Source organism: Macrobrachium nipponense, chromosome 1, assembly GCF_015104395.2.
Source record: "Macrobrachium nipponense isolate FS-2020 chromosome 1, ASM1510439v2, whole genome shotgun sequence".
Lineage (NCBI taxonomy): Eukaryota > Metazoa > Arthropoda > Malacostraca > Decapoda > Palaemonidae > Macrobrachium > Macrobrachium nipponense.
In genome coordinates, this window is record NC_087200.1 from 181851522 (window position 1) to 181975757 (window position 124236).

The 124236-nt window shown below is 40.7% G+C and overlaps 1 pseudogene; it reads right to left on the bottom strand.

The window, feature by feature from the left end:
• Positions 1–12005: 12005 nt before the first annotated feature.
• LOC135219891 (uncharacterized) lies at positions 12006–99049 on the bottom strand (annotated as a pseudogene).
• Between the last annotated feature and the right edge of the window lie 25187 nt (positions 99050–124236).

The window sequence follows — 124236 nt, forward strand, 5'->3', positions numbered from 1 at the left end:
GTGTGTATATCTATATCTATCTATCTATACTATACAATAATATATATAGATATATATATATATATATACATATATATATATATATATATATATACTATACATGTATATATTTCATACATAGTTTAAGGTTACCATCCGTAAAGTTCAATATTATAGTAGTTCTTATCCAGAGTTTCCGAGAGTTTTTTAAAGTCATAATGGTGGCTTTTTGTATTATTTATGCATTGTAGTAGCTATATATACATTATGATATTGAATAAGTGCATTATTTACTATAGATTTTGTAACTGATAGACAGAATTATGATATGGTTGTCATAACGAGGTAAGATTAATTTTCCAACATTCTTTATGTAGCTGCGACTATAGTATTCACATCACCTGCATCTGAGGACTAGGCCAGTCCCTAATTACGACGCTTCTGATTGGCTGCTGATAAGCTAATCACAGGGCTGGAAACTCTTCAGTCTCCTTCGAGAGTTCACATATGCAGGATGTATGCTTCACCTCTCCTGAGGGAAGACATATCCTGCAGGAGAGGGAGAGGTGGAAACATTCTGCCAATGTGAACTTTCTCGAGAGACTTGAGAGTTTCCAGCCCTGTGATTGGCTTAAAAAACAGCCAATCAGGAGCGTCGTAAGGGACTGGCTTAGGCATCAGATGTACGGTTGATGTGAATCTAGTCTACCATATCTTTTTGGGATTAGCCAGATGGGTAGTTAAGATGGGAAATGGGAAGAACACTTGCAGAGTTTGTCACTCACTACTGGTTGCTCTGTATTTACTTGTGTGAATGAACAGTATACTACATATAGAACGTAGTTTGCATTGCTGTTTACTGCTGAAAAAGTAAATAAAAGAAATTGATTATGGCATTTGATCCTTTCCCGCAACATCGGATAATTAACGTATAATCGTCTAGATTTGGTCTTTACAGATGATTACCTGATAATTATATCCCTAACACTAGATAGAAGTAGGCTACATATAATTTCTTTAATGAGTGTTGCAGTTTTTTTTTTTCTACCCCCAAGAAATCCACATTCTGCCTTCCCATGCCAGTTACCAGCTATGTTTGATTTTCGTTTTTGATAACATCCAAGATGTAATGTAAAGCCTAGAGATTAACCTTCAGACACTGCTATGGTGTGTTTTGATATTTCACGTGATAAAAAAAATAACTCTCGTAATGTCGATTATAATCAGCCCTTCCAATGGGTAAAACAACTTAAATCTCCACCAGCCCTTAAAAAATCCGTTTCTATCACTATTGATTCATTTTTTTTTTTTCGGGATAACATCGATCTCGTGAGATAGGAAGAGTTTTTAAAAGGAGGGAGGAAAAACAATGAAAAGCAAACTATCGTACAGCCGAAAGCAAAATTGACGTGCACAAGCTAAGACTAACGAACAGCCAAATAGACTTCTCAGCTACATACTACAGCCATATATATATATAGTCCTCGATAGATTTTGAGATGACGTAATTTCTCTATTGACTTATAAAATTAGACTGTATTCATTACACTGAGCAAGTTTGTATTCTTTATTTTCAATGGAAGTATCAAACACCAACAACGATATCATTTAAGAACACTAGCGCGACGGTTATAAAGACTGCTAGCTAACCAGTTTATTGTTATTATCATTACAGTATTTGAGTGCATAAACATACTATACACACACATACTGTATATATGTGTGTAAGATATTATATACTATATAATATATATATATATATATATATATATATATATATATATATATATAGTATGTATGTATGTAATGTACGTATGTATAATGAAATTCTAATGCAAAATTGCTCAAGTATATTCCTTCTGATCATTTAATGTTGACTGCAGTTTTGTTACAACGCAAGGATTTCTTCAGAGTTGCTTGTTACTGTTAAATTAAAGATGGCTGATACAACACAATAATTTGTGGTTTATCTTACTTTATGGTTTTTGTGGTTTATTGTATTTTATTGTCTTTGAATTTTATTATTTTTATTACAACAGTTGTCAGTGAAAGTGAAACCCCCCAATTGTTCTCCTTGAATACAGTAGTATATTTTTGTGAATATGCAAAAGCTTTCGTCTAAGTATACGAACACTTTAGCCGAGTTCCAGCAGATGTTGTCCTGCTTATAGATAAACAGAAACTATTGTATACAGTACAGTACTGTACTGTAGTTAGAAAATCCATCTCAGTTAGATGCAACAGTGAATTTTCACTTTCAAAAACTTTGTGATTCATGGATTCTTGATATAATAAATTATTGTTTATTGCTACCATAAGATTATTACTGTCATTATCTTGATACATCTGTGGCTTTTAGTGTCACCATTATTACCAAGAAATAATTAACTCACATTACAAAATTTAAAACATGTCTCATTTACCCTGAAAAGTTTATAGAGTTGCTATGTAAATGCAGTCACATCATGAGAAAATGTCTGGTGCTAGGCCTCATGACCCTCCAACGAGCACTTACTTTTAATTAAAAAATATATGTGAAAAACTAATCTCTGCTACAAGATTATAAAGGTCATCTTTGCATTAAAATGTCACTATAGCTTTCTTTGAGAAAAATCTGACCAGTGTCATTATATAATTATATATACATATACGTGTATATATATATTTATATATATATTATATATATATATATATATATATATATATATATATATATACTATACTATACATACACACACACAATATGTATGGGTATATAAGGTATCCACTTAAATACTGTATGTGTAAAGTACTGTTCTGCACTTATGGTACACATGTATGAATACATACATACATGTGTTGCTAGTAGATCTATGAATATCAGCATATTTGCATATATAAATACTTGTATGTATGTATGCAAACACATGAGTGTATATATGCATGTTACATTCTCTATATGTACGATGTGTGTATATGTAAACATATACTAACAGTACGTCTGAACAATTTACATAAACGACTGGGCTTTTCGTGAATATTATACAGTACAAATTTAATCTAACAACACAGAGTCCAGCAGGTTAAAAGAATTAAGAAAGAATAAGAGAGATAGAGAGAGACTTCAATCACACCGTTCATTAATGAGTGCTTTCATTCTACAGTCCTGTTGAAACAAAGCAGTTTTAGAAGAAAACAGATTAGAAACTTTGTCAACAAAGAAACTATGTAAATTTAACAGCTTTAATCATGTATTTAATGTATAAATTTTAATATTTTGATGCTTGGCTGAAATAAAATACTTTAACATAACAGTGAAAGAAATACATTTCTTGTGATTGATACTGCAGTCTACAATAAAATGCAATTATAAAGTTAAAAAAAAAAAAAAAAAAAACTTGCTTGAGTTAGTAGTGTGTATGGGTTATGTTGTGGAACCATCCCCGCCTTCAAAAAAAACAAAATTGTCACTTCAGAGGCACTTTACAACAGATTTTACCGAGACCATATGGAGAAATTTATTAAACTGATACTGTACCAAATTGTGTGTAAAGTGTTCACTTAAATGCCCTATGCTGAAATCACCTTTTGGTCAAGATAGTCTGATTGCTTAGAATTCAGGAGCTTTTATTGTCTTGAACTGCATTGTTGGATGAGAGAATGAAGAAAATATTTGACAGGCTAATAGGATTTATGAAGTGGCCCATATATTGCATGGTTATGTACTGTGTTTTCCTAGATCTGAAGAGTGTTTGACCAATGCTCAGACAGATAAAAACTTAATAAGACAGATAAAAAGAGGCTAATTGGGAACTGATAGGAATGCTATCCAGGACAAGGGCTTATGATTTTTGGAGCTATAATGAGTACCCATTTATACAGTACTCTCCTTTATAGTGTAAGCTGCTGGTATATGTAATAGATGTTTCTATAATGATAGTGGTCCCCATTTGTGGACAAACAAAACAAAGAATTGCAGGCCTAGAGGAAGAGTTTCACTGGAGTAGGATTTTTTCTGAAAAATCCAGTGTCAATCCATTAGAGAAATGATATAAACTTTATGTCTAAGAGAATATATAAGAAACTGTCTCAGCCAATATCAGTGAAGACCCTATTGGCCACAAGGGAACAACAAATGCAAGAAAAACAAATGATTGTACAGACTTAGCATGCAATTCAAGGCTTAAAAGCCAGGCAGAAAATTTTCAAGGAAAACGAGATGTTGAATTTCTACCTTCAGAACGGTAAATATTTCATTCATGCTGCTTCTCCTTGAGTATTCAGCTATCAGTCTCATCTAGATGCCAATAACAAAGCTCAAAAAGACAAAACAATTTGAAAGTACGTAAAGAAATACAGATAGCATAAGAATTATTTTTAATTTCTCTGTTCCTGTAAAAATTCATGCTACCATATTAGAGCTGAATATTCCAATTCTGATTGAACAGCTGAAATCTGCTACTGTGCCCAGACTGTGAAGGCGTTAAGTAGTGTCCGGATTTGGAAAATGTTTTCTTCAATCTGAGCTTCTCAGTTACCCTGTGGGATTTCTTTGAAGTACAATGTCAGATGGTCATTTTAATGGGTCAGTTGTCATTCTAAGTTAAAGATGCAAGAGAGTTTGTTGCCACAAAACTACAGTGGATTAGTGGTAAGGCTGATGAGGCTTGGAGATAAGAAAATAACAGGCCACTTTTAAAAGTACTGAAGTTGCTAAAAAGAATACAAGAATTTTGGCATCTGTAATGTCCATTACAAAGAATGCATGGCTGAGTGTCCAGTGGTACACTGAAAAGATGGGTACAATGATAACAGCCTCTGCTAATATAAAGGATTTTTTTTTTTATAATTATCACTGACACTAACACCCTTGTACTACCAATAGAGGCCAAAATAACAGAAGAATCAGTCAAAGCCTCCGACATTAACAGGAAATTGGTTCTTCAGGCAATCGCCTCAAAGAAACTTGGTAAGAAAGTGGTCATTAAAATCCATTGTTTACTCTGTGATGGACACTTGTGCAGTCATAATCTTTATTCTGGATTCCTTTCTAATGTGGCACTGTAGGGAGAAAAGGTATGTTGGCTATGGCAGTTGCCATAAAGGAATTTAATGGAGATCCCAGAAACTCCATAAAGCAGCAGGTAAATTCAAAAGTCTAACATCTGATTGAGTAAAGTTAAGATGAGGAGATTGCAATGGGTGTTTAGAAATGGAAGGGAAACTTTCATTGTGACATCACCTTTTGAAAAATCACAGGATGAATGATGGAAAACTAAGCTAGAAACAAAAAATTTCAGACTGCAGATACATGGGAGAATACCCTAAAAGAACTCAGACCGTAGGCAAAGCTGAAGTGTGCTACCAGTAAATGAGATCATGTAGAAAAATTGAATATTGTTGTTGATGTTTATGTTGTTCAGTCCTTTTTATGAAGGTTGTATCTTCCTAATACAGCATCAATCTGTCTTCTCTCATAACAGGTTTAGATGCAGGTGGAAGGTGAAAAGTCTTAAATCTGTCATTCGTTCATAACAGTGGAGTAGACACAGTCTGCTGTTGTCAGCTACATAACTTTTGTGCTTCTGGTGTCCACAAGCCATAAAGGCCAGAAAAATGCTCTTTTGGCACTTGAAAACTAGTACTGTACAATCAACATATACTAGGCTATTTAATCAGCAGCATTTGCAAAATTAGTCTTGGAAAACTAAAGTGAGACTCCACTATGGGGGAAGATTTTGCAGAAAAAGAACCTTTTGGTCAATGTCAGAATTAGTTCATCAGAGCTTGAGCATGAAGAGCAGTTTGTTACTTGTACATATCACTTTTGGATGGAAGTTTTAAAGGATAATGATGAGCAGTTAACTAATTGATTGCTGAACTGTATCACGTTATGAGTGCTGGAAGATGGCACCATGTAGTTGAGTAATCTTAGTCCAAGTGAAAAGGATCTGCATATTTCATCTTCAATTCCACTGGAAGCTTGTTACTACTGTTGCAGATGTAGTCATGCATTATTTAAGTCATTATTGGTTTTAAATCTCCATAATCAGCAAGTCTTGGTATGCTTTATACTGATGGTTCAGTTCTTTGGAGATAAAGGTACCAAAATAGGTGCTGGGGTATCACATACAACTCCAACTTGTCTGGTGCTAGACATAATCCATTGAGACCTATGCAGTACATAAAGGTCTTTATGCTGTTAGTAATAAAATGTGTCTTATTCATTGCAGCAAACCAAACATAAAAGCCATTTTGAGAGTCATACATTTTGGCCATATGGCATGTCTCTTGACTCCTGTCCTGGGACCATCAAAATAGTACTCCAAAAAAGTATGGTAATGTCAAAAGAGTTTATCACACAACTTGGAGAAAAAGATTCATCAACTGCTTGTGTCATGCTTCACATTGTCAATGTTGTTGTAGGTGGTTTACCTGTCTGGGCATGATTACCCAAGGATAGAGCTCTAATAACTGAATTTTAATAAGTTTACTGGCTCTAATGGTTTTTTTTTTAGCAGGTATGCAACTTGCTTGTATCTTTTGTATTTGAATGCATACTTGCAATATCATGCCATCAGGGTAGGGATGACACATTGCTTCAGTTCAGACGTTTACATATTTACATGAACATTTAAAACTTCACTAATTCTAAGTCCTTTTTATATAAATTCTCGTAGATCTGAAGCCCTTCAACGGCCAAGTTTATTGCTGAAGCTGTATGCTGCATGGGCTCCCATAGTGCATAGTTAAGTTGTGCTTACAATTTAGTGTTTATATTTTGGTGAATAGCAATGAATATGAAGCTTGTCTGTCAGTACTTGTTGCTATCTGATGTCTATAATGTACATACATAATAGCTTTTGTTTTAATAAGAATTGGAATTCCTGTGATGAAGACCAGATATCTACTTCAATTAACACAATAATGAAAAGTTTTGTACATTAGAGCCATATACAATGAGTCATTATTGGTTTCAAATCGCCATAAGCAGCAAGTCTTGGTACAGAAAATACTTGGGTCTTTCAGGATAAACGAGCCAGATCATCATGGACAGGAAATTGATATATCTTTGATGATGAGATGATCTGGTTCCCATAATTCTGTAGCCAATGGTTAAGTGTACTTGAGCCATTGCCACTTCAAAACAATGGCAGGATTCAAAGCATTTAAAGACTGTGTTTTAATGCTTTCAAGGGAGTGCTGATCCCATTTTAAAGCCTTTTCTAATTTACCATGCTGTTTGGCAGTGCGGGGAAATGGGAGACTTGAAGATGACAAAAGGGCCAAGATTCTTGGCAAGATCACATAACGAATGAGGAAAACAAACAAATATCGAGGCAACAGGATCACGACCTGTGAAAATGCTCAGAAAATCACCTGATCAGATGGGATTCAGATAGAATGTGCACAAGATGTGGAGATGGAGAAACCTCACTGCGGGTCTGATCACACAAAGGCAGAACCTGATTTAGAAACAATAATGATGATCTACCATTCTGAGAATTACTTGAGGATCTAAGTGAGAATATCTTGCTGGTGTATTACTGGCATAAGAAATCAGGCAAGATCTTAGTATTGTTTGTACACTGTACGTACATACTGTATTGGTATTTGCACTGTTTTATTACCCAAGTGAAGTAATATCATCATACAAAATTCTGATCATGGATAAAACTGCTTGTAAATCCATCAAAACTTAGTGATCTGCATCCTGACTTTTAATTAGTCTTCCTCATCAACATAAAGAAATGCTCAGTCAACTACGTGTCAGATGTAAGGCCTTTTCATTGGCTTTGGTTCTACTGCGTGTGATAAATGCTTTAAGAATCTAGTTCTGTGATGAATTCAACATTTAGTGTTAAACGAAAAATCTTTTTTGCAGTGTGGAATGATGTGCTAGTTTAAACTATGAATGTAATATGGAGGAAATTAAAAAAATATGTGAATGTTTTCAAAGTAGTATTTGATAAGGACAGCAGCAACAGGAACTGTAGCTGGATGAATAATTTGTTGACCAGCTGCTAGTATAACATTTTTACCTAAATGGTAAAAATGTTAGGAGGGAAAAAGATAATAGAGATCCTTTCCATATAAAACACCAGTGTAAAGCGCTTCAGATGCTTAATTGAATGGATGTACACGTGGTTGCAAAAAATTTGCAAGAGGTTAATCATCAGTACTAGATACATTTTCACCCACTGATTTTCTTGATCTTCAAGGAAATAATAGATTTCACACTTCACAGCATTCACTGCACTTGGTGTGCTTTGAGCCACTACATAATGGTGCATATAAAGGAACTTAATACTTTCAAATTTTAGTTTTCTTTAATGTGCGTAGTTGTCTTATTAATGACATTAGTTAGGATTTGCTGTTATTTTTACTTAAAATATAATTGGAACACCCCAAATTGTGTGTTAAATGCATATATGTAGTATAAACAGAAAAGTTGAAAGAGCTTAGCCTATTATTGTTAATTTATTGATGCAAAGAAAAAAGAAAAATAAAGTTGGAGGGAAATGGGAGGCATAACAGTGGAGAGAGTGATAGACATAATCTTCAGTCAAGATCAAAAGTTGTTCAATTCTCTAGCTGTAAATAAGTGAGTGGATCCCGTTTTCTGTGGATAGCTCACTTTAACTTCACTTATATCAGTTGTGGATGTCACTTTTTTCCATGTTAAGTACAGGAAGTATAAAACTAGAGTATCTACTCTCACAAATATGGTAATTACTGCACTGGTATAAAAAGCAAGTACATAGTGAAAATAAGTTTAGTGTTATAACGTCTGCAGACAGAAAACTAATTTTCCATTTGACAAGATAGACTGCAGTATCAACCATAATGCATAATACTACAGAGATGATTTTAGTGTATGCATTTCTTTACCAAGCTATGAAGATAAGTTGCTGTTTCCACAGGGCAAATGTGGATCACAGGTCAAGAATATTTGTGAATAATGATCATCATCAAAACATAAATGAAATAACCCAAAGCAAAGCTAATGAAAAGTGGCAGTTGTACTTCTATATAATTCTTGCTTCTCGGCATTCGAACTATAGACTAAAAAGGTGGTGGCAGTTATGAATGAGCGTTAGCATCTAATTAAAACATTTCTCATGCAAAATTTCCAAGTAATGGTTGTAACATTTTGAATGATATAAAGCACTCAAGGACATACAATTTTCTTTCAAGATGGCAGTTTGTAAGACTCTCAGCACCATGGTATTGCAAACATTCAACAGCATGAAAGCATAGTCAACATTTAAAGGATGCAAAGGGCCGAAGTAGTACATGGAAGGGGCTTGAAATCTCACAGGGTTAATGTTTCACAAAAGGTAATTTTAAACAAACTTTCTTGATTTTTAAAATATGTAAATATTTAGTTTGTATTTTTTGAGGAAAGATAAAAAACCTTCATACACTTTGCTGGCAATCCTTCATAACTATTGGACTTCCAGGAATGCAAGTTGGGATGTAAATTTTATGGTATTGCAGCACTAAGGTTTTTCTTATAGTTTTTCTGCATCACTTGTACTACTACAAGTAGGGTCCTGGGATTCAAAACTTCTATGTACAATCAGGCCAAAATGATGCATCGAAGGAATATATGTGTAATATGAAAAAACTTGTAAAAAAAGACCTAGAACTACACGTAAACAATCACTTTACTATAAAAATAGAACCAGGCTCAAATGAAACACCATGCAATATTAGAAAAGAAAGAAAGAATAGCAATCTTTTGATCTACTGAATACTTGGATGTACACACTAGTATTAAAAGTTATGCATAAAAGCATTGCTCTCATAAAATTGCCTATTTTGTCGTTATTGTCACTGTGCATTCTACTTATGCCCAGTACCATTAGTTTGGAAGTTAACTTTGATATCATTATCACTGTTATGGTTGTGAATCCAGCATCAAAATAAGCATGTTCTCAACTCCCTCAAAACCTAGTCTTTGGCATAGTATATAATAAGTAGTATAATGGAAGAATTGTGTCATGAACACCTGGTATGGCAATAGTTTTTTTTATTTTTACAGAAATTTACAGAATATGCAGAGAAAATGACTGAATACCCCTAGCGCTAAACCCCTTAACATCCATTTCATTTGGCTTATCATTATAAGTACTACTGCTTTTGTTTCCTTACAAAGAACAGTTGAAGATATGGATACAATAGCTTTATAGTATGCTGTTATTTTTTTTTTTAAAGTCCACTGATGAGATAAAAAAAATTAAAATAATCTGCCCACAATAGCCTTTGATTGTCTAGAGCAAAAGCACAGAAATAAATGATGAAATTGTTATGGCAACAGTCATCAAAATGGACTTCTAAATGTAATATAAAAGCTATCTCTTAAAGCAACTTCAAAACTAACAAGTCATTGCATATGAGTATTAAAAACTTAGTTTATCAAAAATTGTCAATGCTATTCATTGTTGCCCTAAAAAGCTGCAAAGCGTGTGGTGGTTTGTTCCCTATACAGTAATATTGATTTATGCTTTCAAAGGCAAAGCTGAATAATATACTGTCAGTGTTTGCGGAAGCTATTTGGCACAGCATTTCGCATTCTAAATTATATGAACTACATTTACATTGATAAGTTTTCATTTCTGGTTAGGTTTGGAACTTGTGTTCCTAAACAGCCAACCGTTACTTTGATGTCCAATGGGAATGATTAATTAAAAATATGTTACTTCAGCAATCCGTGTTTAGAAAAACTAACAGCATTAAGTTCTTGCAGAATAGTTTGATTTGATCAAGGCCTTTTTAAAGAAGTGTAATTTGGAAGAAAGTTTGTATGGAAGCACATTATTTTTACTCTGCATTTGTTATGAGTCAATAAATTTAATTTTAAATTTCAGTTTTGGAGTAAGTATCATTACTTCCCACGTATATAAGTTACAAAGATATATTGAATATTAACAGAAAAGTTGTACTACACAGTAGCTAGATGACTGGTTTTAAATACAGTATAACCTTTATGTGGATACGAGAGCATTACATTTTGTTTTGTGTAGTATTGCATTTCATATCTTCATAGAAAGTTTGCAGAAAATTTGGCACATGCATTAGCTAATTTCAAATGAATTTTTTTCTTGTTAAATTACCACTGAATTATATATGCTCCTCCCCAGAACCTCAGAGCTATTTAGCTCAAATATAAACTATGTACTAAGGTAACTGTATTTGTAGCAGCTTCTCATCAAACATTGGGTCTAAATAGATTACAGTACTGTGCTCCACAAATTATCTATTTATCGTGAACATAATTATGAGATGAGTTTTTAGATGATACTTATATTCTCTGAACCATTTAGTAATGAGTAAAATGAACTGACATTTGTATACACGATTCTTAATTTTTTTTCTCGTGTTGCCTTCATTTCTGTTTCAATCAAAAAGTAGACCCTACATGCTTTCAATAAAAGCCCCCAAGCAATAAAAAGATTTTGGACTTATTTAAGTAGAAAGCAGTTGGTCAAGCTAACTAGCAAATTAGTTGAAAGAAATTTGCAATGGGAAAACGTTTAGGCATACTTCACACTCGGAAGGCAATTTCAAGTACAACAGCAAGAAAAGCACTACTAAGGAGAGAAGTTGGAATTTCAGTGTAGGTAAATCTATGGTTAGACTCACATAAAGGCATATCAGGGGTATGGGTTTAGGCTGCAGCCACAAAATATTTCCCTTCTATAAGAAATGAATATGTATCATAAAACTAGTAGCAAAAGTCAACAAACGCATGACAATACAAGCTTTAAAAAGGCTACTGCCATACCAGGTATGCTTTACCCACATCTAAGTAAAAGGATAATCCATGTACAGTATTTGAATTAGGGTATTCTTAATTATACTAAGTTTCTATCAAGAATGACACCTAAATGTAATGACTTAAACTCTCTGAAAATTTTGCACATCAAGAAGCTGAACAGAAGCGACAACTTGGGTAACCCAAAAATAGTACCCTAAAACATAGAGGGAAATCACAACTAGACAAGCAATAATAATAAAACAAGAAAGTCAAAATTTCATTTCATAGCTATTGTAATTTAACATCCGTCTGGCTCTCCAATTTCAGGCGGTGTAAAACTGTCAGGAGATTTCATTTTTGTTAAGTATTTGGGATCACCTGATAATATAAGATTAATCTCTTCTTCATGTGTTAAGGTTCTACGTAATTTGCCTATTTCCAAATCTTTTAAATCATAAGTATTCTCTCTATGAAATTGTGCAGCTTGCCGTTCTAATCTCCAAGGTCCTTGACTACGAATAGGACTTGGAGACCTGTCTCTAGTATGTTGAAGGGGAAGAGAAGACACTTTGTGTATAGATGATAAGTGCTTATTATGCTTAGGGGTGGAAGGTCTTTCTAATGATCTTGACGTAAATAAATGCTCATTACGACTGTGACCTCGAGATCGCTCCCAGGAAGACGGTGCCTCAGGCTTTTTTGGCATATAAGTCAAACACATCTCTGTGTGACTTGGTGAGACCTGAGTTGTTTTTGATAACAATTCATAAATATTTGAGCCGAGTGACATAGAACTGGTGTCTCTTTGTAAAAGAGATATATCGTCTCGAGCAGACCGAGTCAACTCAAAAGTCTTTTCAGGTTTTAATGCAACACTTGATTTTGATCTATTATGGGAAGAAAATGGTTTTTTTAGGTATTGGTATCGGGCTACTTTTAACTGGACTTTTCTTTGGCGAAAGTATAAAAGATTGCATTGAAGACAACTTGTTGGTGGATGGTGATGTTCCAACGTGACTGAGGGGCAGATTTTGCTATCATTTTATCTTGCAAATAGTCAGGCGTTAAAGTTGAAGATAATTCTACTTCATCTAAACTAGGGAGGTGTCTAGGTGAGGCAGATCTTTAATATTACTGGTATCTCTCAAAGGAAAACATTCTTGAAAAATCTACTCGGGGTTAATTTGGCAGAAGTGTCAAAGAGGTCCGCTGGCCTAGTATCAGTAGCCTCTCCTCGGGCTTTACTTTTATCCTTGGCCTCAGGACCTACCTCTAAATGAGAATGAGTTTTCTGCATTACCGAATTGCCATGCCTGGATAACTCTTGCCATGTGGGGAAGAGTGGGTTGGCACAGTGGGGGATCATTGATTGATCCCCCCGGGGAATCCTCCTCCATATCACTAAAAAAACACTACTTTTCTTATAGGATGCTGACGAGAAGCGAGTAAAGTCCCTCGAGAGCGACCGTGACCCTGATTATGCGTGAAGTTTTGGGGGTGGAAGGAGGACATCGGTGTCAGGATTAGGGGAAGGGGTCAACATGTACGGGGAATAGAAATACTTACTGCTGAAGGGTCCCAGAAGAGAGCGTGCAAAGAGAGAACATTTGTGAATAATAGAAACAATGTCCTACCCCTCTTAAGGGTACAAGTTCCTGTAAATACTAATAGTAGTCAAAGATAACATATGTCAAGAAGACATTACAGATGTTCCACAGATGTGTCACTTTAACACTGATATAAAGAGGGGAAAATATTTCTACAAAAACATTTTTTCAAAAATACAATAATTTGGGATGAAATGGGGCTATACACAAAATATATACGAAAATTTTTCTACTATTTTTAAAGTGATAAAAAGAAGGCTACTGGTGCTAATATGGGTTTATATTATTTAAGATTTGTCTATTTAAGCCATCTAAATTAATAAGATTTGTAGTAATAATTGTAAATAGAGTACAAGGATATTTAAGAGTAAAATAAATACTTTATATGGGCTACATGGTATTCACTGCAGTGGGATTTATTTACACTTGATCAAAATTATCCATCTACTTTTGGAAATTGGAAAAAAGCTGTTAGATATTACAGTATTTTTGGTCATTTCTCGAGTATCATACTACGTAAATCATAACCTGTCACTTCTTTCTAACATAATTTTGTAATTAAATTTTTTCTAATTCTTTTTACAGTATCTCAGCATAACAGTATCTCAATATATGACTGAAATTTTTTAATTTTTTTTTCAACAAACAAAATATGCCTGATCTCTATTTTCCCCTAAATTAGTTTGTTTTTTCATTATCTGTACATACTGTGATAACCTGGTTTGCTCCAACTTGAATGAACCAGGTAACAAGGAATTTTACTCTGATTAAGATTCATGAGAATGCATTTCACAAAAAAATACCATACACAAAATTTTACATGTAGTAAGACAATGTAAGTAATAGCTTGTTCCGTTTAAAAAATGACAAATGCAAAGATCTTGTAAAATACTGCCTACATGAGATAATTTCTGAATACATCCATTATTCACCTTCATCCCTTATATTGCATACTACTTGCAAAGAAAGGACTTCATTGGGCCTAATATGTTTCCACCACAATTAAATACCTGATACTGTACTCATTTTCTACTAAAGTTTATCTGTATCTGCATCAATCATTATGCATAAACCAAGATCCAAAATAATCTGTTTTATAATGTAGTCATCCCATGGAGAAATAGCAGAGCAATTCTTCAAGTTAAATAAGATTAGTATTAACATACGAAAATGCAATGAAGGTACAGTATTGGTAACCCTGCAGACTATGGTAGATTCACATCAACCGTGTATTTGATATCAAAGGCCAGTCCTTACGACGCTCCTAATTGGCTGTTGATAAGCCAATGACAGGTCTGGAAACTCTCAGTCTCTCTCGAGAGGTCACACGGGGAGGATCTATGTTCCACCTCTCTTGAGGTATATGTCTTTCAGGAGAGGTGGAACATACATCTTTCCTATGTGAATCCTCGAGAGCGACCGAGAGCTTCCAGCCCTGTGATTGACTTATCAACAACCAATCAGGAGCGTTGTAAGGGACTGGCCTAAACATCAAATGCACGGTTGATGTGAATCTACTATAGCTTGAGTTGTTGTAAAGTAACTGTTGACTGATATGAGTGATTCATAGCTAAGTATCATATGTATAATGAAATAAAGTTATTGTGTTTCGGATGTTATTATATTATGTTATTATGAGAGTGACTATCTAATTACAGTGTTCAATTCTGATTCCCTTTATTTTTTGTCTACCAGTTATCTTGTGCCCTTCCTGAAAATGTACCCTAAAGAAATTCCAAAAAGCTACTAAAAATAATACAAGAAAAACACAAAAGTGAGAATATAAGTTGCATACATGTGAAGGAAAAGAATGTGGAAAAGGGGGTACATTTTGCCTATAAAACTTTTGATGAGCAAACATCTAAGAGGTCTAAAAGAGACTTGTGAACTATGCTGCTAGTAGAACTTTTGTAGTACAGTAATATAGCAAGTGAAATGTTGAATTCTGTGGGTGCTGTTCAATTACCAGTGCCTACATCAAGTGAAGTTTGATACCCTGCTCTATATCTCATATTTTAATTTTAAGTATTTTTATCAACATATCAAAATTACACAATTGTACTCCACTAAACTGTCATTTTGGGAATACTGGACCTTACACATTTTCAACTTTTAAGATTTTACATATCTTACGATGCATCTTGAAAGGTTTACAAATAAGACTTCCAGATAGGTTTAAAAACTGCCTCAGTTTTTCCACAACATACTTCAATACAACTAACAATTTCTCAGTTATGTATCCCAGATTCCAATATATATACTATAGGGTACTGTTCAAAATTACTTTTTCTCAAATTAAAACATTTAATTCAGCATATCTATAAAAAACATCAAATTATTGATGCAGGTAGGTGGGATTTCTCAATGATTCCATGTGAGTAACTACTAAGCTACTAAACAAATAACTGCAGGTCTCAAAACATACTGTTTAAATTGAAAAAAATATATTTGCATATTTCCAATATACTTTTTTAAGGAATTATATTACTGGCAACTGACCTTGCATTTTGAAGTATTACCACACTACTCATCAATAAATACAAGATTTCAAGAGAATATAATTAAAGGTTTAAACTTTCAAAAGCTTGAGCTCAGCCAGTATTTAAAAGCCATAGTGTGCAAAGTAAAGTTAATGGAAAAGGGGAAAACTAAAGGGGAATAAAATGAAAACTAACAAAGATACTTTATTTCAATGAATTTTCCATGCTCATCACATATCAATAAAAAAAGAGAACCTACTTTCTGACAACATTTCCTTCATGAGGTGGCAATATCTTAGTTGAAAAAAAAGAAGTAAAACTGATTTCTTGTTACGGCACAGCCAGTTTATAAACTAGAATATATATCAAAGTTACTTGTCACTTAAATACCGTATAACAAAACACCCTTGTAAAATTGAGCTTTCTAAAGAACCTTAATTTTTAAATCCTCTTAAGGGGGTAGGCTCATCAAGAGGCACTTTATGGTTTCAGAAAACTAAAAGCATATTTGTTTGAGTAAATAAATGTAAATAATCATGCCCAAAACCGCACTTAAAAATGAACACTACTGCAGCTAGTAATACATCAACTCAATATTATTTATCTGAAAATCATAAAACTGTTGCTGTTATTATTCTAATACCAATAAACCAATAAAAAGGCACACTTCCCATTTGATAAAAATAATCCAAATATATTGGCTTTCAACCATGACTGTCATTACAGCAACTTTCTTCCTTGCATCAATCATGAGTCAGAGGAACTTTCTTCCCTGCTTACAAATTCATTTATAATCCTTTTAATCAGAACATATGAAGATGAGCTTATCATAATGCCTTATAATATCAATTATGTACTACTGCATATAAACATATGGGCATAAAAAACACCCAGAACTATCAAGACTATTACTATTAGGAAATTGTAATCATAACCACCAGGCTGGCCAGCTGTGGAAAATTTACTGGGCTCTTAATACTGATGATGCATTTAGTTCTATGTAAGTTAATCTTCCTTAATACTCTATTATCACACTAACAACACCTACAGCTATTCTTCATACTATTTGTAGTCAGACGTAACATAAATTTACTGTTCAATTTCATATTTTGATTTAATTTTAATTTCGTTCCTGTGATGAGAAGGCATATGCAGTTACACATTTTGATATCCAAATTAACTGACAAAAAAAAAAAAAAAAAAAAAAAACAAAAAAAAAAAAAAAAAAAAAAAAAAAAAAAAAAAAAAAAAAAAAAAAAAGAAAGGGAAAAAAAAATGGTAAGAGAATTATACTTAAGTCTCACAAAAGCAATAAAATTGGAGGAAATATTACGACACAATTGCAAAATAAGCATAAATATTATGAAAACTTATAAGACTGAAAATTAAAAAATTAAAAGTTGACCAATGACACTGTACTGAAAATCTTTATGACTTTATTTGAGCAAGCTGACCACTGTGCTATGTGAAACTTTTTCTATTCAGATAGATGTTTCTTGGGTATTATGGTCAAGACAAAAATACCTGTATAGTCTACATTTACTTTCCTTGAGGACACCAAATATCCTTTTTGTTAAAAACCAATTTAAACATTTAAATTCTAAAGTTCTGACGTTTTGATACTATTTTCCATTCTCCAAAACCAAGATTTCTTGTAATACTAGGAACAGATTTGATCAAAAACTCTAATTTGCAAGTTACATAACTATCTTGGAGAGAATCCATTTCTCCTTCAAGTCTGAATAAACTGAACCATAATGCTGATCACACCTCTTGGACATGATACGTACAGGTAAATATACTAAGAATGGTAAAAATACTACCTAAAACCTACAACATCTTAATCGGTCACAGTTTTTTCCTGACAAAAACCATGACTATACTAGTCCCAACAATTACCCCTCCAATGATCACAGTATTGAATAGAGGCTGAATAAACCTGCCATGTGTTTAAGTAGTACAAATCTATAAAGTGTGACAAATTCTTATGACTATTTCTTTGACAGTTATGTACATTAATAAATAAAAGGCAGTTCAACAGCTGAGCATTTCTGGAAAACACCCAAATATATCATAGGCGTTTTCGGGGTGTGTCCTGGGATGACAAACAAAGAATAAAAACCAAGCAGTAATGAAGAAAATAATAACATAAGATAAACTGCATACAAAAATTGAGTAAAGAAGCCTAGATGCAGCCACACTCACTTGTTGTGTGTGTTGAATAATGCATTCTTGTAGATATAATCAATAACTGAATCCTGTACTAAATATTTGACGCTTTCCCCACGTCTCAGAGCTCTGCGGACTTTTGTGGAGCTGACTTCATTCGTGATCCACTCTGTCACAATGTGTATATTTTTCTGAAAGCAGAAAGAAAGAGAGTTAATGGTTTCCTTTCAGTAAAATTCAATACTTTTCTTACGACACAGTCACATTAGCATAAGTACAATGGATAACAGTGAGCAATGTACCGGTACCAAAAGAAAAAATCTTCAAAATTACTATCGAGTCATTCTCATCTACATAAGTCAAGTATGTAAGGAATGCCCTTGCTCCCTTTTACCTTGTTTACACAGAGCATGATTTACCCTCTGGGTCGCTCTTCATCTTTGCCCAGATGCTCCCAGTACTTGTGTAAAAACTGAAGCTAAAATATGTCTAGCTAGGCATACACAAAGGCATTAAGTTCACAAGACACACCAAACTCCATTAATGGAAAACTTGACTTAAATGTTAAAGACAATACCTGACAATAAGTACACACAAAACTTGGTAAAGAAACATCTGCTAATAGACTGTTGTGCATTAAGAAAAAACCTAATTATTTAAAAGAATTTGATGGTTTAATGCAAACTTTTACCACACAGTTAACATGTGTGAATACCTGTAATACGTACATAAGTACATCTTACAAAGTATCCAAGACTCACCTGGTGTTTTAGTTAAAACATCTGATTCGTAGATGAACTTTATAAGGATTGCTCCCTTCTCGAGTTATCACAACAATGCCGTACTTCCCACAAGTGCTTCAATCTGTAAATTAAATAGGCATGTCAGGAAAATTCATGATATGGCTACATATTATATCTCTGCACTTAGGAATTTGGAAATGAAATAACCAACTTTGATTTTATAATTAATATGAACTATAATGACTGGATGAAGGACAAAATCAGTTTCTGAAACTAAATCATCTTACAAGGAAATAGTTTTTTTTTAAACATTGGGAACTATGCACGACTGAGTATGGTTTCTCATGCTTCATATATTTGTACTGCTGACAGTACTGCTGGTTTAGAAGTCTCTACCATGAAGCAATTGGAGTTTCAAGTGAGAAGAAAAAACTACCTCCAAATAAGCAAGCACATGTACTTTGTATAAAATACAGTACAAAGTAAAGTAAATTTTAATAAAAAGGACTAAAAGAAAAAAATATATTACAAGTTTTGGTAAGAAATGGAACTGAACTCTTGATCTACTTTAACTATCTATCGACTAGAATTACACTACTAGATGTAGTTACAGTACTTACATCTTCATCTTTCCATAATCCAGGCTTTGCGAAGGACTCCAAAAGATCTGCCCCACAGAGCAACTTGACGCAAACTGGAATCGGTTTGAAGTTGTAAGGTGGTAAGTTAAGCGACTGGCTGGCATCCAGTCTCTGTCGTTTTGACTGATGGTCTACATTACCGTTGACTACAGAATCGAGAAGCTCCTACAAAACAGATAATGAAGTGAAAAACCTACTTGATTAAAATAGTGTCCTCATTGTCAATTACAATAGAAAAGTACATATTTACAAAACAGTGCACTTTTATCTTACTACAGTGATACATACTAAAAAAAATATCAAAAAATATTAAAATATTACTGACTGATGTCGTCAAAACTAAAACATCCATTGTTTTAGTTTTGGTCTGCAATATGATGAGTGACTGACAAACTGTCCAAAAACATATCCTTCTCATTCAATTACCTAACAAGATTTCAGTTATCATAAAGCTAGTTCCCAAAGTGGTAATCTATTAATATCCACATGATGAACACAGCAAGGATGAACCTAAAGCTAAAATTTAAAACACAGAAAAATATAACAGTGTTTATTTTTTGCAATTCAGAATGACTTCTCTGACAATATGCCTTATTCATATCCTTCAAACAGAACCATGAAAGGTGCTGGGGTAAAAAAAAAATATCAAGACAGAATGTTTCTCAGGATGAGCAAATAATTTCCCATACACTTGAGTTGTTTAAGTAAACCAAATAATGAAAAGAGTAACTAAAATAAAGCAAGGAACCCCCAAACCACATTTCCACCATTAGGTTACATCAAGGCAGATCTTATACAAAGAAACTGCCTAGTGGGTTGTTATGAATTCAACCTCCACCAGCAAAAATCAACCTCTCTTTATGCAATGACAGTATGCAAAGTGGACTTTGAGCAAAATGTCATTGAAATTATCAGATAATTGCGAACATTAGATTCTCAAAATATCAGTTTGGTAAACAAAAAGAAAAAGTCAAGCACACATGACTTAAAACCCATTTAAGGTCATGCTAGTGCCAGTTATATACAAAATGTAATTGAAATATCTAAACTGTACATCAGAAAAGCCTCAAAAGATCAAAACATAGTACATGACAGATTTCTCAAAACCTCAAGTACACAAAAGCAAGTCCTCAAAAACCCATTGTACACTTTCAAAGTGTATATGAGAGAAAATTCTGAAATTCCCAGTTGTGCAATAAGAATACCTATACAAATCTGTCCAGAAAAAAACTGTCAAACCTGAACCATCTTAAAACCTACCTAAGTTCATGAAAAACAAAAGCTACATATTAACTATACTGTAACTGAAAATCCACTAAATGCCACACAATTTTTTGGAGTAAACATAACTATGACAGGTGAACTGAAAGATCGAGGGATTTCCCTACATCCCCTGAACTACTTGGGGGGTAAGGGGTTGGAATACAATAAGAATTTCACAGAATTGCAACCATCAATTACTCAATTCAAGTGCATTACCAGAATGGTTTTTAATAACAAATAACATATAATGCGTCAGAAAACAGAAATGCCTCTAAACAGCCAAATGGAAATCTGACTCCTTTTGTATCATTGGTGAAGTATCGGAAGTTATTGTGAGTGAATTTGGTCTAAAGTGGACCACTCAGAAAGGCCTTAACCCAACCCCACACCAAGGTCTGGACGCATTCATTACTGTTTGACAGCTTTCCTTATGAATATGCTAGTCAAATATGTACTGGCAAGTGATACTGTTCATGTACAGTAAAATTAATCTTGCTCCTTTTGATCCTACCTTTCTTCTCCAATACATATAAGTATACAATAAGCAATTATATGATGAATATGAACTTGAGAAAATGAGTGGAAATCGACTACTGGTAAAGAGCAATGCCCCACAAACTGCAGTGGCGTCTGTAAAACAATGGTTTTACTTAAATGAATACTCTGAAATCTACAACTCAAGGAACTTGAATGCTCCATTATTAAAATAAAATGCGACAATTTAAAGGGCAGCACAAAACTTTTATGAAAGTATAAATTCGAACACACTGTAAAGCTCATAGAAATATACAGTGAAAAAAAACATGACTTAAATCAAACCCTCCTAACTTTAAGAAGGAAGTACACACTTATAAAAATTTTAAAAAAACCACATTGAAAAGACAAATATCTGATTTAAATCTTTCTGTAAGATTTTGCGTTTTTTTACGTATGATTTTTTTCCTACTTCTATGTGAATGCACATACGTCACTTCAAGCATTGTTCAGTTACCAGTGACTGCTTATATAAAGTGAAGAACTTGTCAAATAGATTTGGACGTACCGTGAAAGCTCTCAGAATATAAATACAATTGATGGTACAAGGCTTGTAAATACACAACAAATTATCAAAGCAGCTTGCGACTTCTTACTGTCATGTTATGCTTTGTTTAATTTTATATATCATGTGCTGTACATCACATACATAGATGACACTTATATTTTTCAGATGACAATGGACAATTGCATTAAAAAATATAAATGGATGTGTATTTCTTAATGCACTACAACAATCCTATTGTGCTTACCCTTTAAAAACTTGCATCTCATTTTCACTCGGAAAGACCTGACTGCAAAGTAACTACTAAAACTAATTCCATACATGAAAACATGAATCTCAGTAAATAAAAACGTCTGTACATCACACAATAATAACCAATTTACATTTAAATGATTAGGAAGTCACTGCTCCTAAACAACAACATACTCATGAGCTGTGGTGCTGTTAAAGCAGGGAAATCAATCCAACACCAACATGAATGAACTACAAATCTAAACTACAGGTAGAACATTAAGATCAGGGAGGAGTGGGATGTCATAAAATGCAGTATTACGTGTGCCACCTATGCAAACATGGATAATCCTATAAAAATAGTGATGGATACACAAACAAGTTGGATAAATTTAAGGGGGGAGGGAACTGGGAATATGCAGCCTTTACACTATACTGTATATTCTTAATCATCACTACACAACACTATTATGTAAAAATAGCTGCAGATTCTCAATTACTTGCAAAAATTCAGTAGAAATTATTACAGATTCATAATTGTTGTTAACTAGGGTAAAAATACAAAGAATTTCTCTTGGAAATATAAGGCCTGCTTTTGTTTTCTAGTCAAAATACAAAGGAATGCTAAGCTACATCCTTGTCTAGATTTTAAACTACATTGTAAACTATTTCACTTTGCTGAGTCATAAAATTCAAAGTTGCCAATAAAATTCCTTTTTATCAACACAATCTGTCTTGTAATAATCTACAGCAAAGCGTTGAGTTATGAAAATGGAGATTACTTAAAAAATGACTGAATGGTACATCACTACTGTTGACACCCAAAATATTATTCACAAGCAACACCAGAAACAGGTAGGAAGTGAAATGTCTTGTTCTCATGCAAGTGTGTTTGAGGAATTTCATTTCAACTTAAAACCTTATACAATTACAGACAACCAAAGGGTTATTCGCAGACATTTAAAATAGGTTTCACTTGCATTCATCCATCACAGATACTCGACTGTATACCTGCCTGGAATTTATTCTCTTAACAATATCAAAAACATTCTTTTATTGTCCTGTGACCTTTGCAATATGTACTTATCCATTCTTCCAAGATGCTCCTTAGAACCAAAAATTGATGTTTTTCAGGAACCAAGTTGTTATAACAAATAACTAGCTTTATCATACACACCAACAATCACATACATGACCCCTTCCTGATCATAAAACACCCCCAAACTCAACAGTCTATCATATAACGCATAAAAGACGAATGGTAATCTCTCAGTGCACTGCCTGAGTATCTATCATTCCCATTCCTTACTTTTCATGTATTCTGGAAATTAGGCTGATAGACCAGTAGGGCTGGGAGGAGGGAAATCACTATATAACTGATGGACTTGTATATAAAGTAGTTTTGTGTTATAATAAAAGGTGAATTACCCACTAAAAAATTATCTGTAGAAATGGTTAATCATGTGGAAAATAGAAATCCTACTGAGGAAACAAGATGAGAAATTCTGGATGTAAATACTGACACCTTGCCAATTTACAAAAAGTGAAGAAGGTAATTGATATATGTACTTAAGGGTTTGGGTCGTGCTAGTGTCATGAGACTCCCATTCTCTTCTCTTTTTTTTTTTAGCCCAAAAGACTGTTGAGCCTTGGGACATGGGAAGACCAGGCTGTGGGCATATATATGATTGATGAAGTTGTGATGAAAGAAACTGGGGTTATACACAATAACCTGTTTCACATACACCACTACTTATGCTACCTGTCATTATCGAATGATATTAGTGACACATGGAAATTCAGATGATGTGCTATTTTTTCCCTAAAGTCTGTTGCTGAAAGATATAAGTTCTGTGTAAAATTTCAATATGTATTCTACATAAGACTGTGAATTACAAGTTTTAGAAGGCAAAATGTTTGTATAGGATAACAACCTGACAATATGTAAAATGATATTGTTAAGATACAATAAAGTTTTGTACATACTTACCTGGCAGATATATACTTAGCTATAGACTCGGTCGTCCCGGCAGAATTTCAAAACAAAACTCGCGGCACACGCGACAGGTAGGTCAGGTGATCCACCATTCCGCCGCTGGGTGGCGGGGTCTGGAACCATTCCCGTTTTCTAAGCCATAATTTTCTCTTCCACCTGTCTCCTGAGGGGAGGATGGGTGGGCCATTAATCGTATATATCTGCCAGGTAAGTATGTACAAAACTTTATTGTATCTTAACAATATCATTTTTTGTACATGAAAACTTACCCAGCAGATATATACTTAGCTGATTGGCACCCTTGGTGGCGGGTAAGAGACAGCTAAAAACAAAACAATAATACTTAAACTAAATACATTAAAAAAAACAAGGGAAAAAACAACATATGTTCTTGGATAAAATAATCCATGGTTCCTACCTGATAGGGCTGAAGACATCATGACTACTGTCGATGAGTCTGCCTGCCTCAAGAGTTTCAGCGAGGAATGGACCTATGGCTGAATAACTCTTTGGATCGTGTCAATGGGGCTAGCCCGCTTACGCGACAGAGCCTATTCTGGATCGTACCAATGGGGGCTGACCCACTTACATGGTAGAGCCTTGACCTTTTGTCATATCAATGGAGACTCGCCCTCTTTCATGACAGAGTTAAGGTTACTATAAGTAATCACAAGGAGCACTGAAGCCAATCCCGATCACCTGACCATGTTAGTACTGTTATAATCTATGAATTGCAAGAGGGTTCCCTATTCCCTCTGACAATTAACCAATAAAAACAACCACCAATAAAAGATAATTTAAACACTAAAGTAAATTACGAAGGATTAGCCTCAGCCCCTTCTCCCAGCACTGAATTCGCCGAAACATACGCTCCCAGAGCAAAGCACTTTTCGTACGAAATTTTTACGTCTGTTATAAGGTAATTCGAGGCAAACACAGAATTACATCTCCAAAACGTAGACTCTATAAGTGCCTGCAGAGACCATGTTTTGTGAAATGCCATTGACGTAGCTATGGCTCTCACTTCATGCGCGCTCTTACTCTGAGAACCTTGAGGTGCTCTTCATCGCACTTAAGGTGAGCTTCCTTTATTACATCCTTTATGAAGAATGTAAGGGCATTCTTAGAAATCGATCTTTTCGGATCTCTTACAGAGCACCAAAGACTTTCTTCTGTACCTCCTAGCAACTTTTTCTTCTTCAGGTAGAACTTGAGTGCCCTGACTGACACAAAGTCCTCTCTAGTTCTCTTCCTGTTAATGAAGAGAGTCCTCTTATCTCAAAGCTTCTTGGCCAAGGCTTTGAGGGATTTTCATTCTTTGCTAGAAAAAGTGGTTTAAAAGGAGCAAATCGCTGATCCTTCTTAAAACCCACTTTACCTTCCAAAGCTTGCAACTCGCTAATTCTCTTAGCTGTCGCTAACGCAAAGAGGAATAAGGACTTTCTAGTTAAGTCTCTAAAAGAAGCTGTGTGAGACGGTACGAATTTTTCCGACATTAGGAACTTGAGGACCACATCCAAGTTCCAGCTAGGTTTCTTGATTATATGGTCTTTTGTGGTTTCGAAAGACCTTATAAGGTCATGGAGATCTTTATTATTGGTCAGATCTAGTCCTCTATGTCGAAAGACTGAGGCCAGCATACTTCTGTAACCTTTCACTGTTGATACTGCCAGGTTACAGTCTTTTCTCAAATATAGAAGAAAATCTGCGATTTCAGTTACAGAGGTACTGGAAGAGGATATTTTCTTCCTCTTACACATCTTCTAAACAACTCCCCACTTTGACTGATATACCCTAGAGGTGGAGACTCTTCTGGCTCTTGCAATAGCCTTCGCCACTTCTCGTGAAAAGCCCCTTGCTCTGACAAGTCCTTCGATAGTCTGAAGGCGGTCAGACTTAAGAGCGGGGAGGTTTTTTGTGAAACCTGTCGAAGTGGGGTTGTTTGAGAAGATCATTCCTTAGTGGAAGCGATCTTGGAATCTACTAACCACTCCAGCACCTCTGTGAACCAATCGAGAGCTGGCCAGAAGGGAGCGATGAGGGTCATTCTTGTTCCTTACCGAGCAAGCGAACTTCCTCAATACTTCCCCTACTATCTTGAAAGGAGGAAGGCGTATGTGTCCAAGCCTGTCCAATCTAGCAGAAAGCTGTCTACTGCTACTGCTTGTGGATCCGAGATCGGGGAGCAATAGTTCTCTAATCTGTGATTCCTGTTGGTCGCGAACAGGTCTATATTGGGCCTTCCCCACAGATGCCATAGTTGCTGGCAAATCTGAGGATTGAGAGTCCATTCCGTGGGTAGGACTTGGTCTTTTCTGCTCAACAGATCTGCCCGGACATTTCTCTCTCCCTGCACAAACCTTGTGAGAAGAGAGACTTCCCCTTTCCTGAGCCCAAATCAGCAGATCCTTTGCTGATTCGTACAGGGAAAAGGAATGCGTCCCCCCTTGTTTCTTTATATATGCGAGGGCTGTTGTGTTGTCCGAGTGGATTTGAATCCCCAGACCTGAGACCTGCTCCTCGAAATGAACTAAAGCTAGATGAATGGCTGTTAGTTCTTTCTTGTTTATGTGCCAGGACACTTGTTCTCCTTCCCAAGTGCCTGACACTTCTTTCCGAACCTAGGGTCGCTCCCCACCCTGAATCCTGAGGGCGTCTGCAAATAACGCTAGGCGAGGGTTCTGTAAGTGAAGGGAGATTCCCTTGCTTAGTTTCTGTGGATCTAACCACCAGCAGATATTCTCCTTGATCCCTTTCGAGATTGGAAAGGTTTCTCCCAGATTGTTGGACTTCCAATCCCATCTCTCCTTCAGATAAAATTGAAGGGGTCGTAGGTGTAGTCTTCCTAAGGAAACGAACTGTTCCATCGAGGAGAGGGTCCCAGTAAGCTCATCCATTCCCTCGCGGAACAATGTTCTTTCCTTAAGAAGACTGCCACCTTTTCTAAGCAGCGTTCCTCTCCTTTCCTGCGAAGGATACGCTAGAAAATCCCGAGAATCCATCTGAATCCCCAGATAGACAATACTTTGCTGGGGAGTCAGCATGGATTTCTCGCGATTGACTAAAAGTCCTAGGGACTTTGTCAAATTTAGAGTAAATAAAAGGTCCTCCAGACATTTTTTCTCCGATTGGGCTCTTATTAGCCAATCGTCCAGATATAAAGAGATCCTGATCCCTTCCAGATGTAGCCAATAAGCTACATTCTTCATGATGTCCGTGAAGACTGAGGGGCAGTCGAAAGTCCGAAACACATCGCTCGGAAACTGGAATACTTTCCCTTGGAACATGAATCTTAGATATTTCCTTGCTGCCGGATGAATTGGCACATGGAAATACGCATCCTGAAGGTCCAGGGACACCATCCAGTCCCCTGGACGAAGAGCAGACAGAACAGAGGAAGACGTCTCCATCGAAAATTTCTTCTTCAAAACAAAGAAATTCAGGGCACTGACGTCTAGAACCGGTCTCCATCCCCCCGATGCTTTCGGTACCAGGAACAGCCGATTGTAAAATCCTGGAGACTGGAGATCTTGAACCAGTTCTACCGCTTCCTTGGAAATCATCTGTTCCACTGCCTGCAAAATAGCAAGCTTTCGGACCGGATCCGAGTATCTTGCAGTCAACTCCCTTGGAGTTGTCGTCAAGGGAGGATTTTCCCTGAAGGGGATCAAGTATCCTTTTTTTCAGGATCGAGAGGGACCAAGAGTCCGCTCCCTTCTGCGCCCAGACTTTTGCAAAGTGGAGTAGTCTGGCGCCTACTTTTGTCTGGAGGACTCCCTGCTCATCTAGACTTCCCGAAGGACCTTCTAGATGGTCTACTCCTTCTATCTGGTCTGCGACCTCTAAGAGAGGTCCTAGAAGAGGAGGCACCTCGAAAGGGCTGTACAAAAGAGGGTCTCTCTTTTTTCTCGATAGGCACGGCCGGCCTAAACTTCTTGGCTGAGTGAGTGAGGAGATCCTGAGTTGCCTTCTCTGTAAGAGATTTAGCAACCTCTTTAACAGTCTCCTGTGGAAACAGATGAGGGGACAAAGGTGCAAAAAGAAGAGATGTTCTTTGTAAGGGTGATACGGCTCTTGCTAGAAAAGAGCTAAAGACCGATCTCTTCTTTAAGACTCCCGTTCCGTTCCGAAAAGTGAGGCAACTTCTACGGAACCATCCATAACCGCTCTGTCCAAGCAAGCCAGGATGCTTGAAAGTTCCTCCATGGAGACAAAGTCAGTGTCCTGAGCTCTCTTAGCTAACGCTCCAAAACCCAGTCCATGAAGTTGAAAACTTCCAGGGTCTTAAAGAGGCCCTTTAGAAGGTGGTCAAGCTCACACATGCCCCATGTTGCTTTAGCAGAAAGCAAAGACTTCCTCCTGGAAGAGTCCACTAAAGATGCGAAATCCGCGTCTGCGGATGAAGGGAGGCCTAACCCCATTGGTTCCTTGGTCTCGTACCACCTTCCTGGTTTACCTGTTAACTTGGAAGGAGGGCAGGAAAAAACTGTTTTGCCCGCTTCCCTTCTAGAAGTCAACCACTCTGAAAAGGTCTTTAAGGCCTTTTTGTTTTTCATACAAAGAGCAGGACGCATCTTGATGAAGGAAGACGACTTGTGAGCTTTTGTGCTCGACATTAAGGATCCTGGTGAAGGAGGATCAGCAGGATGAAGGGAGTCTCCGAACTCCTTGAGAAGCAAAAGAGAGAGCCTCTTGTAGTCAGAAATCAACTGGCTACATCTACGGGCTCCTCCTATTCCGATACTTGTTCCAACGGATCCACTGAAGGAGACCGTTTGGGAGTGATCGGGCTCTTCCCGGGAGAAGAACTCCTTTCCCGAGAGAGACGCTGAACGCTCGAACTTCTATACGAAGAATGAGGCTCCTGTCGGTCCGAAACACTCTTGCGCCTACTAGACTCTTGTTGTCTAGGCCCTTGCGGTTCGCCAGACTCGCGGCGCTTGATAGGCTCCTGACGCCCTGATTCAGGGCGCTTGAATGGATCCCTGCGCCCTGACTCCTGATGCCTAACAGGCTCCTGGCGCCCTAACTCTTGACGCCTAACGTACTCCTGGCGTCCTGACTCCTGGCGCCCTGACTCCTGGCGCCCTGACTCCTGGCGTCCTGACTCCTGGCGTCCTGACTCCTGGCGTCCTGACTCATGGCGTCCTGATTCCTGCCTTCTAGCAGACTCCTGACGTCCTGAATCCTGTGGTTTGAGAGGCTCTTGACGCCCTTTCTTGCGTCTCGCTGCCTCTTTGCGCCTGCCTGGCTCCTGGTCCTGTAGTCCCAAAGGATCCATCCTATACTTAAATCGGTTTAGTTTCTCTTCAGGTTCCTTGAACCTAAACCGATCGAGACTTCTGCTCGATTCACGGCGTCTCGCAGGAGAGAGGCTACGTTCTTCCTGTCTACCAGGATTCAAAGCCTTACCCACCAGAGGGCGCTTTGGAGAAGAAAGCCTGTAGGGCGCAAAGGACTCTCCTCTCCGGAGAACAACTCCTGTCGGACGAGTCTCTCGACGAAGGCGATAAACGCCCTGGAGATTGTGAGGGTTCTCTCCTATACGAAGAGGGGCGCTTAGCGGAACTCTTAACAGGGAGCGAAACATCTTTCCTCCTTGTCGAATCCTTAGCGAAGGAGCCTACTAAAGAGGCTAACTGCTCTTGCAGATTTATCAGAAACTTCTTCGTAGGATCCTGAAGAGAGGGCTCCTCTTGTCTCGTCTTCTTAGGCACCGAGGGCCAATTCTTGGAAAACTCTCTGGGCTGGAATCAGCCGCGTCTCCTTTTGGCGCCTTCCAGCTCTCTTCAAGGGCGCGATAGAGAGGCGAACTCCATCCCTCGTTTAGGAGAGGAAGAGTCTGAGGCCGAAAAACACTCCCTTAGGAACGCCTTTTCTGCAGCAATCCGAGGCAGCCTGGGACTTTACAACAGGATCTGCCGAAGGGACGCCTGACCGTTGGGGATGTTCTGCATCCTCCCTGCGCTTCGACTTACCTCCTCCCCTGGTCCTGGGAGTTTGGAAGAGGTCTAGGCCTAGAGCAATGAGGAACCGGTCAGAGCGCCCCCTCCACTGCACTGGTACACTGCCACAATTCTATCACCACTCTTACCTTCATTTAGAGCTCGTAACTGAGCTTGAAGTTTCTTGATGGAAGCTTTTACATTTTCCCTCTCTGAAGAAGAATCTTTGGATTCAGCACAGGGAAAGAACAGCTGAGGCTAAGGGAAAATCGTTAGTAGGAGAGTTAACAACTTCTTGTTCTAGAGAACAAGATCTACTAGATGACCTAGCTGAAGCCTTCCTTACTCTATCTCTCTCAAGCTTCCTAACATATGAAGATAACTCCTTCCATTCAAGCTCTGTTAGGTTTTCGCACTCAATACAGGTGTTATTAAAGAACATTCATCTCTCTGCATTTAGCGCAAACACTATGAGGATCTACCGCCGATTTCGGCAGCCTAACCTTGCAACCTTCCCTACTACAAACTCTAAACATAGGTGAAGCCTTAGCGTCAGACATCGTGAAAGAGTAGCCAAAACCAAAGTCGAAAAACAGTCCACAATAAGCGTACGCCAAGCCCAGAGAAAAAACAGAATACGTCAACCAAAAACCAATCCAAATTCTCGGCAAACGAGTTGAAATCCAAGATGGAGGGAACGAACAATAGGTGTTGTCCGTTCAACCGACAGAGAAATTATGGCTTAGAAAACGGGAATGGTTCCAGACCCCGCCACCCAGCGGCAGGAATGGTGGATCACCTGACCTACCTGTCGCGTGTGCCACGAGTTTTGAAATTCTGTCGGGACGACCGAGTCTATAGCTAAGTATATATCTGCTGGGTAAGTTTTCATGTACAAAAATGATGTTATTAATTTCCTTATTATAAAAATACCATGCCTGGCATTACAGGCTAAAAACAGCTCACACATCAGCTGTGAGTAAACTACACGACATGAAGACATACTGAGAAAAATATTTGCTGTACACCAACCACACTACCAAAGAAAATATTGTAACTACTTGTATAAGAGGGAAAGAAGAGTCAATCCTTGGAGATCAAATATCAATAATGGATAGTGGAAACAATACACATGCCACGAGCACTTTTCACAATTCGTCACTTAAAATGAGACTGTAAGATGAACAGGAAATCAAAATGGACACAAAACAAACTCCGGTGAAAGAAAAGAAATTATCTAAGGACGTAGAGCAAACATATCATTACCATATGTAAAATATATATTATATTTTGTACTCATTACAAATACACAACTATTTACTTCTCAACTGCATTTTCATCAGCTTAGATTGCCCAAGTCCTTGAATTGCTAATTAGAAATAAGCAGGGTGCTTGTCGTATGGCAATGAAGACCTCCCTTGTTAAGGTCCCAAGGCTTGGCCTTTGGCCTAAATTCAATATTCAATTCAATTCAATCAAGCAATCCAAGTCTCTATTAATACAATGAAACTGAGAGAAAAGATTTCTATATTAATGCAAAATGTAAAGGGAAGGAAAGACTTCATCTGAACTGGATGTTACTTTATATGTTAGTGATATAGTGATAAAATTCATCAAATGATGCAAAAATGTAACGCATACATAATGATATGAGACATGTTACCACAATGGTCACTCCTGCAAAGCAAAGACTCTTGGCATGAGAAAGTTAAGCTTCATAAAGTCATTTATATAAATAATTATTAAACACCAAAAAAAATAGAATGTAAAACCTGATACAATAATTACATATTATGGGCCACTTCTGCATAAGAATTGCATGCAGTACATACTAGCAAATATTTATGGTTAGGAATGACGTACAGTACTCCTTGATACTAAGTGGGGGAACTTCATATAAAAGTGATGGGGCACAATTTTGCTTTTTCTGCTTCATTCAAATTTTGGTCTCTAATCTTAAACTGACAAATAAAGCATTTGTAAAGAAATAGTTTTGCTCTTTACACAAACACAACTATATATGTACTATGTTTAAATTGCCAAATACAGTATTATACATTTTGTAACCACTATGGTACTCTAGTACTTTACCTTGCAATGACTAAGAGCACTGTATTTGATTTGTCTTATGCATAGCTGTAAACCCAAAGTTACATATAAATCAAAACTTAAATTACCAAAATTTTACATCAAGAAGTGTAATAGATGATGTTACAAAAAAAAAAAATGAGTAACTTGACCAATTTTGTTCAAAAAATGCTGTTATCTACACATCGTAGCTAGTTATTACCATGACAAAATAAAAACACACAGTACAGTACTGTCCTACGCACAAAGTAACCTGGTGTTAGTTGGAAATTAGTGAAATCTGTACATCAAAGGTTGTTAAAATCATCAGCCTGCAAGGTATTGATGCAGCTGCCATATACAATATGAAAACTTTGAAGTGTTTTTGCTACAGTCATCCCTTGTTGCTGTAGAGTTACCAGTGAAAATAATTAAAATACTCAAAGCACCTATTTAGCAATATTGAAAAAAGAAGCTACCCCCTTTTTGTTCATAAGGTTGAGGTTCCTTGACTCACCATGTCATTTTTGCTAGTGATGCCACCGTTATCCTAACCTAGGTTATGTTCAGTTCATACCTCTGCATCTAACAATGTTCATGAATAACCCCATTCTGTTTACCAGCTTTGTCAAATTTGTGGAATTTTTCTTTAAATATATTTTTCAAAATAAACTTCCACACCCTAATCCAGGACCTGAATCTCTTTTTTAGTATTGAAACTACAGGTGCATGCTTGCCTATGCCTCTATTTAAACACAAATCACACATTACAACAGTTAGTAAAATCCTGCATCATATGGTGACTAAGATATCGAATGACATGATGTGAGAAGGGGAAGGGCTTTCTGAGTGGAGTACTTATCACAAAGTTATTCAACCAGACAGGTTGTTTTCTCTAAATGGAGAATGCTAATACAAGAATGAGTCAATATTCATTTTCTTACACTCAACTTCACATTAAACACTGCTCCTACCAGCCACAGGTTGATAACATAAGAGGTATCGTCAAAACATTTTAATTTTGTTTCTTTGTAAATACAAATCATCAAATTAGCCAATGATGAATAAAAACACTCAACATGTATAAAGGAATGACAGTAGCAGTGTCACTTTCATATTATATTTACAAGAATAAAATACACCAACTGCAGCAGGCCACAAACAATCAGATAAGTTTAAAAACATGCTCTTCCAGCTCTGGCTTTTTCTGCATCATAAGAAGAAGAAATTCTGCACATGGGGCTGAGACTTTATCAAACTTATGAGATATTATGAATGTTTTTTCACTCAATGACAGAACAGTATTCGTATGAAACTATCATACATTCATTCACATTCAAGTGAGAAGATTGCCAATATACTACATTACAAATACTATAATGTTATGTACTAAATGTACTATACAATTATAGTAGAGTATAGAATTATAGTATTGGTTATCTATAACTATTCATGCACACCCACTTCCTATAGACACATCACACAATTCATACCCGGGCATGATGCCTGGAACTGGCAGAGGAAAAAAGCGTCCTAGTTTTGTGCAATGTTGTCTGAATCAAGTTCTGTGAGCATTAGAAAAAACACTGAATATAATCATTTCCAAGAACATACCAGGGGAATAGAACGTACACATATATGACTGCAAATATTCTTCATTCCAGTATTTCTGGTGGAATGGGATGTTAATGGTATCAATAAAAAAATACGAAACAGAACACAAGAAAAGAAAAATATGAAACAGAGTACAAGAAAAGAAACATCAAAATAACAACAGTATCTGTAAGATCAATGAATAAAGATTACTGATAAGATAAAACTTGTAAATTTGTAACAAGGTTAAGACAAATTACACTATAAGATTGGCATGGAAAGATAAAAATGGGACTTGTCATACTCCTGACACACTGGACTACAGCTACAACATTATCTGTGTCCCCTGAAATAGTAGACTGTGCCAGATATGCATTGGATGTCTTGTCATTATTTCACTGATAACAGGTTCTTGAAAGACCTACCTAGTCCTAGAACACAGTAACACCACTGAAAATGCCACATTCTGAGAGATGATCTTGGTAAAACAAATATGTGAAGCTTCATGGCAAGGGTTCAGCCGACAGAAGTCCTATTATTTAACTTTTGCTTTACAATTAACTGAAACTTTAAATATGTCCACAATAATCTTGGTGTGACATTGCCCTATATGTGCACATCAACCAGCCTATGGCTCGGTATCTGGATAAGAGCTGTGCCATCAAATTATTCACTTTTCATTGCTTGGAATCCACATAAAAATGAAAAGGTTCAGGGAGACATAGCAAGGCAGAACATATTTTGTCTTGAGGGGCAGGGTAGAATACAAACAGTAACCCCGTTAAGAGTTCAATAAAATATCTGATTAAATTGCACAAAGTTAGGAATAAAATGCTGAAGTCTTAATTCAAAATGAAATAGTTTTTCTAGGAATGAAATGGCAAAGCTTACAACTTGTTACAATATTTCCTTATAGTACAGTATTCTGATTTTTTGTTGTATTACTATTAAATTTGTGATTGTTGCTGTAATCACTACAATATCCATTTTGTTATGACACTACTAGTATATTACTACTAGTAGTACTAATTTTCCTTGGAATTCAGGTTAGTTTATAAAACCTTCCACACCATCATCATAAATACCTTGCAATTGACAGTATGAAGGTTTTAGATTTCTATTGCTGGTTAAAAAGTAATTTTGGAGATCAGACATCATGAAACTGTTACCTGCCACATATACTATAAGCAATTATTCTTTGACTTTATGGTATATTTTAAAATGCTTAGCTGTGAGTATGTAGTCTTTCAAGGAGGTGATAAGTCTACTCAAGACACCTTTAAATGAAATATTACTAAGACATCCAATAAACCAAGTTCACCACTTTTCAAGGATACTAACTGATGTGCTTACACTAAAATACACTATAATACATGTTAGAAATTAAGAGGGAATTTCAGCTTTCCAAAGAAGTTATTCAGATTCATTATGATAGGTTCCTGAGTGATTTAGGTTAGGTTTGAAATTAAGGTAGATCTGTTTTATAAGGGTAAGATGTAAACAACTGAACAATGCTTTAAACTGTAGTAATTATTACACTTTATAATACATGTTAGAAATTAAGAAGGAATTTCAGCTTTCCAAAGAAGTTATTCAGATTCATTATGATAGGTTCCCGAGTGATTTAGGTTAGGTTTGAAATTAAGGTAGATCTGTTTTATAAGGTTGTAATATGTAAACAACTGAACAATGCTTTAAACTGTAGTAATTATTACACTTTATACAGTGATACTTCACAATAACAGTCCCACTTTACTGGATTTTACTTATAAAGGACAGTGCCTTCTATCAAATGATGGTACCATAACACCGTTCCATACTGACACCTACCAAAGACAGCCATGAAGATGCTCTGATTAGTGGTAATTGGTAGTGGATGCTACATACGAGCTTGCATAAGCGCATGACATGCGCATTAATCATACTACCTCCCAAAGTCTCTTGAGCATCCTCTATGACGCTGTGCATCTACATGACTAAAGCTGTGATAATGATAGTTGTACAGAACATGGAGCCAGCTGCACAGTGCAGCCTTTGGTTTACTGTGCATGTCGTTTCTATCATGACACGATCTGAATTTACTTGGATAAACAATTTAACTAAATCCTTGAAATGGTTGTTTGTGGAGTTTTGTGCCAACAAATTGCACAAGACATTTTCCTTTATTAAATACCCCAAGTTTCAAATCGTATTGTAAGTACTAAACAGTACTTCTAATGATAGAACAGACCTGTATTTACTGATAGAGCAAAAATCAGATGACAAACTATGTATTCCAAAAATATTTTATTTTGTGTATTTCAACAGCCTAACAAACTTTGCCAAATTCCTGCATTACCCATTACTTACAGAGGAATAAAAAATCATTCTAAAAAATAGTCTAACCAAAGTACTTTTGATTCAAACTAAGTATACCGAGACTCGCTTACACACTCACATTGGGAGATTTAGAGATGTCATTCATGACAATGGTACAGTCAACTCTCTCCATGTATTTAACCTGATACCATTTGATACATTTGATACTTACTTTGGCCTAAACATAACATAAAATACTTCTTATGCCATATATTTTCAGATTTTGAGGATTACCATAAGCATATACTGCAGAATCTTAACAAAATCAAATATCAGTGACTACAAAAAACTACGTATGCAATACCACTGTTTACCAAAGACAAGGTTCCATCTACAAAGAGTTTGTGTCCCAGAAAATGATACAATTTAGCCAAAAGAAATGAAAACTAATTTCCTCATTATCTAACAAGCTGAAAAACTCCACCTCAGTAATGTAACACACCTACTCATAAAAACCTTTGCTAAGGTTTTCAATTCCAAGAGTGTAATAATCTGTGTCCCAGTGGATAAAACAAAACTGGACTCCAGGGGTTACTCAGGAAAGGAAGGGTATAGTAAAAATAAATAACTGAAGACCAAGGGTAAGGAACAATTTTATTACCATTCAACCACAAAAGATATACACAAGTCTAATGACATTTGAAATTAACTTACAGAGAGGGATGGAAGAAAACATGGAGTCAATAAGATGCTTTTTACAGAAATAGTACCATGTGTTTGGAAGAATGTGGTAGAGCTGGCGGGAGAAACTAGTTTCTATGCTGGGGTATGCATCTATTCCAAATACTTTGTGCAAAGTAGATAGTAAAAAAAAAAAAAAAAAAAAAAAAAAATTCAAACTTAAACCCTTTCATATTTTAGTAGGGTCCCAAAATTGTATGTGGCAAATCACATCCATCATATCTTTCTTGTTCATCGTACATACTACATTTATTTTTCTTGGTTGAAAGCTCATTATGTTTTCATTATTTATCTTATTGTAGTAAAAATGGAAAAAAAAATCAAAATGACATTAAACTTAGCTAAATATCTTGTATTCATATCATCATTTGATGTCTTCAAAATTTCAGTGGTTGGGAATGGATGATGTCATTAGAATCACAAAACAAAAGGCTTAATAATGGCTAGTTAAAAAATTCAATTCCTCCTGCCCTATACTTTTTAGAAAATTTGTCGCTTCAAATGCATCCATAAGTTCAACCCAACAAAAATGAGAAAGAATTTCCATAAACTTTTAAACAGTTCCTTTTACAACTCTCTTTTAGTTACTTAATAGTCTCTGTTTGAGTTCTACAAGTACAGGCAGTCCCCGGGTTATCGGTGATCTCGGTTGATGGTGGTCCAGTTTTATGGGGCTTGTCTAGTACCATAAAATATGACAAATGTTCTGAGAAAATTTGTATTTTTTATAGATAGCTACAAACCTGAGGTCTTAACAATAGGATAATTTCTATCGCCTGGCTGGATCCGGTTAAAAAAAACAGATGAAAGCAAGGAATCTTGTGATATCTTGCATGCATGTGTATATCTGGTGAAGGCTTCACCTACGATCACGCCTCAGTCTTTCCCAACTCAGGATGTCTTAACAAATAGAGGGGTGGCTAGAGGCGTGCAGTATAATGTTAAGACCTCAGGTTGTAGCTATGAAAAATACAAATTGTCTTAGGAAATTTGTCATTTGTTCATATGCGAACAAACCTTCGGTCTTAATAATAGGATAGACTCATACCTGGAGGGAGGTACAAGACCTCTGGAAGATGGGGGGCCATACCCACCAGTCCAGCTTCCAGAAGAAATGACTTCTGGAGAGGGACTGAAGCCCGTTGAGAAGCTAGATAAATTGATATCTAACCACACAGACCCTGAGTGATGTACAATGATATATGGGAGAATCATTGCATAGGGAACCAAAGAGAAACTTTGACTGTCTAATAGCAAACCAACACACCATGGTTTGCACTACTCTCAACTCCTCCTTGCCTAGGAGTGGAGCATATGCTAACGAATAGAGGGTTTGACATTTGCATAATAAGTGACCACACTATCAGTATGACTACCCTACTTATTGTATCACACCAGTCCAGCGAATGATGTGACTATTCATTAACCTGCCCGAAGGAAGAAGGAAAGGTACAAGAGAAAGGAGGAGACCAGCCAACTCCCTCATTCTCTCGCCCACACAATCATCTTAGGAATGATACAAAAGTGCCCTGTTAGGGGCAACTATGAGTAAACACAACCTGCTGGGCAGCCACCACAGGCCACCCATGGGAAAACGCGTCCGCATATCTGTGGGCAACATCTTTAAGATAGGAGGAGGCGAACATGGACTGGCGTAACCAAGTACCAGAGCTCAGCCCTCCATGCACAGCCAAGTTCTTATTGAAAGCAAGAGAGGTACCAGTACCCCTAACGTCATGCGCTCTAGCCTGCACAGACGGGTTTGGTGGAAATCAAGAGACAAGTATGCCTGTCTTGATGGCTTCCATTATCCAAAAAGAGATAGTATTCCTAGACACCTCTTTCTTGTATGCCTGTGTTAACAAAAGTCTCCAGCAGCCTGGTCCAAGGTGCCGAGTCCTTTTAAGATAGCAACGCAGGGCCCAGACAGGCACAACAAACGCTCTTGAGCATCGCCACCCACAAGTCATTCAGTGATGGAATGGAAAATGAAGTGAGCTTGTAATCACTCACAGAGGGATTTTGGGTCTTGGCCAAGGAATCTGGGACAAATTCGAAGGACAACGACCCCAACCCCTGGCGTACTTCATGCCATAGCTCAGTCGTGGAGCTCTCCTACCCTCTCGGAAGATGTCAAGGCCAGAAGGAAAACTGCCTTGAGCGTCAAGTTTCTGTCAGCTGAGCGACAAAAGGGCTCATATGGACCCTTAGTGAAGCACTTAAGAACCGAGGAAACATCCCACGTCTGAGGCTTGACCTCTCTAGGAGAACATGACTGCTCAAACCCCTGAAGAGATGTCGATACCTTTAAGGCGTAACATCAAACTCTGGGCCACCCTGTAGCCTCTAACGGCAGAAGCGGGCAAACGTTTTCTCGTCTCTGAGGAAGGTTAAGAGTCTGCTATTCGTTGAATAGAGGTTGTGAGTGGAGAAAAACCCTGTTACGACACCAATCACAGTAGATCGCTTATTGCCTCGGAAACCTTGGAGGTCAACTCTCCGAGACTATTGGACATATGCCCTGCCGTCCTCTTGAGAAAAGCCTCTTGCTCGAAGGAGAAACTTGAAAGTCTCCAACCAAGAAAAGACAGGGATTCTACTGACTGGTTGAAACACTTCTGCAAGGAGATGACACAGGAGATGTTGCCAAGGGGGACATCTCCCTTGGAACCTCTGACAATAAACTACAGCAGATCCGAAAGAACCACTCTGCTTGAGGCCATAGAGGGGCTATCAAAGTCATCCTGAGACTTTGTGAACTCATTAGCCTGTTCAGAACTTGACGGATCAAACAAAACAGAGGAAGGCATACAGCTCCACGTTGTCCTGGGATGTTGGAATGCGTTCTCCACCAATGCTAAAGGATCTGGAACTATTGACAGAAAAACTTCCAGCTTCTTGTTGAAGCAGTTGCAAAAGGGTCCAACATGGGTCTACCAAAAACCTGGAAAAGCTTGTCTTCTACCACTTGATGAAACACTACTCAGTGTCAGGATCTAATTCCCGACGACTGAGTTCGACTGCGACTACATTCAGATTGCCTGGGATATAACTGGCTGAGAGCTCTTCCGAACTGCTGACCGCCTACCGGTGAACCTCGATGGTCAAGGCGTGAAGTTGACTAGAAACCAGGCGTCCCTGTTTGTTCCCATAGGTTACCACCATGGTGTTGTCCAGAACATTGAGAACGACAGAATGACATTCTACCTTCTCCCAAAATTTCTTCAGACACAGGAAGGCTACCTTCAACTCCAAGACGTTGTTATGTTGCTGCTTGTCCTCCAAACGCCTGAAGCGATGAGGTCGCCTACATAAGGCCGCCCAACCTGCGAGGGAGGTGTCTGAGAACAGAAGGAAGTCCGGTGGAAGAGAATGCAGAGGGACACCCTTCAAAGGATTCTGGTCGTCCAACCACCACAAAGGTCTTCTCTTACTTCCAGAGACAGAGGGAACATTAACAGGGATGAGTCCCCCGCCAGGGAGGGGCCAGAATTCCACCAGTCTCCATTGCAGAGACCGAAGAAGAAGAAGATGCCCACAAGGGACCAGCCTCTTCAGGGCTGACAACACTCCCAGAAGAACCTGCCACTGATGAGCTGACTGATGTGGTTCCAACAGGAAGTTGTGCACCCCCCCCCAACCTGCAAACTTCTCCAACCTCTGGTCCAACGGGAAAACTTTTTCCACCGCTGTATCGATGACTATGCCCAAGTAAAGAATCCCTTAACTGGGTACAAGGTACGATATCCCTGGTTGACCACGATGCCCAGTTCCAGACAGAACCGAAGTAGACTATCTTTGTTCTACAGCAGCTTTGACCTAGAACTGCCAAGACCAAGTAACTGTCGAGGTAGTTCAGCAAACAGATCCCCTGAGCATGGGTCCAACTTGACACGAGAGAAGACCCTTGTGAACACTTGAGGGGCTGTTGTCGGTTCGAAGCACAGGACTTTGAACTCGAAGACCTTGTTCCCAAGTAAGAAGCGAAGAAATTTCTTGGACGTTCGGATGAACAGGGATTTGGAAGTATGGCCCCTTAAGTGTATCAACAGCATGAAGTCGTCTTCCCTCAGAGCTGCCAGAACCGAAAGCGGGATCTCCATCTTGAATTGTGGCTTCCTGATGAAGTGAATTGATTCAAGGTGGAGAAGTCGATCACAGGTCTCCATCCTCCTGACGCCTTGAGTACCAAGATGTGACTGTAAAATGGAGGCAGGCGCACCACTTCCCCTATCGCAATTTGTCCAGCATCTTCTGCACCTCCTCCCGAAGAGCCCAGAACCTCAGAGAATCTGGAGGATATGCCTTCCTGAGCTGCGGCTTGTCCGACAGAGGGGGAGAGAAATCGAATGGCAGTACTATTACCCCACCCAAAGGGTATCTACCACCCACTTCTCTGCCCACAAGTCTGCCACTTGGCCCAATGGCTTGCTAGGCAACCCCCCCTGTCCCAGGAGAGGCGCCTAACCTACCGAGGGCCCCATATCTCTGCCCCTTGGGCCCCATCTTGGCCTAAAGGAACGGGAACGAAAGGGACGTTGATCCTCTGACCAAGGGTGAGTCGAACGGGAAGGCCCAGCCGAACTCGAATTCCTCGATGGCCTACCAAGCGACGGTCTTCTTGACAACTGCTGGACAGGGGGAGGAGGAGGAGACGGATGTCTCCGAGGATGAGACTTCGACTTAAGACACGGCCTGGCGCACCAGTCTGTCTTTGGTGTCAGCACGACGCTTGCCTATCGCATTCTAATCAGTGGCAGAATACAGTAGGGCCTCGTTAATCACGGGGGATAGGGCCCAGAACCCCCCGTGATAAGTAAATACCCGTGTTATCCTGGTACCCCCCTCTGAAAATTGCTTTAAACCGCCTACTTTAATAATTAACCCACCCAAGACCACTATTTTAATGTTTATAACTGCCCACTTTAGTTCAAGCACCAAATATTTCTTCAACTATCACCTTAAACTAAATTCAAGACAGTTTCAAAGTTATTCTTTCCTATCTTCAATTTCCCCTGCATCAGATCAGCAAACAAAATTATAATTACCTAACAATTCCTTTCTATTTTCATGATTTGGCTGCTGCACCAAACTAAAAGTACATAGTATATCTGTTTCGTGAATGAACATATTTTATGATAAAGAACATGATTTACTGTAATGATTACAGCACCCAACTTAATATTAATGTATAAACAGCAATAAAAATCTAGTTTTGTCTTTTGTTTACGTTTAGAATCAGCTGATGGATGTTTATTACCGAAAGAATTATTTTGGAAAACAATTTATAGTTGCTAAAAGAAACGAATTTATTAATGGAATTATATTATTATTAACTTTGTACATAATAGTTTATGATATTTATGATACAGTAATTCATATTTCATTGAGAGAGAGAGAGAGAGAGAGAGAGAGCAGCTTGTGACGAGAGTAACTTGAATAGCTTGAGATAGCAGCTTAGGACGAGAATAGCTTGAGAGAGCAGCTTAGGACTAGAGTACTGTTGACTATCTTAGCTCGAGAATGACAATGAAATTAGTATTTTAAATATTTTATGATGATAAGAAATGAAACATGGATAGTGATAAGATATTCTCTTGTTATACTGTTATAATATGTGATAATCATTGAGTCAACTATAAAAGTTGTATTGAAGCACAGTTTTCGTAAATCACAGAAAGAATAAAAATATTGCAACACATTTTTATTCTTTCGGGGACCATCTTGTTCTTTTATTACGATAATAATAGATCAGTATTATTGTTTTTTTTCTGTAAGTGATGAGAGAGAGAGAGAGAGAGAGAGCGAGAGAGAGAAGAGAGAGAGAGGAGGAGAAAGAGAGAGAGAGAAAGAGAAGAGAAGAAGAAGAGATTTTGCTATTTACATTCATAGTATTTGAAAATTTGTGAATGAGTTTATTCTAAAAAATGCATTTAGTCATGAAAAAAAGAACAAAAACCAGTAATTAGTGAATCTTGCTCTACGATAAAATTCGTGATTTCGTTAATTTTCCGGAATATACGTAGCATTTGGGCTTCACAAAAAAGTAAGTAAAGTGGTTTTATGACAGATTTTAGAGGATACTTACGTAAAAATACATCGGTACTTTGTAGAATGGTGACGTCACGGTGGTCATATGTATTTTATTCGTGATGAATATACATTTATGATAAAAAATAGTTACTGTACTGCTTAGAGTACCATACTGTAATATTAATGTAATCACATCAAAATAAAGTAATCATTGTTCATTGTATACTGATACTACTGTAAAGTGTATTTTTGTCTTTTGAAAAATGGATTCCCCAAGGAATTATTCCTTGAAGAGGCTTTTTATTATGAAGATATGCCAATAATATATAAGATTTGCATTTTTATTATGAATATATGACAATAATATATAAGGTAAAAATGGTTTTATACGTTTACGTTTTTATGGGCTCCTTTTATTAGATGGAATTCTGTTGTAACGGAACATTTTTAGCAGTCATATATATATATAATATATATATATATATATATATATATATATATATATATATATATAATATCTATATATCCATACAGTAGAGACCCGGTTCACGACCGTATTAGAAACTTGACATAATCGGATTTCGCCACTAAATTTCCAATAAACTTTGTATCTGTTTTCAACCAAAAAACCAGTTTCCGACCCCTGACCATATGATGTTTGTAAACAAAACTGTTTCCGCCAGCCGCCGCTAGTTGGCGTCATCCAGTGCTATCCTAAACCAAATGTAGCATAAATTTCATGTTTTTTAGCATAATTTGACGCAAGAATTGGAGCTTAGCATAATTGCTTTCACACTTAGGGTTCTAGTACAATTTTAGAATGTATTTTCACTAAAATTTAAAATAAAAGGCAGAAAATTCCTCAATTTCATACACAGCTACAGTGAATGTATCTTCAAGTGAAACTGCCTCAAAGCAGCACTAACAAATGAGTTAATTGCTAAGTTTGAACCCAACTAAGGAATGTTAAATTTTGTGAAATATAAATAAATACCCACAGTGGCATGACAAACAATCAGTAAAGTGTTAATAATGTTTTTTCTTCAATAAGTAAAGAATTACCTTTTTTTTTCTTTTTTTAAGTTTTATTTTTTTCAGTAGTTATCAAAATTTTTAATTATGTTTGAAGTGATTTTCACACAAATTTTCAAGTATTTATTCATTGTGTATGTGATCTGTTAAAGAAAAAGTGTTTTCAGTGGCATGATAATGATCAAGTAATAAGTACGTATGTTTTTCTTCTTGAGTAGAGACTGGTTTGTTTGTTTACCTTTTTTTTTTTAGTTTTAATTTTTCAGTAAATATCAGTAAATAACAAAATGTTATATTTGAAGTAATTTTCACACATTTTCAAGTATTTATTAATTGTTTATGTGACCATGTTTAAAGAAAAAATTGGTTTCCTGAGTGGCCATGATCAATGATGCAGTAATAAGTAAAATTTGTTGTTTTTCTTCACATTTGTATGTGTGATCTTCACACATTTGTCAAATAGTATAATAGTGATTGCATATCAAATAGTGTACTAGTGATTGCGTATGTGATCTAATAAAGAAAATGGTGTTTTATTACGAGTTTCCTGACATGTTAAGATCATCAAATTATTAGTTTATATAGTTGGTCTGTTCGTCACTTTGTATCATTTCACCTAATATATAAATGTTTTAAATTTCCATTACATCGTTGTTTTAGCTCAAATGTATTAGAGAAATGAGATAATGATAGATTAATAGCATAATTCTGGCACAAAATTGCACCATATTTGGCATAAATTCTTGCTTGGACCGACTAGCATAATTTAGCATAACGGTTGGTAACACTGGTGACGCCACTCGGCATTGTTTAAAGTCCGCAACTCATGTTTACAAACATTCAAACATGTGTCGTCGTCTTGTACACCTTGCGCTCATTTCGTTTGCTTTTTCGGTGGTATCAAATCTATACGCAGTTACCTTTTGATTCATCATGGGTCCCAACATTACTACTGGCTATCTATTAAAACCTTTTGCTATTGTTAATCTCTTGAAATAATGGAAAAGTGTTTACATGGCACCTCGCGTTTTCCTTCTTCAAAATGTTTCCATCATTTCCAACTCCAAAATAAACCTTAAGTTTCGTCTCCTCCTCTCTGCATGAACGTGATGGGCGAAAAAAATTTAATCAAGCACCCTTGTTTGATTTTTTTTTCAAGCGTAATATTCTAAAACCATGCTCACACTTGAGGCGCGCAGTTTCAGTAGGCAAAATGCAATACGTATTTAAGGGTTAGGTTTGGAGTGAAGGCAATGTTACGTACGTAGGTTACATGTGTGGTTCGGTAGCGAATGCAATCTTTAAGCTTTGTTAAGCTTGCCGGTAAAGAAGAAGTTAGTCATAGCTTATATCAGAGAAGCCACTATGCCATATTAAGTGCGTAGTAATTAAGAAATTAAGAATCTTTTATGTCGTACTGTAATACGTCAATGTTGATGTGCAAGATTTGGTAGTGAAACCAGTTACATACGTAACATGTTCGGTTCGGTAGCAACGCAATCTAAGCGTTTTAAGCTGCCGGTAAAGAAGAGCTTAGCCTTAGGTTAACTCAGAATCCGCTACGGTATATATTAATTATAGAAATTAAGTACGTAGATTCTTTTATACCTACTGTAAAAATACATCATTGTTTACGTGTGAAATTTGGTAGTGAAACCACTGTCACATACGTAACGTGTGCCGTTCGGTAGCGAACGCAATCTTAATCTTTGTTAAGCTTGCTGGTAAAGAGGAGGTTAGCCTTAGCTTAATCAGAGAAGCCGCTATGGTATAGAATAATTATAGAAATTAAGACGATTCTTTTATGTCTACTGTAAAAAGACGTCAATGTTTACGTATGAGGTCTGGTAGTGACACAGTTTATACATAGCAACTGGTGCGCGGTCACGAACGCAATCTGTATGCTTTGTTTATTAGCGTCCTCGTAAAAGTTTAGCTTGATATTAAACTCAAGAGATGCTGGTACGTAATGGTATAGTATTAAAGACATTAAGAAGATTCTTTTACTTATACGTACGTATATATGTACCATGCAGTACCATAATAATTGTCAAAGTCCAATAAGCTTGAAACCAGCCCTGATATTGGATAATTTGCCGTAAAAGACGCACCTTTTTTATAAGGACATTTATGAAACAAAATCGTTAGTATCATAACATTACATTTACTGAAAGATAATTTTCAAGCGATTTTGTATACAGTTTGCAGTCGACTCCGTAAAGATTTACCATAAATTAATAATCGAATGTAAACGTTTCTAGGCTTATAGCGAGATATGGTTTGTTTACTACCATAGTCCCGATATAAACCACCAGGGCTGCGCTATGGTTTGTTTTTACATCCTTAAATGCCGACTTACTGTAGGCAAATTTTTGCAAGTTTTTGATAAATATGAATTAGGTTTTAATTTTAAAATAGTTTATTAATTTACTGTAATAATTAGACTTGCTTTTCAATGTTTTTATTATGTTAGCAACACGTTTTATGCCTACCCACTGCACTACGTTCTACTTACTATTTACCTAGGTAGCCTATGGCGCTTGGTCAACAATCGGGTTGGACGTAGGCTAGGCTAGTTTTTTCTTTTATACTGTATATTATACATTTAAAATTATAAAATATACATTTAACATGATATTTTATTTTAACTTTTAACTTTTTATTTAGTTGTAATTTACTATGTAATAGTTTATGTATAAAAAGGCAAGGTTAAGGTGTAATAACTTATGGTCAAGAACGGATTAATCCATTTTCAGTTATTCTTATGGGAAAACTTGATTCAGTTCTCGAAATAATCGAATTTCGACGCTCCTTCTGGAACGAATTATATCGTCGAGAACCGAGGCTCTACTGTATATATATATATATATATATATATATATATATATATATATATATATATATATATATATATATATATATATATATTATGACTGGTAAAAATGTTCCATTACAACAGAATTATATAATTTATCTATCTATCTATCTATCTATCTATCTATCTATATATATATATATATATATATATATATATATATATATACAGTGGGGCCCCCGTATATCCACAAATTCCTGTTTTTTTTTTTTTTATCAATTTCATCATAAAAAAGCACTTTTTGTGATAAAACTATTAAAAAAAACCAAATATAAACTTTTTAGTGGTTTTTTTCTCAGTTTAACTAACAAAATAGGCTGTTTTTAGCGTTTTTATAAGAGTTTCCAAACATTCGCGGTTTCTAACTATTCACGGGGGGTTCTGGTATGCATCCCCCGCAAATACGGGGGGGACCACTGTTGTATGTATGTATGTATGTATGTATATATTATATATATATATAGATATATTTATATATAATATATATATATAATATATATATATATATATAATGATCTATATATTAATAATATATATGTATAACTGAATCACATAAGTTAGGAACGTGATAAATCCATAAATAATAAAGATATATGCCACGAAGGAAAAATAAACGAAGGAGGATCTGCGAGACCTTTCGACGTTAACGTCCTTTACTGAGCAGAGACTGCTCAGTAAAGGACGTTTAACGTCGAAAGGTCTCGCAGATCCTCCTTCGTTTATTTTTCCTTCGTGGCATATATATATATATAATATATATATATATATATTAGTATAATATAATATATATATATATATATATATTGGTGGTCCAGTTTTATGGTGCTCAGCACCATAAAATTGGTGATTTATGGTGCTTTAACAGGCCAACTTTCAGTTATTGGCGCTATCGGTGGGGGATGCATTCTTGGCTGGTTGCTGATAAGCGAAAACCGTCATTAACTGAAACTTGGCAATTTATGGCACTTATGATTGCAGATTTTTTAGTTATAGTGCCAATATCGGTAAACTCAGAGAGTGCTTTCACTGAGCTTACCAAACAGGTGTCCCTACTTGGAGAGAGAAAGAAAAGAAAAAAGAAAAGAAAAGAAAAAAAAAGAAAAAGAAAAGAAAGAAAAAAAAAAACTGGAGCTAGCTAAAGATTAAGTACCACACAATTAGGAGCGATAAGGGAGGTCAACAAAAGGAACAGTGAAGTTGCTTCAACAATTTTGTTTACAGAACATCATCTCTTTATTCGTGTGCTCGCTTGCCTTCTCCAAAATAAACTTACATGAAGTACAGTGGACCCCTGCCTTTTTGCGGTTCTGGATTCCCGGCTTCACCTATTCCACCTTTTTCACAGTATTTTTATGGAGAAATATTAATTAATTACTCCATTATCATATAATTTTTGTGACTAAATACATTTTTCATGATAAAACTTAAAATTCTCATGTTGGTGGGGTGTCAGGTATATTTGTACCCGAGTTCCATTTTTATGTCAATCATCATTTCCGTATGGCCTGGTTCAGTTTTTGTCCATTTTAAGTGGCAGTAAAAACTTCATGTCTTACTACAAAGACCAATAATTCGGTCTGATTTTGAATTGAATAGGGAGCAAACTCTGCATGATTTAAAGGTCTAACAGTTTTGGGTTTCTTCATGTGGAAAACTCAATTACAAGGGATGTGTATACCTTGGCCACATTTCCTGTTGAGCATTTTGCTTCCCTGCCTATCAAAGAATAACCAGATTACCTTCACCCCAAACATATCCTCCCCTGGTTATAATTGTAAGAAGTTTTGTTTTTCACCAACCAGTTTTCTTCCATAAGATCCAGTGATTAAAAAAAAAATATCTGAAATACTTATTAGGTACATACATACTTGAAGGCATCGATACACAGGTTGGTTAAAATTGTAAACTTGAAGACTTGAAATAAAAAGGGTTGGAAGAATAAAGTCTTTCAGGGAAACAAAACTTACAAACTGGTCAGGGAGGGAATCTTATTCTGTGCGGGCAGGAAAAGGTGGTTCATTCAACCCTGCTTATAAATCGATCTTACATTTCAAATTATTACAACATAAGATGTATAAAATGTTGTGGAAAATAAAAACTTGGTTAAAAAATTAATATAGAGAAACTAACAGGAACCTTCCATCCAGTCTCTTGGAAAAGTCTAAATGAAAAATCTGTCTAGAACCTATGTATAAACACTTTACACCAAGTTTTAACATGAAGGTTTTAGAAACTAAAACATTATTAAATTAAATTACAAAGGAAATTATGATCACTTACAAGGACAACAGATAGGGTAAGATAAATGATCTAATCATTAAAACTCACTACAGGTACTCCTCATTTAAAAACAGGGTTTTGTTCCAGCGACCATGTCGTTGAACGAATTTGTCGTTTAGCATGTTATTCTCTTTTGAAAAATAGCATTAATTTTCAGTCATATATTATACACATAGCCTACTGCTTGGCTAAGTTCTGACAATGCTTTTTATGAAGTGTATAATTTTCTTCAAAATAGTATACTTTATTAACACATTTAGCCTACATTCCCCAGTTAGCCTAATAGTAAGCCAATACAGTACTAAACTTTTCTCAGAATCTGCTCATTATTATTGGACTTTCATATCCTAAATTTGGTATTTCATAATTATTGCGATTAGTTTCTTCATCATTTATTTTGATTGTAGAGGGTAGTGAGATGAAAAAATTATGAATGAATTTCAGAAAAAATTATGAATGAATTTTGGCGATCACCGTGCATTTGAATGTCGCCATCAAAATGTAAACAAAGCACACCGCCATCTATTGAGGAATATGAACACTAAACTATTCGCTAATGGGATAAACATTTTCTAGCTTAGAAAAAGATTTATGCTTGCACTTCTTATCTCTAGTATCATCTGATCTCATGGGTGACATAAAAATACATCTGTAAATGTACACAGCTATAGTTATTTGAGATTAACCTGGCCGTATGCCAGCACAGGCTCTTGCTCTTAGAGCAGCCTGTAGCCACAGTTGTATAAAAGGATTTATCAAAGTGTATCACATGAAAGTCTTTCAAGCATACTAGGAGTAAGGAAATCGTGCATGCCAATGTCTCATTGTTTGACTTAATAGAGACTTCTCAAGTAGAATACTTAAAAAAAAATATATTTATTTTCAAGTTAATATAAAAAAACATATTTGACTTCACACATTTTCTTCTCATTACTAAGAATTCGAACATTTTCTTATCATTATTAAGAATTACTTTGATAAAAACAAAGGAGATATGGCATAATTTTTGCTGTCTTGAAATTGTAAACAATACGAAGCGCCAACCTGCTGGCCACACAACAAATGAATGTTGGCTGAATCAAGCCGAAACACGGGAGTTAACAGACCATAGAATGCCAGTTTAAGAGGTTAACTGTATAGCTTTTCTTTACAAAGTTTTAGCCATAGATTTCAAGGTTTTCAAAATCTAGGCTAGATTATCGGCACTGAATAGCCTTTCTCTTGGCCACTATTCGTCAATATTTTTATTTTCATTTTGTGGTTTTTACACTCTCTCTCTTCATGTTGCCATCGTAACTCCGAGCTGTCGTAAAACGAGTGTGTTGTTAAATGAGGAGTACATTACCTGTATACTGTATGTACTAGAAATCCCTATACTATATCACTAACCTCCTATCACAAATATTACACACTACACTTCTCTGTAACATAATCAAGTTGGTGACAAGGTAGGCAAAAAGTTACCCCTCTTTACACAAGAGAAAAATGCCACACAGAAAGTTACAGAAACTGAGAGACCTATCCATCAAGACCAGGAAACACCATATACAAATTCGACAATTGATTAAAGTGTTCTTAAGAAAAAATTCTCGACATAGTTATAATGTGAGTTTATTACATTCCTCATAAGTCTTCCTCTTTTATTTAAAAATAAACATTAAACAATCCTACAACCAGAAGAGCACAAAACAGGCCTGAACTCACAATACTGTTCAACAGATATGTATACTGTCCACATTAGGAAAAACATCCCACATTAAAAGGCAGAATAAATTTGCCTGGTACTGTCCAAATAATTAATCACTCATTCAACGGATTTACAAGAATTTAAGTCTCTGTCTTTTGTATAATAACTATTGTACTATAGCACTATTATGCCAAATTACAGGAAGGGTTACTTATACATAAAAAGCATCCACAGATTTCACATAAATATGCCTGGGCAACCACTCTAAACTCACACACCAAGCACTAATTACACATCTTCTCTGGTTGCTACACACATCATCTAAAAGAACACAAACTTCATCTATCATCATTAATGCTAGACATGTTGTCCATAAAACATGTTACACTGATAAATAACACTGCATATACTCCATTTCTTGACATCAACATCAAAAGCTATCAATCACTTTTCAGTCATAGTAAGCTAACGAACAGAAAACCCAGAAATAAGCGCATTACTAACCTGGTGGTACTGAACAGACTCCCTAGTTGGGGTCCAGTCATCTTGAGCTGTTTCCCATTCACTTACATGCACCCATGAGGATGAGTTAAGAGCCAAACGAAGCATCTGGATGCGGTCACTGGCGCTTGCCAATCCCTGAGAACAAGATAATGCAAAATTATTGAACTGTGAATAGAGGAGGAACCTTTGTCTTTAAAACCATTGCATTTATGGCAGTTATACTCATCAATCAAATAATGTGAATAATTTATATCAAGATACACATTTCTGAAAATGAATCTTGTAAATGTGAAACCAAGACCTAAACTAACAGCGTAGGTTATCAATCATGGTACTAGTACATACTTAAGTATCCCTATTACTATCAAAGACCACACATACTGATATCACATATGATAATGGTCTTACAACTACTATCTGCACCACAACTGTCATTCATGGTTGCCCAAAACCAACTTATTCTTTTTTTTTTTTCATTAAAGAATGCAATTACCCACGCTAAAGATGGGGTGGCAAGCCACTATTAAAGGTTGACCAGCAGATTTAAAAACCCATTGTTATGTTAGGGACAGGAGGGAATTTAATTAAACAAAAGGGTACAAGGACAGTCGGCCTTTTCTAAAGAAGCTACAGTACCATCAAAACTTTAAATCTCTGCCTTAGAAAGTTAAATGCAAAACTGATCTTGGTAACAAGCGCTTTGTTGGTATGTTGTTACACTTTTAAAGTAAAATATGACCTAATAACAACAGGTGTACAAATAAAAACACAAAAGTATTAATCAAATATAAATGTGAACATACCTCTTTCCCATATTTATCATGTACTGGTGACATCAATCCTGCCACAACATTGTAATTTGTGGTTCTGTGAAGAAAGTCTCTTGCAATTTCTGAAAAGAGTAAAATTGATATATTTAAGTGACCATAAGGACTTACATTACATGCTTACTTTTACATTAAGAACTGCCATAAACTACTAAAATACATCTATGCATGCATATCATACTTTAAATTTACCCTTATTGGGTGCATTTAATAGAATACAGTAGTTATCACCTGTGCCTTATGAAAAGAATTTGACATTTTACTCACAAGCTTCAGGCAACCATAAATATCCCACACAAGAGAGGTTTTAATGAACACTGCTTTACTATGTCAAGTATAAATAACCAAAAAATAAGCCACTAACAAAATCAGTCACTAAGTAATATTAACTAACACCCCTTATGTCAATGTTGTAGCTGCTACTCAAGGTAACCAAGATACAGTACTAGGTATATCCAGTAACTATTTTTTTTTTTTCATTTTCTTAATCTCATCATCATCAATATCTGCCGTCAGATTTTTCCTTTTAGGGTCAGACTAAATTTATTCTCTCTACTCTATTCTGTTGAGCACTCAACCTGAATTCCAGTTTTGTATGTGTAGGCCTTTCTGCAGCTGCACATATGTGTTCATTAAAAAAACTGCCTAAACCCTCTTACAAAAACCAAGCTACACAAAAGAATATTAGGATAGCTTTTCAAATGAAACGAACATTGAACAGTAAATGCTTATTCATATTCACAATAATTCCAACATATATAATAAACCCTGAAGAATGTAACTTGAGGGCAATGGATAGCTAAAAATAGGGTCAGTCATACCAAGTACATACTACACTAATAATTCTGCAAACCACAGCAATTTAAGTAAACATAATGGAAATGATGCAAAACATAATATATATTAAAGCAACAATTAAGTGACAAATTCAGAAAATATACCAGAAGTCCCAAGAATATTCTCCTTCCTAATGGGACTTCCTTGCAGAAAAAAACTGCAACATTTCTTTTTTACTGTAAGATGTTATCAAAGAAAAATTACTTTTATTTTTTCTACAATTTCATGTGTGTGTCAAAAGGGATTTTGACTAAGGAAAAATCTATTTCTGGGCAACGACCTGTGTCGCCCTGTGAAATGGTTCCTTTGATACTATTTCTGAAGAATAAATATTGCTATTCATCCTAGAGAAAAAAGAAACAATATATGCCAAGATAAAGGCTGGCTCAAACTCTTATAGAAGTGTCGGTATAGTAAGGAGCGAGTGGAATCACTACCAGAGGTCCCCTTGTCATTTAGCTTCTTCCTTTGACAAAACCCCGAACTACGGAGGAGCCGTGCTACAGCTCCCGGTCTACTACTACCGTGAGCGCCTCCGACGCCTGAGACGTCATTCCTGAAGATAGCCTCCAAGCTTGGGGTAAGCTGGGTGAGGATAATCTAACTAACAAGGTGGGGTTTTCACAGGGCGACACAGGTCGTTGCCCAGAAAATAAGATTTTTTCCTTCGTCAAAATCCCTTTTCTGCTGGGCTTGACCTGTGTCGGCCTGTGAAATAGTACCAGAGAATGCCAAACACCAAGCTTGAGGAACAGTACAGATAAATTAAGAAGGTAAAGTTAAACACTTGTAAGGTTAATAGTATAATAATCAACAAAAATTACAGTTTTTACCCTAAGGGAAGTATAAGCCCTAAAAACGTATCCAAAACACGGGTTTCACTTAAAATTAGTTAGCCTAACAACAAACAATAACAATACAGGTTAGGCAAAGACAAGATATAAGTTGATATATACAAAAGAATGGAACTGAATCCGATTAGAATGATGAAACAAAACGCAAACTCAAGGTAACCCAATACATGGAGGCGACTAAACTAAATAAGTAAGGGTGCAATGGGGCAGGTAGAAGGGAAGGGCTACAAGAATTTATAGTAAAAATTAAGAATCAGGAGAAACTGTGTTTCCAGCTGCCACTGCTGGAAATTTGAGGGCTTCTAAGGGTTTTTAGGTAGTGCCGTTTGAAAACTGTCGGAGATTTCCAGCCTGTATACTTCTTAAGATCGTCAAAATTCATGTGTTGGAAATAAATTAATAAGATGTGGCCACCGCCCTAACATCGTGGGCCCGAGGAAAGGACTCTGGATTGGCCTGTTTAATGAAGTATAAAATTTGTTGCCTGATCCCTTTTAGGATAATGTACCACCTTCCTTCCTAATGAACAATTGGGCCTGAAGATTTCAGAGTTGTTCTGCTTAGGTAGGTCTCTTAATGAGTTGACCAGGACAAAGGGAAATGTCTTGAGGTAGTGGTAGGATTTTCCACGAGGACCATCTGTCCTGTGGGTCTTCATTTTTGGCTAGAAAACTCAATGTGGCCTGGTTCCCTTGATAAAGCTGACAGTTCTGATATTCTAGCTCCGGAGGCTAAACTTAATAAGAATAGGGTTTTCCTCAGGAGGGATATATAATTGCAAGAGTCATTGTTAATGTCCGAGGCCAGTTTTGAGGACATATTTAAGAACCAAGAGACTGATTTAGGTCTCGTTGATGGTCTTAATCTAGCACAAGCTTTTGGTATGGACGTAAAGTACGAATCCGTAAGGTCTATGCTAAAACCAAATTGGAAGATCTTTTTAAGAGCTGATTTGGTCGTAGTGATAGTGCTTGCTGCTAAGCCTTTCTCAAACAATGATCTGAAGAAAGTTATGGCTAGGTTCGTTGTCTTGACTTGAGAATTTGACAACTTAAGGAACTCTGCTAGTTTCTTGACAGATGAATCATATTGTCGGAGAGTAGATTCTCTTTATCTGATTCCAGAATGAGATATTCTGGGGATCAATTTCTGCATTCCTCATGGCTGCGAATTTCAGAAAATCCATAAAGTTAGGGTTTTCTGATTCTTGAGGAAGCGGACACAGTCTGAGTTTTGCACTAACTGGGTTAGTTTGGGTTGGGAATCCGTAGTGGTCGGAGTCTCAACTCTAGGAGTAGAGGGAACCAATTGCTCTTGGGCCATTGGGAGCTACTAGAGCTACTTGGCCTTTGAATGTCCTGAGTTTTGTCTAAAACTTTCATGAGAAGGTTCACCGGAGGGAAGAGGTAAATATTCTTCCATTCGTTCCAATCGAGGATCATTGCATCCGTAGCGTATGCTAGAGGAGATCGAGGTTTGGGTGCCACGTAACAAGGGAGTTTGTGGTTTGACTCCGTGGCGAAGAGGCCTACTTGGAGTCCGGGGACTTGTAGACTGATCCAATTGAATGAACTCCTGTCCAGTGTCCACTCCGATTCCAACGGAGCGGAGCGCGATAGAGCGTCTGCTACTACGTTCTTGACTCCTGCCAGGTGAGTGGCTGACAGGTGCCATTTGTTTTTGCATGCCAGGAGAAAAGATGGCTATCATGACATGGTTCAAGTGGCTTGACTTGGATCCGCCCCTGTTGATGCAGTGTACTACTACTGCACTGTCCAGAACTAATTTGAAATGAGAGTTCTTGGGCGGACGGAGTCATTTCAGTGTGAGGAATACTGCCATGGCCTCCAGTACATTGATATGTACTGCGGAATGTTAACGACCAAGTTCCTTGAACTTTTTCGTACTGGGAGTATCCTCCCCACCCTGTTAGTGAGGCGTCTGTGTGCGATCCAATAATGATGGAGGGGTGACCACCTGTAGAGGAATTGCTTTTGAAAGTTCTTTGTCTCCGTCCAGGGGCGGAGACGTTTCCGTAAGATTGCTGGGATAGAGGCTAGTTTGTCCCGTGATCTGCAATTCGCTCTTGAGCGCCATACTCTGTTTATATCTTTGAGTTTGGCTCTGAGCAGAACGTCTGTGACTGGATGCAAACTGGAGTGAGCCCAGATCCTCTCCTGGCACCTCCTTGATGTTTGTTGTCGTTTGAGAAATTGTTTTGTAGCTCTTGCAATTTCTTTCCTTTTCAACGACGGAATTGATAGAGTGTGCGATTGTAAGTCCCACTGAAGGCCTAACCACTGGAATCGAGATTCCGGTGTTAGTCTGGACTTGGTTTTGTTTATTTGAAAACCTAAATGCTCCAGGAATTTGATCACTCTGACCGTTGCTTCTTTGCATTCTTTGGGGTTCTTTGCCCAAATAAGCCAATCGTCCAGATAAGCCACTAACATTATTCCCTGTTTCCTTAGCTCTTGCACTACTGCTTCCGCCAATTTGGTGAAGATCCTGGGGCTATGTTGAGCCCGAATGGCATTACCTTGAAGGAGTAGGATCTGTTGCCTAGTTTGAAGCCTAGGAATGGACGAAGTGTCTGGCTATGGAACATGATAGTAGGCATCTGTAAGATCTATAGAGGTTGTGACGGCCCCACGGGGAAGTAAGGTCCGTACCTGCGAAACGGTCAGCATCCTGAACTTGTCGCAATGAATGAATAAGTTCAGATGGGACAAGTCTAAGATGATTCTTCGGTTTACTGAGTCTTTCTTTGGCACGCTGAACAAGCGTCCTTGAAATTTTAAATTGTTTTGACTCTTGAGACTACTCCTTTGAGAAGGAGGTCTTCGGTATACTCTACCAATTCCGTTGTTGGTGCTTGATAGAATCTGTTGGTTGGAGGAGGGCCCTCTAGCCAACTCCAACCTAGTCCCTTTGTTACTATACTTTGAGCCCAAGGGCTGAACCCCCACTGCTGGCGGAAGAGGTACAGCCTCCCTCCTACCTTGGGATTCTCACTGCTGGTTTGCCGAGGGGCGGCCACCTCTTGCTCCTCGGAAACCTCTTCCCCTATTAGCAGCCCTGCCGGATCCTCTGAATCGAGAGGCACCTCTTGCTCTGCTGCCTCTCGCAAACCTATTGAAAGCCTGAAAGTTCTGGCTTTCATAGTTGGAATTGTAGGCTGGCGAGACAGCAAAGGAACTGGAGGGTTGAGATTGCTGGGACTGAGGGGTCAGAACAAGGTATTGTTGTTGACCCTTCGACGATGGTTGCCCTTGTGGATGCTGGGACTGCCTGAACCAACGTTTGTTGAGAAGGCTGGAAGGGAGAGAACTTCCTTGGTTTCTTCTTGTTCCTTGGGTTAGGACCAGAAGATTCCTCCCTCCGCTTTGCTACAGTCCCCACCACCTGACTTTGAGGCACTGGTTGACCTTAGAAGCCTCATGAAGGACTTCTGCTACTACTGTGCTGGAAAGAGGTCCGTTCCCCAAATTGAGGAAGCAATCAGTTTATTCGGTTCATGGCGGATAGTAGCTTCCGCCAGAAACGTGCTTCCTACAATTTCTCCTGGCTATGAGGAAAGTCGTAAAGGTCACACTGCATGGTGTGCAGCAGACCTTTAGCCAAAACTTTAAATAACGGCTCTTGTTGGTATACAAGAGCCGTCATCTCCGCCATAGTCATGGAGGAAAGGGATCTCGCGAGCCTAGTCCGGGCGTCCGTACTCCATCTGGATGAGAGAGTCCGACAACCTGGGGAGTCTCTCACTAAAGAGAGAGGTGGCACAGTCCGCCTTTAGTTTTCCTACTGAGAAAGTAGGAACTGCCCCTTCGAAGTACGTATCGGAGCCTGGGACTAAGAGAGAGGTGGGTTCCGTCTCTCGTAGTTGAGGCAGGGGCTCGTCTTTCAGGGCGGCCTGAAAGGTTGCTTCCACTACCTTAAGGGTCAGTGTAGCGGAGTCCCTTCCACCGGAGTAAAAATGGTGAAAGGACTCCTAAAGGCTGTGATGCGGGTGTTTTCACACCCCCATTCTTCCAGACTTCTCATTAGAGTCTGCTGTGCCTGTTCCCTCGGAAGGATCACTGTTTCCTTGGGAACCTTGTCCTCTCTCATCATCGCTGCTTCCGTTAGTCGGACGTAGCCAATGAATGGTGGTTGAAGGTCTCTGGGGTGGAACTCGAAGTCCTCACGCCTTCGAGTTCCTATGCCTTCGATTGTCAACATTCCGTTGACAAACGGGGCATACGAAGCGATCCTCCAAGGGTTGGCTGCCTTGAATTCCGGCAGTTGGCTGGAATCTGGCATTGGAAGAGGAGAAGGTGGCACAGATAGAGGGGAACCTGCCGCAATCGAGGTTTGGATCCCGGCGATGGCAATTCTCCTGAGCGGCCAGCCGTTCCGCCACGATTGGATCGACTGGCCGGAAGACGTAACAGAACTGGAGAGCTGGGAGAGCACCGAGCCGACCTTGTTGTCAACCAAGGCCCCTACGATCACTCCCACCTGCTCCAGAATATTAGCCGAAAAGGATTCGGGATCAAAAAGAGGGACTTGAGCCCGATCCTTACGTGATCTATGTTTGGGGGACCTCGACGCAGAGGAAGAAGCCTCCCTTGACCTAACTGATCCCGGGGTGGTGAGCCGGAGTTTTATAGTGTCTGTCAGGATGACCGATTTCTTGGGGAAGATTTTAACTTTTTAAGTTTCTCCTCGTCATCTTAGCCTTGGGGTATCACTGAAGTAGCCTTAGGACGGACAGACCGCTGCTCTTCAGTGAAGCCCCGGAAAGAAGTGGAAGTAGAAGGATCAGTAGAAGGTGATGGAGAAAGGGAATTCAGGAAAGGGCCCTGAGAACCCACAGAAGCTGCCCCTACTACACCCTTACCTGTACCCATGGAGTCAATAGCCATGGGTTCAACGTCGAGGTTCATTGCCGCAACGTCTTCTGCAAAACGTCCTCTTTGGAAAATCCCCTCCTGTAGGGAGATCATGACTTGAAGGTCGGCCAGCAAAGGGGCGGCCGCGTATCGGGTTCCACCACTGATCCTTTCTTGGCTCCTGGGAATATTAGGTCCGCCATATCCTGGGTAAGAATGTAGGGGCGGCCCTTCGAATTCCGGCCAAAACCCCCTACCCAAGCTTGAGAGTCGACAAAGCCTTTCTTCTTTTCTTCATCAAACCCTGTTAAAAACCCTGGGTATCTAGAGTTAGGGAGAGGATAGGGGAGGAATGACTGTTTTGTTGAGATTATATGAATATGTGTCTCATATGTGAAAGGTATAATATAACAACAAGTATTCCAGGTGACGAATGAATGAAGAAAGTGCTAAGAAACTTACTACTAGTGAGGCATCTCCTACTAGCAAGTAGCAGGTTTGGCAAGCTTCATGATGCCAAAACGATAAATCCTCCACTTTCACTGCACATCCTGCATGAGAACGGCATACTATATGGCCGCACGGGTCTTGGAGGATGGCACTGCACCCAATCTCCTGGCACAACATCTGTAAGTCAAAGGATACATGATACCAATGACAACCTCCGGTGGAATAATATGCAAACTATCCGTGGGTGCCGGAGTAGGACCGACGGATAGAGATCTACGTATGAATATTACGTAGAAAAGTTACGAGGGGGGAAGAAAGTCTCTGCCTCCTGCCTAAGCTCACTTGTCATATGACTAAAAAATAGACTCCGTAGGGCCCGGAGTTTCTCCGTATGGCCCGAGTTAATTAATATTGAGTGAGCAATGTCAAACTTCTAACGAAGCAAGGGATAGTACGAGAGGCGGAAATATAAAACCCCCCGGAGTAACGCAAAAGAAAGATTCTAAACATTAAATAACACAAAATAAAACAAAATAAAAATGATATTGTAATGATACAATTAAGTTTGTTCATACTTACCTGGCAGATATATATAGCTGTATTTTTCCGAATCCGACAGAAATTTAAACACTTACGACACACGCAGTGGGAGTCAGGTGGTTAGTACCCATTCCCGCCGCTGGGAGGCGGGTATCAGGAATCATTCCCATTTTCTATTCATAATTTTTATTTCCACTGTCTCCTGAGGGGAGGTGGGGTGGGTACTTGATCATATATCTGCCAGGTAAGTATGAACAACTTAATTGTATCATTACAATATCATTTTGTTCATGAACTTACCTGTCAGATATATATATAGCTGAATCCCACCTTTGGTGGTGGGAGTAGACAGAATAGAAGATTTTAGGAAACATATATATGCAGATAATTGATATCTTGATTCCTTACCTGTTAGCATAGCTGACTTCGTGGTTACTGCCGTAAGTCTGCTTGTGCTACTAGAGTTGCCAGCGAGGTAGAGACCTATATAGCTGGTGCACTCCATGATGACTGTCAACAGGGGCGAGACCACGACGTGACTAGACCATTGACCATACAAATGAGGGCAACGAAGTAAAAACCAAACCACCTGGTGTAGCCTACCAAAAGTATCCCACATAGACTAAGCTAATGGAAGGGAGATCCGCCGCAGGCGGTCAACCCCACAACCATAACACAAGTTAAAAACTCCCCTAAACCATTAAAGGATAGGATGAGCGCTACCTCCTGCCCCCAAAACAGTGTCTGCAGCGACGTATGGTCCGAGCGAGTAACAATTTTCGTATGTTGCTTTCACCTCCCGCAGGTATGTGAAGCGAACACCACCGAATTGCTTCGCCAATAAGTGGCGCCCAAAATATCTTTGATTGCCATATTTTTGTGAAAAGCCACCGAAGTAGCAAAAGCCCTCAACTCGTGGCTTTTTACTTTCAGAAGCTCCATGTCACTTTCACTACACTTTTCATGGGCTTCCTTAACCGTACTTCTTAAGAAGAACGCCAGTGCATTCTTCTTTCGACATCGGAAGATCTGGTTTTTTCACAGAGCACCACAAGTTTTCTCCGAAGAACCTCTGCATGCTCTGGTTCTCTGCAAATAAAACTTGAGAGCCCTGACAGGACACAGGACTCTCTCAGCTTCAGGTCCCACTAGCTCCGACAACCCCTTGATCTCGAACGTCCTCGGCCAAGGGTTGGAAGGTTTTCTCGTTCTTTGCTAAGAACGTAGGACTTAAGGGGAACAAACTGCACTATGATCCTTGAACCCAATGTGCTTGCTTATGACTTGAATTTCGCTAACCCTCTTCGCCGTCGCCAGAGCGGTTTAGGAAAATGGTCTTCTTAGTAAGATTCCTAAGCGCGGAGGCTAAATGGAGCGGTTCAAATTGACTCGACATGAGAAACTTCAGTACCACGTCTAAGTTCCACGATGGTACTTTAGGTTGGAGCACTTTCACAGTCTCAAATGATCTAATGAGATCATGAATGTCTCTATCATTCGCCAAGTCGAGTCCTCTATGTCTGAAGACCACAGAAAGCACGCTTCTGTAGCCTTTAATCGTGGGAACGGCTAGTTTTCGCTTCTTTCCTAAGGTGAAGAAGGAAATCTGCTATCTGGCTCACAGAGGTTGAGGTGGAGGAAATGCCCTTCCTTCTGCACCAACTTCTAAAGACAGCCCACTTTGATTGGTAAACTGCGATTGAGGAGGGCCTCCTTGCGGTGGCAATCGCCGTTGCCACAGGTCTTGAAAAACCCCTCGCTCTGGCCAACTTCTTGATATGTCTGAACGCAGTCAGACTCAGAGCGGGGAGGTTTTTGTGGTACCTCTCGAAGTGGGGCTGTCTGAGTAGATCTTTCCTTAGGGGCAGAGTCCTCGGAAAGTCTACTAGGAAGGACATCACCTCCGTGACCAGTCGGACCGCTGGCCAGAAGGGGGCGATGAGGGTCATTCTCGCTCCTTCTGATGCAGCGAACTTCCTCATTACTTCCCCCGAGGATTTTGAATGGGGGAAAAGCGTAAATGTCTAGTCCCGACCAATTCCACAGTAGGGCGTCTACTGCCACTGCTCCCGGGTCCAGAACTGGGGAGCAATACAGCGGAAGTCTCTTCGTTCGGGAAGTTGCGAAAACGTCCACATGAGGACGTCCCCACAGCTTCCATAGCGCCTGGCATACTTCCTGATGAAGGGTCCATTCCGTCGGCAGAAGCTGTCCTTGCCGACTGAGAAGGTTCCGCTCGCGACGTTTTCCACGCCTGACACAAACCTTGTCAGAATCGTGGACGTTTGCGACTTCGCCCAAATCAGGATATTCCTCGCGATGACGAACAGAGAAGGAGTGAGTTCCCCCCTGTTTCCTGAGTAATGCCCAAGTGGTGGTGTCCGAGTTTATCTGAACCACTTTGCTGGAGACTTCCTCCTCGAAGAACCTTAGAGCAAGGTAAACCGCTGAAAGTTCTTTTAGATTGATGTGCCAGGACACCTGTTTCCCCTCTCCAGGTGCCTGACACTTCTCCTCCCCATCCCTCCCAGTGTTGCTCCCCAACCCGTGGGGAGGACGCGTCGGAGAACAACACTAGGTCGGGGTTCCGAAGCTTGAGCGAAAGTCCTTCCGCAAGCTTCTTTGGATCCAACCACCATTTGAGGTGCTTTTTCACTTCTTCCGTCAAAAACAAGATCTCTTCTAGATCCTGTTTGCGTGACCAATTGCTTGAGAGGAAGAACTGAAGTGGTCGGAGTGCAACCTTCCCAGAGAAACAAACTTCTCCAGTGAGGAAATGGTCCCCAGCAGACTCATCCATTCCCTCACCGAGCATGTTTCCTTCCTAGAAGGCCGACACTTTGTCCCAGGCATTGAAGTTGTCTCCCCTGGGACGGAAAACAGCCCGAAAAGCCCACTGAGTCCATCTGAATCCCCAGAAGACTAAGGATTGAGAAGGAGTCAGATGCGACTTCTCGAGATTCACCAGAAGTCCCAGGGACCTCGCTAACGACAGTCGTGTGAAGGTCCTTCAGACACCTGTCTTGCGATGAGGCTCGAATAAGCCAGTCGTCTAGGTAGAGAGAGATCCTTATTTCCGCAAGATGGAGACACCTCGCAACGTTCTTCATAAGAACGGTGAACACCATCGGCGCCGTGCTGAGACCGAAGCAGAGGTTGCCCTGAATTGGAAAAATCTTCCCTTTCAGGACAAACCGCAGGTATTTCCTTGATCGGGGATGGATGGGGACGTGAAAGTATGCGTCCTGAAGGTCTAACGAGACCATCCAATCCCCTGGTCTTAAAGCTGCAAGCACGGATTGAGGTGTCTCCATCTTGAACTTCTGCTTGGTAACGAAGCGATTTAGACTGCTGACATCCAGAACGGGGCGCCACCCCCCTGACTGCTTCGGCACTAGGAACAGACGGTTGTAAAACCCCGGAGAACTCCGGTCGAAGACCTGTTCCACTGCCTGCTTCTCGATCATTTGATCTAGTAGATCGTGAAGCACTTTCTGCTTTTCTCCCTGATACGACGGAGACAAATCCTTTGGTTTGTCGAAGAACAGCGGGGGTAACATCAGGAAAGGAATTCTGTACCCCTTCTTGACGATGTCCAGAGACCAAGCGTCGGCACCTCTCTCTTCCCAAGCTTTCGCGAAATGTAGAAGCCTGGCTCCTACCGGTGTCTGAAGGACTTCCCTCTCACTTCTTGCTCTTGGAAGGAGCGGGAGTCTTGCCTCTGAAAGAGCCTCTTCCTCTAGGGGCTGGCTTCGAGGAAGAAGCGGATCGAAAGGGCTTCGATTTCTTCAAAGCAGAGGACCCAGAAGACGAAGAAGTAGTAGGCTTTCCTAGAAGACTGTGCCAGAAGGTCTTGAGTTGCTTTCTCCTGGAGACTGGCAGCTATGTCCTTTCTACCATGGAGATGGGGGGGGAAAGAGATGTTACTGAAGAAAGGAGCGAAAAGAAGATCCGCTTTTTGCGCAGGTGAGACCGACTTTGCAGTAAAAATTGCAAAAAAGTGCTCTTTTCTTAAGCAGTCCCGTGCTGAAATGAGCAGCCATTCCTCAGAACCTCCCTGACGGCCTTGTCCATGCAAGACAATACACTGGACAGCTCCCCCAGACTGATGGAATCAGAACTCCGGACCTGGCATCCAATACTCCCAGGCACCAGTCAAGAAAATTAAAGACCTCTAGTGTCCTGAAGAGGCCTTTAAGGTGAAAGTCTAACTCGCTATGTGTCCACGAGACCTTCGAGGAAGACCAAAAAAGATCTTCTGGTGGCGTCTACAATACTACCAAAGTCTCCTTGAGCTGAGGCTGGAAGCTTAACTCCGACGTTTTCTCCCGTCTCATACCACATACCAGCTTTGCCACCGAGTCTTGAAGGTGGTAAAGCGAAAGAAGTCTTGCCTGAAGCTTTCCTCTTTTCCATCCAATCATGGACCTTTCTAAAAGCTTGCTTCGTAGAAAGCGACTTCTTCATTCTCACAAAGCCCGAGATCTTAGCAGCTTTGGAAGACGAAAACTGAGAGGGAGGAGTACGTGGAGCTTCAGGTTGGAAAGTGTCTGCAAAGACTGACTGTAGTAAACGAGTCAAAACCTTGTAGTCCGTCAAACTGGAGCCAACTGCTGTTCTTCATCCACTTCGACGAAAGCGTCACTAATTTCCTCTTCAGACACTGGAGAAGTCGGAGGAAGTAAAGAAGAGTCCCGAGCTTTCTCAAAAGAGAAAGAACGGCGAACAGGAAGAGTTCCCGCCTCCGCTTGTGCTTGCGGAAGTGGAAAACTGACGTCCGTAGGCGCGCGTTTGGCGTCCGAAGCCAATCTCTGGCGCCGACTGAAGCGCGCTCAAACGCCGCAGGTGCACACCTGGCGTCCCTTGTGCCGTGAGCCGTCCACTGTGCGCGCCTGACTTCCACTGTGGCGCGCCAGCTCCACTGGTGCGCGCCGAGCGTCCACTAAAACTCGCTGAGCGTCCACTGGCGCTCGCGAAACTTGCACCGAGTCACGTTCGGCGTCCACTAAAGCGCGTTTGACTTTCACAGAAGCGCGCTCGGCATCTAAAGAAACTCGCTTCTTATCCACAAGTTTCGTAGCAGCGGAAACACCGCTTCACGAGAGCGAGAAACGAATTTCTCGCCTCCTCTAGAAAGTTGCTGGGGAGCAGAACGAACTCTAGAGGGAGACTCAAAACGAGAGAGAGACGAGCGAGGGAGAGGAGAGGGAGAACGCCTCGACCTCTTCACAGGAAGATTGTCATCCTTCTTACGGCGACGTAGAACAGTCTCTCTCGAAGGAAAACCTCTCGAAGTTGCTGCTGAAGAGACTGGAGAATCTTGCTTGTAGGTGAAGCCTCCTTTTCTGGGGAGGGGCTGATCCTGTGAGCAGGAGAGTGGCGAGGGGGAGCCTTCTTGCTACTCCCAGGAACTGCCACTTACTTCACGCACCTTAGAGCGACTGCGGCGCTCGAAAGAAACATCTAGGGAGACTCCGCCTCCGAATAATCCTTACGCTTCTTCTGCGGAGGAAAAAAAAGCAGCAAACGCACTATCAGGCGACGAGCAAAGTTCCGGAGAACAACTTGGACGTGAAGCGTCCCGAACGCGAGCCGTCCTTTTCAGCGGACGTGATGCGGTATGAGAGCTCCACCCCTTGCCTTGCGCGGGAGGAAGCTTCAGAAGAAGAAAAGCACTCCTTGAGAAGACGTGCACGCGCAACGGCTCCTTGGCAGTCTGGGTAGGTTCGTCAGAAGCTGCCGAAGGCACGCCAGATCGGTGGGGGTTCCTCGTAACCCTCCTTCGACTTTCGACATGCTCTCTCCCCGTAATCTGGGAGTCAAGCAGAGGTCTAGTCTAGAGGCGGAATGAGGCCGATCTGACGCACCCTCCACTACACAAGGGGCACTTTCACTGCACTTCTCTTCACTTTTGCTCTCCAGAGCTAACACTTTTGATTCTAAGTTACGAATCGATTCAAGAATTAGCGATAATGTATTACCGTTCTACCGACACTGTCTCAGGGGCCGGAGGCAACACTACAGGGTAGGAGCATAATCTACAGAAGGAGGGTTAGCAGGAGAATAATTTAAATCTTGCCTACCTGAAACACTCCTGGAGGAAGACCTCCTTAACCTATCTCGCTCAAGTTTTCTTAAGATAGGTTTCATACGCCTTCCATTCCGACTCTGTTAGTCTTTCACACTCCTTACAACGACTTTCAAACGTACATTCATTCCCCCTGCAAACTTTACAAACAGAATGTGGGTCTACTGAAGCTTTCAGTAGCCTACCTCTACATTCAGACATGGAACAAAATCTAGCGCTAGCAGAACTAGACCCTGACATCTTGATCAAAGAAAAATCAATACCAAATTCAAATCAAACCAAGTCCAACGTGTGCCAAGCCACCGATCCAATTCAGATACCAAAGAAAAACCAAAAGGGATACTCAAGTAGCTAGTAAGTTTCCAAAATCTGGACGGAGGTGCTGCAAACAGGTGTTTCCAGCACCGGCGACAGAAAAATTATGAATAGAAAATGGGAATGATTCCTGATACCCGCCTGCCCAGCGGCGGGAATGGGTACTAACCACCTGACTCCCACTGCGTGTGTCGTAAGTGTTTAAATTTCTGTCGGATTCGGAAAAATACAGCATATATATATCTGACAGGTAAGTTTCATGAACAAAACCCCTTATATCAGTAAGTGCTCGTGTGAACTATCCTAAGTGGATAGGAAACCCAGTGGTTCCCTCCCCCCTCTCTATGTTCGGTAGCGGCGGATAGACACCCTGCCGGACTGAACTGAGGGGGAAAGAGTAGGGAAGAATGTGGGGTAGGGGAGCCCTCCCCCTCCTGAGCGGCCAGTTAAGGTGGAGAAGAAGGGGGAGGAGGTCCCGAGCCCCCGCCGAGGCACGTGAACGAGTGAGAGTACCAGTAGGGGAGGGGAGATCCCCACCAGTCCCTTGAGTCACCCCCTCTCATGCAGACTCTGGACGCTAGCTGTGAGAAACGAGTCATCACCCATCACGTGGATGGCAATGTAATTAGGGGGGGGATGGGGGGACGGGAGGGGACCCCGCATTAACCGGTGGCTCACCGTGATAAACCGTGGTCTTTCCAGCCAGGTGAAAGATACGAGGTGGGGAAGACCGTCGGAACAACATCAATATCACTGATATACATAGGATTATTTATAATAATCAAATAAAATTAAAGCGATATCCTAAAGCTAGACTAACACGGGGAACACGAAGCTAAGCAAACAGAAAATTAGGTTAATCGCCGATCCGAAGAAAGGGGTATGTTAGCCTAATTTAACCTCTAGTTCAAGAAAACGGGGGGCAGGCTAATCACCAATCGACATTGGGGTATGAAAGCCTAACTTAACGGTAAAATAAATGATAACAGGGAAGCTAATCGCCATACCGAAGCATGGTGTATGTTAGCCAACCTAGTACCTATAATATTATTAAAGGTAATCAGGAACTAGAGAAGGAAAGAGAGAACATCAGAATAATTAAGATGATATGACTCTCAATCGTGACTGATAAAAACTCTAACAATGTAAGGCGTAGCTAGACTAAGGTCCGAACGTAGCGGTCGGAGCGTGCCCCGTGGAGGCCTAACTAAAAAATGACAATTTGTCGAAAATTGCATTTTCCTAACTATACAACCTGAGGTCCTTTAACAATAGGAAGTAGCTAGTGGCAGCTGGAACGGTCGTAAGCTTCGAACAAGGGGAGAACGGTAGTTAACTGCTTGTCCGACAGTGGGAGGTAAACAAATCACTTTTGCTTTTGGCCCATGCAAAATACGCAGAGTGAGGGGTGGCATGAGGAGGGACTATATGTAAAGGACCTCCGGTTTGTATAGTTAGGAAAATGCAATTTTCGACAAATTGTCATTTGTTCCGATACGTAATACAAAACCATCGGTCCTTTAACAATAGGAAGACTCACTTCTTGGTGGGAGGAATCTGAGTCTTTTGATGAACAGACTGGTGTTCGTCCATCCCTGGAATGCCTCCCTGGTCGTAAGAGCGAGGGAGGGATCCAAGCCTCTGTCCGATTGATCGGGGTGTGCACCGCAGGATCAATGGTCAGACCTCTGGGCCGAGTACTAAGAGAGGTCAAGCGTATCTCTTCGTACCAGCAAGCAAGAACTTGTTCCTGTTTGCAAGAGGCAACATAAAGTATGGGTTGTCTCAAGCCGGCATCCACTTCCTCCCCCTTGTTGGAGGAAGTGGTGGATATACGCTCCTATCCCAAGTGAAAGGGATAGGATGGGGCTCTGTTGAGTAGCTCACCTGCATCTTGTCCTTATCCAGCAGGGTGACGACCGTGTCCCTCTAACCACAGGTAGAGGGGAAGAAAAAGATGGGAAGAGGAGCCAGTCACACTCTCATTCACTCATCCATTCTTACGGTCACACCAGGACTCGATGCTGTTCAGCCTGCGAGGGTCTGGTTCGCTACACAACGTGTTGAGCAGCCACCACGGGTCCAAGGAAAAGATCCAAGGACCTGTGGGCAATATCCAAAAGGTAGAAGGAAGGGCATGTGGTCTGGTTGGACCAGACCCCTGCCTTTAGTACCCCTCCCGCGGCCACGGAGAAGTTCTTTGCGGACAAGGCAGCATCTCCTTCGCATCGTAAGGCGGTGAAGTCCATTAGGGAGGGGATTGTGAACGACTCGAACCAATCGTCAGGGACCGAAGGGTTCTGAGTCTTCGCTACGAAGTTCGGTACGAAATCGAGCGTCACGGATCCCCATCCCCTGGATGCTTGACTTCGCAGGAGAATCATGCAGTTCCTCAGAGGAAAAGAAGGAAATAGTCGCATGACCTATCCCTCTTCTCTACTTCAGTGATGTCCAGTACCCATACTGGTCTGTCCGTTTGCCACGAAGTCTCTCGCATCCTCCTATCCCCATGCAGCGAAGTTTCTCGGTTAGTGGATAGGACACCGACACTCCATGTGGTGTCGATAGTATGGGTACTGTGACAGCTATTAAAACGAAGTAATGATTGCTCTGTAACAACCGAACTAAGTCAACAGCGTAGTTCGTAAACTGACTCGTGGGCGTCTGACAGCTGCCGACTGACTGCGTTCGGTATAGGAGGCAAGTGTCAATCGCATCCGAGTAAGTCACGTGACCTTCGCCTTTAAAGGGTTATGCCCAGAGACCAACAAATAAATGTATTTGTTTTGTCACCAATGCCGGACAGCGAGGTGATGATTTCTCTTAAGGCATGTGCCCAACAGGCGAAAGTCAATTGCCTTCTAGAGACCGAGGTCCCTGAAGGCAAAACATCTCATAGTTGTTGAATCTCAGCTAAGGAGAAACACACTTATAGTACCGTTGAAGACGAAGGTAGATATTGAATGCAACCTACGTCTTCACAGACGAATCGAGAGAAGGATTCTCAAGATTCATAACCTGTGCTTACAAATGACTGAAAACGCTAACCGCTATTTCATTGCTGTCCGGTGAGAAGTCGTAGTTGCAATGAAGCGGGGGGGGCGTTCTTCAGTAATGAAAACACAGGGGAAAGCCGCCTGAAGAACTGCTTCTCATGGCTGAACATTTTGGAAGTAGAGCTGTCAGGTCGGAGAGTAGGCGATGTCTTCTGACACATCTTGTAATTCGGGTTGAACAATGAACAATTGTACACCTACGAATACGAGATATTTTGAAGACAAACTCAGATGTCTGCAAAATCATTCGCATTATCGCAGTGCGATGCAGCGGGAGACTTGTACAGACTTCTGTTACCGTGCGGTAAACAGAAAGATGAAAGAGTCCAAGAGATATCTCTGTTGAAAATTCTCGCAATGTCGAAGGCGATGGAATCTAGCGTCACAGCAGTAGATGGTCCTTCATTATGCGAGAATCCCCGTTAATCAGAGACCTAAGTCCATGATTGTTGGCAGAGATACGGTTCGGTAGTCAATCAAGCAGGGCAGAGAGAGACAATAACTGACCGTGCATCTCGGAGGCCCAGCTGATACTGAGCTGCTGTCTGTCAGGCAGTTCAACACGCAGTAGTTGAGCCTGAGCTCTCGCTGACTCGTCATCCTGAGTTGCCAGGTAATCCATTATTCCACGAAGGAATGCGTTCGGCTAGAACTACCGAGCATAAAAGATATGCTCGAGCAATTATATTTAGGCGAAACGAATTTCGGTAAATATAAAAGTTGAAATGGTGTTGTCGTGACAAAACCATAAGTATATAAAATTGAAACTGAAAACTCCTGGGAGGTTGCAGGCAACCCCGAGTTGCAGTTCAATTAGAATACTTCTCTTCTAAGTCGCAATCCGTAGATTAACTAGGATATGCGCCTACCCTCGGACAATTCAACTGCTTAGTAGAATCATGTCGCGAGGTTAATATACGTAGTATATTTGTAGGATTCTGAACAACGATCTCCATCCTAAATTCTTTCCTTTTCAAGAAAACAAAATAAGGATTGGAGATCGACCACCTTCGATCTCTATCAGAGTGAAGGAGAAGTCTTCCTCGAAGGAAAGCTTCAATGGTGAACAGAATACAAAGACGATAGTTCAAGCCAAACTGGATATTCCCGTCCGATCTTCTCTATTCCAGTTGGTTGCCTACTGTGAGAGTTTCTTTCAGCAGCAGTCTTCTTCCCAATGCTAGAAATTCCAGGAATTCGAGCATAGGCGAGGTTCCGATTATCGTGTAACATATCGGGGAGGATTCTCGTCTCGCTCACTTTGGACCGTGGTCTCGCTAAGGTTTGTTTGGGGATCGTAAAAAAACTCGAAAACAAACAATGAATGCGCTAGAAATTCCGTAGAATTCTAAGCAGTTCCCTGCGAAACCCCCACTGAATTCGTCAAAACGATATCGGCTGGTGGTCCTCCTCGATTCCCGTAGAAATCGAGAATGGGGCAGGATCCCTCCTCAACGACCGGGGCTTACGTCAGGTAGGACCCGAAGGTCCCCCCGGTAGCGCAGTCCCCAACGTGGGATCCTAACAGAGAAATCTCTGTAGGATCCCTCCCCTTTCCCTCGTAGCCGTAAGGAGAGAGGAATGGGGGAGGAATTGGATACCTCGCTCGCCTTCCCAGTGGAACTAGCAGTTGGAGGAGAGTAGGAGCAGCCATCGCCTTGCGGCGATGGCCTCTCAGAGTCTGGGAAAACGTATCGTCATGGAGAAAACGTTTTCCCGCGGCGGAGGGTTACGAACTCTCACTGTAGGTAAGGGTCTGCCGCCACTGCGAACGTCGTCTGGGTGGGCTGATCGACACCTGACGGGAGAGAGCCGATACCGTCCTCCGACTCATTCCAGTCCTCTCGTCGAGGTCGAAACCTCTCAGGAGGACCGAAGGAGTATTTAAAATACGGTGTCCGAAGACACGTAGAAACGCCGCTGTCGCAGTAGAGGAGGTGGAAGTAGCTTGATCGACCGGCCAGAACTGAGATATCCTTCTTGTCCGGAGACGAGAGACTCTGGTTCGAGACAGAATCGGCAACTTCCCGAATCGCGGCAGACCCACCGTCGGTTTGGGTTCCCTCTCGGGCCCCAAACCGACTCGAGCAGAGACATGGGCTCTGCTGGTGGGAGCGGCGATCTTCCGCAAGGTCATTATGCTGACGAATCAGCTTAATGACTTCTGCAAATTCCTCTGTATCTCGGGAGTAACCGCGTCTTGCGAGTAGGACCGTCCAGTCCCTCCAGCAAGAACAGATCCCGAGATACTCCTCCTTCAGAAGGAGGAACAGCGGCAGACCCCTGACGGTCGCCTCAGCTAACCTTGCGCTATGTCCTGGGTCGGTCCTAGAACGTGCCTGGTCCATTACGGCGTCATAGCGGGATCGCGAGCGGGCGGCACCTCTCGCGATCACTCATAGGTACCATCGCTCCTCCCGTGTAGCCCGAGGAGGTTGAAGGTACAGGAGAGGCAGACCTGACGCTCCCCCCTAGCTCGCTGGCAGGACCAGCGTGCTTGGAGGGCTGCTGCTGATCGTCAACCCGCGGTGGCGATCGGAGCAGCAGCCTAGCCTTGCCGCTCGCCTGGGGCGAGAGGCTCGGCTGAGAACGTCGACGCTGATCTCTAGCGTCAGGCGAGCTGTTGCTGGTTACCGTCTCTGCTCGGTCCCGATGGGAGCGGTGTCAGGTGACCTGCTAGGCTCGCTGTCGCGGTGAGACCGGTGAGCGTCCTCTCGGCGCGTCGAGCCCCGCTGGCTGGTACCGACGGCCGCGGGCGGGGACCCCTTCCTCGCCTCAACTCGTGGCTGGTCAGCGACCGTCACGTCAACCCGAGCAGCCAGCTGGTCGCTGCGAGAGCGTCCACTGGACCTGGCGAGAGTCGTCTGCACGACTCTTGCCAGTCTTCTGCTCCGTGCTTCGGTCTTGACGGCGAGCGAGCTCGGGTGTCAAGACTTTGGCTGGACGGTCTCTCCCGCGGAGACCGTCCACTCGGTACTTCTCGCTAACGAGAAGCCGAGGCGGATCCTGGTTTAGCGGCGAGAACCGCTAGAACCAGGCGAGGAAGTGCCAGCCGAAGCTGGTACTCTCTGGTCCCCACCGTCTTCTTCCTTCCTTGGTAGAGAAGAGACGCTGGCCCTTGTTTCCCGAGGGAGGAGGAGGACCAGCAGAAGAGCTCCCCGAATCGCCGGAGCGGAGACGGGCCCTTAGAAGGTCCCGAAGGAGCCTTCTTAGGGGGAAAACCCGGGTTACCAGCTGGTCGCTGCAAGAGCGGCCGCTGGCCTGGGCGAGAGTCACCTGAGCGGCTCTCACCAGCCTTCTGCTCCGTGCCGCGTCTTGGCGCCGATGCGAACTGCTGGCGCCGAAACTTGGCTGCACGGTCTCCCGAGGGAGAACGTACACTCGGGATCTCTCGCGAACGAGAGACCGAGCCAGGAACCTGGCATAGCGGCATCGCCGCTAGCACCAGGCGAGGAAGTACCAGAGCTAACCGATACTCCTCTGGTCCCCGTCTATCTCTCCTTACGGAAGGGGAGACGGGCCCCGCTCCCGAAGGAGCAGGAGGACCAGCAGAAGGACCCCCCGTCCCACCGGGGTGGGACGGGCCCTTAGAAGTTCCCGAAGGAGACTCTTAGGGGGGAAGGCAGCCTTCTTCTTCTTCGGCTTATGGGCCTTAGAAGTCGAAGGGAGAGGCAGCAGCAGACGATGAAGACGAAGATGACAGCTTCCCTCTTCTTCCTCTTCCTAGTCAGCTCACGCAGGACAGTCGTCAGGTCCTCCATCCAGGCCAGAGCCGGGGCTATTGCCAAAGCAACATGGCCCGACTGCACCTGTCCGGAAGGACCTGGGACTGGGGAAGACACAACCTGGGCAGGACCAGCATGGACAGGCTCAGGAACCAGGAGCGACAGGAACAGCAACCAGCTCAGGAGCGGCAGGAACAGCGGCAGCGTAGACCCAGAAGGGACAGCCAAGCCAACAGCGGGAATCACATCAAGCAGCGGGAATCACATCAGCGGCAGGTACGGCAGGCCCAGCCATCGCCTCGTAGAATCATCGGCAGCCAGCGAACCTGGTACTGGCGGCCGGTCAGGGGCGAGCTGCTGGAACAGCGTAAGTCTGGGCAGGCAACACGAAGAAAAAACGGAAACAGGCGGCGGCGGCAACCCCCCCTCGGTACGGCGGCGGCCCTAGTAGCGGCAGACGGCGTCACCGACACAGCATGGGGAGTGTAGACCAGGAGGGGGGGAGCAGCATAAGCGGCCGTGGTAGTAGTGGAGACCGCCCCAGACCTCGCTAGAGCTGCAGCAGCCCGTGGATGCTAGGCACGCCCTGCGCCGCGGTGGTCCATACTGTCCAAGGTCGCTCCCACAGATGTAGCACCTGCGTAGCATAGATAGATTAGTAAGAGGGGTTCCCTCACGCACGGGGGGGAAGACATGCCCCACCCCGAACGCAAGGAAGACCCCAAATACAAAATACAACGAAGCTGAGCGGGGGGCAGGAAGGAAGACGAAGATCGGATACCAAGGGAGTCGCGGGAGAGCTTTCCGACGACTTCCTGGCAGACCTTCGCTTCCCCCACCCCCGCACAGCAGTGAAAGTAATATGAAAATGAAACAGAATACTGCCCTTGCGATTCACTTCATAGAACTTAAAGGGGAAAAGATCAATTCCCGGGTAAGAACGGAAACTTGATCCAAATAATATGATGCTATCATAAAATATATATGAAATGAAACAGAATACTGCACTTGCGATTTCACTTTCACAGAAAATAATTGTAAGGTTATCAATTCCCGGGTAAGAGCGAAATTGATCCAAATTAAATTTATGCAAATAAATAAATGAAAATGAAAAGAATACTGTATTGCGAATCCACTTCCATTGCATTTTATCATACAAAATAAAAGGCTCGTGCCGAGCGCAATCACGCTCTCGGTAACGAACACACAGGGCAAAATATAATGAAAAAAGTACTTACATTTTTCAATTACACACTTTTCGCCCAAAATACATGACTCGGCGCGAGCGCGCCGCCCTCGGCACCGACAATAATTCAAGGGTTCAATTCATGAAAAGAGAGGAAATCGCCGCATCTACGGCGATAGCTCCATGTTGGTTTCATAATTAAGTAATGAAAATGAAAACAGTGTACTTACAGTTTCATTTTCAAGTCAAACAAAAACCATTAGTAGAAAACACAAATATAAAACAAAGCATACGACGATGAAGCGGGCAGAGAGCGATGGACGAACACGTCCTTCACACCCGCGGCCGAAAGCAAAAGTGGTTTGTTTACCTCCCAGTCGCGCGACTGTCGGACAAGCAGTTAACTACCGTTCTCCCCTTGTTCGAAGCTTACGACCGTTCCAGCTGCCGCTAGCTACTTCCTATTGTTAAAGGACCGATGGTTTGTATTACGTATCGGAACAAACTAACTGCATAAAGATATAGAGAACTATGTATAAGTAACCTTATCTAAAGTACTGAGAAAAGGGAAATCTCTAACGGTATGGAAGACCAAAAGAGATAACCCGTACCGCCATGCGGTCGAGGGGCATACCGGCCGATAAGGCTCCGAATATGTATAAAACACGAAGATCATCATAAAATGAGATCAGTAACCCCAAACAGTACTTAACTTAGAAGCAGAAGTTGAAGACATCTTGAAAATAATCCAAATAGAGCGAAAACACAGCACCGAAAAAATTTTAACGTTTGGTGTAACGCGCGCTATCGAAAGGAATGACGTCTCAGGCGTCGGAGGCGCTCACGGTAGTATAGACCGGGAGCTGGTAGCACGGCTCCTCCGAGTTCGGGGTTTTGTCGAAGGAAGAAGCTAAATGGCAAGGGACCTCTGGTAGTGATTCCACTCGCTCCTTACTATACCGACACTTCTATAAGAAGTGAGCGAGCCATTTATCTTGGCATTATATTGTTTCTTTTTTCTCTAGGATGAATAGCAATATTTATTCTTCAGAAATAGTATCAAAGGAACCATTTCACAGGCCGACACAGGTCAAGCCCAGAAATATAATTTAGGGAAACTATATATTGAAACTGAGCAATAATTTCTTTTATGACTTATGTGAACACTAACCAATATACAATAGAATTTAACAGTACAATATAACTAAAAAGAGAGAGAGAGAAAAGAGAGAGAGAGAGCGCACCTCATTTCTTTATACACAAATTTTGTTCATCTTCTGACAAGCCAAATGAACTTGGGGAGTTATAAACAGTTAAAGACTGTCAGATGAGTGATGCAGGTTTCCAAAAAAAAAAGATGTTCATCTTGTAACAAACATTAAATAAAATCACTGATATGGCCATCAGACCTTTAGTAATTCCACTATTTGTTCACAGTAGTTAACTGCTGATCACTTGAAATGAGGAAAAACAAAAATGTTATTTGTAATGATACAATTAAGTTTGTTCATACTTACCTGGCAGATATGACAATTTGTCCAAAATTGCATTTTTCCTACTATACCAAACCTGAGGTCCTTTTACAATAGGAAGGTACTAGCGGCAGCTGGATAGGTCGTAAGCTTTCGAACAAGGGGTTCGGTAGTTAACTGCTTGTCCGACAGGCGCGCGTTTGCGCGCGACTGGGAGGTAAACAAATCACTTTTGCTTTTGGCCCAAGCAAAAACTGCAGAGTGAGGGGTGGCATGAGGTGGGGCTATGTGTAAAAGGACCTCAGGTTTTGTATAGTTTAGGAAAAATGCAATTTTGGACAAATTGTCATTTGTTCCGACACGGCATACCCAACCATTCGGTTACTTTTACAATAGGAAGACTCACTTCTTGGTGGGTGGAATCTGAGTCTTTTGTGAACAGACTGGTGTTCGCCCAACCTTGGAAGCCTCCTGGTCGTAAGAGCGAGGGAGGGATCCAAGCCTCTGTCCGATTGATCGGGGGGTGTGCACCGCAGGATCAATGGTCAGACCTCTGGACCGAGTACTAGAGAGGGGCATGCGCATCTCTTGTACCAGCAATGTAAGAAACTTGTTCCTGTACAGGAGCAAAGTTAAAGTCATGATTTTGACTCTTGTAGGCATCCACTTCCCCCCCTTGTAGAAGGAAGTGGTGGATATTCTGCTCCCATCCCTCGTGCAAGGTATAGGGATGGGGCTCTGTCGTATAGCTCACCGGCGGCATCTCGTCCTTATCCAGCAGGGGCGTGAATGAACCGTATCCCTCTAACCCAAGGTAGGTAAGAGGAAGAAAAGATAGAAAGAGAAGCCAAGTTCCCACTTCCTCATCACTATCTATTCATACAGTCACACCAGGACTCGATGCTGTTAGCCTGCTAGGGTCTGGGTTCGCTAGACGACGTATTGAGCAGCCACCACAGGTCCTAAGGAAACCGATCCAAGGACCTATGGGCAATATCCAATAGGTATAGGGAAGTAGCCGGTGGTCTGGTTGTACCAGACCACTGCCTTCCATACCTGCGCCACGGAGAAGTTCTTACGAAACGCCGACGAGGGGCCAATACTTCTAACTTCGTGAGTTCTCGGACGGGACGTACGGATGTCATCAGCCTCATACGCCCTCCTGAAGATCTCACGCAGCCAGGACGAAAGAGTGTTCTTGATACTTCTTTCTTGTTGACCCCATTGCTAACGAAGAGGCGTCGACCCTCAGGCCCGAGAGGTGTCGAGTTCTCTTCAGATAGCGCCGTAGCGTCCTCCCAGGACAGAGCAGCATCTCATCCACATCATTATCTGCATGACGTTCCGTATCTCTTCGCCGATGCCAGGTCCAGCCAGACGAGGTTCATTCGAGTTCCCTGGTTTGTAAGACCTTTGGAAGCTGCTACTAAAGCAAGGAGATCTCGAACGAGTTCGAGATATCCAATCCCGTCAGTTTCAGGAGGAGCGACAAGGCGGCTCTGTATCCTTGACTGTGGGAACTTAGAGGAGCTTCCTCGGCGAAGAAAAACGAGGAAATCCGCTACCTGCTGAAGATTGGCTCTGAGAGGAGATGGGCCCCGTCTATGACACCCAACCACCGAAGACGGGCCGACTTCCCTGGTACACAGCTAGAGGACTGACGGACGTTTCCAGCCATCTCTGTTTTTGCGCAACGAGAAAAGCTTCTCGTTCGCAAGAGAAGGTGGATAACAGCCAGCCGTGAAGACGTAGAAACTGGACTGCTCGGTGGTACCTCTCGACGTGTGGCTGGGTGAGAAGGTTGTGCCAACGGGGAATCTCTCTCGGTTCTCTTACGAGAAGAGCCAGCAGGGTCCGGATACCAAATGGCTTGTGGCCATTTGGAAGCCATCAGGATCATCCTGAGATTCGTGATGACCAGTGCTCGACTGATCACTTGCGAATCAGGCTGAACGGGGGAAAGGCATAGGCGAAGAGGTTGTCCCACGGGTGTTGAAGAGCGTCCTCTGCAGCTGCCCTGGATCCGGCACGGCCCGAGAAAAGAAAACCCTGGAGCTTCCTGTTGTCCGGATGGCGAACGATCCTCGACTGGTCCGCCCCTACAGGTCGAAGAGCCTTTCCGCCACGTCCTGGGTGTAGAGACCGTTCGGTCCTTATCACCTGATCCCGACGGCCTTGAGCGTGTCTGCTACTACATTCCTTCCTGGAATGTAGCTGCCGACAGCTCTATTGAGTGCCTCGGCCCACTCGTGCACCTGCCGAGTCAACTGATACAACGGGAGCGACCACTGAGGTCCCCCCCTGTTTGTTGACAGTAAGCCACCACCGTGGGTTGTTGTCGTAACATCAACACCACTGAGTGTCTCATCAAGCGGTCCTGGAACTCTTGGAGAGTAAGGAACGCTGCCTTTAGTTTCCAGTACATTGATGTGAAGGTGCTTGTCGTTCTCGTACCACACTCCTGAAGTCCGCAACTCTTCCAGGTGTGCGACCCATCCCTCGGTCGATGCGTCTGAGAGCAGCTGCATGTCCGGTGGGGGAGAGTGCGCGGAGGCACTCCTCTTGAGGGGTTCCTGTCGTCCAGTCACCTGGCTAGGTCCTGCCTCACCTCCTGTGTCAGTGATCAAGGGAGGCTTGGGGGATCCGTCGCCTGTGACCAACTCTCCTTTGGTCTCCCTGAAGAGACCGCAGGTGAAGACGCCCGTTAGACGGACCGGCTTCCCGAGTGACGACAGGTTGTCGATCACGACTTGCCATTGCTGAGCTACCTGTTCCTGCCGAGACAGGAACTGGTTGGCCGCCTCCCTGAATCTGCTACCGTGTCGATCAGCATACCCAGGTACTTCATCCTCTGCTTGTGCTCGAGATCGGACTTTTCGAAGTTCAGAGCGATCCCCAGATCGCGACAGAACTCGAGCAGTCGATCCCTGTCCTGTAGCCACTGCGAGCGGTAGCTCGCCAGGACTAACCAATCGTCGAGATATCCCATCAGACATATCCCGTGCGAATGGCCACAAGCAGACACCAGAGTGAACACTTGCGTGAACACCTGTGGGGCGGTTGAGAGACCGACGCAACGTGGCCTGAGCTGGTACACCGTCCCGTCGAGGATGAAGCGGAGGTACTTTCCGAAGGACTGATGAATGGGTATTTGTAGATACGCATCCTTCAAGTCCACTGAAAGCATGAAATCGTTCTCCCTGATAGAGTCGAGCACTGAGCGTGCCGTCTCCATCGTGAACCGGGTTCTGGCGAAACCAACCGGTTCGTGGAGAGAGATCTATCACTGGGCGCCAGCCTGCCGTAGACTTTTCCATCAGGAAGAGTCGGCTGTAAAGCCCGGTGGTGATCCGTACCGATTTCTACAGTTTCTCTTGCTCAGTATGTCTTGATCTCCTGTCTCCATGCTACGTCCTTCGATGCCCCTGGGACGTACGCCTGCTGTTGGACCGGGTCCCGTAAGGAGAGAGGGAATGGGGGAGGAATTGGATACTCGCTCGCCTTCCCAGTGGAACTAGCAGTTGGAGAAAGTAGGAGCAGCCCTCGCCTTGCGGCGATGGCCGTCTAAGAGTCTGGGAAAACGTATCGTCAGGAGAAAACGTTTTCCCGAGGAGGGTTTACGAACTCTCACTGTAGGTAAGGGTCTGCCGCCACTGTGAACGTCGTCTGGGGTTGGGGCTGATCGACTGACGAGGAGAGAGCCGATACCACTCCGACTCATTCCAGTCCTCGCGAGGTCGAACCTCAGGAGGACCGAAGGGATATATCAATACGATGTCCGAAGACACGTAGTAAACGCCTCTGTCGCAGTAGAGGAGGTGAAGGAGCTTGTTCGACCGTCCAGAACCGAGAGAGCCTCCTTGTCCGGAGACGAGAGACTACCTGGCTCAACCCAGTCGGCAAGCTCCGATCGCGGCAGACCCACCGTCGATTTGATTCCCTCTCGGGACCCCAAACGACTCGAGCCGAGACGTGGCTCTGCTGGTGGGTAGCGGCGATCCTTCTCCGAGGTCATTGTGCTGACGAATCAGCGCCGTAACTCTTCGGCAAAGTTCCTCTGGATATCGGAAGTCACAGCCTCTTGCAGAGTGGGACCGTAAGACCCTTCGAAACAAGAGCATATTCCGAGAACCTTCCTCCTAAGAAGGGGGTGGGAACAGCGACAGCCCTCTCGGTCTCCCCATCCACTTGCGCATACGTCCTGGCCGGTTCAAGAACCGTGCCTGGCAGTAGGGCGTCGTGGTGGGATCATGAGGGGCGCACCCCTCACGATTCACTCCTCAATACCTCGCTCCTCCCGGTGTCACCCGAGGAGGAGGCTTGAAGGTACGGGAGAGCAGACCTGACGCTCCCTCGTCGCTCGTGGCAGGACCAGCAGGCTTGGAGGGCTGCAGGCGATCGTCAACCCGCGGTGACGATCGAGCTGCAGGCCTGGTCGAACCGTCTCGCTGTGGAGAACGGCTGGACTGGGAGCACAGCGGCACTGATCTCGAGTGTCAGAAGAGCTGGTGCTGGTTGCCGTACCCGATCGCTCTCTGTGAGAGCGACGGTCAGGCGACCTGCAGGCTCCACTGTCGCATTGAGACCGGTGCTTGTCCTCACGGCACGTCACGTCGCTGGTTCCAGCCGTGGCTGGCACCGGCGACGAAGGGAGGACCTCTTCCCAGCCTCAGCCCGTGTCGGTCGTGGACCGTCACGTCCCCGGGGTAGCCAGCTGTTCACCGCGAGAGTGAGAGCTGGTCTGGTGAGAGTCGCCTGAGCGGTGTCACCAGTCTTCCGCCCCGTGCCGTGAACCTGACGCTGAGCGGACTCAGAGGTCTGGTTCCTGGCTGCACGGTCGCTGTTAGGCGACCGTACACTCGGTACCTCCCGCGAGCGAGAGGCCGAGACGGACCCTGATGCAGTGGCAGAACCACTTACGCCAGGCGAGGAAGTACCGGTGTTAGCCGGTACCCCTCTGGTCCCCGTAGTCTTCTTCCTTGCGGAAGAAGAGACGGGCCCGCTCCCGAAGGAGCAGGAGGACCAGCGGAAAGAAACCCTCCCGTCCCACCGAGGTGAGACGGGTTCCCGAGAAGCTCCCCCCGAGGAAGCTTCTTAGGAGGGAGGAGGCAACCTTCTTCTTCCTCGGCTGTAAAGCCTTAGAAGTCGAAGGGGAAGAGGCGGCGGCTGACGACCATGAAGAAGATGAAGACGACGACACGACACCTTCCTCCTCTTCTTCGTCAGCTTCCTCAGGACAGACGTAAGATCTGCTATCCAGGGCGGAGCCGGGGCTGCTGTAGCCGAAGCACAGGGCCCGGACGCACCTGTACAGACAGACCACAGTCTGGGGTAGTACCACCACGAACAGGGACGACATCAGCAGGTATGGGTATCTCAGGAACAGCAGGCACGGCCAGCACATCCTCGGTAGGGACCGCCAGCGCAGCAACGGCAGGAACAGCAGCGCAGCAACGGCAGGGATCGCCAGCGCAGCAACGGCAGGAACAGCCAGCGCAGCAACGGCAGGGAACGGCAGCGCAGCAACTGCCTGGACAGTCAGCCCAGAATCGGCAGGTACGGCAGGCAGCACCGGAAACACAGGAAGTGGAGCAGCAGGCAGCAACATCCTGTTACCGGCGGCAGGTCCAGGGGCGAGTTCTAGGGCAGCGGAAGTGTGGTCGCTGCAGCGCCCCCTGGCAACCACGAGCGGCGGCGGCACGCCCCCTCTCGGTACGGTGAACGGCACTTCACAGCGGCTGTAGGCAAGACTGTTACCACGCGAGGCGAGTACACCAGGTGAGAGGACGTCGTCACCTGGTTGCGTGGTCACCACTCCATGGGTGACCGCAATATGCCCAGACATAGAACCGCCGCCCCTGGACACCAGCACGCTCTGCAATTGGAAGGACGCCCATACCTCACCAAGGTCCACCCTCGTGGCAGTATCACCTGGGGAAATAAAAGTAGTAGCGATTAATGGAGGGGAAATCCCCTCGTGCGGGGGTTTGATCCCTCCCGAACGAGTGGAAGACCCCTAATACAATTGTACATCGGGCACCGAGCGCCCTCCCCCGCGCGCTCGACGGATCGGGCGAGGAGAAGAACGCCGATAACCTCCCCCCCCCCCCAACCCCCCCCAAGGGGAAGAGTCATCAGTGGGAACTGAGCGGGGGGGTTCTCGTTCCCCTCCCCCGCACAGTACCCATGTACCCAACAACAAAATAAGAGCTCTAGCAATCGTGCCATCGGCACGAATACAAGGCATCGGATCAATTCCCTGACTGAGCGGAACTTGAACCAAATAATATTGATGCAATCAATAATAAGGAACAAAATGAAAATGCATCTTGCAAAACGATTCACTTCACAATGAAAAAAGGGCTCGGATCGAGCGCATTTGCGCCCTCGGTACCGAGCGCAAGGGTGAAAGGTTTCATTCCTTACCTTATGAATCAAGGTTTCTGGAAACCTTGATCCATAACGAATTGATGCAATCAACAGATATATGAAAATGAAAAGACTACTGCGCTTGCGATTTCACTTCATACAATCAAAAAGAGAAGGATCAATTCCCATGAATAACGGAACATTGATCCCAGTCAACAATGCAATCTCAATAACAAAATGAAAATGAAAAAGAACTGTACTTGCGATTTCACTTCATTCAACATAAAAAGGGGGAAGGATCAATCTCCGGGCAAGCTCGGAAACTGATCCAAAATGAGTATTGCTACAATAAAAATCTATGAAAATGAAAAGAATACTGTACTGCGATTCCACTTTCATACTGAATAAGTTTCCGTGCCGATAGTATTCGTTCGGCAACGGGCACATAGGTCAAAAAAATATAAATGAAAGAGTACTTACTTACGATTTTCATCTACACATTTCCAACCCAATATACGCTCGGAGCGAGCGCTCCCGCCCTCGGCACCGAGCATACACAATACGAGGATCATTCTGGGAAAATGACTTCCCGCAATTACGCCCTTCAGTCCCGGCACTCGGGTAATCGGAGAGCGTTGTGGCAGCAAGATCCTTTAATTCACAATTGAATCAATGAAATGATTGTACTTACAATTCAGTTTGCACTAGATACATCGAAAAAGCAAAAACACAATCATGCGAAAGCAAACGACGATGAAGCGGCAGAGAGCGATGATACACGTCCACACGCCAGCAGGCCGAAAGCAAAAGTGATTTGTTTACCTCCAGTCGCGCTGCGCGCGCCTGTCGGACAAGCAGTTAACTACCGAACCCTTGTTCGAAAGCTTACGACCTATCCAGCTGCCGCTAGTACCTTCCTATTGTAAAAGGACGAAGGTTTGTATGCCGTGTCGGAACAAATATATATAGCTGTATTTTTCCGAATCCGACAGAAATTTAAACACTTACAACACACGCAGTGGGAGTCAGGTGGTTAGTACCATTCCCGCCGCTGGGAGGCGGGTATCAGGAATCATTCCCATTTTCTATTCATAATTTTTATTTCCACTGTCTCCTGAGGGGAGGTGGGTGGTACTTGATTATATATATCTGCCAGGTAAGTATGAACAAACTTAATTGTATCATTACAATAACATTTTGTTCATGAAACTTACCTGTCAGATATATATATAGCTGAATCCCACCTTTGGTGGTGGGAGTAGACAGAATAGAAGATTTTAGGAAACATATATATGCAGATAATTGATATCTTGATTCCTTACCTGTTAGCATAGCTGACTTCGTGGTTACTGCCGCGTAGTCTTGCTTGTGCTACTAGAGTTGCCAGCGAGGTAGAGACCTATATAGCTGGTGCACTCCAGATGATCTGTCAACAGGGGCGAGACCACGACGTGACTAGACCATATTGACCATACCATGAGGGCTAAGAAGTAAAATATATATATAAAAATATATATCACCACCTGACCCACCTAGCCAAAGTTAAGGTGTGTTAACTAAGGCTTAAGAGTTAAGAAGTCACCGTTGTCGGCGACTCAACTACTAAATTAAGAGCTCTTCCTAACCATTTTCTACAGGATAGGATGAGTGGTACTTCTTGCCCCCAAGATTGTGTCTGCAGACACGTATGGCCCTAGCGAGCAGCAGATCTCATATGCCATCTTCACATCTCGCAGGGAGTGTGAATTGAACACAGAGTTGCTTCGCTAAAACATGGTACTCAGGATGTTGCTGAGTGCCATGCTCGTTGAAATGCTTCCGAGGCCGCGCCCTCACCTCGTGAGCATTCAAATCGAAAGATTTCAAATCTTTGTGCAAACACAAAGAAGGAGCTTTTTTGAAAGACCTCCTTAACAATAAAGCCAAGGTGTTTTTCGATATGGGCAAGTCTGGTCTTTTCGGAACACTGCAGATTGTCCGTACGACTTCGACTTTCTTGAGTTTTATGAGATAAAACTTGAGAGACCTGACAGGGCACAGGACTCTCTCTGGCTCCTGCCCACTAACTTGTGCCATCCTTGCTTCCAAGCTCCTGGCCCAAGGACAAACGGGTTTCCATTCTTAGGCCATAACGAAAAGCTTAGAGAGCACACCGCCTTGTGTTCTCTAAAGCCAAACTGTGACGATGGCTTAAAATCTCTAACCCTCTTTGTCGTATCTAGGGTGGTTAGAAAAATGCCTTCCTGATCACATGCAAGAAGTTAACAGGTAGATGTTCGAATGCTTTGACATCAAGAAACTTCAGACTATGTCTAAGTTCCAATTGAAAGCTTCGATCTGGACATGCACAGTCAGTCCGTCTGTACTAACGTCAGGTGACCGACCAGTTGACCAGTCAGACGAATCAAGGACAGCAAGGCTGTACCCTGAAGACCATAAGGCACTATTCTTCGCTGAAGGATGAGTGTTTGGACTGCCTGGGCGATTCAAGCTAAGCAAACCTTGGGGGGTGTATCAACGCAACCAACAAAGTCGTTAGCGAATCAACTCCTGAGCCACTCCTGACTCGAGCTTCTGGTCCAGGCCAGAAAGGAGCGAGGAGCAAAAAGGCGATTCAGTCCCGAAGGACGAATGCCTGACAGTCCAACCTGGTCTAATGTTAAACGATCATCGGGGGTGTAAAAACGCAACCGACTTCGTCAACAAGAAACTCAGGGCTACTATATGTCTCCTGATCTCGCACGAGTGTCTGACTCGAGAAAACAGGCGAGACAAAAAGTAGATGGTGAGCGAGTTTCGAGATTTCACAGAACTCAAAGATCGTGAAGGGCTTTGTTGTTTGACAGAAGCAAATCTCTGAGCCCAAAGGCCGTCAACAACATATTGCGTATTCTTTAATAGTTGTGACTGCCAGCTTATCCATTCTTCAAACGGAAAGGGAAGACTGCAATCTTATGCTGTCAACATCTCGATAGTCTGAACGTAGTCAGACTCAGAGCGGAGAGGTTATAGGTACCTTTCGTGTTTAAAGGAGACCGACTCTCGGAAAAGGTTCCTGGAAGGACGTGACCTCTGTGAATCTAGGGTCTTGAAGGCCAACATGGGGCGATTAGCGTCATTGTCGCTCCCTGTGATAATATAAATCATCTTATTACATTTCCTAAGTGATTGAAAAAAGGGGAAAAGAGACTAAACATCATCCCCGTTCAATATCATAGGATGGCGTTTAATGTTACGCTCCCGGATCGAGAAAAAGGGAGCAGAGAAGAAGAAGCCTCTTCGTCCTCAACCTAGCGAAGAGATGAATGAAAGGACGTCCCTAAAGTCTCCACAACTCTCAACATACTTCTAAAGAAAGATTCCACTCGGAAGTCGTAGTTGCTGCCTTCGATCGAGACGATTCGAACCGACTTTTGCAATCCTGTAACGAACCTCTAGAGGATCGTTCCATTCTAGCCTGTTGTTATAATAGGCTCTTTCTCGTAAACCCACGAACCGGGGACCGAGAGAAGATACTTCCTAAGATATGAGAGAGCTGTGGAAGATCAGAGTTGATATGGACCATGGTTCCAAAAAACTCGTTTCGAGGACTGGAGGGACGACTGAATTGCTTCCACTTCTTTCAGATTATGATCCAGGACATCTGAAACCCTCTCCAGATGTCCGGCACTTCTTTCTATCACCTCAAGAGATACTTAACGCACGAGAGATGTTCAGAATCATTCCTAGATCTTTAATAAAATTTCAGTTTTCCCGGTAGGAAAAAACTGTAGAGGTCTGAATTGCAGTCTATTCAGGGAAACAAACTTCTTTAGGAAGGAAAAGGTCCCCAGCAAGCTCATCCATCCCTCACACAGTATGTTTACTTCCCTAATAAGGCTGCGCTTTGCCTAAGCAAGAGAGCATATAATAGTGCAATGTGTGGTAGACTCGTAGTCCTATACCGTGCGGTAACGAGCACCGAAAGGAGTAAGATATCTCTGTAGAACATATTAAGGCCAAACGAATGCAATGTTTATTCATTCATGTAAGAAAATCCCCTCAATCTTAGGCTAAGTCGTGATTGTAGGGCAGAGATACAGTTCGTCAGTCAATCCCGCAGGAGAGAGAGAGACGTAACTGCCAGCACAGAGATACGGTTAGTCAGTCAATCCCGCAGGAGAGAGAGACTTAACCTACAGCGCATGACAGCGAACGAGTTGGTACTGGCTCGTTGGACTGGAGGAGAGGAGTCAGAGGACAGTGACAGCAGCAGCTTACGATCGTCCGTCATCGTCGTCTCTTAACTTTATGCCTGGGTTGCCAGCTACCCTATTCTATGAAGAAAAAGGTCCGTTATTTTAGCATAAAGAGACTCTCAAGCTGGTATATTTAAGCGAAACAGAAAACGCTAAATATACAGATGCGTTTGTGTCGTCAGAACACTACCATACAACGGTAAAAGATAAATCGGAAAACTCCTGGAAGGCTGCAGGGAGTTACGATTAAATGTCCTTAAAATGGACCATAGACCTCTCGGTTGCCATCCGAAGAGTAAACTACAGCAAGCGTATATGACTTGAACAACCAGAAATAAAATAACGCAAGGCAAAATATGAAATTATATCACAATAAAGTTTGTTCATACTTACCTGGCAGACATATATATAGCTGAATTCGGAAATAACAGCTAACATACATATCTGACAGGCAAGTTCATGAACAAAACTTAGGAGAATCGAAGCAGTCAGCTCAAGCTTCTTATGTTATTGGACATAAGCGTTCATTGACGTAGTCTACAAGTCTATTTCTTGTACGAGTCTGCGAATGACGAATGAGATCTCTTCCGAATCTTGTCAATAAGAGCTTATTCGCTTACGCAATATCAAGTTAATGAGATGTTTGTCAATGAGAACTAACCCATTTACGGGACAAAGAGATTTACAAGAGGGGATACCCACACTTGACAAAACGATAGATATTGTCAATGGGGGAAAGTCTCACTGAATTGATAAAACGTAATCAGGAAGTCGAGCATTTTATTTCCGATTCCCGTCTCAAACGAGGAAGGGGCAAGAATCCTGTTAAGAGACTGGGCTTACGTCAGGTAGAACGACGATGTTCAATTCGGCAGCGTAGTCCCGACTAGGAAACTAACAAAATCTATCATCTGAAAAGCCCTTTCAGATGGGCTAAAAAGCTGGCAAAATTATCTGGGAAGAGGAAGAAACTCTCCAACCAGCTTCCTCTCCCGTATCACCAACTAATGCCTGCTAAAGCTTAAAAATTTATTGGCAGTATGGCAAAGGCAGTCCTGTCTTGCGCTTTCCTGAAGAGCGTACTTTTGATGAGTGCCTTTGCAAGAATCCTACTGAACGTTGCCGAGAGTCCTGACGTGCAGGGACATCGAGGCCTTTATAACCCGTAACTGCCTTATCGCAAAGTCTTGACTGCGGTAGTGGCAACTTAAATTTATTGGCAGAATGGCAAAGCTTGCGGTAGAGCAAACGAGAACTTCCCTTGAGCTTTCCTTAACTCCATCCACCTATGCGAAAAAGCAATATTAATTGACAGAGACCTCTTGAATTCACGAAACCCGATGTCTTGCTGGGTTTCGAAGAAGAAGTTGTCTGTTCACTTTAAGCTTACTCCGAAGCACTGCTACTTCATTTCTTTGCAGGTGAGGTAGAAGGTATCATCGAAGGTAGAGGTAAAAATTCTCTAAGCCCAAATCTGAAACAAGAGCTTGAAGAGTTCAACAGAAACGTTCAGCCAGGCGACACACCTGGCGTGCGCTGGTGCACGCTCGGCGTGCGCTGGTGCACGCTCGGCGTCCACTGGAGCGCGCTCGCGGCCATTGGAGCGCAGGCTCGGCCCGTCCACTGGAGCGCGCTCGGCGTCCACTGGAGCGCGCTCGGCGTCCATCTCGGGCGCGCACGCGTCGGTCCACTGGTGGCGCACGCTCGGCGTTCCACTGGCGCGCGCTTGGCGTGCACCCCGCGCGCCCCTGGCTTGGGCGTCCGCTCTCAAAAGCTTACTGCTACTATGACTTCTTTGACGTATTTCTCGGTGGAAAGACGGACACGAGTTCAGGCGACGTTCGCCTCTTATTCTCACTGAAACGCAATAACGAGAGAGAGAGAGAGAGAGAGAGGACGTGAAGCGTCCTCTTCTATAAAGCTTCTATTTAGAGGGCGCGAGTCCATCCGAAAGCTCAACCCTGCGCGGGGGGAGGACGCTTCGGAGGACGAGAAGCAATCCTTCAGGATTCGTGCACGTGCACGCACTTAGCAGTCTGGGGATTTTCATCAGAAACTGCCGAAGGCACGCCAGATCGGTGGGGGTTCCTCGTAACCCTCCCTTCGGCTTTCGACATGCTCTCTCCCTCGTTCTGGGAGTCAAGCAGAGGTCCCGGCCTAGAGGCGAAACGAGGCCGATCTGACGCACCCTCCACTACACAAGGGGTATCACTGCACTTCTGCACTTCACTTTTACTCTCTAAAGCAAGCACTTTCGATTCTAAGTTACGAATCGAAGGGAGTATCAGAGAAAGGGCAATTTCTCTACAGACACTGCTTAGGGCCCGAAGGCAACACTGCAGGGGTTAGGAGTAAATCCATTACAGAAGTAGCACTTCACAGCAATGAAGGAGAGCGAGCACCTCTCGTAGACATATACATACCCGTAGGCCATACTACAGGATTATGCAAAATAAAGTTCTACAGGAAGGTTAGCAGGTTCACTACCCTCTTTTACTTTTGTTATGATTAAATTGCGTACATACGAATCATACGTCTTCCCTTACGGAATTAGACATGTTTACTGATTAATTGCGTACATACGAATCATACGTCTTCCTTACGGAATAGACAAAGTCTCACCCTCCTTACATGACAAATCTCAACAAAGAAGCAAGACCCATACCCCTCGTACATACCAAGTGCGAATCTACCGAAGCTTTCGGTAGCCACACCCTCTGCTTTGACACACCCACCCCGTCTGAAGCTAGCCTAACTAGATTCAGATATTTTATGCAAAAATGAATCAAATTCAAATCAATTTAAGATAGCGTATGCCTAGCCACAAATCCAAGTGAATAAATCAAAAGACAAATTAGGATACTTAGCGGCAATGAAGTTTCCAAAAATCCTAAGACGGAGGTACTGAAAACAGGTGTTTTCAGCACCGGCGACAGAAAAATTTATGATAGAAAATGGGAATGATTCCTGATACCCGCCTCCCAGCGGCGGGAAGGGAATGGGTACTAACCACCTGACTCCCACTGCGTGTGTCGTAAGTGTTTAAAATTTCTGTCGGATTCGGAAAAATACAGCTATATATATTATTCTTGACAGGTAAGTTTTTCATGAACAAAACCCAATTATAAATTAAGTTGATGGCGCAATTGTTAGAAAAGATATGGCTTATGAGGCCTACAAAGACTGAAATTATATACTACATATAATTTTCAGTGGAAGGAAAAGAAAAAAAGTTTTCAATGTTAAAGGCCTACTATAAGAAATTTTACCATTACATACACTAACTTCACAACAATGCAGTTTGGGTGATATGGAAATTACGATACAATTTACGCTTAAAAATTATCAATAAAATTTAGGCTAATATAATAATTATTGTTATACTGTATACTAGGCTAAATTACTTTAGGCCAATGCACCTAGGTTGGGCTATATATCTCACCAAATGTACAACTTCAAGTAAATTTATCAGACAAAGTTAGCCTCTCAACAGCTGATAAATCAGTATAGTACAAATCACAGTAGTACCTGTACCATTAGCTCCACAGATAAATATTGCTATAGGAGAAAGAAATAAAAGAAATAAAGCAAAATAACCTATAGTAATCAAATCCGAGCGGATCTTTCTTGTTTGTCTGCTCTAGGTGGGGGTGGGGTGGGGTAGGTAGGGGAGGCATGATACACCCACCCTCCTCCTGCAAACCTGTTTGTCCACCATGGGAGGGGGGCAGGGTAGGGAAGACATGAGGGGCAGTGCCGGGTTCCAGGGCAGCGTAGCATACGCCATCAAGCTCGTTGTTGTATAACAAGCTTTTTATTGTATAATTAACAGGGCATTGTAGATAAATATAGATTTACTTACATACGTTTTACTGAGTAAAGTCTAAATAACAAAAAATGTAACATTCTGACATTTGAAAATGCAGCAATGATAGATACAGGCACACATTTATCCTTTTGTAATTGAAATTACCTAAGGGAACTCAGTTATATTTTAGAAAATTTTCTTCTACACTAAACTGTTTACACATTACTGTATTGGTAACTGTGATATGGAAGTTGGTTCCTTTTAAAAAATTAGTATCCTCACTTCACTTTTTAATATTGACATCAATGTCAATTATTTCTCTCCCTGTCTGTATATAGGAAGTCCCTGGTTATCTGCGGACTCTGTTATCGCTGATCGGTTTATGACCCATTGTGATACCACAAGTTCTAAAATATCAATTTAGTTTTTATTATCTCATTCCTGTATGTACTCCTGATGTCACATCACATGTGCAAGTGACAGTGGTGTCATGATGTTTCAGGAAATTTCTTTCCAGCTCAGCAAAATGGTTACTATGCCATGTCAAGTGTGCAAAGTGTTAACCCTAAAAACCCAAGAAAGGATGTAGCTTCTTGTCATGAATTAAGATGTATCGTTTTTAATCTGAAATATGGCTTTCTCATAATTTTGATGTGAATTTGGCATTGATTTCTGATGCAATTTTTATTTACGTATTACAGACCCTGCAACTTAACAATAATTCAAGATCACAGTGGGTAAATCATAGCTTTGCGATTAGGTTAGGTTGGTGGGGATCCAGGGCTGAGGAAGGGGTGGCCTGTGAATTGTTTTCCATTACAACGTACTCTCCCAAACTCACTCGAGAACCATATTTTTTACTTGTCCCTATTACTGCCATATACATGGTTGTTACAGAGGATTAATCAAGCACATAGCATCACAGAAAATACTGTCAGACAACTCATATTTCAAAAGTTTTAGCAATCCAACTATCACATACTACCTCTTAAATGAGCCTTGGTAATACTATGGTATTTTAATTTCTCATCAACATGAGAATTACTACAGAAATGATTGAATGATAGCATTTTTTTTTTAGGATACTTGAGGGTAGGTTATACATATTACCATTAAAAATATGAAAACACTTGTATTGTATTCTAAGCCCATTGTTGATGTTTAGTGTTCCTTAACTTATATGAGTATTGATTTGGTATTGATTGGAAGTATTAATCACTCGTAACAAGGGCACAATATTATTTAATTATACATCACATAATGCCAATTTTTCTATCAAGTTCCTGGGACCTTTTCCGACTCCTAGCTAACAGCTATAATACAGTATTTACGGTTAAATTCAACAACGGCTGCCTCAAGTATAATTGCTAAAGGCAAGGGTAGTAATCATTACTGCATTCGCCAAATCGACAGCAAGAAGCTCTTTCATCCTGGAAATTGTTAACACTTCTAACTGAACTGAATTACCCAGAATGAAACAAATATGAACTTTTTAGCTGTACCTCCCAACCTTAATCCAGGGAATGTGTGTTGAATGCTTCAGAATGCACACCCTAACAAGGTCCTGTTGAGGAAGGTTAGGTAGCAATGAGTTTGACTATGGGGAAAGTGGCAACACTTCAGAACATTTGTGCGTGTTGTTCTTTTATACATGATGTACTTTGGGGAGAAGGTTCCAAGGAGGGAAGCTCCCAAGCCAGGTCAGGGCACGGCACCATACCCTATGATGGATTAAGTTAGGATACAGCCTTGTTGAAATATGTCAATGATACAGTACACAGACATTCCCCGGTAATCGGCAGACTCGGCTATCAGCAATCTGGTTTGTGGCGCAAAATGTTATTGTTATATACAATTAAGTTTGTTCATACTTACCTGGCAGATATATATATAGCTGTATTTCTGACGTCCGACAGAATTTCAAAATTCGCGGCACACGTAGTGGGGCGGCTCAGGTGGTAGTACCCATTCCCGCCGCTGGGCGGCGGATATCAGGAAACCATTCCCATTTTCTATTCATATTTATTCATTGCCCTTGTCTCCTGAGGGGAGGAGGGTGGGCACTCTAAGTATATTATATCTGCCAGGTAAAGTATGAACAAACTTAATTGATTGTATTTATAAAAAACATTTTAAAGTTCATGAAACTTACCTGACAGATCTATATATAGCGAATCACCACCTTCGGATGGTGGTAGAGACAGACTAGGATTTTAGGAAATTTAAAATAAAATAAAAGATTATCTTATTGGTTCCTTACCTGATAGCAAAGTAGACTATGTGATTACTGTCACAAAAGCCTGCTTATGCTTTATCAGAGTTGCCAGCCAGGTGTTGACCTGTAGTGCTGGTGCTCTCTGGATGCTCTGTCAACGGGAGCGTGACCACAATGTGACAAGACCATCTAGGCAAACATATGGCAGTAACACAGCAACCGACCACCACCTGACCAACTAACGCAAAAAACCCCTGATATTACACTATGGAATGGGAGATTTTCACAGAAGATCTCACCATCACCAAAAAACACAATAAACTAACCTAACCTAAGCTAAGGGATAGGGAGAGAGCTACCTTCAGCCCCCAAAACTGTGTCTGCCGAAATGTAAGGTCCCAAAGAACTACAGTTCTCGTAAATCGTCCTCACATCCCGGAGGTAATGTGAGGCGAATACTGAATTGCTCCTCCAGAAGGTGCTATCAAGAATATCTCTGATAGACATGTTCCTTTGGAAGGCAAGAGAGGTAGCTACGGCTCTGACCTCATGAAGCTTTCACTTTAAAGAGGCTCATATCAGTCTTCTGGCAAGATGAATGAGCCTCTTTAATGACGTCCCTCAAGAAGAAAGCAACAGCATTCTTCGACAACGGTAAATCCGGTCTCTTCACCGAGCACCAGAGATTACCTGAGGGACCCTTATCTCTCTAGTCCTATTCACATAGAACTTGAGAGCCCTGACAGGGCACAGGGCTCTCTCTGGTTCTTGACCCACGAGACTCGATATTCTTTGATATCGAAGCTCTTTGGCCAAGGATTAGACGGGTTCTCGTTCTTAGCCAAGAATGAAGGATTCAACGAGCAGACAGCGCTGTCTCCCGGTTTGAAACCCACTAGGCTACTGAACGCTGGATTTCACTAACTCTCTTCGCCGTCGCCAGAGAAGTTAGGAAAAGCGTTTTCCTCGTTAAGTCCCTAGAGAGCTTCATGGAGAGGCTCAAAGGGACTAAGCATCAGATGTTTCAATACCACATCTAAATTCCATGAGGGCGGTCTTGCTTGTGGATTTGGTAGTTTCAAACGACCTTAAGAGATCGTGCAGATCCTTATTGTCGGAAAGGTCCATTCCTCTGTGGCGAAAAAACGGCAGACAACATACTCCTATAACCTTGATTGTAGGAACTGCCAATTTTTTCACATTTCTCAGATGGAGAAAGAAATCCGCTATCTGATTCACAGAGGTCGTGGAAGAGGAAATTCCTTCCTTCTTGCACCATGCCCTGAAGGAAGACCACTTAGACTGGTAGACAGCTGTAGAAGAGGCTCTTCGAGCATTAGCGATTGCTCTCGCAGCTGCCTTTGAAAAGCTCTCGCTCTGGCCAGCTTTTCGATAGTCTGAACGCAGTCAGGGCCAGAGCGGAGAGGTTTGGTGAAACCTTTTGAAGTGAGGCTGCTGAGTTAGATCTCTCCTCCAGGGCAACGTTCTTGGGAAGTCCACAAGGAACGTCATGACCTCTGTGAACCACTCTTTGCTGGCCACATTGGGGCAATCAGAGTCAAACCTTGTCCCTTCTGACGCTGCGAACTTTCGCATTACGTCCCCATGATCTTGAATGGGGGGGGGAAAGGCGTAAAGATCCAGGTCTGTCCAGTTCCAGAGCAACGCGTCCACTGCAATTGCCCCTGGGTCCATAACCGGGGAGCAATACAGAGGAAGTCTCTTCGTCCTCGATGTAGCGAACAGGTCTACTAGAGGACGTCCCCACAATTTCCATAACTTTTGACAGACTTCCTGTGCAAGGTCATTCTGTTGGCAGAAGCTGATTCCGGCGGCTGAGAAAGGTCCGCCTGACATTCTGAACCCCTGCTACGAATCTTGTCAGGATCTTGATGTGCCTTGCGTCCGCCCATAGTAGAAGTTCCTTCGCCAGGAGAAAAAGGGATCTGGAGCGAGTCCCTCCCTGATTCTTTATATACGCAAGGGCTGTGGTACTGTCCGAGTTGACTTGAACAACCTTGCTTGACAGTTTCTCTTCGAAGAACTGCAGCGACAGGAATATCGCTGCCAGTTCCTTTACATTGATGTGCCAGACTACCTGTTCCCCTCTCCAGGAGCCTGACACTTCTTCCCCCCCTAGTGTTGCTCCCCAACCGGAAGTGGAAGCGTCTGAGAACAACACTAGGTCGGGGCTCAGAAGATTTAAGGAGAGGCCCTCTCGTAACCTCTGAGGGTCGAGCCACCATCTTAAGTGAACTCTTACATCGTTGGAGATCCTTAGGATCGCATTCAGGTCCCCTTTCGACGTCCATTCCTCCGCAAGGAAGAACTGAAGAGGCCTGAGGTGCAGTCTTCCCAGCGAGACAAACTTTTCTAGTGAGGAAATGGTGCCCAGCAGAGACTCATCCACTCCCTCACCGAACAAGCTTCTCTCTCTAGGAAGGCTGCGACTTTCTCTAACCCCAGTCGCTGACGTTCCTGGGATGGAAACGCCCGAAAAAGCCACTGAATCCATCTGAATCCCCAACAGATACACGATGGACTGTGTCGGGGTCAGATGCGACTTTTCGGCGTTGACCAACAGTCCCAGAGACTTTGCTAGGGCTAGCGTAAACTGAAGGTCCTTCAGACTTCTGCCTCGACGACTCGCATCTGATCAGCCAATCGTCGAGGTAGAGGGATATCCTGATTCCTTGACGAATGGAGCCACTTCGCTACATTCCTCATAATCGTGTGAAAAAACCCATTGGGGCCGTGCTGAGACCGAAACAAAGGGCTCTGAACTGCCAAACCCTGTTGTCCAAGACGAATCTCAGGTACTTCCTTGACAGAGGGTGGACTGGGACGTGGAAGTATGCGTCCTGCAGGTCTAGAGACACCATCCAGTCGCCAGGTCTCAATGCTCCCAGCACCGACTGAGGCGTCTCCATACTGAACTTTTTCTTTTCTACAAAAAGATTTAGCCTGCTCACATCCAGGACCGGGCGCCAACCTGATGACTGCTTTGGCACAAGGAAAATCCTGTTGTAGAACCCCGGTGACTCTAGGTCCCAGGGACTTGCTCCACCGCTCTTTTTCGACCATCTGGTCTAAGAGATCGAAAGAACCCTTTTCTTCTCTCCCTGATAGGATGGAGAGAGGTCTCTGGAGTCGAAGTCAAAGGAGGAGGATGAAGAAAAGGGATCTTGTACCCCCGATCTACTATCTTGAGGGTCAAAGGGTCCGCTCCTCTCTGCCTCCAAGACTCCGCAAAGAATACCAGTCTGGCCCCGACTGGTGTCTGAAGGACGAGATCTTCACTTGCTGGTTTTTGGTTTAAATGAAGCTCTTCCTCTTGGAAAACCTCTCCCTCGAGGAGCTGCTCTCGAGGGGGGTGCCCCGCGAAAGGGCTTGACTTTCTTCGGGGGTTTGCTGAAAGTTGACGTGGAAGGAACCGCTGGACGTCTTGAAGATTGAACCAAGAGGTCCTGGGTCGCCTTCTCTTGCAAACTCTGTGCAAGATCCTTTACCATAGCCTGGGGGAAGAGATGGTCCGAAAGAGGCGCAAAGAGCAAATCCGCTTTCTGAGCGGGAGAAACCGACTTAGCCGTGAAATTGCACAGCAATGCTCTTTTCTTCAGGAAAGCAGTTCCAAAATTCGAAACTAGCTCCTCCGAACCATCCCTGACGGCCTTGTCCATACATGACAACACGCTGGACAGCTCCCCCAGACTGAGAGACTCAGGACTTCTAGACTGACGGTCCAAAACTCCCAGACACCAGTCTAGGAAATTAAATACGTTAAGGGTACGCAGGAGACCCTTCAAGTGGTGGTCAGTCTCAACTGGAGTCCAGGTCACCTTAGCCGACGCCAAGAGAGACCTCCTCTGGGCGTCCACTAAACTGGAGAAGTCACCCAACGCGGACGAAGGGACCTTTATCCCGACATCCTCCTTGGTCTCATACCAAACTCCTCCTTTCCCTGCGAGTCTAGAGGGTGGATGGGCGAAAGTGGTCTTGCCCTGATCCTTCCTTCTGGACATAAAGTCTTGGAGTTTCTTAAACGCCCTCTTGGTCGACAGAGACGTTTTCATTTCAACGAATTCAGGGGTCTTAACGGTCTTAGACGACGAAAGTTGTGAGGGAGGAGACCTAGGGGCTGTAGGCTGGAACTTGTCTCCGAATGCTGAACGTAACAGCCTAACCAGAAACCTTGTAGTCGAGATAGCCGAAGCTACCGGCTGTTCTTCCTCTACGGAACTCCCAGGACTACTATGCTCCCCTTCCTCCCTAAGAGGAACTGGAGAACGCCTATCAGGAGAGGGAGTACGTCCCTTAGGTTCAATCCTGAAAACAGACTTCCGTTGGATGGAAGTATCCACTACAGGTACGGAAGCAGCCGTACGTTTCTCTTTAGACGCACGGACATCTTCCGAAAGAGAAGCATCCTTAGAAGCCAAGTCAACTGACTTAACTGAAGCTCCCCTTCGAAAGGAAGAGCGAGCTTCCTGAAGAGCAGCGCCAAAAGCGTCCTGCTTAGAGGAGCGGGCGTCCTGCTTTGCAGGCTCCAAAGCGTCCTGCTTCGCTCGAAAAGCGTCCTGCTTCGAACGCCGAGCGTCCTGCGGAGCGTCCTCAAAAGCGTCCTGTCTAATACCAGAAGCGTCCTGGCTTCGAACGCCGAGCGTCCTGCCTGCCAGCGTCCTTAAAGGAGTCTTGAAGAGCTCTCAAAGCGTCCTGGTCTAGAAACGCCGAGCGTCCTGCCGAGCGTCCTCAACCGCTACTTGTCGAGAGCGCAAAGCGTCCTGCTTCGAACGCCGAGCGTCTTGACGCCAGCGTTCCTCTCCTGAGAGAGTAAAAGATCTGCTAGGAGAGCGAGAACGTTGACGATCCGGAGGCGGAGAGAGAGACGAGCGAGCTGAGAGAGAATGAGGCCGCTTCGTCTCTTGACGGGCAGCCGAACGTCCTTCCTACGCCTAGATCGACTGCTGCTGGGCAAGTCTCTGAGCCATCAGCGACGTATCTGGTCCTGAAGGGACACAAGGATATCCTTCCGTAGGTGACGAAGGAGAGCAAATGAAGGGGCAGGACTGAGACTGCGAGAAGGCGAGGGGCGAGGGGACGCCTCTTTCCTTCTAGCAGGTAGCTATCTGCCTCTCAGTTGAACACGCCTGTGCGTGGAAAACACAGCACTGGGGCCCGAAGGCAACAAAACAGGATTAGGTTGGGCAAAATCTACTGGTGTTAGAGGAGGAGAAATGTTACTATCCTTACCTTTAGTAGAGCTGCCCTTAGAGGAAGACCTCCTGACTCTATCGCGCTCTAATTTGCGCCGATAGGTCTCATACATCCTCCATTTATCATCATCCAAATCCTTACATTCATTGCACCTATCATCAGCCACGCAAACATGCCCCCTGCAATCCATACAAACTGGTGTGAGGATCAACTGAAGGTTTTAAGAAGCCTCACTTCATTCATTCACTCCTCCCCCCACACACACTCTGAAACTTCCCCGAACTTGATCCAGACATACTGAATCCAGAAAAGTCAATCCAAAATCAAAAACCAATCCACTATTCCGCGTGCCAATCCAACAATCCAGAAGTCGATACCAAAAGTCAATCCAGATATAATTAAGCGAGATATATGAAAAATCCTAGACGGAGGTACTGTAAACAGATGTTTGCAGCACCGGACGACAGAAAAAATATGAATAGAAAATGGGAATGGTTCCTGATATCCGCCGCCGCAGCGGCGGGAATGGGTACTACCACCTGACGCCCACTACGTGTGCCGCGCGAATTTTGAAATTCTGTCGGACGTCAGAAATACAGCTATATATATATCTGTCAGGTAAGTTTCATGAACAAATCGGCAATTTAGGCCATAACATAACTAACAGAGGTGCCATAAACTGCAGTTTTGGTTACTGGCGGTTCTTGCTTATCCGCAACCACCCACTGGGAACGGAACCCCGCCAATAACCTGGACTACCTGTAGTTTAAGCAGGCCATGAGGTCCAGGATGGACCCAATGCCCTACGTTAAGTCAGGCAAAGTTAGGATACATTCCTGAAACATAGGTAGGCTAAACCATACATTTTTCTAACTGTTTACCTTGTGGTTTATGCATTTCAGACCATTCCTGTTGTTGCAATTTACTTGTTTTACTTTCTCTCCCCTCTTGAAAATCCCAGATTTCTACATCCAGGGGGTACCCAGTCATTTGTTATATAGAGCCTAACATGAAAATGGTTGTTAGCACCAACTCCTACGTCAGAAATGCATAAAACCATGGGATAAACACTTCGATAAGGACATGGTTCATGTATTTACAAAGAACTTCAAGTACCATAGTATAGGCTACCCCCCTCAAATCCTAGACTAACCTATGGCCTAGGCTACCTGACCTAATCAAAGTACAATTATAGTATATATTAAACATCATAAATATAGTATAGGTAATGCTAATCTTAGTAGAAAGGATGAGTCATTGGTTCTTGGACACCTCCGTTCACAACATCTCTTCCCACTAGGCCTACCTAGGGATAATCAACAAAACTTTTGTAGGCCTACTTGAGAGTAATCAAATATTTGTGAATCTGGTATAGCTTAGGTTATACTAATATATCATTTTCAGACAAAGTTAAAAAAAATAAAAATCTCTTGACTCTGCCTAGCCTAATAAGGTAAGATAGCACTAAAATTGGAGTACCACGTCCCAACCAATCTACAGCACAATGATATGTTTACACAAAATTACCGTGTTAGGTATGGTTAAAACATAATCTACTCTGGAGTATGCCTATTGAAGATATACTTTCCAACTTCTACGATAGTTCCAGTCTTTCACAGTAGCAGTAAGGTTAGGCTACCGGTAAATGCTAACCTGTATACCTAGTAGTTTATTTAAACCATAATTGCATCTGAAACAATTAAATCAAAGCACTACATGTCCATTTGAACGACATACAGGGCCCTGCATCACCGCATCCAAGTGTAGGCCTAAGGTAGAGGTATTGCTTAGGCCTACTATACTACTACCTACTACATCTTCGCTCTGCGGGAGGACAAAAAAAAAAAAAAATGGCACTCACTCACCGAACATACGAAGATGCATATCGTAGGAGGGTGAAGACCCGCAGGCCAACAAGATGACCCTCTGCGACCCGGTCATCTTCTCGAGGTCAAAATGATGGAGGAAAAATGGTTAACTCGAATAATGATAGACTAAGCGCCAGTGACGCGCCGCCGCCGCCACCACTTTGTTGACATTTGTTCTTGCGAGAGGTCACGGGGTCACGCCCTGTCACCATCTCCCAACTCGTCACTGTGCCAGATACGGGGGGGTTGGTTGGTTTCACCTTCGCGTTGTCCACATATGCTTTTCGACTGGTCAACAAAATCTTTCGAGAGAAATTTTTCGCTTTCACGGGAGCTAGGAACCCACCCATTACGTGACGTCACACCTGCTGGGAGTGACGTCACGGATGCGTTTTCGAGAGTGACGTCATCGTTATGAAACATATACTCAATAAAGACGTGTATGGGTTCGTCACGTTGCTTCCAAGTCGACCGGAATATGATGGTTAGAATGTGCGAATGAAGAAAAGACGATAAATGCTCATGATTTGCTTTAAATTTCCCTCAGTTTGTAAAAGAAGCCAGGGAACACTTCCGAACAGGTCAGGAGAGTGCGCTATTGACAAAATGAAAATCCGATATGTGGGTGTTAACGGCCATTTTAGGTTTCCCCCTTTCCTTCGCTGTTTTCCCAATGTGGGATGTTCAACACAGGAAGGATTTGTGTAAGGGCTCCAGATAAGTATTACAGATGATTCGCAAGTAAAGAATCAATAAATACCAAAGATTGCTGCGAAAGATACGACTGAAATTTTTTCAAGTTTCAGAATGAAAATAAAAAACTATTCTCGAAAAGTTTGCCTGTAGCAGAATAATAAAAAAAATTTTCGCTATTATACATAAATAAATCTAATCGATGGGGACAAAACAGATCCAACCTGTTTAAATAATAATACCGAACACATTACGCAATCGTCGAACAATGCAGTGTTCGCGGCTGTGCACGACGATGACAATTATTATTGGGTGCTGCAACGTGATGCAATGTGCAATGATTTCGCGACCCCCTTTATTTGTGGGCCACACTCCAGTTATTTCTTGCGCTGATGCAATTATCGATAGGCGGAATGGGTGTCATCATCAATTTCCACCCAATTGTTTGCAAATTCCCCTCCAGGGATTACTGACGCATCGTGACTGATCATATCATATATGCTTGTCACATGGCAGCTTTTAGATAACTGATGTTGCAGGATCGACATGAACTGATTACTACGATATGATCCATCTTCGGCTAAGCTATGTAATTAATGATTAATTCTCGGGTTGTCTTGTATTCTTCTTCTCGAGGATTGATAAGATTTCTCATAGGCACATTGTCATTATCAGTTTTCTGAGAGGGCAAGGAATCAACGATACAGTTTACTATTTTGATTTATGAAAGTATTTCCATAATATTACCAGTGGCATCTCATTATGCCTCTCTTGCATCAGACTGATGCCAGGTCATATGATGTTTTTTTTTTATCAGTCATCGCTAAATTTGAACACTGCATAAATTTATTTAAGTTGAGTGCTTCAAATACTCGGATTAAAAATGACTTACACCCACAGGCTCTCTCTCTCTCTCTCCTACATTTCACACACACACACACGCACACACACACACAGACACACACACACACACACACACACACACACACACACACATATATATATATATATATATATATATATATATATATATATATATATATAAGGCAGAATTTGACATTCTATCATAACAATAGAAGTAAAATATGAAAATGTTCATAGACACAATGCACACACACACACGTGCACACACACACACACACACACACACACACAACACACACACATATATATATATATATATATATATATATATATATATATATATATATATATATCTTATGTATGTATGTAAAATCTGAATCACGAAAGTTAGGAACGTGATAGATCCATAAATAAGATATATGCCACGAAGGAAAAATAAACGAAGGAGTAACTGCCGAGACCTTTCGACGTTTTCACGTCCTTTATTGAGGAGAACTGCTCAGTAAGGGACGTGGAAACGTCGAAAGGTCTCGCAGTTACTCCTTCGTTTATTTTTCCTTCGTGGCATATATCTTTATATATATATATATATATATATATATATATATATATATATATATATATATATATATATATGTGTGTGTGTGTGTGTGTGTGTGTGTGTGTGTGTGCGCGCGTGGGTATGCATAAGTATACGTCCATAATCATAGTTTGTCTTTCATAGCCATACCAGTGTCAAACTGCGCCTCATTACGTAGGCCCAAAGGCACATAGGCACGGCAGAATCCTATCAGTCTCTGCATTATTAACCCTTTCGGTCATTTCGTCGCAAACTTTGCTCATCAGTCTAACTTGGGCGAAGGTATAAACCTCTCTCTCTCTCTCTCTCAAGTCTTCGCCAACAACCGTAGTTTCAGACAACCATATTGATTCTCGGAACGTATCGTGTTCAATCGACCTAAATCTTATTTAATATTGGTGGGTCCTCCCCAAAACTGGGGGCCCCGCGATCGAGTTTCTAGGAAGGAGTAGTAAACGACTTGAAGCCTTTCTTGTATTGATTGGCTTTGTTTTGTTTTCGTTGAATGGGGAAGTCGCGGACCGATCGACTCTGTTCAATTTTTGCTCGGCTTGTCAAGAAGGTTTGAAAGTCTCTCTCTCTCTCTCTCTCTCTCTCTCTCTCTCTCTCTCTCTCTCTCTCTCTCTCTCTCTCTCTATATATATATATATATATATATATTATATATATATATATATATTGGTATTGCAATCTACATATTTCTGATGTCAACATGACTATATATATATATATATATATATATATATATATATATATATATATATATATATATATATATATATATATATATATATATGAATACCATAGGAAAATGATAGTCAGAAATCCAAGCCCTTTTGTCTTTAGTAAAGACGAAAGCGCTTGGATTTCTGCCTATCATTTTCCTGTGGTATTCATATATATATGAAGTCACGTGCATCTACTGTGATTTTTTAAGCGCGCGCGCGCGCACATACACACACAGCCACACAAACACACACACACACACACACATATATATATATATATATATTTCCAGAGCTCTCATAAGTTAAAACATGTCTGTTATCAGTAGGTGAGATGTAAGAAATACTCAGATACATACAGTGCAATATCTCTGATAATCTTTCACATCGTATACATACCCTTATTTGACCCTTATTTGCCGCCATAGGAAGGGAAAATGTTATGTTCGACGCGAGAAAAGGTAGTCTTCCAAATCTGCTTGTATGTAATAATCAACTTATCGCAATCGGTACACCTAATTGGGGATTTTCTCCTTCTTGTCGATAATATATATATAGATATATATATGTATATATATAATATATATATATATATATATATATATATATATATATGTGTGTGTGTGTGTGTGTGTGTGTGTGTGGTGTGTGTGGTGTTGTGTGCGCAGGTTCAGTTCAAGTATGCAGTTACTTTCAATTATGTTAACTCTCTCCACCAAAACCCACATTAATTTTATCCTGCAAAAACAGGCACCATGCAACGCGATTGCGTTCTTATGTTATACGTGATAGCGTGCAACTAGTTTGCTGTCACATGCTTTTCTTAAGATTTTAAACTGATTTGTTATTCATTTGATTTTTTATATACAGACCCGAGGATTGCTAATCCTGTTGCATTACAATGAAGTTTTTTTTTTTAAATACTGCTGTCATGAGCTGTCGGTATTTTTTGTCCACTTCTTCTACAGATTTTGTCCTCATTTGGTTAATTCCTTCCTCTCTGTAATAATGTATCACTTAAGGACTGCAATTCATTCTGTTTAATGATATTACGCTTCTTGCGGTGCACTGTAGGCATTACTTAAGGTTCTTTGCAGCCTGCATTTAGCCCCTAGCTGCAACCCCTTCGCTCCTTTTACTGTACCTCCTTTCATATTCACTTTCTTCATCTTACTTTCCATCCTCTCCTAATAATTGATTCACAGTGCAAACTGCTTTTAGGTTTTCTTCCTGTTACACCTTTCAGACCTTTTACTGTCAATTTCCATTTCAGCGTCGAATGACCTCGTAGTCACAGTGCTTGGCCTTTGGCCGAAATTCTATATTCAATTCAATAACATTACGTGTAGACTCAAAAGAAAAGTTTGTTCCTTTTTTTTTTTTTCTTTTTTTTTTTTTAATAAACTTTTTTTTTCGCACGGAACCGTGTTATAAAAGAAAAAGAAAACTATTTTCTATAAAGGTATAAGAGTATGGAGAGTAAAAGATGATTAAAAGATTAATGAAAGATTCTTCAATATGAGAAGTCTTTTTTTTATTTCTTTTTATTTCACCACATACATACAATACTATATTAACATACATACATACCAGGATCCATACAGACTGTATGGATCCTGATACATACATACATGATTGGTAAAAATGATCTGTTACAACGAATTCCATCTAATGTAGTTTTGGTGTTTTCATGTGCTCCTTATATTAGACATATACACGCATATACATTATTTTCATGAGAGAATTATAGAGCTTACAAGATCTTTTTCTAGAATCCTTTCCTATAATTCAAGATTATTTTTTTCATATTCTATTAAAATTTTGATTTCGGAAATTAAATATATACCTTTACAAGAGAGCAGTTTTCCTGTTTCTCCGTTATCTGCGTTCTGAAACGCACGCGGAAGTGAACGTGGTGAAAAAATGTTCCAGCCTGGAAGTCCGTTTTATAGATAAAGTTTATTCAATGCTTCCTCTCTCTCTTCTCCTCTCTCATTTACACATTTATACTTTTCCTCATTCATGTACAAGAGGCCTTGCTGTTTCTTGATTTGTTGTTTACAGCTTCGTTCGCTTTTAGGTGCATCTCTCTCTCTCTATCTCTCTAATGTGTATTTTTTCCTCATTGTGGTGCACAGGGCCTATCCGATCATGATTCAGACCAGTAATTTACAGTTTCGATTCCCTCCCCCTTTTTTTTTTATCAACTCTCTCTCTCTCTCTCAAGGAAAATTGCTGCCATTACTCTTTCAGAGCGCAATTTCTTTCAGAATGTTTAAATGCTCTGTCGCGGAGTCTGCCTTTTTCATTACAAATTCAACCAATGGCATCGGGAAATTTCCTACATACCTTCCCCCACCCTCTACCCATCCAACCCCCACCCCATGCCGTTCTTTGCAGGAGTGGCCATATTTACGATCACCCGCCAGCGCGCTATTTATCCCATTGCAGTATTTCAAACGCTTTATCGTATGTGTGTTTGTGTGTATGTGTGTGTGAAGTTTTTTTTATGGAGAGGATAGCAGCTGTTGTTGCGTTAGTGCATTATCATATGTATGTATGTTTACGTATATATATTTATAGTATATACAAGTATACTTCATGAGTTTATGAAGGAATCTTTTTTATCTGTGTGTATACACATTTGTGCATCTTCTGCAATATCATACGTATGTATGTTTACACACACACACACACACACACACATATATATATATATATTATATATACGTATATATATATATATATATAATATATATTATATACACGTATATATATATATATATATATATATATAATATATATATATATCATATACATGTATACTTCCTGAGTTATGAAGGAATCTTTTCTATCTGTGTACATGCATATTTGTGCATCCTTTACAGCGAAGTTACATAATTATATACACGGTTTCCCAGTTCTGCTATGCACTCACAGTTTGAAATTCGTAGTGTATTTCTACACCTCTTCTACACATATAGTAGTTTACCTTATACTGACGACACAGCATTCCCGAAGACGAACGCCCAAACGGTATAATGTAATATATATATATATATATATTCATATATATATTTAGATATATATATATATTATATATATAATAATATATATTTGGCGGTGTAAGGAAAATATCACCGACATGCACTTCCGCGGTGATTCCGTCCGCATTTCCGCACCCCGCAGGTTTAATAAAGGAAGCGGCCTCGTGTTTGAAGAGGAAATATGATCAAAGACTATCGGCTGGAAACGGGGGACACGAATGAGACAGGTATGTAATTAAGTCAGTCGCTCCGGTGAACCTATACGTCAATCCACGGCGTGGAGATGATCGCGAAATTTAACGGTTTAGTAGTAGTAGTAGTAGTAGAAGTAGTAGTAGTAGTAGAAGTAGTAGTAGTAGTCTTGTACCCAAGGTCTATAATAGACCTTATAGACCTTTTGGTCTTCTTATATACCTGTATGTATATAAGTCCCGGAAGCTTTTTGGGTCATGTAGGCGTCTGTCAGTGGTCATGTTCCTGGTCCGGGATCTATCTGTCACCAGGATTCCTTTAATTCTCAATGTATGCATGTTGTATGTATGTACGTATGTACTGAATATTGATTAATATTTACTGTCAGGTAAATGTGTAATTGGCTTAGCGAACATAAGGAATTAAAGCTTTACTCGTTTTCAATGTAAGTTAAGTTACAGAGAGTATGTACTGAATATAATAATGTTAACTGTCAGATAAATGTGTAATTGGCTTAGGAAAACATAAGGAATTGAACCTTTACGCTGTTTACAATGTACGTTAAGTTACAGAGAGAGAGAGAGAGAGAGAGAGAGAGAGAGAGAGAGAGAGAGAGATTCTCATCCTGACATCGTTGCGATCACTTCCTGTTCTCTTCCCCATGGCGTCAGTATCATGAAGCACCAGACAGATTCAGATCGCCCTGCATGTCAGTTATCTCTCTTCGCCATTTAAACGGTCATGAATGATTATCTCAGGATGGTAATTCGCAAATTTTTAAATTATTTCTCGTAGCTAGAATAGCAACGTATAGAGGAAGACATCGTTGTACTTTCATGTGGATAAATGCTCATACAGATTAAATATTCTATACTAAATTAAAGAGAAAAGAATTGTCACCACCACCAGCTATCCAGCTTTAGCCAAAACCTAAGCCGCTCACTCCGGATTTCAAAAAGTGTAGGATGTGTCTAGACAGAAAGCATTCGGCCAGGCTGTTACAGGAAAATCTGGCATTGTAGTATGCGTCTGGCAGCGCGTTACGTTCAAGGAGGGTGTGGCTTGTACCCGAACTTAATCTGGAACAGACCCCTGTCCCAAATTCGTATATATAATCCCTTGCATAGTAAGTTCCGAAAATGAAGAGCGAGCCAGTGATTTGATGCATCAGCTTGAATCTCCAACCACGACGACATTAAAGAAACTGAAAAAGAAACAAAAAGACTGTGTATAACGTGTTCACTTATAAATATTTACATTTTAATTTACTCAACGCTCGAGTACTTTCAGGCCCTACTCGAGTGTTGAGTAAAATAAAATGTAAATACTTTTATTAGTAAACACGTTATACACAGTAATTTTGTGGATTTCTTTTTCCCCTTCTTCAGAAGAAAACTGAAAGAAGTTTTGTGTGAAGTTGAAGATGTGAAAGTTTGTATATATTGGAGAAACAAATTCACAGCTATGTGTGCAAGAATAAATCTAGATGGAAAGGGGAATCGAACCGATTCCGGAAGTTTTTTTTTTTGGTTAGATTTATTTTGAAATTTATTTGTTCCCATACGAAACTGTGGATTTGTTTGTCCATTTCAAGACTCATGCTATTTTGAGGATTTTTTTTCTATTTTTTATATTACTGTTATTAGACTGACTGTTTCCTGGAACTGCTTAAAACAAATCTATTCAGTAAATACAAATGAATACCTGCAGGTTGTGGGGTTTTCATTGCTTTGTCATCTATCGATTATGTACGTATTGATTTATTCGTTAGTTACGACTGTTCCTGGAATTGAATGAAAGTATCCTACCAGCAACCATTCATTCAGAAATTTTTGCCTCTTTTCTTTGTATATTTTGTATATATGCACAGTGTACAGACAGGAACCCCAGGTAGGATTCCAGAGCGGGACTGGACAGTTTTAGACAATATGCATTACCATTAAAAACTTATGTTTATGCTGATGCATGTTTCGAATGAAGTACCTGCTAGTTGGTCGACTGTGAAGAGTCGCACTAGGAAGGAAAGGTCGTGTTGCTATAGCAATTTCATCCCAAAATACTTGCTTTGAATTGGAAGGCTAGCACCATCTGGCAGTACCACTATGCGGGGGATGGTGGGGAGGGTGGGAAACATAAGGGAAAAAAAGGTGGCAACGTCATCCTTTTAGGATGAGGTTGCAAGCCTCACGCCCTTCTTTATCTTAGCTTCAACCCACAATTGACCAATTACCAGGTATGTAATGCACTGCTTTTGTCAAAATATATAATGGGTTCAATTGGAACAAGCCTGAACTATTCCCTCCTACTCGGGATGTTGTTGGTGTTATCGATGAGCTAGCCTTATGCCAGCACGGGCTCTTGCTTGGCAGTTGGACCTGGGCTGTCATATGGCGAAGCGAGGGTCTGAATCACTGGGTAAGAGGACTTCTCTTTGTGTTCCTGACTTTCAGAAACCAAACTGCGGCTTTAATTTGATGCTTTCATCACATTAAGGAAATAAATAATTATTTTGTTTATTCTTTATGGTAAATAGAAACGTTGCTCATAGGCTACTGGGCGAATCGATATATTTAAGTAATGTATCACAACGGTTATATTTACTTACATTAACTTCATTTTGGTATGTTGGTATGAAATGAAATTATATATATATATATATATATATATATATATATATATATATATATGTAAGTATTACATAACAAAAATATGGAATGTTATCCCATATATTATATAAAAAAACTAAAACTAAAGAGGTCAACCAGATTGCTTGCAGGAATGTGATCAGACCAGAGACGATAAAGATGACGTATACTATAAAGTAGGCTAAGATAACATGCCGTCACCTGTAGTCATTCATTTGTTTATATAAACTTTAGTCCAAGTTTCCTGCTTGAGACAAACACCGTGACCTATAGCTCAAGCAGCCTACATGATTAGTAACTATGTCATCTGATTGTATGTTCGTATGTTCGAGCTACTGTCTGCTTCCTTTATGACTTGTAACGGAGATGGTAGTCAGAACAGAGTGGAATTAGCCATCATCGTGGGCAGAAGCGATCAAGCCATCGTCATTGGCAGACCTGTACAACCCTATCTGATATTCATTATGTAATCTCAGAAGAATAGACTTATTATTTATACTTCGTGTTTTCTACTAGAAACCTCACATCAGAAAAGATATCATCATGAGTTTAACACATCGTCGTCATAACCACTTCGTAAGTTATCAGCAAACCCCAGCACTCCAATGAGTATGGAAGTGCATAACCAACCGACTTAGCGTAAGATTATCCGCCAAGGTCTAACATTACCTCATAGGGCGCCTTATTATACAAGGCAACAGCCCTAATATTGGTGGCAGACTACTACAAGAACTCTACAACGTCTTCCGAAGAAAAACTAAAGAATAATGAATAATGTATCATATCAGAAGTCAACGACGCTAAAGCAAGTTAAAGCAAGAGATTCTTCAAGCAACTTTAGTGTCATTTGTTTAGTGTAGCGACTTCAGAAAACAACCCAAGAAACTCTCAACATCTTCCAAAGAATAACGAATAATGTTATCATATCAGAATCCAACGACGAAGAAAGCAAGAGATTCTTCAAGCAACTTAGTATCATCGTTTAGTGAGCGTTTCCAGCACTTCAAGAAACAAACCAGAACGCGTCTTCAGCATCGGATCTTCAAAGGACACGAATCACCAAACAACGCGCACGGGGGAAACTCAAGCAAAAAACCAGGTCATCCGCTAAACAGAGAAGGAGGGCCAAGGGCACATCGTTATCGGAACACTGTGACTTCCCACAAAATCAAGCTAAGTACAATTTTTTTATTCATTTGGAGTAACTGAGTGTTTCCTTTACAGGTCGAATTTTCGTTATTCCTGTGGCTGAAGTTACGAGACATTCTTAATCTTACTTTTTTACAGAAATTATCTACATCATTGAGATTTCGCTACTGTGAGTTTTTATCTTTGAGTTTCTGTTTCCAGAAGTTCTACTGAAATATCATAATCATATACTGTGTTAATTTTATCATTTTGGGTGATTATTAATCCTTTACATAACAAAGATCATATTAAACAGTGAATATGCGTTTACGCAGTGGACGTCTGTATTTATACAGATGCATGGATTAGGGTCGTTAGGCACAGTAGTGATAAGAAAACACACAAAAACAAGTGGAACTTACCACAAATCTAGATAAATTAGAGGTAACACTATTTCGGGTCAGGACAATAAAATGCTCCTGTGCAAGGTCCCGATCGCAGTTTTAGCCTTGAGTTTTTTGAGTATAGCATCCAAAATATCGAACCTCAATGACTCAACTTAACTTAAAAATACGGCTGGATTGCAAGGAATAACATGTCTGTAAAAACTTTCATTAGGCTAAATACGTGACCAGGATCCCTCACTATTTCAAATTTTAGCAAAAAATGAAGTAAACCACAGCAAGTACAGGATAACGCAGTAGAGATAACTTATTTTAATAGATATCGCTCATTCTTTATAGTTCGTCATTCATACGTTCGTTTCTTTATATGTAACTAGCACAACCATAATGCTAAAAACATACAAATACGTTGCCGATGGTAATAAAGAGAAGAATTTCCTAATTATTACAAAAAGAAAATAGGTAAACAGTAGCCCTTTCCGAAAGAACAAACAAATCGTGCTTAAGCAAAACTTGGTTACTGTGTCATCTAGTCAAGCGGTCAGGGTCAGTTAAATCTGCCGAGTGTTCAAAGCATAGCACATTCCACACAATAAGCGACTCTAGCAAGCAGGGAAGAGCGATGTTGGAAAATTAAAAAGGAATTTTCCTATGAATCACACGACCGTATCAAGTAATCAGAGCAGGTTCTCGTAATTTTAATACATAAGTTTTATTATAAATAGTGGTGGATTAAGCCCGACTGTAACGCGCCGTAAAAAAAATTAGAATATCTTGTTTTATTCTTTAGTCCACGTAATATTGTCTATTTACGGACTCACCGGTTGTTGTTCGAACTTCCCTAATGAGAAGTCCGGATAAGTGAGCGCTTATAGATACCTCTATAGTTATAAAAAACATTGATCTGTATCTAGCGTAAATGTAAGATATCCATCTACATGTATACAAAACATTATACGTCCTGCCAAATAAGGCGTGTTTATCAAAGGAAAATTCTATAAACCTTCAAACATATTAAAATCCGTTCTGAACAAAAAGAGACAGTTAATCAAATAATAACTTATATAGAGGAACCAATAATTTGTCTCATAAATCGTGATATTGTTCAACGACCCAACAGAATTCTCCCACAACTGCCGTCGGAGTTTGCACGCAAAAATCTTGAGACACATGCACCCTCGAATGTCTTAGTGCGTGTAAAAAGACTTTGCTGGGAAATGAAATTTTAATCCTTCCCGACACTCTGAAATATAACGATTTCCGCGAACAAAGCCCTAGACACAGTTGACTCGCAGCAACAAGTTAATCTAGTAATCCACAAACCTATACATATTAAATATCGCATTTTTTTTTTTATTGTTTTGCTAATTTTTTAATCACGCCCAACCAGTCGTAGATGAATCTTTCTTATACTCTATCTAAAGTAATATCCGTAAAGTCATTCAAGCAGAGGTGATTCAGAAGAATTTTTTTTTATCTTTTATCTGAATACCAGGATATTTCTCCACTAGCGAGTGATCTCTGGGGAAAACGGATGTCATTTAACAAAAAATACGGTCCAAGGACAAACATAAAGCTATATACGCACCTTCGTATAGACTCCCAATGAAATTTCAAAATAGAGGTAAATGACGAAGTTGAAAAAATGTTAGTTATAGAGTCATTAGGAAATCAAATAGCCCATATAATTTTTTCCCTTAAACTTCATGCCAAAAAAAAAAGATCGAACTTGGCGTTTATCGGCATAGATTTCTGTCGTTTAAAACAAGGAAACGATTTCCTGATCATTTTCCCAGTGCCATGTACTGACATATATCTTATCTTTGTTAAAAGCAGAATAAATTTTTCACAGCTTTGTTTGGAACTTACTTAAAGGCTTTCACCAGATACCATTAGCTAAGTGAGTGTACCTCATACACCACCTTCAGCACACTCAGGGGGACATTATCAATTTTTTACGTATGCCTCCGGCTTACGTTGCGCCCCAATTACAATATAGTGTTGGAGACTTTTATGGGGATACCCTACATGCCTATATGGTTTGGTCTTGTAATCTTTTCTTAATACCCTTAGGAAGTAATTCATTCACATAAACTAGAGCTAGTGCTACAGAGACAAAGACAAATAATCTCAGAGTAAAATATCTAAATGTGAGTTTTAAAAACCGAACATGTTTATTTACATTTTGTGTGTCTAGTCAAGGTCTTAAAGTAGTCCATGGTAAGGTGTCGGCTATTCATAACTTTCCGGTACCTATTAACGTAAAAGGGGTATACAGCACTTTTGCACTGTAGTGGGTATTACAATCGTATGTAAATATTTGAACTCTTCAATCATGACAGCTCCTTTAACAGAACTTACGAAGGGCGTAGATTTATTATGGTCTGAAAACCATCAAAAGGCGTTCGATATCTTAAAATTGTAATTATGCAGTTGACCTATCCTAAAAATCCCTGATTTAAATAAGGAATTTTTTTTTTTTTTTTTTTTTTTTTGCAACAGACGCCTCAGACCAAGGGGTAGAGGGCACTACTTCAGCAATATGATAAACAGTTCTTCCCCATAGTTTTTATTCTCGTAAACTAAAGCCCTCTGAAAGTAAATATGCAGTAATAGGCAAGGAAGGGCTAGGATCGTTAACTCACCAGTACATTTCAAGTTCATAATCTACGGCTATCCTGTTAAAATCCTTACTGACCATAAGTCACTTACCGAGTTTTTCAAAGGCTTTAATCACAGTCCCAAAGGAACTCGGCGGCATATGATCATTTAGGTCTTTGGGAGCCAAGTTAAGATATCTACCTGGGAAAGCAAATATCATAGCTGACGCATTATCCCGCAATCCCGCACCATACTGCAAAGAACCATTAATTGGACTAAAAGATATAGAAACAGCCGTGCCTATTATTAAAACCGTATCTAACAAGAAAATTCCTTAACCCAAGAGATCGCGAGCATTGAATATCTGGGTTGGAGCGCCGAACTGTTACAAACTGAACAAAGCAAGAGTCAACAGCAATAAGCAAAACAATAAACACTTCGAACGGTAACAGGGTCAGCAGCTAAGCAAAACAATAAACACTTCGAACGGAAACAGGGTCAGCAGCTAAGCAAAACAATAAACACTTCGAACGGAAACCCTAAAGCAAAATATATTTAAAGTATGTGTATCAGAATTATGTAATCAAATGTAATATTATATGTAGGTCCGCGACGAGGAAAACCAAAAGAACACAGCAGGTGACTAACGACCAGGTAGTAGTAATAATCTCTTTCATACCAATCGTCCTAAACTGGCTGCATTCCGTCATCCAGGGTTCTCTATTATGTCACAGAAAGCCAAATCACTGTTTACTGGCCTACAATACTTACAGATATAAAAAGTACATAACTAATTGTAACAAGTGTCATGAAAACAAGGGATACATTGAGACACCTGTCTGTTTAGGGGCCTATCCTGTGCCAAATCAATCCTTGAAAGAATATACGTAGAATTATTAACAGAATTACGAGTCTGACAGAGGAAATAAACACTTCTTAGTGTTAATAGTTCCTTGACACGTTATATAGAATTAATAGCACTAAAAACAAACACTGCAATTAAGTGCGCTATGAATATTTATGGAGTGCTAAATCAGTAAACATGGAATGGAATTCAACACATAATAATCTTTGACTCGGGTGGTGTAAATCAATAATAATCTCCTTAACTCGTTGTGTGAATTCCTTTCCATTAAGAAACCAATACTATATTTTATCACCCAGAGTCAATAGGTTGGTAGAACGGATAAATAGGAAAGTGTCCATGTCGTTTATACTAGCTACAACTCGTGATATTGGGGATCCGAAACTGGATTGTAGCGGTTCTCGCGGTTTTGGAAATACCTTTATCATTCATATCTTGTAACTATAGAATTGATACCGCAAATAGCCTTATACGGTACGCCGCTAGAACACTTTTTCCAACATATTCAAGCAACATTAATTTATCAAATATATATAAAAAAATTATATATATATGAATAAATAAATATATAAAATAAATAAATATGGATACAAGTGGAGTCAATATAATACATCTCCGTATGAAGTCGGAAAGGTTACAAATTATAATAAAAAAGGAATCACGATAAAATCAATAAGCAAAACATAACATAGGTTAATTAAATATCCAATATATATGCATAAAGATTTGAACTCTAACTTAACACTTAGTAATGACAAATAAGCTAAAAGTTCAAACACATATCAAAACCTACTGACATATTGTCTGTCCCGGTGATTTATTTAATTCGTAGTCAATGAAAAAAAATAAATAAATAAAATGAAATAAAATAGATTTTAAGTTAGGAAGTCTAGAAGTGAAAATGTATATCTATGGAATAATCCTATATGGATCTTACAGGGCAATAATATATATAGGAATTTATATGGAAACCTTTTTTCATTAGTTTGAATAAGGAATATCTAATTTAACATAATTACATTTATTTACATCATGCAGATTTCCAACATGAAACTAATATATTGTTCAATTTTGGTTACTGTTTTTTTCAGACTTATCTTGTCTCGTGTGGTGGAGTATTAAAACAAAATTACCCAATTTATACTAAAGTTGTATTTATTACAGCAAGTAACGTAACTCTTAGCTGGCTGAGAGCAATCTCCTGCCAGGTGACGACGTCATCAGTTCTGAAGGTGCATGGCGCGTTTGCCGGATCAGCATTGTTCCTTTTAAACCTCAATAAACCGCTTGCAAAGCAGGTTGGCTGGAGAGAGGAATGCTTATCCCGAACTTCTCATGGGCAAGGCAGACCTTAGGTACAAGTGTCTATCCGTATGTGCAATGCAACTTTAGTTAAGGAATTGCAATCGTTTTAAAATTAATGAACAAAATAAGCAAACAGAATTTCTATAACATCAAAATGAACTAATTTTTTCTGAACCTCATAGACAATTAGAGTCAATAATTCAGCTTATGACATTGGTAAACGGACATTTAGAAGTATCAAGTCATGGATATGAAATATTTACTTGCAACATTAGTCTATTACAATTCAAGTAAATCACATTCATGGGAAAATGTCACATTTTCTTGAAAAACCATAAGTTTATATAGAAATTAGTTACATAGTGGGTTCTTTCATAGCATCTCCTGCCTAAAACTTAACCTCAGAGGATGCGCGCAAGAAAATTGAACATGAAACTTTTGTTAGGGGCACATAGGATCGGACTGTATCACAGCTTAATTTCAGTTAGCATAGAGAAATACAGAATCATGATTAATATTCTCTTTGACTCTTATGTTGCCGGGCAATCTTACAAATAGCTCCGTTTTCCACTTCTTTGTCTAGTAACTTACTACCAGTAATATCGAATTTTCTTTGGGATTCGTATTGATATCTGTTTTATTTTTTATAATTATGGATATTTTTACAGTCATCAGAGACCTGGATAGGTTCACTCATTGTTAATGCCATGGATAAAAAAAGTTTGTACAGCTGACTCTTTTGAATTCCAGTAAAATATCAGCGAATTCATGTGGGTTAAGTCTGGTTCTTAATGCTTTCTCCCTCCCATATTTGATGTTGTCCTGAATTTACTTTGCCCTTGTGACAAGTATAATTCCACTTGCAGGCTGATTAATGGAACCTGGTTACAGTATCCTGCAGTACGAAAGTTTCACATCGCAACTTCAAAAAAACTCGTTCGTCACTGCGGACGACTGCAGTCAAGTAACAACCGCCTACAATGTGAAGAATAAGCACCATCATAAGTGAACAAGCTTATTTCATGGACTTCTTCGACCGACACCCAAAGTATCCCGTCGTTAATCTCGTTTTAATGTGGAATGCTCCGGCGGCTGTCGGAAATCGACTACAAAAGGACATACTTCCGACAATTACAACCAGAAGGATATTCAACTCTACGTTGCTGGCGAAGGACTCGTGCTGGGGTGATGATTATCATCGCGAACGTATTCGTGTGGCTTATGATGCAGAGAACAAGTATGAGGCCAAAATAGAACGTTGTACCCTGCCCAGGCAATTTTCCCCTTGTTTTAACCATTTGGAATTGGCCATTTCATTTGGCTATAGTTGTTCTCTGGAACTGTGTAATGGATGAAAAGTTGTTCGAACGCTAGTTAAAATTGTAGTAGTATAACCTTGGTCATGTATCCTATATATAAGTATCATGTATCATATATAAAAATGATCATAAATAACAGAGTTGAAATATATCTTTGCGTGTACGCACTAGGAATCTATCATATAAATGATCATAAATAACAGAATCGAATATATCTTTGCGTGTACGCACTAGGAATCTATTTAAAGTGCACCTAGATTAATCACTTAGATTAGTCGTTTATGTGAATCAGTTGTATTAAGTGCACATATATTAATCATAATTATATGAATCCATATACATATGTATAAATAAATCAGGTAGCCTATAATCAATCTGTTACCTTCTATCTTACCAATAACTGCAGTATATATGAGTTAGTATATGGATTAATGAACCAGTTATATAAAAGTCAGCATAAAAAATTAATCATTTTTATCACTTCATATATGAATTTTTATCAGTTAAAATATGATTTTATCTATGCAATTGATCAGAGTACATTAGTATTTTCTGTAGCTATGTATCTTAAAGAGATGAAGTGAAAAACTGTATCAGTATAAATCACAGATCACTATTATTTACGAATACCATCATATGCATATTGTGTCTTATATCTTATTACTTGAATCTGTATTTGTGTACATCATGAAATTTTTTTTACTTATAAGTATTTTCTATATATCTATATATATTCACATAGTGTGTGTCACACTCCATATAATTCAAATGCAAGTTAAGCTTGAGTATATTCAGTGGTTTGGTTTTGTAGCTGACCGAGCTTTTATGTAAGTATTACATAACAAAAATATGGAATGTTATTCCATATATATATATATATATAAAAACTAAAACTAAAGAGGTCAAACCAGATTGCTTGCAGGAATGTGATCAGACCAGAGACGATAAAGATGACGTATACTATAAAGTAGGCTAAGATACATGCCGTCACCTGTAGTCATTCATTTGTTTATAAACTTTAGTCCAAGTTTCCTGCTTGAGACAAACACCGTGACCAATAGCTCAAGCGGCCTACGTGATTAGTAACTATGTCATCTGATTGTATGTTCGTATGTTCGAGCTACTGGTCTGCTTCCTTTATGACTTGTAACGGAGATGGTAGTCAGAACAGAGTGGAATTATCCATCATCGTGGGCAGAAGCGATCAAGCCATCGTCATTGGCAGACCTGTACAACCCTATCTGATATTCATTATGTAATCTCAGAAGGAATAGACGTATTTTTATACTTCGTGTTTTCTACTAGAAACCTCACATCAGAAAAGATATCATCATGAGTTTAACACATCGTCGTCATAACCACTTCGTAAGTTATCAGCAAACCCCAAAGACACTCCAATGAGTATGGAAGTGCATAACCAACCAACTTAGCATAAGATTATCGCAAGTCTAACATTACCTCATAGGGCGCCTTATTATACAAGGCAAACAGCCCTAATATATATATATATTATATATATATATATATAAATATATATATATATATATATATAATATATATATATATATATATATATATATATATATATATATATAATATATATATATATATATATATATGATACTCGTTTTAGGACAAATGAGCGAAACTGCTAACAAGAACATGCCTACCCTTGATCTGTGGCTAAACTGAAATGGAAGACTATGGCTAATAAACCCTCGTAGATACAAAAATATACTTTTTATTTCCCAAACTAGCTAACATTAACATGGAACAAAATGAATACATTAAAGTGGAATTAAATGAATAAAGTCTGACCCCCCTAAAAAAACCGTAAACTGTCATTTTCCTCTCCTGAACCAGGTTTAAGTAAGTACCCCCATAAATCTCACTGTCTGATTAACTACATCATTTTTAATAGTAAGTAAGTCTCAGAGAACCCATTCTCTTATATGGCGACCATAGAACCCATCTGAAATAAAGAGACCATACTTAATTCACAACTTGACATGTGAAAAGTTAATCAAAATGAATGTGTACGCACACACTTCTCTTTCTCTTTTCACTTCAAAGGTTAACTTTTTTAAAGTCTTATCTTATGTTACCTTATTCGATGGGCCTTCTCAAACCTCTTCCAGGTGTGTTCTGCACACTGACACAAGCAGTCAAAGAGTGTCCTCTCTTCTTTTCATCACCTATCATCAAGCCCATATATCATACGCTACGAACACACATGCAGACACGCCTTGCGGAGTGCCTAGCAACGATGGGTGCCGCATGTCCCAAAGCATGTGATCACTGAGGTGATGCCGACCTCAGATTGCATTGGTCATCATTCCTGGCTGTTTCTCATTTCAGCATTCTTTAAGGAGCCTAGCGCTTGTCACTAAGAACCCTGTCACTAACCAGAAAAAAGCTGAGATAGCAATTCATTACCACACCCTTTTAAGATATATATAATATATATATATATATATATATATATATATATATATATATATATATGCTTAAAAAATCACAGTAGATGCACGTGACTTCATAATAAGCGAATACCACGGAAATATAGTCAGAAATCCAAGCGCTTTCGTCTTTATTCAGACATCGTCAAGGAGCTACTAAAGTACAATTGGAGAGGAAAGCCTCAGGTACAAACAAGATCAGGAATACCAGATGGTTAATTATCAAAAGGGTAAAAATTAAAAGGGATAATCCAGGATTATCGGATATCACACGTCACAACTTAAACGATTCTGACCCTAACCGAAATTACAAAGTATCTTTACAGTCCAAAACTTGTAAAAACTGAATATATTAATTTTGTTGCTTATATTTATCTACAACTTTTTCATTATGAAAGCATCAAGTCTAAAATAACCAAGACTTAAATTTAGAACATTTCTATTATTTGATTTGATAAAACAAGATTCAATGATATTCCTTTTAACTGTGTCATTACATGGGACTAAGGCTCTTGCTTGACTCCAGTTTAATAGGATGGTCTAAATCTCTCATATGTACAATAATGCATTCGATATTTGCCCAGTTCTCACAGAATATTGATGTTGCTTGAGACGCTGTGAAAGAGATTTGCCGGTCCTGTCCGTAATAGACTTTATCACACTTTTTGCAAGAATTTCATATATGCAGCCTGGAAGATCTTTAGGAGAATTTTTGATTACTAAACTCTTGACATTAATATTACTGAAAACAACATTTATGTTAAAAGCTTTAAAATTCGATAGGAATATCTAAAAACCTTTCATCATGAGGTAATTTTAGAATGTTTATGCTTACTAATTCAGTTTGTCATTAGTTGAATAAATGTTTTTCTAGCTCTTTTCCATGCCACATCTACAAAAGTCCTTGGGTATTTAAGTTTCAATGCAATATCATAAATAGTTTTGAATTTCAGCGTCAATAAACTGCGGGCTACAGACACGTAAAGCCCTTAGGAACATCCCAGAAAAAACAGAGAATTTAACATTTTGAGGTGATTGGAGTAGTAATGAACAAAGGAGGCAATATTAGTTTGATTTTCGAAAGACTGAAAAGGTGAAATTTCTATCATTTCTTTGGACAGTTACATCAAGAAAATTCAAATTACAATTTCTTTCTTCCTCTACAGTAAATTTTATAGAAGGGACTAAATTATTGAGATTATTAAGGAATTCCTGGAGGTTTTTGTGAACTGGCCAAATACAGAAGATATCATCCACGTACCTAAACCAAATGACTTTTTGGGGCAAAATTCTTGGTAAGAGTTTTGTCTCAAAAATTCCATGTAAATATTGCTAAGGACAGGAGATAAGGGATTACCCATAGCCATGCCAAACTTTTGTACAAAAAATTCCCCATTGAAACAAATTTACTATCTTTGATACATAACCTTATGAGACTAATGAGATTTGCTACACTTAAGGAATGTCATGACGCTCTAATTCCTCTTCCAAATATTCAAGTAAGTCATCTACAGGCACTTTTGTAAATAAAGAGACAACATCAAAAACTAACCATATTAAAATCATAATTCAAATTTAAACTATTCAATTTGTTTATAAAATCAACATTGTTTTTGTTAACATTCGTGTTAGAAATATTTCCTACCAAAGGAGTAAGAATTTATACAAGCCATTTAGATAAATTATACGTAACTGAGCCCACTGAACTAATGATTGGTCTGATAGGGTTATTGATTTATGTGTCTTGACTAAACCATACATGTAAGGTAGGGAGGCGCATTGCGGTGTAAACTATTTAATTAAATGGTCCAAGCCCTTCAAAATGGATTTAATTTGTTTATTAAAATGGGAGTTAACTGTCTGTGTAGGGTCAGACCTCAGTTTCGTTATAAGTATCAGTGTCATTTAGCAATGTCATTATTTTACTTATATAGTAATTTTTATTCATTATTACCACTGCATTAGATTTGTCTGCTTTTGTCACCTTCACTGTTTCGTCTTCTTTAATTTTCTTAAAGCCTGGAGAAATCTCACGGGTACATTAGGGGGAGAAGGTTTACTCATAGCACCATACACAATACCTTTACAAATATTGATATCATCAGGGCATAGGTTTTTGATTAAATTTTTCTAAATAACAAAAGGATTTTGAGATGTCGACACAGTCCAGGTTACCATTAATACACCAAAGCTTAACCCATATCCCAAAGCCGCTGTCGTAGCACTATCCACTGGTTTGTCAGATAAATAATCATGAAGTCCACGTTGGCATGCTTAGTCCAGTCGCTATTTCAGCAATAAGATTTTTCAGCTTGACTTGGAGCTTCCTTTCAAGACGGTTGCAGCACTTTCTCAATTTTCCGTAGCAATAATCCAGCATCCGATTCTTCCAATCGACAGGAACCGTCTGATTAAAGCTATACCGTCTGCTTCTAAGTGTACGGAACGCATCATCTACTTCCACTTTTGTGATGTCGATGTGTTTCTGAAGTATGATGCGTTGAAACTCGTCGAAAGGCCGCTCTGCTAGGCGAAGAATTCTCACTGGTAAAATCGACTTGGGCATCACTTGCTCGTTCAAATGCACTTCCGTAGAAGTTGAGTCGGAGTTTCAGTTTGTGAGCGATGATAAGAGCATTACAGAAGGATGTCACAATAGAACAAGGCTCGGAAAATTCAAAGAAAAGGCGTAGAAGTTGCGTGTGGTTGATTTTATAAACAAATTGAATAGTTTAAATTTGAATTATGATTTTAATATGGTTAGTTTTTGATGTTGTCTCTTTATTACAAAAGTGCCTGTAGATGACTTACTTGAATATTTGGAAGAGGATTAGAGCGTCATGACATTCCCTTAAGTGTAGCAAATCTCATTAGTCTCATAAGGTTATGTATCAAAGATAGTAAAGTTTTGTTTCAATGGGGAATTTTTTGTACAAAAAGTTTGGCATGGCTATGGGTAATCCCTTATCTCCTGTCCTTAGCAATATTTACATGGAATTTTTTGAGACAAAACTCTTACCAAGAATTTTTGCCCCAAAAAGTCTTTGGTTTGGTTTAGGTACGTGGATGATATCTTCTGTATTTGGCCAGTTCACAAAAACCTCCAGGAATTCCTTAATAATCTCAATAATTTAGTCCCTTCTATAAAATTTACTGTAGAGGAAGAAAGAAATTGTAATTTGAATTTTCTTGATGTAACTGTCCATAGAAATGATAGAAATTTCACCTTTTCAGTCTTTCGAAAATCAACTAATATTGCCCCTTTTGTTCATTACTACTCCAATCACCATCAAAATGTAAAATTCTCTGTTTTTTCTGGGATGTTCCTAAGGGCTTTACGTGTCTGTAGCCCGCGTTTATTGACGCTGAAATTAAAACTATTTATGATATTGCATTGAACTTAAATACCCAAGGACTTTTGTAGATGTGGCATGGAAAAGAGCTAGAAAAACATTTTATTCAACTAATGACAAACTTGAATTTAGTAAGCATAACATTCTAAAATTACCTCATGATGAAAGGTTTTTAGATATTCCTAGAATTTTAAAGCTTTTTAACATAAATGTTGTTTTCAGTAATATTAATGTCAAGAGTTTAGTAATCAAAAATTCTCCTAAAGATCTTCCAGGCTGCATATATGAAATTCGAAATTCCTTGCAAAGTCTATTACGGACAGACCGGCAAATCTCTTTCACAGCGTCTCAAGCAACATCAATATTCTGTGAGAACTGGGCAAATATCGAATGCATTATTTGTACATATGAGAGATTTAGACCATCCTATTAACTGGAGTCAAGCAAGAGCCTTAGTCCCATGTAATGACACAGTTAAAGGAATATCATTGAATCTTGTTTTATCAAATCAAATAATAGAAATGTTCTAAATTTAAGTCTTGGTTTATTTAGACTTGATGCTTTCATAATGAAAAAAGTTGTAGATAAATATAAGCAACAAAATTATATATTCAGTTTTTACAAGTTTTGGACTGTAAAGATACTGTAATTTCGGTTAGGGTCAGAATCTGTTTTTAAGTTTGTGACCGTGTGATATCCGATAATCCTGGATTATCCCTTTTAATTTTAACCCTTTTTTCCCTTTTGATAATTAACCATCTGGTATTCCTGATCTTGTTTGTGTTACCTGAGGCCTTCCTCTCCAATTGTACTTTAGTAGCTCCTTGACGATGTCTGAATAAAGACGAAAGCGCTTGGATTTCTGACTATCATTTCCCGTGGTATTCGCTTATATATATATATAAATATATATATATATATATATATATATATATATATATAAATCTATATATATATATATATATATTATATATTATATATATATATATATATATATATATATATATATATATATATATATATATATATATATATATATATATTATATAAATCACCTGTTGAACTGTTCTGTAACTGCTGTACTGGTTTTTAACCGGACTTTGAATATTTGTGTTTCAATTTTTTCAGCTGTTACTTTTTGGCTTTGTTTAGATCTCGGTGATTTTTGGTACTCCTTTTATTTTTTCCTGTTGCCTTGGCTAAATGTATTGTTGCGCGCTTTTTAATGACATAAGCATATATATGTGTGTGTGTGTTTGTGTTTGTGTGTGTCCGTGATAACTGTGTATGCAAGATCTTGTTCCCTTTGAATGTCAGCAGTCATGGCTATTATGACTTTCATCTCTCCATTAATTCTCGTTTTCATGCGTGTCATGTGGGAGTGCATCAACGCTTTGTCTTCGATCTCTGCTGAATCTGCTCTGTTGGTGATTATGACGACAGGAATTGTTAGTCGAAGCGGAGGGACCGCGTAAGTGCGTGGTGGTCCGACTCCTCTGTGGGAGTATTTCAAATGTCTCCATTATGCTCAGTAAACCACCATTATTGCAACGTCGCTTTGTATCCCAGCGAAATGAGTGTGTTTGTAACAATAGAAGTTTTCGCTCATGAGTATCCACTGGGGACTGTGGTTGTGTGAAATATACAGTCATTAGGATTAAGAAAAAATTGATGTTGATGCGAATGGTTCAACTCGAAGAGAACTTAACCAAAATATTTTTTTTATCGACGAAACGTTTTCAATTTTCAGCGGTCTCAGAAAACCCAGATACAGCATTGTAAACATAGACACTTATGTCCATCGTAACACACAAAAGTCAAGTCTACTGTAAACACACACAACTCAAGTCCATTGTAAATATACACAAAACTCAAGTATATTGTAAACATATAAAACTCCAAGTTCATTGTATACACAAAACTCAAATCCATTGTCAATATACAAAACTCAAGTCCGTTGTCAATATACAAAAGTTATGTCCATTTTAAACACACAAAAGTCAAGCCATTGTAAACACACAAAAGTCAAGTCCATTGTAAACACACACAAGTCAAGTCAGGGAAAGGGAAAACTTTTGACGCGTCAGATTCTATAGGCAGCCCGTCTTGGTTTTCAAATCCTTCCATCAGGGCATCAGGTTTTCGAGAGAATGGGAAATGTATACGCCAAAAATTTAGATTTGGTACCTTTGTTTTTTTTAAGAAAAAAATAAGAACGATTTCCGTAACCTGAGCGCCTTAGCTAATGGAAGATCCCATCCCTTCATTTGATGGCTCTCAGGGTAACCTGGGAAACACGCGCGTGCGGCCTCGCACACACACACACACACACACACACACACACACAAAGAACCATAGAATTTCAGTGCCAAAGGGTGATTCTTGGCGTTACCATTCCTACATATCACTCGCAAATGAATGAAGTTTTACATGGAGCCGCTTTGCAAAATGAAAGTTGGATGCATCCTTTACGATATACCAGTAATAATAATAATAATAATAATAATAATAATAATAATAATAATAATAATTTTCATTTTCAGCGCAAGGCCATATACATGGAATCTACAAAGCATAGACAATAACATACAGTCTAGATACATAATGAACATGATAAAAAAACAAAGATTTTTCGGCAATATCCGTATTTGCGATGTAGTATAAAAGATGGTAATGAAAATAATGGTCATAACCGTACTAAGATTGAGAATAGTTAGAAATTGAATGTAAAAACTATATCGATTATAATGACAGTAATAATGAAAAAGGGAAAATACCAGTAATGACAATAATCATCCACCTTACAATGATAATGGCAGATTCTGCAGATGAACATTTTGCAAAAACAGAGATTAATGAAAAGGTGATAATTACTTGCAAGATATTATCACGACAAAATCTCGAAGTTTTAGGAAAAGAAGAGAAGGAAGACGTCAAATTGAGATGCTTTTGGCAATGGAGAAAAGACCCTTTCAGTAAAATTTTATTTAGGTAGTAAGTCAATCCTGTTTCGTTTGTTACTGAAGTACCTACAAAGAACCAGCTGCACGTTAAGAGAGAGAGAGAGAGAGAGAGAGAGAGAGAGAGAGAGAGAGAGAGAGAGAGAGAGAGATGCCAATATCTAGTCAGGATGGAAAGCAAACAAAAAAAAAAAAAAAAGCAAACTTTACATTT